This window comes from Chrysemys picta, chromosome 1 (assembly GCF_011386835.1).
Source record: "Chrysemys picta bellii isolate R12L10 chromosome 1, ASM1138683v2, whole genome shotgun sequence".
NCBI lineage: Eukaryota > Metazoa > Chordata > Testudines > Emydidae > Chrysemys > Chrysemys picta.
This window is the reverse complement of record NC_088791.1, coordinates 201,413,219-201,550,213: the sequence shown is the minus strand read 5'-3', so window position 1 is coordinate 201,550,213 and position 136,995 is coordinate 201,413,219. Positions and strand designations below refer to the sequence as shown.

At 43.8% G+C, this 136,995-nt stretch overlaps 1 protein-coding gene across 3 annotated transcripts; it reads right to left on the bottom strand.

Annotated features, from left to right (window-relative positions):
* Positions 1-18,469: 18,469 nt before the first annotated feature.
* LOC101933084 (amine oxidase [flavin-containing] B) lies at positions 18,470-111,570 on the bottom strand. 3 transcript variants are annotated; one of them, XM_005301774.4, is made up of 15 exons: positions 111,224-111,570; positions 73,117-73,211; positions 72,462-72,599; positions 55,501-55,605; positions 53,961-54,052; positions 44,918-45,059; positions 43,557-43,706; positions 42,742-42,901; positions 41,586-41,682; positions 40,124-40,177; positions 33,299-33,356; positions 31,523-31,620; positions 30,251-30,362; positions 27,512-27,574; positions 18,470-26,643 (listed from the first exon to the last, which is right to left on the bottom strand). In XM_005301774.4, exons 1-15 carry the CDS (start codon positions 111,267-111,269, stop codon positions 26,488-26,490), a joined length of 1,566 nt encoding a protein of 521 aa, XP_005301831.2. In that variant the 5' UTR covers positions 111,270-111,570; the 3' UTR covers positions 18,470-26,487. The 3 variants fall into 3 exon arrangements, with proteins under 3 accessions (XP_005301831.2, XP_065434659.1, XP_065434656.1); XM_065578587.1 differs by lacking the exon at positions 111,224-111,570 and adding an exon at positions 76,712-76,859; XM_065578584.1 differs by lacking the exon at positions 111,224-111,570 and adding an exon at positions 74,669-74,783.
* Positions 111,571-136,995: the final 25,425 nt, after the last annotated feature.

Here is a 136,995-nt window from a genome sequence, read left to right as displayed (position 1 = left end):
GCCAGCCAACTATTTATAAGATGATCTGGAGAGTTTTCATCTTCAACTTCCCTATCCATTTGGCGCGTGCACACATTCTCTGTCTTGAATTTAGTTGTTGGGGAAGGACACAATAATACCAGCAAGGAAGCCCCTTGGAAATGTTGGATTTTTAATACACTCAAAAAAAGAACTAGATAAGTTCATGGAGGATAGATCCATCAATGGCTATTAGCCAGGGGTAGTGTCCCTAGCCTCTGTTTGCCAGAAGCTGGGAATGGGCGGCAGGGAATAGATCACTTGATGATTACCTGTTCTGTTCATTCCCTCTGGGGTACTTGACATTGGCCACTGTCGGAAGACAGGATATTGGGCTAGATGGACCTCTGGTCTGACCCAGTATGGCTGTTCTTATATTCTCAGTGGCAGTGCCAAACTCTTATTCAAACGGAGTTTGTGGCAGTCTCCTTGCAGAAAGTATTTTAAAATGGAGCATTTGGGAATTCAGTTCTGCTTAGTTCAGTGAAGGAAGAACAGCAGCTACCCATGTTATTTGCCAGACATGGGTAAGTCTTCTTTACACCACTCCAGCAGTGGCCAGCTGAGGATTCCCATGCACTGGGGAATCCTCCAGCAATGCAGAGGTAGTACAGAAGCAGCAGAGAAATCCTATGCCACCACGCCTCACAGGGGCAATATGTCAGGGGCATGGCCAGGGGAAGGGAATAGGGCCTGAGTGGTGCCGCACTCTGGCAATCCCTGGCTGCAGGAATGGCCCTGTGGGCTGCTGCAGACAGGCATAACTTAAAGCACCCTTGATCTGCTCTAAGTTGCACCAGGGGTTGAATATTTCACTGACTTAATACATTATATATCTATCCACTCAAATACATTCACTGGTTTGTGTATATAGGGCATCTGTCTGTGTTGATTTGAAATCGATTTCTACATTTTGCTTTTAAGACAACTTTTATGCACATACTGGAAGTGAAGGGAAATAACCCAACGATACCCATAGCTAAAGTGGGACTAAAGCAAAGAGACACCAGTATTGTTAGGGGTGGACATTTTTCTTTTCTAGTTTTTCCAGCTAAACACAGGCAATGCTTGCAACGTACTTCAGTGATGGAATAATTCAGTGGAACCTGTCCTGAATAATTTAACATCACCGAGTGAGTGCTCCAAAACAGCACAGTGAAAAGTGCTCTTCACTCCCGTGGAGACTGTAAATGGTATTTGAAATTAAAGTGTTTGATTAAAATTGGCATTTTAGAATCTCCTGCTGCCTTGAGGCACCATGCTGCTGCTGAAAAAGGACAGCAGTTGTGGTTGGAGCAGAGATTATGAAGCAGAAGGGAAACTGGTAAAATACCCTTTTGATGATCAGAACAACGTTACTATTTAAACATTTGGTTTTTAATATTATTATATTCTGAAACCAGTTTTAAGATAGAATAGGATGGAGTTTATCATCTCTGCCTGGGCTCAAATTGAGCCATTCCCATCGTTACAAGCACTACTGTTAAAACAAAAGTGGAAGCACTTCCTTCCACTGAGAGCCTTTTATCAGAAGTTGGCTGTGCATATTCTGTTATTTCTTGTTGCTATTTTGACACATGACTTTGGCGCTCATGAAAGATCTGTCAAAAGAGGCCCTCACTCTCCAGGGCTGTCAGTTTGCCAAGAGGAGTAGATAAGCACAGGCAAGCAGCAGTAACACACGCTTCCTTGCACTGGCCCACCTGTGCAACTATCCCCACACCAGGGCGCGCTCGCTGAGCATCCTGGCCCATTTCAGTAATGTACCTAAGCACATACTTGACTTTAAGGCTATGAAGTCAATGGATGCTTAAAGTTAAGCATGTGCTTAAGGTCTGCACTGGATTTAGCTGGAGTGCTCAGCATCTTGCAGGCCCAAACCCCTGGACAGATTGAGCCAGATTCATCCCTGCTCTAATGCAAGCATCAGTACTACAACAGAAGGGAAATGGATTGTGCATCCTCTAGTCAGGGACTGCCAGGTGCTAATGTGGTCCCCCAGCACAGACTACAGCAGCCTCAGAGCTGCCCTACTTTGCACCCCGTTGCTAGTGCAGAGCCTCAGAACAGCCACGCTCCCTCTAATGCCTTTCCCTCAGGCCACCCCAGAACGCTCCCTGGCCCCGGAAATGCTGCAACAAGGAGGGGGTGGAATGAGGTGGTTATTGTACTGAATTAGGGAATGCACGGGTAACAGGAGTGACCTGTAGTTCTCCAGGGACATAATCTCCTGATTTAGGGTTACCATTCGTCCGGATTTACCCGGACATGTCCTCCTTTTTGTGCTAAAAATAGCGTCCGGGGGGAATTTGTAAAGCACTCACAATGTCCGGGATTTCCCCCTCCCCCGGCACAGCAGAGCGAGCGGCTGGGAGGGCTGCAGGAAAGTCCCGGGCTGGACTCCGGAGCAGCTGGAGAGGAGCTCCGCCCTGCATTCTGAGCAAGTGTCTCAGCACAAAGTGCAGCCCTCCCCTTTTGCAACTGGGAGCGGTTTCTGCCATGCAGCGTAGCAAAACGGGAGCGAGAGCACTTTGTGCTGATACAAGGGCAGCTCTCCCCTGCAACCCGGTCCGGACCAGGGACCGGGTTTTGTTGTGCAGGGCCAGGGACCGGGTTTTGTTGTGCTGGGGAGCTCAGCCACGTGTCCGGCTCGCACAGAGCCCAACACCCTGTTCTGAGCAGCAGGGTAAGGGGGGCAGGAGAAGGGGCAGGGAGGTTCTGGAGGGGGCAGTCAAGAAACGGGGGGGGGGGGCTTTTGGGGGGGGGTGGAGAAAGTTTTGGGCAGTCAGGGTACAGGTAGGGGGTAGGGTCCTGGTGGGCAGTTGGGGGGGGGGTTAGGAGGGGGCAGTTAGGGGACAAGGAACAGGGAGTCTTAGGTAGGGGGTGGGGTTCTGGAGGGCAGTTAGGAGCAGGGGGTCCCAGGAGGGGGCAGTCAGGGACAAGGAGCGGGGGGGGTAGGGGGCTGGGAGTTCTGGGGGGGAGCTGTCAGGGGGCAGGAGTAGGGAGAGGGATCGGAGCAGTCAGGGGACAGGGAGCAGAGGGGTTTAGATGGGTTGGGAGTTCTGGGGGGGGGCTGTCAGGGGCAGGAGTGCGGAGAGGGATCGGAGCAGTCAGGGGACAGGGAGCAGAGGGGTTTAGATGGGTTGGGAGTTCTGGGGGGGGCTGTCAGGGGGTGGGGAGTGGTTGGATGGGGCGTGGGAGTCCCAGGGGTCTGTCTGGGGGTGGGGGTGTGGATAAAGGTTGGGGCAGTCAGGGGACAAGAGGCAGGGAGGCTTAGATAGTCCTGGGGGGCAGTTAGGGGCAGGGGTCCCAGGAGGGGGTAGTCAGGGGACAAGGAACGGGGGAGGGTTGGGAGGTCAGGGGGGGCGGGAAGTGGGAGGGGCAGGGGCGGGGCTAGGGCGGGGCTCCTCCGTCCTCTTTTTTGCTCGCTGAAATATGGTAACCCTATCCTGATTAAAAGAAAGGAGACAACGTTCTAACCCGCTGGGAAAGCCCAAGGAAACACTCAACAGTTATCCTCACAGATGGTTCCACGGTGTGCTGTCTGTAAGGACAAGTACAGTATCAAGTTACCAGTATGGAGTGTCTGCACTAAGCCTGACGCTAGGCCCCTCAGAATGGCCCGCGTGAGGTTTGTCTTTGTAGAAGGCTGAGCTGACTCAGTCGGCAAGGCCAAGTGTCTCTGCATCAACACTTAGCTCGGACCTACATACCACATGGTCTAGCCCCCTGTGGAAGATGATGGAACAAGCCCCCAGACTCTTGTAAAGGCGGGGAATGCTATGCGCTCACCACAGGAAAATAAGGGCTAGTGAAGGAGAGACTAAGAGAAAAGGGGGAAATAAAATCTCCAAAGAGGGAGCAGTTAAGGTTAAAATCCCATTTAAAAGTATGGGGGAGGGAAATCAAGGAGAAAGACTGATATTGATGTGTTGAAGTAAAACAGAGATCAGCGCAAGCACGGATTGAGGGAACAAATGCGAAAAGAAAAAGCTACACATTATCAATGAACTAAAATAACAAAGAAAAGTAGTCAAAATGTCCAGACCCCTAACATCTCTTCTATTGTCTATCTCAGATACCATAACCATAGGACCTGAGAGCCTCACAATCTTTAATGTATTTATCCTCACAACACCCCTGTGGAGTAGGAAAGGGCTCTTAGCCCCATTTTACAGGAGGGCATTGAGGCGTCACGAGACGAAGTGACTTTCCTGAAGTCTCACAGGCAGTTTGTGGCACAGCCTGGGACCTATGGCTTCCAAGTTCCAAGCTATTGCTCTATCCTTCACTTTTTAGTTTGCATAAAGGGTTCAGAGATTACAAAATAACCTGTGCTCAGAGGTCTGAACCTGTGTTGGGGTTGAGATCTGAACCTGTGTTGGGTTGCACCTGACAGATGTTAATTCAAATTCAGTCCTAATTAAAGCCTGGAGGAGCAAACAGCACCCTTGTACAAGGGATAGCCACCTGTCACACACAGTCCTCTGCTTGACACTCACCAGGCTGCTGTGTTTGGGTCCCAATTCACTAGACCCACGTGCTCATTAGCGTCCATGGGTCTGAGTAGGCTGCAGCATTGTGTCTCTCTCCTTGATCTCTCTGTCACATTTCCTAAGCATGGACTGTCTGTAACCCCTTCACAGAAGCAGAACCCCACAATCCCCTGGACCTGTGCTGATCCCTCAGATTCCCCAGTGACTTAAGCACACCCTGTCCCACAGCCCCAACCTTATGGCTACTCTGGGTTTACAGTTTAACTCTTCAGGGACACATGATATGTGAAGCAAGCAGACACCTATCAGCTTTACAACGATTTCTAAACACATTACTCTTTCCTCGGATAGCACAGAAGATACACAGAGCCAGACAAACATCATAAAAACATCTACATGCATTTCCCTGCCTCAGTTTTCTCCCCATTCTGACATATTCTTTGGGCTTCACTCTGAGTTCTCTAAGGGCAGGTCTTCACTACGGGGGGGGGTCGATTTAAGCTACGCGAATAGCATAGCTGAATTGGATCTATCGGAGCCGACTTACCCCGCTGTGAGGACGGCGGCAAAATCGACCTCCGCGGCTCCCCATCGACGGCGCTTACTCCCACCTCCGCTGGTGGAGTAATAGCATCGATTCGGGGATCGATTGTCGCATCCTGACGAGACGCGATAATTCAATCCCCGAGAGATCGATTTCTACCCACCGATTCAGGCGGGTAGTGTAGACCTAGCCTAAAGAGGTCAGGAGCCTTCCTGCTCTCCTGCACATGGCATCTCCTCCAGAACATGGCATCTCTCTGGTCTTTCCTCCATCTCTTGCCTGTTCAACCTTTTTGTAAAAAATAAAATGGCTGGTTATAACTACCAGCCCCCTTGTCATCTGACTCCCTGATCAGCCTCATCAGGTCATCAAAATCCCCTACCAGGGGACCTGTTGCTTAGTCACCGCCCCTAGAGTTAACTTGAGACTTGAAAAATTGCTTTTCCCTGCGTGGCACCAGCTCTTTTTGTCCAAAGGTACTCCATTTAATGGATGATCAGCAAAGTTGAATGACCTTCCATTGTTAGCCCTGTGCCACCAACCCTTGGCATTTTAGCCCAATAGGAAGGTAAAGGATGCAGGAAAGCAAAGACCAGCCTTACAATCAAATTGGAGTTTGCAGCTTCATAAAGACATATACAGAGCATTCATAATCTCAAACAGAAGTCATAAACTGAACATAGATCCCACAAATCATCACATCCATCTTATATTGTTTAATTTCCATTGCACAATAAAGACATAGGGCCAAGTTCACCCCAAATACTATAGACTGATAAACAAACTTATTGAACTACTTATTAGCATATTGTTAACTACTTCTTTAAATATTTTTATTTATTATTCTTTCTAAACTTTATTAATGTTTTCCAGGCTGTGCTCTCTAACTTTTGATTTCACTTTACTAGTCACTTCCCAAAGGGTATGTGATGGGTTGGATCACAGAAACCCCCTTTGGGACTGCCACCTGATGTGCTTAGACTACCTCTGAGCCTGTTTCACCTACCAGCTTGGGACTTCAGTGCCCTGCCTGGTTTGAGCCAGACATGCTTGCCTGCTACAAACACAGACCCAGATCAGAACTACGTCCCCCAAAAGCTGCAGGCTTAACTGAAAACAGTTTAAGGAGTGTTCCTGTCTCCAACACCCAGATTCCCAGTTCCCAATGGGTTCCAAACCCCAAATAAATCCATTTTACTCTGTATAAAACTTACACTGATAGAGAGATATGCACAGCTTTTTCCGCCCCCTCCCCCAGGTATTAATACATACTCTGGGTTAATTAATAAGTAAAAAGTGATTTTATTTAGTACAAAAAGTAGGATTTAAGTGGTTCAAAGTAATAACAAACAGAACAAAGTGAATTACCAACCAAAATAAAACAAAACACACAAGTTTACGCCTAATACGATAAGAAGCTGAATACAGATAAAATCTCACCCTCAGAGATGTTCCAATAAGCCTCTTTTACAGACTAGCCTCCTTCTAGTCTGGGTCCAGCAATCACTCACACCCCTGTAGTCACTGTCCTTTGTTCCAGTTTCTTTCAGGTATCCTTTGGGAGTGGAGAGCCAGCTGAAGACAAAACAGAGGGATCGCCCAGGACTTTATATAGTTCCTCACTTGTGGGTGAACACCCCTTCCCCTGTGTAGAAACCCAGCTACAAGATGGAGTTTTGGAGTCACATGGGCAAGTCACATGTCCATGCATGACTCAGAACTTTACAGGTGGCAGCCATTGCTCACATGCTACCTTGAACATCCCCAGGTAGACTCCTTATGTGGATTGGAGTCTTCCAAGGTTCCCTTGTTTGTTAAAAGAACAGGAGTACTTGTGGCACCTTAGAGACTAACACATTTATTAGAGCATAAGCTTTCGTGGGCTACAGCCCACTTCTTTGGATGCAAGAAGTGGGCTGTAGCCCATGAAAGCTTATGCTCTAATAAATTTGTTAGTCTCTAAGGTGCCACAAGTACTCCTGTTCTTTTTGCGGATACAGATTAACATGGCTGCTACTCTGAAACTTGTCTGTTAAGTGTTTCTTGAGTGGGCAGTTAACTTGCAAATTCCTTTCTTAAGAAGCTGACCAAATGCCTTACTAAGGCTACTTAAAATCAAACAAGTACACAGCCAATATTCATAACTTTGAATACAAAAATGATACATGCATACAAATAGGATGAATATATTCAGTAGATCATAATCTTTGCAGAGATGTGTTACCTGGCATATGTAGCATATAGCATATTCCAGTTATGTCATATATACATTCATAAGAATATTTCAATAGAGCATTATGGGGTGCAACGTCACAGGGTCAAATTCATCCTTCTCATAAACCCATTGACTTCAAAGCCCCATTGACCTCAGCACTGTATGAACACATTGTGAGAAACAGTCCCTGCCCTGGAGAGCTTTCAATTTAAATAGGCAAGACAGACAATGGGTAGGTCTGTACTTCAGAGGTGTGATTGCAACACATGCAGACACACCTGAACAAGGTTTAATCTAGGTAGCATGAGTACCAACAGCAGAGAAGCTACTTTGGCATGGGCTTCAGTGCGGATCATACAAACCCACCCATGACCCTGGATACTTATGCGGGTGGTTATCCCACATCGAAGTCCATGCTACTCCAGCTTCACTGCTATTGGTACTTGTGCTAGCTAGATCACCGCTAGCTCACATACGGCCACACGTGCTGCAATCACCCCACTGCCTGCAGTGTAGACAGACCCAAATTTAGAAAGAAGAAACAAAGGGCAGAGAGAGATGGAGTGACTTGAGCTAAGTCACCCAGCAGGTCCGTGGCAGACCAAAGGTCAGAGCTCAAGGCTCCTGATTCCTATGCTCGAGCCACTACCATGTAAGTGTTGTTCTGTAGCCAGGAAACCACGCCAAAAATAAAGTGTGTGTGGGTTGGAGTATTTCTGTTGCTGCTGTCATTTTCCATTACCTGGATCCCGGAGGAGAGGACAAAGTAAATAAAGCTGTATAACAGCAGCCAAAATATACAAGTGAGGGAAACAGGAATCAACTTTGGTTTTGTGGTGGCATTTCCCCCCCGCCGTTTCTCCTCTGTACAGAATGACTAGCTTTGGCTTTGTAAATACTTGATGCAAAAATTATTGTCTTCTGCCTGCAAAAGCCAAGTTTCAATTTAGTGGAAAATAGGAAGGGCACATAAATGTGACCCCTGTAATTTTTTTTTCACACAGTTCCTCAACTTTACACTATTTATCTTGGTTTTCCTGCCTTTGGTTGTATTCGCCATTCTGCTGTTATTCATAGCACTTCGCTCTTTTAGTTTCTGTTCTACTTCATGTTTTCCCACCCCCATCTAACACAGGCAGAGTAAGAGAAAAAGGTCATCAAAAGCTGGAGTTTTTTATTAATGAGTAAGAGAACATGACGATACTGACAGGTAGTTTCAAGCAGGGTACACCTGCAATTTACTGAGTCATTGAAAAAGTCATCCATGTCTTAAAATGACCGCCCATCCTCTGTTTTAATAGGATTCCCTTACTTGGTGCTATGGGATGCACTCCGTCTAGTATTCCAGCAGTAAGCATGCAAACGACACTACACTGGCATGCAGATGTATAATTTTGCATTTTATATTATTTTTATCAAGCATAAAGCATGTGGAATGCTCTCCCTTAAATATAAGCTTTGGCCTGTAATTTTCACGCAAGTGTCCTTTATTTTCTTAAAATACAGACTGTCACCCCAGCTGATTCACTCATAATGTGTTATAGTGGCTTCCATTCAAAATAGTATTGAAAGTGAAGCAATGGATTTAATTATTGCTGTTGCTAGGGCTTGGACCTGGACGGTCAGACCCCCATCTTGGGACCGATTTCCTTGGATTATAGCTCAGGCATAATCAGTTTGGTCAAAAATGTTGACTAAACCTGTGCTGTCCAGCTGAATAATAAAAGGCAGCATCTAGAATTCAAAAGAGCCTGTTCTTTATATGCTAGTCACAGCTACAGCAGTCGTGACTAAACAGTTCTTGCAGACCCACTTCTGTATAAAAATGCAGCACAGCGGAGTCTAACACGGAAATAAAAGTACCATGTCCTGGCTAATTGACAATATCATCTCACCAGCTCACTCACAAAACCCCAGCAAGGCTGAGAGCTCAGATGACCCGAACAGTGACCCCGTTCCCTGCTGACTCTTGGGGAGCTAGTTCTCCCAGCCTTCCTGCGTATCCAAAATATCTACCTATAAAATTAGAACAAACAGAAACTGTAGGTGCGAAGCAGCAAATTGTGGGAAGCGGGAGAGCTAGACTGGCATCTCAGGCCCTAAATCAGAGCTGGGTCCAAGATAGGGTGACCAGATGTCCCGATTTTATAGGGACAGTCCCAATTTTTGGTTTTTTTTCTTATATAGGCTCCTATTACCCCCCACCCCATGTCCCAATTTTTCACATTTGCTGTCTGGTCACCCTAGTCTAAGGTGCACTCAGGTCTGGTCTATACTACCCGCCTGAATCGGCGGGTAGAAATCGACCTCTCGGGGATCGATTTATCGCGTCCCGTTGGGACGCGACAATCGATCCCCGAATCGGCGCTCTAACTCCACCAGCGGAGGTGGTAGTAAGCGCCGCCGACAAAAAGCCGCAGAAGTCGATTTTGCCGCCGTCCTCACAGCGGGGTAAGTCGGCTGCAATATGTCGAATTCAGCTACGCTATTCACGTAGCTGAATTTGCGTATCTTAAATCGACTCCCCGCTGTAGTGTAGATGTACCCTCAGTACCGCCTGGGTAAATCGAGGAGGGGAGCTGTCCACTACTTTTGCAACCTTGGAGGTCTGGGACAAGCTGGTCTCTGGTGCAAGCTAGAGCAACTCAAAAGCTGCTCTGCCATCTCTATGCCACTCAAGGATTCCCCTTACATCAGAGGAATCCACCTGTAGACAGTTAAGCCACCTTTCTAGCTGGTTTACGCCACTGGAGCAATGTAAAACAGCCAGAATGGAAGTGAGCATCAGGCCCTTCATGTGTATTAAGTGCACCTCCTGGGGGGGAGGAGTTCTTCTGATGTCATGTTTGAGTTACAGGAACAGAAAGACATTTCTGCTTGAGTACACCACCTCTTACAAAACTGGGATTCGCCCAGCTTCCGCTCTGTGCTACTTAGAAATGTGTAGGAAAAAACATACTTTCTATTTTAGTTTAATATTTTCATTATCCTCTGGACTGAACTGGGAAGCATAAGCTAGAATAGCTGTCACGCTGGATTTTGTTTAAGCATGATCATGCATTTCAAGTGTTTAGAATAACGACTGTAAAATCCATTGGGACATTTGAATGCTTCAGCTCTGCAATGTTAACTTCCACATCTAAAATTATAATGTCATTTCTGCTAAGTGCACCACTGCTGTGAAAAGTGTTTTCTTACAACTTAGAGCCATGCAAATTGAAAGCCAACAGCATGACAGCTGACAGGACTGCCTTAGTGCATTATGAATATGCTTAAATTTCCCACCCCCTCTTACCGTTAAACTACATCCAAGGTGCAGCGACTAATGGTATCCGAACACAGGACTTGCAGATCCACTTGACAAACCTAATCACCTGAAAGTTGTGTATCCTGCTGCATAGCCACTCCCTGGCTCCATTATTTCTTTAACAGCTTTTCATTTGCTGTGTGGAAATTGTGTTTACCAGCCCACATACAGAGTTAATATTAAAGTTCAATGAAATAAAGTTTCTAAGCAAATGAAGTTGACATTTATTCACTCAAACTCTTTCTTGGCATAGGTCAGACAAATGCGTCACTCTTCGTAAAAACAAGGGTCTACTCGTCTAAAATGAAATGACATTGATGACCAAAGGGATTTAGAGCCTAAATCTCAGTGAAATTCAATGGGAATTGGGTAGCTATCTTCCTCAGGTCCCTTTGAAAATCCCAGTTGTTATTATTAAAATATTTGAGGACAAGAAGTTAATAAAACACAGTGTGTGAAAATCTTCCCAGGGTCTTTACAAAATAATGAAAGAAAGAATGAAAGATGTTAGGAGTGGCTAAAGCTTCCAGCATGACAGCTCTGGAGACTGAAGGGCTCAGAGACAGCTACATATCCTCACAGCAGGTGTACTAAATAGCACAGACACTGCCGCCTACAGGTGTGTGATGCAGCATAGACATATCCTCCATCAGAGCAAATATTCTACATAGCACTGACATGCCCTCCCACAGAGCAGATATGCTATATAGTCCAGAGATATCCTCCCACAGAGCAGGTACACTATATAGCTAGGGCCCTACCAAATTCATGGCTATAAAAAAAACATGTCACAGACCGTAAAATCTGGTCTCTCCCCCTCTCCCCCCCGCCTCCCCGTGAAATCTGGTCTTTTGTGTGCTTTTACCTGATTTCATGGGGGGAGACCAGCATTTCTCAAAGTGGGGGTCCTGACCTAAAAGGGAGTTGCAGGGGTGTCGCAAATTTACTTTAGGGAGGGTTGCGGTATTGTCACCCTTACTTCTGCGCTGCCTTCAGAGCTGGGCAGCTGGAGAGTGGCGGCTGTTGGCCGGGTGCCCAGCCAGCAGCAGCGCAGAAGTAAGGGTGGCAATACCATACCAGGCCATCCTTACTTCTGTGCTGCTGGCAGTGGTTCTGCCTTCAGAACTGGGCTCCGGATCAGTAGCCACCGCTCTCCAGCTGCCCAGCTCTGAAGAAAGCATCACCACCACCAGCAGCGCAGAAGCGTAGCAGTACCGCAACCTCCCCTATAATAACCTTGCGAACCCCCCCCCCACAATTCCTATAATTACAACACTGTGAAATTTCATATTTAAACAGCTGAAATCATGAAAGTTATGATTTTTAAAATCCTCTGACCATGAAATTGACCAAAATGGACCGTGAATTTGGTAGGGCCCTATGTATAGCACAGAAATGTCTTCCATCAGAGAAGGTACACTGTACAACACCAGCATATCCTCACGGAAGGCACACTACATAACACAACTGAAAGGTCAATTATTGGAATTATTCTACTCTTAATTTTGTGGCACTTATAGAAGCATTTGGAGGTATTTTTTTAAAGGGCCACTATCAAGTAAAAAATCATAAATTTAAAATAAGCCACTGCCACCTTAAATCAACTGTTCACAAACCAAGGTCTGCTGAGTACTTGTTAGTGGTCCACAGGAGCCTAGTTCTCCTCCTTGTCCCAGTTCGAAACTGGACTTCTCATATAATTAACATTAAGCAGACAAATAAGGGTTTCTTGGATTGGGTGCCAGGTTCTAACAGGCTCTCTCTCTAAGTGGTTGATTCAAAGGCAATTGAAATGCATGGAAAGTCATCCATTGACTTCAGTGGACTTTTACTTATGCCTTTGTTCTGTCTCTGGCCAATGTTTTAGTTTACTCTGCTTTCTCTAAAACTATGGGCCAGTTTCTCTTCTCATTTACCCAGCTTTTATGCTGGTCTAACTCCACTTACTTCAGGGGAATTAATCCTAAAAACAGAATCAGCCCCCTACATGTTTTAGGAATTTGTTTTAAAGGCGTAACTTTGGCAGCTTGGAATAATTATGACCAACAAGGTGGCGAATGGCCTTCATTCTCACTCTCCGGATAGGTTTACAGGTGTCTTTACTAGCATAATTTACAAAACATGCAGAGATGTTCCAGCTTCCCCATAACCTTGGTTTCTCAGGAATGGATTGTTATTAATTAGTTAGCCTTCTACTGATGCTATACAAAATAGAGTTCTCCTGTACAGCCCTGCAGCAGGACTGGGATCCCGGGGAACCCGCAGGACCCACTGCCATGAGCGCGAGAGCTGGTAAAATGTATTTTGTTGCAGGTGGGATAGGGCAAAAAACATCAGACTGTGATGATTTGCGGGAAAACACTAAAGGTCTCGTCAGTTTCTCTTAAATAGAATTTCAGCAAGATAAAGCAAATGTTTTTTTTTATAAATAAAGTTTTTAATACTTAAATTTAAGCAGGGGATAGAAAGAGAACTGATGTCTATTATGATGAGTTAATGTATTTTTACATGGCTAAAGCAAGATTTGTTTTATTCTTTAAGTGGTAAAAATTGTGTCTGAATTCATTCATATATATATATATACTTACTGACTGTTTGGGGTTTGTTTTTTAAGTAACATGGAGGCATCAGTCTCTCTTGTAGGATTTGCAGGATCTAAGGTTTTGCGTGTGGGAGCGGGATAAAAATGCAAGAAACAATGTGGGAGCAGGTGGGAATTGCGGGGCGGGTTGGAAACACGATTAACAAAATAGTCCCGTGCAGGCCTCTATTCTACTGTATTTTAGCATCTAGGGCAATTTTTCCTACACTTCAATGGAAAGAGCTGATGAAAACAATGAAGACTATTCAGTGACATGCCCACTGACAGTGTCTCCTTGACTTACATGTTGATGTTTAAATAAAAATGAAATATTTAAGTAACACTTTAGTAGTGGGACAGGCTGCCTCTGGGGTTTGATACTGGGTTAAAGAGCTGGCTGTAATCCAACCCAAGGGTATAATGCTTGAAAGTCAGAACCATTTCTTAACTATTTGGGGGCCTGTGTGAAATGTTTTGATGATCTCAGGTCTGTTCTTGGTGGACATACATTTTTATGGCATTCATTGGCTCAGTTGAGCACAGGGCTGGCCTTACCATGAGGCGAACTGAGGTGGCTGCCTCAGGTGCCAGACTGGGGGAAGGAGGCACTAGGACCCAGAGTTTAGAAAATTGTGTCTGCTGCTGGTGCATATGTAGTCTCTCTGCTCTAGATGCACAGAGATGGTGGAGTGCTGTGCTGGAGGAAGGAGGGCACAAGAGACATAACAGACAGGTAGGAGAAAAGGTGAGAGGGAATAACAGAAAGCAGCAGGAGCTGCAGGGAGAGAGAGGAGGAGGAGCCTCTTATGTACCTCTCTAGCACCCCAGGAGCCAGGACTGATTAACACCAACTTCTCAGGGAGCTTCCTGTTTCCTGCTGTTTCCCTGAGCCCACTTGAGGAGAACAGGCAGTCAACTGAAGTAGTAGGAGCCAATTAGGCCCTTAAAATGCTGAGATCTTCCCTCACTCAGGCCCTGCTACCAGCCAGCTTATTTGTCCCCTTTAACTGAGTGTTGAGAGCCACTATAGCTGGCACAGAACAGCAGTCATGAGTGAAAGAAGAAAACGCTCCTCTGGAGCAGCATTCAGAAAAAGAAAGAAAGCAAAGCAAGCTTTTCTATCTAAGCAGGAAGGCGCTCTCCTGACATACATAGACGCAAATGTTCACGGTGAGCCTTCTGGACCCAGTGAGGATGTGAATGGTGAGGAGATGTCTGATCTTCCAGTTAGTCAGAGTGCAGGTGACCTGGCAGCTACTGCAGCATCCATATCTCCATCTCAAATGGATGTAACCATGCACATTCCTGAAGAAAAGTGTAGATCAGAGAAGAGTGTCGTGGAGGCACAAGAAACAGCTGCTGCTGGGTTTAGTTCCTTAAGTCTAGATGATCCAGGACTGTGGACCCACTTGAGCAGTAGCCTGAGGGACTTCCTTGTACTGCATGGGCCACAGCAAGTGAAAAACTTCATGTTCCCCAAAGACAATGAAAATAGAAGTTTCCATCCAACACATTACTGGCGTGAAATCCCCAATGGTGAAAAAGTGGAGAGGCCATGGCTTATGTACCAAAAACCCAGAATGCTGCATACTGTTTTTGTTGCAAACTCTTCCAGTCTAATGTTCCAGCCACATTGGGTTCTCCAGGAACAAAGGACTGGAAAAATCTGGCTAGAAATCCGGCATGCCATGAGAAGGCAGCAAATCACCAGAGAGCATTCCATAGGTGGAAAGAGCTTGAGATGAGACTAAGGTTAAACGCCACCATAGATGATCAGCATCAAGAGAAGATTGCATCAGAGTCTCTTTACTAGCAAAATGTTCTGAAAAGGCTCATTGCCATTGTGAGAATGCTTGCTACCCAAAACCTAGCACTGTGTGGCACTTCAGATGAGCTGTATGTGCCAAACAATGGAAACTTCCTTAAAACTGTGGAGCTGATGGCTGAGTTTGATGCTGTACTCCAGGAGCATCTAAGAAGAGTCACCACCCAAGAAATGTACACACATCACTACCTTGGAAAAACAATTCAAAATGAGATCATATAGTTACAGGCAACAAAAATCAAACAGAAGATTGTGGCAGATCTGAAGTCAGCAAGATATTACTCTGTTATTCTGGACTGCACACCTGACATCAGCCATATGGAACAAATGATTTTAATGGTGTGTTTTGTAACAACAAGAGAACCTAGTGAAAATGTCCCTGCAATGGTGACTGTCAGAGAGCATTTTCTAGAATTTATTGACATTGATGATATTACAGGAGCTGGTATGACAAATGTGCTTCTTAGAAAGCTGGAAGATACAGGAATTGCGATAGCTGACATGTGAGGTAAGGGCTACGATAATGCTGCCAACATGAGAGGAAAGAACAGAGGAGTGCAGACACGGATCCAAGAGTTAAACCCTCGAGCTTTTTTTGTCCCATGCAGTTCTCATTCATTGAACTTGGTGGTCAGTGATGCAGCATCAGCTTCTAGCGAGTCTGCTGAATTTTTTAATGTAATTCAAAGCATCTATGTATTTTTCTCCGCATCAACTCATCAATGGCAAATTTTGAAGCAACATCTGGGAACATCCTCTCTGACACTGAAACATCTGAGTGCCACACGATGGGAAAGTCAAGTGGAGGTGATAAAGCCTATCAAACACCAAATTGGGAAGATAGATGATGCCATAGTTGCTATTATGGAGGATAATGCTATGACAGGAACTGTTCGTGGGAGGACAGTGGCAGAGGGAAATGGAATCACCAGAAACATACATAACTTCAAATTTCTGTGTGGCTTAGTGTTATGGCATGACATACTGTTTGAAATAAATTTTGTAAGCAAGAGACTCCAAGGCGTTCACCTTGATATATCAGGAGCAATGGAATAACTGGACAAAGCAAAGTCATACCTACAGTCTTACCAGTCAGATGAGGGATTTCAAAACGTTCTGAAGAGTGCACAGAAGTTGGTGGAGGAACTTCACACTGAAGCTATTTTTCTACCCATTCAAGAATACAAGAGTCACCGAAGAAGAAGACATTTTGATTACGAGGCCTGGGATAATCCCACAAGAGACCCCAAACAACAATTCAAAGTTGAATTCTTTAACCGGGTGCTAGATTGTGCAATACAGTCAGCTGAAGAACGTTTCATGCAGCTCAAGGAACACAGCAGTATATTTGGGATGTTGTATGATATTCCAAAACTCCTCACTATACCTGAAGAAGACCTACACCAGCAATGCAGGGCACTAGAGACAGTGTTGACACATAATGACATGCATGATATTGATGTGAGTGATTTAGGTGATGAACTGAAAATACTTTCAAGATACATTTCAGCAGAATCAGCTCCAAAGGCTGTTCTGGAATATATGTGCACAAATAAGATGACCACCCTCTTTCCAAATGCTTTTGTTGCTCTGCGCATACTTCTAACACTTCCTGTAACAGTTGCCAGTGGAGAACGCAACTTCTTCAAGCTGAAGTTAATAAAAACATATCTACACTCCACAATGACACAGGAGAGGCTGTGCATTCATCTCAATAGAGCATGAGCTGGCCCAGACTGTGGACCTTCAGGAAGCAGTTCAAATCTTTGCAACCAAGAAGGCACAGAAAGCACAACTTTGATTATTCAAACAGATAAAAATGCCAGTGTTTACTATGCAGACAAGAAAAGTTACATTTGCTGTTCAGGCATTTGAAAGTTAAGTGTTACTAAAAATTTGTGAACAAGGCATTTTAAATTGTTAGTTCTCCTTTATTGGGGTAGGTAGCAGAGCAGTACTGTGAGAGGAGTAGAACAGGAAGAAGGCAGAATTGAGACCTTTCAAAGTTTTGGCCCAAGTGAGGGGGCATGGGGGCGTCATTTGAGCTCCCCGCCTCAGGTGCCAAAATGTTGTGGGCCGGCCCTGGTTGAGCATATCATCCGCATTCATGGCACATGTGTTCCTTTTCAAACTTTATGAAACACTGAACTACTGAATGTTATGTATGTAAAACCAGCATTGTATCCATATGGTGCATTTCTGTCCTCAGCTTTATAACAACTCAAATGTTAATAGGTTGTATTTACGTGAAACAAATGTTCCTTCTGACCCCATTCTGCCTTCACTCGTACCCAGACAGCTCCATTGCTTCTGACTATGTAAGAGAAGAAAATAATTTGGTCCATTAATCATAGTCTGGTAAATCCAACATGATGGAGACTCATGAGACCTTCTCCAGCTTTACCACCGACCTGCTCTGTGTGACCTTGTGCAAGTCATTTCACCTCTCTGTGCCTCGCTTTCTCCTGAGCCCCTTGTGTGTCTTGTCTATTTATACTGCAAGCATTTTGGGGCAAGAAATCTCTCTTACCACGTGCAAAATAGAGCCCTGATATTAGTAGGACCCTCTAAACACAGCCATAATAAAAATAAATACATATTAATAAAGAATAAAAATAATAAAATAATGAATATAAATAGTTGAAATATTCCTAGGAATTTTTGACCATTTCTTACATTTTAAACATGCTATTTTCTGCTCTACACGGCTGCATTTTGTTAGAAATCATAGAATCATAGAACTGGAAGGGACCTCAAGAGGTCGTCTAGTCCAGTCCCCTGCACTCAAGACATGACTAAGTATTATCCTCTAGACCATCCCTGGCAGGTGTTTGTCCAATCTGCTCTTAAAAATCCCCAATGATGGAGATTCCACAACCTCCCTGGGCAATTTATTCCAGTGCTTAACCACTCTGACAGTTAGGAAGTTTTTCCTGATGTCTAACCTAAACTGTCCTTGCTGTAATTTAAGCCCATTGCTTCTTGTCCTATCCTCAGAGGTTAAGAACAACAATTTTTCTCCCTCCTCCTAGTAACAACCTTTCATGTACTTGAAAACTGTTATGTCCCCTCTCAGTCTTCTCTTCTCCAGACTAAACAACCCCAATTTTTTCAATCTTCCCTCATAGGTCATGTTTTCTAGACCTTTAATCATTTGTCTTGCTCTTCTCTGGACCTTCTCCAATTTGTCCACATCTTTCCTGAAATGTGGCTCCCAGAACTGGACACAACACTCCAGCTGAGGCCTAATCAGTGTGGAGTAGAGTGCAAGAATTACTTTTCGTGTCTTGCTTACAATACTCCTGCTAATACATCCCAGAATGATGTTTGCTTTTTTTGCAACAGCATTACAAAGTTCTCAAATGTCAAAGTTCTCACAAATGTTAGTATGAAATATTGTGTTACCACAAAACAATAATCAAGATCACACAGAGATCAAAAGCACGTTTCTGGATTCACAAAAGAAATGCACACACACACACGTTTGACATGAACAACATTTATTGATTCTAGATTATGTTTAAAAAAAAGGTTCACATCTTATAGATAAAAATATCTGAAGAGGCTATTGAAAAGGGAACATAAGAAGGGAACCAAATGAGACAGCCAACACAGAGGCACTTTAGAAAATGCTACCATTAGTTAAGGCACAAATGAATCACGCGCACAGAATCCATATTCCTGTAAAGGGAAGTCATTTTTATTTTCAAACCACAGAGACAGACACTGTCCTGCATGTGACCACAGGAGACAAACTATAAGCTGTGAAAACTATTTGACTGTGGGGATACTCTGAAAACAAAATTACTTTGGCTATTTTACTTTTAGCTTCATTAGAGAGAGGGTTGCAGAATCAAGATGGTCTCGAGGTGGAGATGCTAGAGGGAATGCTACTCTGTTTAACCACAGGCCTAGTCTATTTTGTGGGCACTGTAATCTACATTTGAACTGCACTGTTGGTTGTTGCCTAGAGGTACTGGCATTTCTGCTGTGATTTCTTTCCAATTTCCTTTTGAGCATAAATGTTCGGTGGAGGTATACAGTACTTTCTTCCTCAGATGTAAAGATTTACTTTCATCTGAGAAAATAAAATGGTAAGAATTTTGGACCGCTATAATTTCTGCCTTAATTAACATCACTGTCCCATTTAGGAAATACCATGATTCGTGTAATAAAAGTCACTAGCTTGTCTTCCAGCTTTTAGGCCCTAAATCAGGAAAACACTTGCTTAACCTTAAGTACTTGCTTAAGTGCTATCCTGAATAGGGTGCTTTCTTGAATCTGGGTCTGTGTTGAGAAGGAATGAACCAGCACATCTTGTGCTTTCTCTCACTGTTCACTTTACTGTACTGTTGAGTAACATGTATAAGTGGCTTTTAATTTGATCACTACCAAATACTATGGTTGTCATGATTTACATATCATGCTTTGAAACCAGTCACATTAATACAGTTATAGATACAATATACAAACAAGTACACTGCCTTTAAAAACACACCCTAAGATCATCAAAAATATATGTGAGAATACAAATTATGACCATCACAGTTTATACAATACATTTGATTAGATTGGTACAGTGAAGGATTTTTCATGGGGGCATATTTCCCATTAGACACCGATCAGGTAAGAATGCTACACCGATAATCACATTTCAAACCTGATTTTCAAATTTCTTTCCTTTAACAGTCTGTTAGAATGAGTGTAAAGAGGTACATTAGTGCTAAGTTCCTTCCATGTGTGCAAAGGGGCATGGATTTTGTAACCACATCTGATCAATTTATTGATGACATCATGATGTACATACATACACAGTCACTTTTAATTTTATTCATAAAATATTTAATAAACAAAAGGACAACTGACTGCACTTATCTTTAATCACACAGTGTTCTTAGGATGCACAACTTAATCGTAACAACAATAATTTGTAGCGGCAATTAGTATATTTCAAAAGCCTGAGAGGTTTGAGAATGAAAAAAAACCACTCAACAACTTCAAGTGTTTATACAAACATTTCATTCTAAACACCGTAAGTCTGCAAAATGGGGCCGGAAATCTCATGGAATCCAGTTTTATCATGAGCTATCAAGTGCTTCCTACATCTGATTGGGCCAGAAGGATCAGGAGAGTTGCCTTTCTTTTAGTATTTAAATTTCCACTCTCCATGGAAACCAAGAATTTAAGAGCAGTGAAAAATAATTCTTTATAAAAAGTTAATCATGCTCATGAAAAGTCAGAGCTGAGTTGAAGTGTTGGTGATGGTTCAGACCAGTTCTAATTTTATCCAAATCAGTTCTCCCTCACTTGACTGCTCTGTTTCTATGAGACACAACACATGCTGGTTTGACTGGGAAATTTCTAGCCAGCACATGAGAAAAAGCTGGATAACTTTTGGACATGAAGAAAAGCTATTTGCCTTTAGGAGCCTCACTAGTAGTTCCCCTATCCAGTCCTTCCAAATGTTTCTAGGATAGCACCAATACTCATACCCCAAACACCTTTGGCAGCAAAATCATTTAGCCCTACTGAGACTGACCTTTGTAAAGCACTTTGAGATCTACTGATGGAAAGAATGAGGCACTGTTATTATTATTCCACAAATGTAGCAGTACACTGTGTGTTAAGTATGTTTTCACTGTCAAACTTATAAGTATCAGGCCAAGATTTTTAAAAATGGGTGCCTCAAGTAAAGCTTGTCTGTCTGTATTTAGGCCCCTACATAAGAGGTCTGATTTTCACAAATGCTGAGCATCCCACTACTCCTTTTGAAAAAAAAAAAAATCTAAGCCATCAGTTACTAACAAAGTACAACTGGGTTTAGCCTCGTTCAGATTGTATAACACTGAAGAGAAGCTATTTACATCAAACTGCTCTCATTGATGTAATTTTCTCTTCTGCTTGCTGTGTCTGCATGGCTCACATTGCTCAGCTCCTCTTACAGTCCTGTCCTTTTTAGGGAAAAAAATCTTCCAGTGAGCTGCCTGTGAGCCTGAGAGGACTGCCAACTTTAGAGTGGGGAGAAAGAGAGAGACGGCGATATAAGTAAATGCGTAAGAGATACTGAAAGGTCACTGGGTGCCAGGATGGACTTGTGAATAGATAGCTGTTAAAAGCCAAGAAGAAAAACCAAACTTGTTCTCTGCTGTGCTTTCCAGTGAGTCTGACTGTCAAGAATGAAATACCAGGCCAGTGTGCCCAGGTAAAGCCGATTAGAATCTAAAGCAGGAGAAGCCAACAAAAGCTATCAAGCCAAAGGCCAATCAACATAATTTCATTTTGGTAGACGACACCCCCATCAATTCCCAAGACATGAATTGGTCGAAGAAGGGGAGTCATGGGATAGATTACAAATCAATCTACAAGAATAGGTCTCAGAAGTACCCTGTCCAACTGCTTCTCTGTGTGACACAGTGAGAAAGGTCACATCTACTACACTGTACCCCGTTCCTCTGACTTCAAGAACGACATCTGAAGAAGTCTCCTATTTAGTTCAAAGGCTGATGTGAGAACACACACTTGTAGCAGCAGCTTGGATTTTATCACAATTCAAAGACACAGAATGAAATCTAAGAGCCAGATTCTGATACCCTTATCCACAATCACAACTCCTCCATGAGTAGTTCAATGGGACCATGAGCAGAATAAAGTACTTCTAAGCGTGAGTCCAGGGCATCAGACTCTGGCCTTGAAGATCTACATGAAGCTGACTATACAACTTCTCTGCCTTATGTATGCCCCAGCTGCTGACTGAGATCATTGTTTTCCTGCCTCACTCCATGTTTTACTGCAGTGCAATTGCAGTTAGTTTAAATCAACATCAACTGGAGCAAAAAGTTCAAATAGGCTCAAAATAGTTCCAGCTGGCTGACCAATTTAGCTCTCTTAGAATTCTATGTGCACTGGACTAAATTGTGCTCTCAATTACACCTATGACTTTCCATTGGAAGGAGAAGGAGAGAAGAATTTGGTGCAATGTGTCTGAGTGACACTTATGGCAATGTCCTAGACAAACTTAACTGAATCAAGCTAAACCCTACTGAAGTAAGTTCAACACTTCTGGAGTTCATTCTATTAAAAATGCAAATGTTTGTGTACTATTGTGGGTTGTATGGACCTCCTTTAGCAGGAAAACAGGATTAAGGTAATCTCTTAGCTATATCAGGAACTTCAAAGGATTTTGGGGACAATACATGTTAAGTGGATTTCCTAGGAAATACCTGGGGGGCGAGGGGAATGCAAATGACCCATCTCAAAACCATCCTTTTGAAACTAGGCATTGGGGAGAGAAACCAATTGTATACTGATTACCTGCTTCTGAAAACTCCAGTTCAAAGACCTCCAACCACATGAGTGTGCTAGTTCTGAGCTGAGGCTGTTGTGAACTTGTGCCCACAAAAGAGACTCCTTTGAGGGGTTTGAAGGACTCACTTGCTAGAAATCATGCTGGAGACAATTGGAGGAGGGGATCTCTGGTAAGATCATACAGTATGCATGGAGATTTGTATTGTTTTAATGTGTTTTTTCTGAAGTGCTTTTACCTTAAGAGTAAGGGCACGTCTTCACTACCCACCGAATCGGCGGGTAGCAATCGATCTATTGGGGATCGACTTATCGCATCTAGTGAAGACACCATAAAATCAATCCCTGATCACTCTGCCGTCGACTCCGGAAATCCACCACGGCAAGAGGCGAAAGCGGAGTCGATGGCGGAGCGGCAGCGGTCGACTCTCCGCCGTCCTCACAGCCAGGTATGTCAACCTAAAATACGCAACTTTAGCTACGCTATTCACGTAGCTGAAGTTGCGTTTCTTAGGTCGACTCCCCCGTAGTGTAGACCTAGCCTAAAAGAGCCTTGCATAGGACGTGCTGTGTAGTAACTTTTAGCTGTTGGCAATCACTGTATTATTAGTCTCTGAAGAGACAGCAAGCAGGCCTGTCTGGGCAGACTGCTGTTTGCTGGGAATATCACAGTGAAGGCAGGGAACTGTTCAGCATGGAAATACCCCAGCCAGGAGGGAGGGAGACACAGCTATCCACCCAAGAAAGGGAATGGCTATGGGGAAGGAAGCCTAAGAGTGGGTACACTTGCTGAACCAATAAGAGGAAACAGAGGTGCAGTTGACCCGAACTGTGATACTCTGCGTATAGCAGACGGCACATTTTTTTATTCTTGTGTACATTGTTTCAAAGGCCCCAAAACGGGGAGGACAGAAGCACCGGTACATGCTTAAGCTTTCCAGGGCTCCAATTAATCTCTTTGTGATTCAACCCTCTGAATAGTTACTAAAATTTTGGGAATGTCAGTTGGACTTGTACTGCATTTCTAACTCCTGATGTGGAAGTGCTTATTGCATTTTGCATAGTTTAGCAATTGACCCTTTTACAGTTAACACCCTGCTGATGAGCTGTCCTCCTAATCTTGATTTCAGGGGGGTTGTTTTAAAGATCCTACAAAATCTTGACTAGCTAGATCATGAAGTCTCCCACCAGACCTATGGATTTGGAGCTGATAGCACAGGACTTGGTTGTTGCTTAGCAGTCTACCATGCGCAAGGAGCAGTCAGTGTGTAGCTGCATTGCCCTGGGGCAGACGTTGAAAGTCACAATTCAGTCCCCTGCTCCTCCCTTACTCGAATGGGAAGTAATCTGCCCCAGTCCTTTACCACACAGAGATTACTTCCCTCTCTTCATGTTGCCTCAGCTATGCTGACTGGTTTGCTGTAAGAAGAACAGGAGTACTTGTGGCACCTTAGAGACTAACAAATTTATTAGAGCATAAGCTTTCGTGGACTACAGCCCACTCCTTCGGATGCATACCTTTTTTGCTGTGGGGCTTAGTCAAGGCTCCACCTTTCCCATCCCTATTCTTCACACCTGAGCGGGAGGAGGAGTAGTGACTCCTCAGAGGCCGCTCTCTTTTATGCACTGAGAGTTGTGATGCAGGTAGCCTGCGCAAGACATTTGATGCCCCCTCATTCCCTTGTGCAAGCATGTAGGGCAAGCAACGATCTTATGCTTAATTATTCACACCTTCTCCTCATAAAACTGCAAGCCAAGCAGTGTGAAATGTCACCAAGAGAAGATTTTATGGAGCATAGTTAGAATGGCATTCAATGTAGCATGGAATAATAGCTTTGTATTAATTAGTGTAATGCCAGAAAGCCTTTGACTGAAGGTTGAATAGAAAAGGACAACTGAAAATATTGTAGTGTTGGTAGCTCAGTGTTTCACTTATGTCAGTAGTGCTGTGTCCGTTTACACCAGCAGAGAATTTGCTCATAGGACTCCAAAACTCCCACTACAGGATTGTACATTTCTTAATAATATAGTTTTCAAAGGTACACAGAAGGTGAAAACTAGATCTGACTAGAGATGTGGTAGAAAAAAAATTGTACTCCATTTTGCTAGCAGGCTGAAACTCAGGGAGTCACAGACCTGAAAGCTTAAGACAAGATCTCGTCAAAGAATGGCTAACTAAAAAGCACAGTTTGGCTGCTCTCACTCTGAGGAAGTAGAAACTACTTCTCCTTGGAAGCAATTACAGTCCAGAAAAGAACTGAGGGACAACAAGATGATTATACAGCCCTGGAAACCATGCTGCTGTCACTCACACTGAATTCCATTGTCCTGGGCCTTTGGTACATACAAGGATTGGATACTTTTCACTAACACAGAGCTTTATAGATTTCAGAGTAGCAGCCGTGTTAGTCTGTATCCGCAAAAAGAACAGGAGTACTTGTGGCACCTTAGAGACTAACAAATTTATTTGAGCATAAGCTTTCGTGGGCTACGCCCACTTCATCGGATGCATAGTGATTTGGAAGGATTTTCAAGCTCTTCTCTTGCCTTGTCTTGCTTTTTTACAAAAAATAATGAAGTCTGATTGTGCTAAGGTAAAGTAGTAAGATTCCTTTCTTCTGGAAATTATATTAGAAAGAGCAGAACTGCAATAACCTTTCCTCCTAGGTGAAATACAGAGGACTGAGAGGCAGGTCACATCTTGGATGACTATAGGTGTGATGGAGAAAACTCTATTAACTGTATATATAAAAGAGTCCAATTTAGAGTGATGTGAATCAAGAAGCAAAGCTGAGCAGGGGCTTTTTTTTATTTTTGTAGAGCAGAACATAAGAGAAATCACCCTTGCAATTCCAGCTGCACCCCTCAACACAACATCAATCCCAAGGAATACATATTGAAATGTTCTTTAGAGATTTCCATTTATATTTCAAGGACTAATTGTTGGGGAAATGTGTACACATTAGCTTAGATTCTCTGGCCTAGATAAGCTGTTTTCAACACTGGACAAAGTTACTACTTATTATGGTAGTGCCTGTAGGCTCCAACTGAGATCTAGGGCCCACTGTACCCTACAAACACAAGGTGAGAGAGAGCCCCTACCCCAAAAAGCTTAGACAAGGGTGCAGAAAAGTTACTTCATGGCTCCCTGGGGTCAACAGGGGGGTTAATTTGATCCCTGGCACTACCTATAGCAGCCTCATGGAACCCACATAGGATAAGGGTGCTGTAGAGCCGCTAGACTGGGGGAATCCTCAAGAGGCCACTTAAGACACCTTTATAGCCTCTTTTGTGCCACTGGGTCCATAGTCCATAACATGCGATTGGAAATGTAAAGTGGGGAATTTTCCTCTTGACAAACTCATGAGCACTTACATAGTTTGAAACAACAATTTCAAAATTTAGCCTTACATTTTTTTGTAAGTGCTGTTAAAGACCCTCACCTGCAATTCACATTTATTCAAAAGTTATTTTAAGCTACAACTGAAGTCTTTTAGATCTCCAGAACATGAGTGTGGCAATATTCCACTTATAACTAGGGACGGGCGTGCCTTTAAATGTTCAGAGTTCAGGTTAGGTTAGATACAAGTGTACAAAAGGCTGAAAATATCATAAGAACAGCTTTCATAGTATTTTGGCATTTTCATTTGCAGACCTGGATAGAAACTCAAAGTGAAGTAACACATAGTGGAACATCTCAGAACAGTGGTGGGCAACCTGCGGTCCGTCCAGGTAATCCGCTGATGGGCCGCCAGACAGTTTGTTTAAATTTGCACAGCTGCCTGCAGCTCCCAGGGGCTGCGGTTTGCCCTTCCCAGCCAATGGCAGCTGCGGGAAGCAGTGGCTAGCACGTCTGTGTGGCCGCAGCCACTGGGAGCTGCGGGAAGCTGTGCAAATGTAAACAAACTGTCTGGCAGTACGCTAGTGGCTTACCCTGATGGGCCGTGTGCGGCCCGCGGGCTGCAGGTTGCCCGCCACTGTCTCAGAACCTCAAATGATGATGCTAAAAATAGGTCAATGTTCAGGGGGTCCTTACCTTATCTGAACCCCTTCACTCATCCTCACTCTAAAATTGCATCTCTACTTTCCCTCACCCCCGTTACCAGTCCTGATCTGCTTTTGAAGACAGATAAGTGCACGTCAAAACAAACTTTGGAAAAAGGACACAACAAGTACACAGCTTTGTGCTGGCACCTTTCTCAGTTTTGAACTAGCAGCCCCTTTTTGTAGGCAAATAGCCCAACAGCAGCCACTGAAGTGAAGAAAGTGGAAAATCCAACCAGCCTCAGTAGTCCTGGTATAGATGGCAAGTTTCTCTCCCAAAAGGTAGTAGTGATTGGCCGGGCTGGGACATCCTGGAAGGGAGAACATTCAGTATTAGTGCAGGATCACCTCCACTATGAAAGGGAGAATATAAATATCAACAAAAACAACAAGGAGTCCGGTGGCACCTTAAAGACTAACAGATTTATTTGGGCATTAGCTTCAGATGCATATTTTCTCTTTTAAACAGAAGTATATTATATTCAGGCAAGGTCTGGCACTCTGTTGCTATTAATGCCCTGTTGATGAATCAGGAAACAACCAGAACCGGGTAGATAGCTTCTACTTGAGAAAACGAATTAAACAGGACATGTTTGTTGAGGGTCCCTAAAGCCTGAAATTAGCATATTTTAAAGAAAGAGATCAAGACTGGCCATTTGCATTCCCTTGTACTCACTTCAATAAAAAGAAGAGCTGTTTAAAAGGCAGGAAACATTTTTTGCCAAAATTTTATCAAATTGTTCTTTATTTTTCTCATCAAAATTTCAGCAAAATTTTTTATCAAAATAAAAAAAAAAAAAAATTCAACCAGCGCAATTAAAGGTGGCTGTGAGCAATGAAGATACCTGAGCTTGAAAAGCTTCCGAAACTACAATAGGTTGTGAAAAAATAAGAGACCCAAAGCGTTCTCATCAATTTAAGGTAAGTATGGTAAAAGATACTTGTACGGATTTTTAGCCTTATTAAAAGTTGAATACTCTTTCCTGTGCCATGTTTACAGAGTATTTAGACACCGTCAACCCTCTCTGGGTACCTGTCATGTTCCCAGGTATCCATGGACAGTTTTGGCAGGCAGTAGAATAGTAATTGTAGCTGTCATTTATGAACGTAAAGGCAACACATATTTTATCTCATCATTAATATCAAAGGAAAGTTCACAGGAACTGAACGAAAACTTACAACTGATTCTGGTTCTGACTTCCAAATTTCACCTTCTGAGATTTTCCCCATGGAACACAGTATCTGAAAATAAAGAACTGATCAGTTCCATTCATTCTTTTAAAGGGCAAAACATTTGGCTTTCAGTTTTTGGTCTAAGCTGATGCTGCAATAATCAAGATAAGGTCTTAGCAAATAAGATTGTGTGTATTCAGATTTAACAGAAAATCTGATATTTGCACATCAGTTTGCTGGGAGGGGCTGTTATTTACTGACATACTCCCAGAGAAGCACCTCTTTCCTAGCTGTGTAATCACTCCAGTGTGAGTGATGGTGGTTTTTCTATGAAAGAAAAATAATGGTTCAGGATGAAGGAGTGGAAGGAGCCTCCTTAACTCATTCAGACCCTAACTCAGCAAGGTATTTCAGCACATGCCTAATTTCATATGTGAGTAGTCCTGCTGAAGTCAGTCAGGCTGAAAATTAAGCACAGGCTTAAAGATCTTGTTGAACTAGGGCCTCATATTAACCACAAATCTGTGGGCCATATCCTATAAAATTGGCATCAAAGTAGTGCACACAAGATGTGTAGATGTAAAACAGGTACATGCAAAATGTATCGGAAGCTAATTTTGAAAAATATTGCCCCAACACAGGAATAGGATTGAGGTCATGTGAGGGAGGGAGAGACTAGGGTTCAGTGCCAGAAATGCAAAATTTATTTTTAAAAAACTAGTTGGTGTCTATTGGTGGACATGAGAAAGTTCTAGGGTTACATGAACCAAGGAGGAGAGTGTGACAGTAAGGTGAACATTACTTTTTTAATGCACATGTTTCCAAATATAATGTGGATATCTTAATTTCTTGTTATTCTATCCCAGTCCTTTGCAGAATTAATAACATCTGATATCTCCTGAGATGTGGTCCCATTTCAGACAGATCTAAGATGCTTAGCAGGTCTATCTATGAGTTAGCACAATTAACAGTGTTATGGGGATTGATTCTTAAGTATACATCACTCCCAGGATACAGCTCTTTCCTGTTGCCCAACGTCTAAGCTCTTCAGCTTTGTCCTGAGCAGAGGTCTTTAGAGGTTCTGCTTTAATGCTTGCATCACTTGACACATGACGATACTTTATTAGGGTTACCATCCATCCCGGTTTCCCCGGACATGTCCGGCTTTTTCAGCCTTAAATGGCCGTCCGGGGGGGGATTTCTAATGAAGTAGAAATGTCCGGGATTTCCCCCTTCCCCTCCTGCGGAGTGCAGTGCGGCTGATTGGACGCCTGGCCTGATTGAAAGCCGCTCACAGCCACTAGGGCCCCTAGCAGCCAGAGTCCCTCCCCCTCCCCCGCTCTCTCCTCCCCCACAGAGCAGCGCGGAAGTGTTTGAGTCCACGTGGAACCTGCATTTCTCCCTCTGCCGGGTGAGTGGGGGGAGCAGGGCAGGCGGCGGCGGGGGTGTGTGTAGAGGCTGCAGGGCGAGTGGGGAGCAGGGGGCACAGAGGCTGCAGGGGCGGGGGGGTGCAGAGGCTGCAGGGCGAGTGGGGAGCAGGGGGCACAGAGGCTGCAGGGGCGGGGGGGTGCAGAGGCTGCAGGGCGAGTGGGGAGCAGGGGGCACAGAGGCTGCAGGGGCGGGGGGGTGCAGAGGCAGGGCAGGCAGGTGGCGCAGAGGCTGCAAGGTGAGTGGGGAGCAGGGGGCACAGAGGCTGCAGGGCCGGGGGGGTGCAGAGGCTGCAGGGTGAGGAGGAGCAGGGCAGGCAAGCAAGGGCATAGAGGCTGCAGGGGCTGCGGGGCGAGTGGGGAGCAGGGAAGCACTTAGCAACCCCCAACCAAGATCAGAGCAGGAGGGAGGAGGGGGAATGCGGGTTGCTCAGAGGAGGGGGCAGAGTTGGGGCAGGGACTTTGGGGAAGGGGTTGGAATGGGGGCGGAGAAGGGGCGGGGTTGGGGCGGGGGCGGGGAAGGGGCGGAGTTGGGGCAGGGCCGGGGGTGGGACCGGGGCCCCGTGGAGTGTCCTCTTTTTTAAATGTTTGAATATGGTAACCCTCACTTTATTGATTACCTCCCCCATATGAGATCCCAAAGCTGACCCCTTAACCTCTTATGAAACAAATATGAGATTTCTTTTGTTGAAGTGTATCTGCCCATAAACCACAATGCTTACAAAAATAGCTAGGAAAATGGCATTTTACAGACAATGAAGTGTGTATGTTCCTATGAATCATCATTATTCAGAATCAACTGAGCACGGGGCCTAACTTGTTCTCCAGGCCCGCAGCACAACTATCATTCTTGAAAATAAACTTTGGGGCTGAGCTTTTCAAAGCTGCCTATGGAATCTGGACACCATTGTTGCCAATTCCTGTCCTTTTATTGCAAGTCTGACAGTATTTGATGTTTAGCTTACAGCTCCAGTTCCTAGAGACACATGATTAGGTAAGAATCTCAGCTTTAAAAAATTAAATGTCTAGCCCTCACGGTTGCAGAGGAAAGCTTGAAAGCATGACCTGGGTGCTCCAAAAGGCTCAAAAATGGAATTGCAAATAAAAAGAACCCAATTTTAATTTTTTTTTCAAATCTCATTTTTAATCCAATCTAATGATTTTTAAATGCTTGAGATTGGCAATACTAAATTTTCCTTAAAATTAATTCCCACTGGGCATCTAAATCCCTTACATGGCTTTGAAAATCTCAGCCTTGATTTTGCAAAACACACTTAATGTTCTCCCCATGCAGCATGCCATAAGTGTGGAGCTGTACCTCTCTAGCTGCTCTCTCTCCAGCCTGCACAGCCCCCTCCATGTACCCGCTCCATTCTGTAGCTGTCTCTGTTCCAGCAAAGTAGATCCTACCAACTGGCTGGCGAATGATCCTTTAAAATGGACAAAAATAGGTCGTATCAGCCAGATCAGGAAAGCATGATAAAATTCCTTGGGTAAAAAACAGGAGAAGGGTGCTTTAAATATCAATCAACACTTAACAGTTAGCAATGCAGCAGGCTATTAGGATAGTCAGTCTTTCATTACATTTCTTACGTTAGACACTTCCTGGTGCTCCTTATGTTTTCTAAAGGCTCAGAAAGTATTACTGCAATCCTGCTAATGCTATTTTTGAGTGTGATTCTGGGGCTCATGGAAGTCTAAATGAGAACTAGACTGAGACAAGGCTTGTTCTCATTGTTATCATAGCCAAGACTCTAGAGATGAAAGATGGAGTCGCTAGCACTCTGAATGGCATGCTGTAGCCCTCATGACACTTTCCTGGATCATATAGCTTTGCTGGGATCTGCAATCATCTACTTTAAAGTAAGTTCTGTCTACTTTAAAACTTGAAGGCACTATATGGTCATAAATCAGGATTTCTTTAGTGCTCTTAGGTAGTTTAGAATTGCAGAAATTTACATTTCACAAGGGATCCAGAGCACTTAACTGAACATAAATGAACGGCAACAGGCAGGTCGGCCACTGCTGCTTTTTGGGGTCACTCTTGTTTTCATTCAAAACCTGAATCAGGGAGGACAATACATGGTGGCACAGTAGTTACTGCATTAGGGCCTGTCTGCTAATAGGAACAGTCCACTGAAGTTACTCATGTTCATAAATATTTACAGGATCAGGCTTTTTTACTTTATTTTTTAAAATACCAATAAAATATATTAAAACACACAAAGGAAATGGTAATGCCAATCCCAAATCTGAAAAGCAAAATTGTCATGAACATTTACCAGTTTGGGCACACAAAATAAAACAACCACTCCTCCCCCCACCCCAAACAATCAAGCAATCTACTCACCTACTCTTCCCTGTAGTCAATGATGAAAGTGAAAATACTAATAATGAGACTCATCCATCAAAAATACCTAATCCAGACAAGTGGGGAAGTAAAATTTTACAAGGCTGTTTGAAGTATTCCCCAAGCAATACTCCAGGTATAAAGAAAATTTGTTCACAGAGGACTTACGACCCTTACAAAGGATATTTATCTGATCATTCTTATCTTTCTGTTGTTGAGTCCCTTAGTGAGACACTGTACCTTCCAAACTGTGTCATTATCCCCGGTGGGAAGTAAGCTGTGTAGCACCCGCCAGAATATTGCTCCTCACACCAGTTCTTCTCTTCATAATGCACTGGCTGTAAAACAGAGTTAATGAAACCTCAGAAGGAGGAAAACCCCCTAAGGATGAAGCTATTACAAGAACTGAGAAAACAGCAGTGAAGAATAGCTTATGATTTGTTGTCTCGCTTTACAATGCCTGACTAGAGATGAGCACGTTTAACAAGTCTCTTAATGCAACATGGATGAGACATAAGCCTTAACTTCAGACACTGCTGGCTTTTTTTACTGGTTAATTTGGACACTGTAAAACTGGATCCTCCTAATTCTCTTGTTTATGTAGACTTGTGCTTCAGGCAGCAGAGACAACATGGAGTCAAATTCAGCCCTGGTGTAAGCAGGTGTAATTCCCATTGTATTCAGTATAACTGCACCTGCTTACTCCCAGGCTGCCTAAGGCCCCAAAATCACGACTGGAAAGGACCCCCATAACCCATCCTTACTTATATACATTACTCAATAATTGCTCTGTTCTGTTCATTCCCGCTGGGGCACCTGGCATTGGCCACTGTTGGAAGACAGGATACTGGGCTAGATGGGCGACTGGTCAGACCCAGTATGGCTGTTCTTATGTTCTTATACAGTGAGTCTGCAAAGTATGCCACTTTTGTGCAATACAGTATGTGGAAGCTATGTGTAAAATGGCATGCTACTGTGATTCATATCTAAACATTTCAACCACCTAAAATTGCCTTCAATAAAATAAAGGATGTTTATAATATAAAGCAAACGAGTTTTCAGAAACTGGGAGAGCATACAAACCCTAACAGTCAGTTCCCCTTACTAGGAAGGGAAAAACAGAAAGAAACAAAAGCAGATGTTGCTATGGGAGGGAGCAACGATGAGACCAGGGCCGGCTCCAGGCACCAGCCGAGCAAGCTGGTGCTTGGGGCGGCAGCTTGTAGGAGGCAGCATTCCGCCCAATCCTAGGGTGGCTCGGCCGCTTCTTTTTTTGGTGGTGTTCCGCTCCGGCTGCCCTGTAGGGGGCGGCGGCGCGGAGGACAGGAGTGCCCTGCAGCAAGCCCGGCAGGGCAGCCTGCGTCCTTCCCTCCCAGCCGACCGGAGCGGCGCAGAGCCCTCCCGGCAGGTGGCGGGGTTGCGTGGCAGCACCCCGCTGAAGCCCTGGCCACCCCCCTTCTCTCTCTCTCCCCCCGCTCTGTCCCCCTCCCCCTGCTAGCCAGGGCACATCTGTTTTTTTTGTTTGTTTGTTTGTTTTTGCTTTGCCATTCTGGCTGCCCTGGTTTTTTTTGTTTGTTTGTTTTTTGCTTGGGGCGGCCAAAAAGCCAGAGCTGGCCCTGTATGAGACAAAACGGAACACTGTGCCGGGCAGGGGCTGGATGGAGAGGCAAGCCAGGGCACAGCAGCTGAAAATGGCTGAGATTTAGCGTATAATAATAATGAAGGTAACACTCCGCACTGAGGCTTTAGTGGCTCATTTTAAAATGAGCTCCTGTATTTTTAACTGCTTCACACAAACATGTTAATCACTCTCAAATGGGATGTAAAGCTTTTCAGTATTTTTCATCACTCTTCTGTACAAACTAATAAGCGTGGTGAAGAACACTAATCCTGATTAAACATGGGACACAGTGCCAAGAACACTGATTTTACTGCTACTTTCCAACTTCACCCTGTGCCTCCCAACTACAATAATGAGATCAGCAGGATGTGCTATGTTGTAAGTTATGTTCTTACGTGTAAGGCTTCCTCTGATCCCAAAACCTTTGCATAGAGCTCGCAGATCCTCTTCTTCCTATGGGAGAAATGCAACAAAGATTTAAACATAAGAAAGAAAATAATCTACTGCTGATATGTTCTTACTTTGAGAGAACAAAGATTATTCTGTGTCTAAGTTGGAGGTTTCAGCTCTTTTGGTTTTATTCTGATTACTGAGAGTTTGGGGGCCGGGAGTTGTACTTCAGAAATGAGTCAATAAACTTGATCAATGTAACTTCAATGCTCTGTTTTATATGAGCTAACTTTACAAGCAGTTTTGCAAATCACTCCCTAAGACACTGATCTCTATCATCTCAAATTCGTATATTATCCAAAAGTCATTTAATCTGCCAGAGAAAGAGAGAAGTGAGGTTTTGTACTTTTGTCTCCTGGCTGACAGCCTGTGCTGAATTTTGATGAGGGAAACAAACACTGCTGCTTGTGATCTCAGGGAACCAGTATGAATTTTAAAAATCCCTCTTCCTTTTTCACTTCTTTATTTGTACTTCCTTCAGTAACAAAGCAATAGCAATGGAGTCTGTTCCCACTTCCCAGTCATTTTCTGGCCCTTGTTGTCTAGTGCTAGACATATCCCATTATTTCCCAAAAGGAAAAAGATCAGAATGAGACAAGCGCACCAGTTAAGAACCAAAAAAGAAAAACAGACCCATGCTCAGTCTATTTTGGATGCAAATCCTGTCCCATTCATAGAAGAAATGTAGGGCCTCAGACACAGCAGAAATACAGGAGGGCAGAGTATATAAGGAATCTACACAAGTGGACCACATCCCCCATGTATTAGGGAGCCCAGGTTTGTGGCAGTTCGGCTACTTCCCTGTGCAGCAGGTTTCAGGGGTGCTGCAGCAGTGGGCTGGGGAAAAGTGGAGAGAGAGGATGCCCCACTATGCAGCTCCAAAGCCTATTCCAGGCTGCATAATGTGGAAACAGTAAGAGTGGAGGCTACTACACATCCGGAGTTACAGTAGCAGCCATGGAGTGACTGGGCTGTTGGTCTGTGCCCAGAGGAGGATTTCTTTCCCGCTCCACCTTCGCAGGACCCCGCCGTGCCAAGCCCAGCTACCTGGGCTTCTGACAGGGAGGAAAGATTTGGTCCTTTGTTATATTTCCTCTCCTTTCTGCCCTTTGAGGAATCATCTGTTCTGGAAGCAGAAATGCTTGATGTGACAGACTGCGAGAGTCACTGTTCTCATAGGATTTTCAGAGTTGGGTTCAGGTAAGTGCATGGGGTTTCTGGAGACTTGCTGGATCTGTGCCCATTACGGTGTGTGTGTGTGTGTCACACACTGACTGTGCTGATACAGTTTAATATTGTGCTGTCACATACTGTGAGCCAAAACACAAGCTCTTTCAAACCCTCGTCAATTCAATTCCACAGACATGCCAAGCAGCCCTAAGTAACACTAGGGGGAGCTCAGAGAGCTGCAAAAACTCAATGTGGGAGTCACACTGCAGTCAACAGGGAAAGGGAGCCAGTGACAATGATTAGAAGAATATCTCTTTGCTAGCTCTTTCTTTATCCTCCCTAAAGAAAGTCCCTTCTATCCATCTCAGACAAAGGCCCAGCTCGGGTGCTCTAGCAAGGCAATTCACAGAAAAGCGCCAGCGGACGCTGCATTCTTCCACTGGAGGCTGGGTTTCCAACCTTGCAAAAACAGCAGGGGGTCAGCCCTGAAAGCCCGGGGTTCTCAGGAATCTCCAAAAGTCACAGGCCACTGGACCACACCTAGGACACTCTGCTCCCTCCCTGCCCCTCCCTCCCCAGCTCTCTAACACCACAGTCCATTGGAGCCATATGGCCATTGACAGCTCACCCTACAGATGTTCCTGGACTCATCCTGGGTGGCTCTATCAAACAGAGGAGCTCCACAGAAAAGTAAATACAACCTCAGGCTGTATTAACTGTCCTGACTGTTCCTCACAAAATTGTGGCAGGAATAATTAGCCTCTCTCCAAACCCAGCCCTGGCCTGCCCTCTTCCCCGATGTTGATCACAGAACCTCCAGAGATCCCATTGCAGGGTCCTAGGAAGGTGAATTGTGTAGCAGAGGTAACCAACTTCCCTGCGGGCAGGTGGAGGTCCTTGTGGGAAGAGAGCAATTTGGCTCAGAGAAGCTGAAAGCTCCACTATTTGCCAACTAAATTGCAAAGACAAAATGACTTTGGCAAAAGCAAAAGTAAATATTAACCTGAAAATGGCATTTTCAGACAGCCAAGCAAATAAATGCATAGGAGGGCATTATATAGCTTTAATTCTCAATAACAAATATGCCGTTTCAAAAGAGTTGAATGACAACATTTTATTGAAGAGATTTATCTGAGTGGTCCCCACAACAAGGGTGAATCTTTGCAGATGTGCCTGCTGCTCACACAGCTGTGCCTTTTGCCCTGGAACAGTTTAGTATTTTATTTAAATGGCCTATTGATAATACTCTGTCCAGAGCGTACCATACATCTACATGCGCTATGGGCAAAATCCTCATCTGCGGTCCCTGTGCTCAATCATGGTTTCCGACAAGACTTGAGCAAAGGGAATGTGTTGCTGCATTGCTCCAGAAGCAGCCAAGGAAGCATATTGTGACTCTAAACATCCTCCTGGATTCCCTCTGCTCTGTGGAGGAAGTACCTGGTGCAGGGTACTTCCCCAGTGCACTGTGTAGCTCTGCTAGCCAGGGGGTATTGTATTGCCCCTGTTGCACTGCGCAAGAGATGGGGGTGGCGCTGTCACAGCCAATGGAGGCTGTTCTCCTCCCTGCACTAATACTCAGTCTGGGCAGCTGGCACAAGGAAGCACCAGATGCCCCATTGAGTGTCTGTGCAAGCTGGGCCACTATCTAACCCATTGTCATTAGTGATTGGTCTCTGTCTAGGGGAATCTCGGGTAGTAGGTGGAGGTGGGTTTCACTCCCACAACAGGTGGGCAGGCTGCACCACTGTTGCACTGTGACTCCTGTTCCAGCCAATGGGGTAGTGTAGTGGCCATAGCCCCTACATGCAACCCCTGGAACACGGTTTCTGGATCCTTGGAAACCCAGTCCCAACATCAGTGACTCAGTGTATCTGCCCCACTAGCTTACAGTTGGGTGTGGAGATGCCTCCTGGCCAGCCACTCAGTCTGCCCCTTTTCCCTGTGTAGAACTAAAGTGAGGCTTAAATTGTGTGCATGGGATGGATTTCTCGTTGTAAATAATATACTACATTAAGCACAGTGTATGTCAGAACCATTCTTTACCGCTGAGAGTCATCGATAGTTTAATGTTCACTCAGAAAATATTCTAAGTCCCATTGTATAAAAATTAATCTCAGAGTCAGATGAACATATTAATGCTTTTGACACTGATTGATAAATTGGTCTGTCTTTTATGATACCCCTATAAATAACAGCAGAATACGGACCCTGGACTTCAGAAAAGCAGACTTTGACTCCCTCAGAGAACAGATGGGCAGGATCCCCTGGGAGAATAACATGAAGGGCAAAGGGGTCCAGGAGAGCTGGCTGTATTTTAAAGAATCCTTATTGCAGTTGCAGGAACAAACCATCCCGATGTGTAGAAAGAATAGTAAATATGGCAGGCGACCAGCTTGGCTAAACAGTGAAATCCTTGCTGATCTTAAACCCAAAAAAGAAGCTTACAAGAAGTGGAAGATTGGACAAATGACCAGGGAGGAGTATAAAAATATTGCTCAGGCATGCAGGAGTGAAATCAGGAAGGCCAAATCACACTTGGAGTTGCAGCTAGCAAGAGATGTTAAGAATAACAAGAAGGGTTTCTACAGGTATGTTAGCAACAAGAAGAATACTCAATGCTTTTTTTGCCTCTGTCTTCATGAAAAAGGTCAGCTCCCAGACTGCTGCACTGGGCAGCACAATATGGGGAGAAGGTGACCATCTCTGTGGAGAAAGAAGTGGTTCGGAACTATTTAGAAAAACTGGACGTGCACAAGTCCATGGGACCGGATGTGCTGCATCCGAGGGTGCTAAAGGAGTTGGCGGATGAGATTGCAGAGCCATTAGCCATTATTTTTGAAAACTCATGGCGATCGGGGGAGGTCCCAGATGACTGGAAAAATGTAGTGCCCATCTTTAAAAAAAGGAAGAAAGAGGATAAGGGGAACTACAGGCCAGTCAGCCTCACCTCAATCCCTGGAAAAATCATGGAGCAGGTCCTCAAGGAATCAATTATGAAACACTTAGAGGAGAGGAAAGTGATCAGGAACAGTCAGCATGGATTCACCAAGGGGAAGTCGTGCCTGACTAACCTAATTGCCTTCTATGATGAGATAACTGGCTCTGTGGATGAGGGGAAAGCAGTGGACGTGTTATTCCTTGACTTTAGCAAAGCTTTTGATACGGTTTCCCACAGTATTCTTGCCGCCAAGTTAAAGAAGTATGGGCTGGATGAATGGACTGTAAGGTGGATAGAAAGCTGGCTAGATCGTCGGGCTCAACGGGTAGTGATCAATGGCTCCATGTCTAGTTGGCAGCCGGTTTCAAGCGGAGTGCCCCAAGGGTCGGTCCTGGGGCCGGTTTTGTTTAATATCTTTATTAATGATCTGGAGGACGGTGTTGACTACACTCTCAGCAAGTTTGCAGATGACACTAGACTTGGAGGCGTGGTAGATACACTAGAGGGTAGGGATCGGATACAGAGGGACCTAGACAAATTAGAGGATTGGGAAAAAAAAACCTGATGAGGTTCAACAAGGACAAGTGCAGAGCCCTGCACTTAGGACAGAAGAATCCCATGCACTGCTACAGACTAGGGACCGAATGGCTAGGTAGCAGTTCTGCAGAAAAGGACCTAGGGGTCACAGTGGACGAGAAGCTGGATATGAGTCAACAGTGTGCTCTTGTTGCCAAGAAGGCTAACGGCATTTTGGGCTGTATAAGTAGGGGCATTGCCAGCAGATCGAGGAACGTGATTGTTCCCCTTTATTCGACATTGGTGAGGCCTCATCTGGAATACTGTGTCCAGTTTTGGGCCCCACACTACAAGAAGGATGTGGAAAAATTGGAAAGAGTCCAGCGGAGGGCAACAAAAATGATTAGGGGTCTGGAGCACATGACTTATGAGGAGAGGCTGAGGGAACTGAGATTGTTTAGTCTCCAGAAGAGAAGAATGAGGGGGGATTTGATAGCAGCCTTCAACTACCTGAAGGGGGGTTCCAAAGAGGATGGAGCTCGGCTGTTCTCAGTGGTGACAGATGACAGAACAAGGAGCAATGGTCTCAAGTTGCAGTGGGGGAGGTCCAGGTTGGATATTAGGAAACACTATTTCACTAGGAGGGTGGTGAAGCACTGGAATACGTTACCTAGGGAGGTGGTGTAGTCTCCTTCCTTGGAGGTTTTTAAGGCCCGGCTTGACAAAGCCCTGGCTGGGATGATTTAGTTGGGAATTGGTCCTGCTTTGAGCAGGGGGTTGGACTAGATGACCTCTTGAGGTCCCTTCCAACCCTGATATTCTATGATTCTATGAACAAAGGTGTCCTTTTATTGCACAGAAACATAAGCTGTTCTCAAGTGCTGCAAATGTTCGATTGCACTTAATATGCTGACACGCAGTGAAACGTGGCATTTGGTGTTAATGATAGCCTGAAATGCTGAACACAATGGACTTCAAGCTTGCCCAGCTTTTATTGTGACAATCACCTCTTGTAGTTCCAGCCCGAAGCTTAAATGCAGATGGAGAATAACTGGTCTATTCCTGAAAAACGAAAGAGGCTCGGTGGATCAGTGCTGCTGCTCTAAGAGCTGGTGGAGTAATGCTCCACATGATCCCACTTTACAAAAGCTGCGAGAGCTCACCTATCGCTGATTTGAGGACACCAATATCGTCTCTAATTGGGCTGACCATTACTGTTAAAATGTGTACTTGAACATAGAGTATCCCACGTTTTTAATTTTGAAAATACCCTGTCCACATTTAAATAATGGTCTCCCCCCAACCCTGCCATATAACTTTAGCTTTGTTGATTAGTCCAATGAAATGCTGGGAATATTTTTGAGGACAAAACTCTACTACCCTTTAAAACCTATTTTTATTTATTTTTAAACAATAGCAGGGAGGAGACTGCTATAACAAGATAGTGGGCTAGATCTTCAAGTGTGTTGAGCTCTGCCTGGCACACCTGAAGACACAGGGTCAAAGGTAGCTTTCTGTCACCTTTCTACCCCCTAATCCTTAGGGCTGGTTCATCCCATGACAAACTGGAGCAGCCTCAAGGCTGCATTAACTTACAAAGGCTGAAATGGCCCTCTAGGGTCTGATTCAAGATCACTAGGGTGCTGAGCACTCTGGCTCAGCCCCTCCCACTTCTGGCACACTCTGAACACACCCACTCCACTGTGTGGGGACAGAGGAGCAGCAGTGGGGAGCATGGAGCTGGCTATTCTGACTTTATGCTACCCAGGCACTCCCAAATACAAGAGGAATCCCCAGTTGCCCACTAAGTGAAGCTTTCTGGCTGCTTTCCACTGCCCGAACAGCTCAAAGCAGTCAAATGGCAGCTTGAGGACTTGGCTTTACAAAGGACAGGTAGACGCCGCCATGCTTACTGCCATTTTGGATAAAGGCTTCACATGAGGGGAACAAAATGTAAGTGTTGCACTTTTGAAGTGACAGCGCTGCGAACTGTGCTTAGTTAATAGCCAACGTCCCTGTAATTATTGCATGCAGGAAATGTTTTGTCTGATATATGACGAGAGAGAGAGAGACAGAATCTCTGAGAATTTAAAACAAAAACTTAAATTAGATCCTGTGTAAAACTATGGCACTTTGTTCTTACCTTTCTTCCTTTGTGAGATGTGTCAGTCTTCTACACTTTCGAGCGAGAATAAAACTGAAAAAAGAAAACCACAAACACAAAAAAGGAATGATGGCATCCATTATATATACAGTGCCCTTTAAAATGCTATCAGTTGGTGGCTTGATGATGCCAGCTTCTAACATTTGTCTCTTATCTTTAGGTCTTTAGCTGGTGGCCACTTTCCAACCCTTTCAATTCTTACTGAGAAATGTGGTTATAAACTTTTCTTCAGTTCTGCAGGATTTAAGCTCAGCTTTCAGAAAGTTTCTAAAGGTCAAATCTTTATCTCAGGCTGTCTGCTGGAGAAATTTACTAGGGTTATAGTAACGGAAAAAGTGGAAACGTCCTTCCCCATGCAGCAGAGGGAAAAGTAACCACCGGGCAACAGTAGCCACTGCATCTTGTGCACGCTTCCTCCTGTGGGGAAGGTGTGGGGGACAGACTGGCTGGTGGATCTATGAAGTCACCTTTCTCCAGGCCAAGGCTTAATTTGTGCAGAGCCCTGGCACCTGTAGCTTGGCAGTTCATAGCCCCAGCACCTCTGGACTTTCTGCAACAGTTATGAATGTAGAAAAATTGCTTGAGCCCCCAGCACCTAACTGGTTGAGCCCCAGCACCTCTTTCATTATAAATTAAGCACAGCTCCAGGCTCATTCCCAAACACCTCCTCCACAGGTGTGTGCCATGGCATTGGCGATGTACAGACCTCTTGCTTTGGTCCCTGCATGCAGGGAACCACACTCTGGTCAGGGTCAGAAGATCCATAGGAGCTGTTTCATGGCATAGTAAATCTGCTCATGACAGCTGGAGGATTTGATATAGTAATAGCAAATTACGAAGGCTAGTGTGGAATTAGGTGGTATGGCTCAATAGCCTTATATAAGGAAATGTTGCATTTCATTTTTGATTATTGGGGGCGGGGAGGAAAAACACATTTATTGGAAAGAAATCCCCTTTAATAGGGTTGGCTGAAAATTTTCATTTAAAAAAACGGGGGAGGGGGGGATTGTAGAAAATTTTAGGTTGTTTTTTTTTTTAATGTTTGATTTTGGAGGATTTCCCCTGGACACCACCAACTCGCTTTACATTTTTTCCTCCTCTCTCTCCCCTTATCCTTTTCTTATTTTGACATTGGGGAGGCCAGGGACAAAAGGGACAGGGGTAGGGAGGGAAACAGAAATAAAACAAACATCTTTTCCCAGATTTTTCCACACCAAAAAAAATGAAAATTAAAAAAAAAAAAGTGAAAATTTTTTAAAGACAAAATTTGGGGAGCAAAATACTGACTATATTTTGTGAAATAAAATAATTCACCACTTTTCGAACAGCTCTACTTTTTTGTTAATATTTTCAGATATTTTCCCCCAATAGTAGGTTTCCATGTCTCCTCAAACCCCAGGCCCACAAAAATTAATGGACAATCGTCCCTCTTCTCTTTTACCCCATTATGGCAGGAACACTGCAATTGGGTTTGGTATCATCGAGTGTCATTCCAATCACAGCTTCCTCATCTTCAATGAGCATGGTACCACAGTAGTCTAAAAACCAGAGAGGAGAAAAAAATGGATTTTATTAATCCAGGTAATTTGGAGAACTTTGACAGAGAAGGAGGTGAAACCACCAGTGTAGTGTGACAAAGAATATGACACCACTCTCTTGCTCCATGGAATTGTTCTGCCAGAGATTGTGTGCCCTGTTCCTCGGGCTCTGGGAAATACTATTTTCTATCTAGGTGAGATATTTTAGATATGGGATCCTGAGACTCTTAGCAACCTGTTCCGGGCATCCTTAAAAAGCAGGGACAACATAAGGATATTCATATAATTGAATTTATGACCAAAAAGATGGTGTTATAACCGACATGACAGGGGTACCAATTAATTGCACAGAAACACACTGTTCTTGAGTATTGCCGGTGTTTAATATTTTGGCAAGCACACTAGGTTTTTATGACAGGCATATGCCAGATACAAAAGATTTCAGGATGCTTGTACTAAATGTTTTGGAAATACAGAGTACAATTGTTATTAAAAACATGGCTCTGAAAGCACCAGTTTTTCCAGAGCACTCTGGACATCTTTACAGTCATCTGTTACAAATCTACCCAAAAGCTTAAAGGCAAACAAAGACTGTATGGTGTGCAAGAATTAAAGAGGCACTGTGTTCAGTGGTGTCACTTTAAATGGTTTGGGAAATATTTCAACTTCCGCACTCCTAGGATCTCTAGCTGGCCAAGACATATGGCTATATTTTTTTAGCTACAAACTATTCTCAAGACAAAATTGTCGCAGTCATGCAGTATATGGCATAAAATCGCTCTCCATTATGCCCCAACTCCACCATTATGTTTAGGTAACTAATGGCAGAGATATGTCTCATTTCAAGATGTCACTGAAGAAAAATGGGGAACGGGGGTAAGGAGAACAACAAGTAACAAGAGTTAGTGTATCCCAACTTCTTCCCTCATGTCTCTCTCTCCCCCCGCCTTTTTAGGACTCTCGGAGAAGTAGCTGAAAAGAGATGAAATCCCCTTTAATGTGGACTCTTGTATTAGCATAATATAATACAAAAGAAAACCCCCAATTAAAATGTAATACCCTTTTTCCTCCAGAAAGGTTCTTTGTAGTATACCATGCACTTGATGACTGAGCCCATGGGAACCCGGCTGATCAGCTGGTTTCTCATTGGTGGTAATGGTGGGTTGAAATGAATCTTCAAATCAAGAACTGGGGGAATGGCACTAATAACATACTTGGCCTGGAAAACAAATAGTACGTAAACGAAATACATTATCCAGTATTTGAGCCTCTCTCTATTACAGCTGGGGAAGCTTTACAGTATGTATGCTGACGGTAATATCTTCCAAAGCAAAGAAAGTTTGGCCTATAGCATGCAAGTTACAAAATAGACCTCTCAGGATGTCTTGGCTGTGGAAACTGTAAAATGACAACAAGTACTGTATAAATGACCATCCAATTGGGCAGCTATTCTTTTCTAACTGGTCAGAAGACTATTCCTCTTACAAAAGGGTCACTTGGCTCCTTTTTGACTGACCTTTCATTTTGTGGCTTGGAAGCTAACTCTGAAATGTTCCTGGAGAATGTTTCTCTTGCACTAAATTTCTATTATCATCCCTGGAGATATTCTTTTATTCTGAAGCTAACTGAATGCAAAGGAGCAGAAATAGTAAAGGAATGACACAAATACACATTCTAGAATTCTCTGCTTCTCCGGTGCCCATCCCAAGCTGTGTCACTGGTATTACTTAGGGAATAGCAGAAAATGTGACTCCTGGTTATTGTGGCTCTCTTCTTTGTTATACTGTGCCTCTACTGAGAAGACGAATGGAGCAATTAAAGATTTAAAAACATACCCCTACAAATATTTGCTCTAGTGTAAGGTATTGAATTACCTCATATGATTCATGGTCTAAGGTCTCCACAATGACATTTTCACCTGACTGATCAATGCGGACTACAGGTTTCTCTAGCTTCACTCGGCCTCCCAAGCGTTCCATTAACTTCTCACTAATCTGACCAGAACCTCCAACAAACTTCCTCTCCTGGAAGAGAAAAAGAGACAGTTCAACAATGTGAGATGGACAAACTTGGTTTGGATAAAATAAGAATCATACAGAACTTTTGTTCTCAACACTCAAAATAAACCCAACTCCTTTTTGACTTTTTGGAAAGTTAGGTGACTTAATTTGGAAAGCGTAGTCCTAGTATTTTTTACCCTTTTGAGAGCAGAGACCTCTGAGCTTGCTGGGTCTGTTCACCAATGGGACCAAAAGTGCCAGAAATCTCATGAGAAAGCTGTTCTCATGTGACTTCCAAACCAATTCTGGAGATCCCAGGGGCTCAGCTAAGGTATGGATCAGCATTCAAACTTGTGAATGCTCAGCTGAAGTCAGTCTCATCCTTTTTGGAGGTCTGCCCACCAGTAATAGTAACAATGATTGCCATAATTATACATAAACAGGCTATAAAAAGCAAGTAGCATGGTCCTGAAATCTGCCAGTAGTATTAATTATAACTAGAAATTTTTTAAAAACCCTCTCTCACACATATTAGAGGTGAGCCAAATAGGTTCATTTCAATATAGTAGAATGCAATTAAACGTACATTCATTTCGTGCAAGAACATTAGCCGATTCTTCCTTTTCTTCATGTGTGTTACTTGCATTAAATACACCATTTCACGCACATTTTAGGGTTATATAATACATAAATACAGGCCTTTATCTTCATCAGATTGCTCTGATAGCCTTATGAACTACAAACATTGGAAAGATTTGATTTTAGTTACCCAGCTACTGGTGGTTGTGTTTCAAATATTAGTCTGTATCTATCTAGGCACTTTTGCAGTTCCCATCACCTTACACTACTTAAGTACCTCTTATATATTTAGCCTGTGAGGACAGGAAGTATTACTAATAGTCCCATTTTTCAGAGGCTGAACTAAGCGAAAGGGGGTGATCTGCCCAAAGTTAGAGTCAGGAATTGAACCCAGATCTCCTGATCCCCACTCCAGTGCCTGAACCACAAGAATGGCCTTCCACATTGATACAACCTGAACCCTATTCATACTGAAATCAAGGGTACCTATTGTCGCTATGTAAAGTAAAAACTATGGGAGTTTGGCTGCCCTGTTAATGCAGCAGTGAACAGTGTCTACGTGATTCTTGTCCTTCCTTTTAAAAACAAACAAACAAAATAAACAAGTTTAAAGGGCTTCTGCCAAGAAATGTGCTGTGTTCTTCAGCTTACTGTACCTGCCCACCGTTGGTGGTGGAGAATATCCTGCCTGTCCCCCCACACTGCTTCACGTACCACAGGAACCAGAGAGCAGAGACCTCGTGAGGCTCAGAGGTGACATCCACATTCACAAACAGCGTTGCAAACCTCTTGCTAGCACTGCACATGGGATCAAAGTAAAGAGAGTATGTTACTATAAAAGCAGTAAGATGATATCCATCGCCTAGTCCTGTTCTCTAGCAACAGCGAAAGAAAGGAGCCTCGCAATCCTCCTCTGCCAGTGATATTAACACTATTTTCTTCTAGCGATTTGGTTCCAGGTCTCTGTTACCCTAACCCCAAAACAGTTCATCTGAGTTCAGATCCTGGGTTCCAGTTTTGGCCCATCTCTAGTTAAAAACAGCTCCCCTCCTTCCCCCAGTGCTGGTTCACTGACACACCACCCCCCTCCCGCCCCCTGGTTTGCTTTCAACTGCAGCATGAACTTTCAGCGTATCTGGTTCTAGCGCTCCGATTTACAGTATTGAAAAAGGTCATAAAAGAGACCCAAAAATGGGAATGTAAGAGAATATGCTGAAATTTTTAAAAAATACAATGCGATTTGGGTCTCTTTTATGACCTTTTTCAATACTGTAAATCGGAGCGCTAGAACCAGATACGCTGAAAGTTCATGCTGCAGTTGAAAGCAAACCAGGGGGCGGGAGGGGAGTGCTGTGTCAGTGAACCAGCACTGGAGGAGGGAGGGGAGCTGTTTTTAACTAGAGATGGGCCAAAACTGGAACCCAGGATCTGAACTCAGATGAACTATTTTCTTCTGTTAACCTCTGGAGACAATTGTCAGTCATTCAAGATTCTGGGAACAATGGAGCAAGGCCAGACAGCTCTAATGGGCTTTATAGCTCTGTATATCAGCTACCTACTCCTCCAATCCCCCCCCCGTGTCACCCATGAGACCTGCAGTCCTTTCTGTTGCTGACTGTACCTGTCTCCCCACTCCTTCAGCCAGCCACAGTCTCCTCTGCTGTATAAGCTCCGGAACCCTTCAGGAATAGAGGAGTTTATGAGGACAGTAAAGCTCAGGAGAGACTGTGAGAGAAGGTCCAGGTGGGTGGTGATCATTCTCATCCTTGTTCTGTCCACATTTTGGATGGATTGCCACCCAGCTGCCTCCTACTCTGTCCTTTTCAGAGAAGCGGCATGCAGGAAATCAGTCAGAATTCCCCTTTATGGGGACACACAGAACAAACAAACAGCCTGGGGGGAGTTGGGAAAAAAGCAGAATGGCGAAAAGGCCTTGAGCAGATTTATGAGGCAGATTGACAATAAAGGAGAAATCGTGATGTCATTTGCACAGCCATGTAACTATGTTGTGCATCGGACCCTGGGCATGTGCAATGGCCTCTGCCGATGAGCATACATGTAGAAAAGTGTCACAACTAAAAGTGGACTGGGTCTGAAGTTTGATCATTGTTTTCTCTCTTACTGTTTGTGCTTTGATTTAAGAGATGACAAATCTACTGAGAATTATTAGAGATGAAAGATCTGTACAAGGTTTCAGGTTGGGTTAAAAGATGTGTGAATACAGGCAGAAGTAAACATTCTTTCACTGAACTTCAGTTACTCCCTCTGTCCTCACATTGCACATTTGTATAGGTGTATTAAAGCCATGTGAAGGAAGTCCCCTGTCTTCCAAGCAGAAGATGCTCATTTTAGCTGCGTAACACCACATGGGTCTCTGCGGTTACTGCTTTTGTCAACTGCCACCCAGAAAATAACCTCCAAAGCCAGTAAAAACTCCTGGTTTTAAACTATTTTCTCTTTTGTTTAGTCAAACATTTTTTAAAGCAAAAAGGCTTTTAAAAAAATAAAAGCATTTAAGCACGTTTAAATTCAATTCTTCACAGAAACAGCATCTTCATCTGCTTAATGAACAGACATTTCCACTGAAGCAAAAGGCTAAGAATGGAGTTGCCCTCCAGGGAGGCTTCACCTTTGATCTGCTTTTATGACTGTCCTTGACAGCCCGGGAATATTTGTATATGGGCAACCGCTGCAATAGCAACACTACAATTTGAGATGCAAGATCATTTGCATGTTTTGACCACCATATTTCAGCCATTTATCAGCATCTTAACTGGGTGCCCAGCGCTCGCCAATAAAGTAAGCAATAAAAGAAGTAATCCTGTAGGGACTAGTGGGGGATTTTTTTAGTGCTATGTGATATTTTAAGCTACTGATTAGATACTTGTCCATGATATATCCATGTCATTGAGAAGAGAGCCATTTCTGGAGGCAGCAATTTACCAAAGATGAAACCCGGCATTTCAGTTTAGTAGAAAGATTCCTTGTGCCAGTGTTGTTATAATCCTTTGTTATAATCAGTTACTATATACCTTTGAGAAGATTAGGTGTAAAGTGGGAGTGTTGGGCTCTGAAGCTCTTTGAAGTAGTGATTGATCACCCCTGCTAATGTGATACTACCATATGTGCATGTTTAGTGGCTTCATGCTATTTCCTCTGTTAGCCACTGAGAAATTGCATGCAATCTGTGCCTATAAAGATTCTACTTCTCTTCCTTTAGAGCCATAAAAAGGTTCGGATGAAACAGGCATTTATTCAATTCTTATTTACATGTATTGTAAATATGATCAGCTCTGAAAGAGGTTTTATTATATTTAGTGGAGGAATAAATACATGTATATTAATATTTTAGAAATATACTTTTAGGCAATGATCTAATTTTTCCATAATATTTTGCCACTTTGCCATTATTTTTGGTATTTCAGCACCACAATTTCATCTATTATTTCACATGGAAATGGCTGTTTGGTTTCAATCATTAGCACACAATGCTATTTCAGCATGAAATGGCAAACTAAAGCAAATCTGCACAATCTGTCAGACAAAAGAAAAGAATGGAGGATTACCCTTCTGGACCATTGCATTCTAGGGATAGGAAAACTGCTATGGCATGTAACCTAACTTTTGATTGCACATGGCAGATCAAGTTTAGATGCACATATGAAATCTGAAAAGCATCTTGGAATTAAGACAGGCTGACAATTATGTCAAAATTCAGGTAAAATGTCAAGTCAAATTCCATCACAGATTAGAAAGATGTGACTCTCCTTGCCTGGTGCTGTACGATATTGTGCAAGATTGTACAGGGTCTCATTTCCAATTTAAGAGGCTGGATCACCTATAACTATGTATACCAAAGATGGCTGAGCTACACCATGCATTAACAAACACTATGCTGAAGTTACCTACCAAACATTTTGAAAATGCACATTGTCCAATTCAAGTAACATTTCATTCACTCTTATTCTGTTTCAGTGGTCATGGATGATGATACCAATGAGAAACTCTCTGAAGGCATTTATGCCATAGTGGATACCTGAATGCTTTTCTTACAGACAGTACATACACACTTAAGTCAGTAGCATTTACTATTGTTGCTCGAACTTATTCTCCATAGAATTTGTCTAAAATGGTTTATTCCCAGGGATCTTCCCCTTCGGGACTTCTTTCGGCAAGGTCTATGGATAACTGATTGCAATACAGTTAGACGCCTTAGGATTTTGTTATTTATGTTACATTTCCAAAGGCACAAATAAAGGCAAAAACCATAGGAAAGTTTTGGACAAGAGCCTGTTGCAACTGTATTGTGTGGAAGGCTAGGGTAGGAGTTCCACCCATTCACACTTCTGGTCGACACTATGAGTTTAATTCAAATTTAGCAGCATTAAATCGAATTAACCCTGCACCCGTCCACACAATGAAGCCATTTATTTCGAAATAAAGGGCTCTTAAAATCGATTTCTGTACTCCTCCCCAACGAGCGGAGCAGCGCCAAAATCGATATTGTCATTTCGAATTAGGGTTAGTGTGGCCGCAATTCGATGGTATTGGCCTCCGGGAGCTATCCCACAGTGCACCATTGTGACCGCTCTGGACAGCAATCTGAACTCGGATGCACTGGCCAGGTAGACAGGAAAAGCCCTGCGAATGTTTGAATTTCATTTCCTGTTTGCCCAGCACAGGAGAGCACAGGTGACCACAGAGAGCTCATGAGCACAGGTAACCATGCAGGCCGATAATCGAAAAAGAGCACCAGCATGGACTGTACGGAAGGTACTGGATCTGATCGCTATATATGGAGAGGATTCAGTGCTAGCAGAACTTAGTTTGAAAAGACGAAATGCCAAAACTTTTGAAAAAATCTCCAAGGGCATGATGGAGAGAGGCCACAATAGGGACTCAGAGCAGTGCCGCGTGAAAGTCAAGGGAGCTCAGACAAGCCTATCAGAAAACAAAGGAGGCAAACGGTCGCTCCGGCTCAAAGCTGCCGACATGCCGCTTCTACGCTGACCTGCATGCAATTCTAGGGGGGGCCGCCACCTCTATCCCATCTCTGACCGTGGATTCCAAGGCAGGGGTAATCTCATCAGCCACACTTGAGGATTCTGCGGACGGGGAAGAAGAGGAGGAGGAGGAGGACGAGCTTGCGGAGAGCACACAGCATTCCGTTCTCCGCAGCAGCCAGGATCTTTTTCTCAGCCTGACTGAAGTACCCTTCCAAGCCTCCCAAGCCAGTACCCAAGACCATGACCCCATGGAAGGGACCTCAGGTGAGTTTACCTTTTAAAATATAAAACATGGTTTAAAAGCAAGCGTTTTTTAATGATTAATTTGCCCTGAGGACTTGGGATGCATTTGCGGCCAGTACAGCTACTGGAAAAGTCTGTTAACGTGTCTGGGGATGGAGCGGAAATCCTCCAGGGACATCTCCATGAAGCTCTCCTGGAGGTTCTCCAAAAGCTTTTGCAGAAGGTTTCTGGGCAGTGCAGCCTTATTCCGTTCTCCATGATAGGACACTTGACCACGCCATGCTAGTAGCAAGTAATCTGGTATCATTGCATGACGAAGCCTGGCAGCGTATGGTCCCGGTGTTTGCTGGCATTCAAGCAACATCCGTTCTTTATCTCGCTGTGTAATCCTCAGGAGAGTGATATCACTCATGGTAACCTGGTTGAAATACGGGAATTTAATTAAGGGGACAGAGATGGCCCTTCCTACTGGGCTGTTTGCCTATGGCTGAAAAGAAATCCTTCCCTGTAGTAAGCCAAGCGTGGAGAGGGGGGGTGGATTGACACTAAGCTTTTCACGTATGGCTACAGGGATCTTCCCTGATACCAGCCACGCAGTGGGGCGAGGGATAAAGTGATCATCCCAGAGAATTGGATGGAGGGGGGTTAGTTTGTTTTCTGCTTCTGAAGGTTAACAGGAAAACCGCAGCACTCAACAGGCTTTGCTTGGTATGTGGGAAAGGAGGACATGGCTTACCATGGCCGCATACAAGCCAAATTCTGTTGCCTGGACCTGCGTCTGTGATCTCTAGCAGCAAAGCCACAGGCACTCAATATTAAGCGGCAAAATGCGACCTTGCACAGAAATCACATGTGCTATGTAATGTTAATAGTGTTGTTCACCGTGAAAGAGTATAAGCATTGTTCTGTAAAATGTATCTTTTTTAAAAATTCTCTCCTTTTTTCCCTCCCTCCAGCAGCTGCAAATTTTTCAAGCCTCCCTCCTCCATCCCGAAGGCTATCTCAGATAAGGCGCTGGAAAAAGAGGACGCGAGACGAGATGTTCGCAATGAAAGAGCTTATCTGAATGAGTGGAAGGACACGGTTTCAAAGTATAGGAAAGATGCCAGTGAACGTGAGGACAGGAGGGACCAATGTGAGGACAGAAGGGACCAACGTGAGGAGAGGAGAGACGCTCGAGATGAGAGGTGGCAGCAGGAAGATCAAAGGAGGCAGGATGCAATGCTGGGGCTGCTGCGTGAGCAAACAGACATGCTCCGGCGTCTGGTGGAGCTTCAGGAACGGCAGCAGGATCACAGACTGGCACTATAGCCCCTGTATAACCCCCCTCACCATGTTCCATAGCCTCCTCACCCAGACGTGTAAGAACGCGGGGGGAGGCTCCGTGCACCCTCCCATTCCACCCCAGTGGACAGCCCAAGCAAAAGGCTGTCATTATTTTAACCTTTTTTTAGTGGCCCTTTCCTTCCCTCTGATCCTCCTCCCAAACCCCACCCAGGCTACCTTGTCAGTTCTCTCCCTCTTTTTATAATCAATTAATAAAGAATACATTATTTTTAAACAATAGTGACTTTATTTCCTTTGAAAGCAAGCTGTGATCGAAGGGGGAGGGTGGGTTACCTACAGAGAATGAGTCAATAAAGGGAGCGGATTTTCATCAAGGAGAAACAAAGAGAACTTTCACACGGTAGCTTGGCCAGTCACGAAACTGGTTTTCAAAGCTTCTCTGATGCGCCTCGCTTCCTGGTGTGCTCTTCTAACCGCCCTAGTGTCTGGCTGCGTGTAATCAGCAGCCAGGCGATTTGCCTCAGCCTCCCACCCCGCCATAAACTTCTCCCCCTTACTCTCACAGAGATTGTGGAGCACACAGCAAGCAGCAATAACAATGGGGATATTGGTTTGGCTGAGGTCTGAGCGAGTCAGTAAAGTGCGCCAGCGACCTTTTAAACAGCCAAATGCACATTCCACCACCATTCTGCACTTGCTCAGCCTGTAGTTGAACAGCTCCTGACTCCTGTCCAGGCTGCCTGTGTATGGCTTCATGAGCCATGGCATTAAGGTATAGGCTGTGTCCCCAAGGATAACTATAGGCATTTCAACATCCCCAACGGTTATTTTCTGGTCCGGGAAGTAAGTCCCTTGCTGCAGCTGTTTAAACAGCATCATGAACCCTTCCCAGCCAGCCCACGTTGATGTTGGTGAAACGTCCCTTGTGATCCACCAGTGCTTGCAGCACCATTGAAAAGTAACCCTTGCGGTTTATGTACTGGGTACCCTGGTGCTCCGGTGCCAAGATAGGGATATGGGTTCCATCTATCGCCCCACCACAGTTAGGGAATCCATTGCAGCAAAGCCATCCACTATGGCCTGCACATTTCCCACAGTCACTACCTTTCGTAGCAGCAGCTCAATGATTGCTTTGGCTACTTGCATGACAGCAGCCCCCACAGTAGATTTGCCCACTCCAAATTGATTCCCGACTGACCGGTAGCTGTCTGGCGTTGCAAGCTTCCACGGGGCTATCGCCACTCGCTTCTCAACTGTGAGGGCTGCTCTCATCCTGATATTCTGGCACTTCAGGGCAGGGGACAGCAAGTCACAAAGTTCCATGAAAGTGCCCTTACGCATGCAAAAGTTTCGCAGCCACTGGGAATCGTCCCACACCTGCAACACTATGCAGTCCCACCAGTCTGTGCTTGTTTCCCAGGCCCAGAATCGGCGTTCCACGGATAAAACCTTCCCCATCAACAACATGGTCTCCAAAGCGCCGGGACCTGCGGTTTGAGAGAATTCTGTGTCCATGTCCATGTCCTCATCACTCTCGTCGCCGCGCTGCCGTCGCCGCCTCCTCCTTGCCTCGTTTTTCTGGTCCTGGTTCAGCATAAACTGCACAATAACGCGCGAGGTGTTTACAATGTTCATGACTGCTGTCTTGAGCTGAGTGGGTTCCATGCTTGCCGTGGTATGGCGTTTGCTATGTTCACCCAGGAAAAAAGGTGTGAAACAGTTGTCTGCCGTTTCTTTCATGGAGGGAGGGGGTGAGGCTGTACCCAGAACCACCTGCGACAATGTTTTTTGCCCCATCAGGCATTGGGATCTCAACCCAGAATTCCAATGGCGGGGGAGACTGCGGGAACTATGGGATAGCTATGGGATAGCTACCCACAGTGCAACGCTCCGGAAATCGACGCTAGCCCCGGTACATGGACGCACACCGCCGAATAAATGTGCTTAGTGTGGCCGCATACATTCGACTTTATACAATCTGTTTCCAAAATTCGAATTCTGTAAATTCAGATTAATCCCGTAGTGTAGACATACCCACAGTGAGCATGTGACCACTAGTGGCTGGTTGAAGCTTAGAAAGAACATTAAGTGTCCATTTTATAGCTGAAAGCAAAAGCAAATAATATTTTTGTGCACAAAAACTATTTACAAGAACAACAGAAAAGCTACAAATTTGCCACCATGAAGCAATACCACTATGAAGCTTCAAGTCTGTGACTGTTTTGTGCTGTTTGTTTGTTCTTAAAACTATAATATCCCTAGATGCTATGCTGCCAGATTAAATTCCAGGATTTAAGGGTGCTGCTAGCTATCAATAGATATCTAAAAACTACAAATCTGAACTTAACTGTCTCTGATTTCTGGAATGCCCAAGATACATACAACATAATTTCCAAGTTTAGTGCATGAGGCAAGCGGATATTTTTCAGTTCGTCCAAAGAGGCCTGATACAGAGACAGCTGAATCCAGTTATAAGCAGGTCATCAGCAAATTAAATAGAGTATATAACAAGCAGAGATGTTACCCATGGTTTCAATGCTAGCAAACATTACGTTTTCATCTGATCTTTATTTGAGTTAAAATAACGTATGGAAAATAATGGGCTGCACTGTGTATTTGCTCAGTTATTATCGTTATCAAACCTGATCACCATTTAGAACCCTCTGCTCTTCTTCCCAGTGAAGTGAACTTTGAAGGTCATATTAATGAGGATGAGCCATGGACGTTCAAGCGTCAGTGTCAAGCCAAGGCAGTATTTTCATGGGACGCCTCCAGAGAAAAACATCAAGTGCTGCAAGAAGTGTTATTGGTGATTTTGGTAGGTCTCTCTCTCTCTCTCTCTCTCTCTCTGAGTTAGCACTGATTCAATGCCCCATCATAATGTTAGTGAACACTGTATTTGTCTTTCAGATTAAAATGTAAAACCCATATCCTGTTCATTTGTGGTCATTAAACCTCTTAGCGTATTTCTGCAAAAGTAGTGTTAGCTGTGGTCAAATTTCAATGGGGATAATTAGAATCCGCCTACTCCAATTACCCCTGGCACTTTCAATGGGACATTGTATTCCTCACTTCCTGTACTTAGCTGTTGCTCTGCACAGTTGGCCTGCAGCACTATCCAACTATAACCTCTTATACACTTTAATATTAAAGTGATTCTTACTTTGTCCAACAAACTTTGTCTATGAAATCTTGCATAGACATTTTGTCCCATTCTTCTGCATGTGGTGCCTTCCATGGGGCTTCATTAGGAATCTATGACAACATAAGAACAGCGAATATTCAGTAACAAAATTGCACACTGTGGATAGGTCTTCACTACATACACTAGACTGGCACAGCTACATTGTGCATCTATGCTGGCACAACCCCATAGGGTAGACGCAGCATACATGGACAGAAAGGATTTTTCTGTTTGTGCAGGAACACCACCTCCCTGAACCTGAACGGAAGCATTCTTCCATCAACACACTGATTTTTTTCAGGAATTGGCTTAATGGTATAAAGGACGGGACTAGAAAAGTGATCCAGAAATTATGCTTTCCCAGATTTATACTAATCATTTTTATTGGGACAAAAGGTTTCTTCTCAGCACTTACCTGAGCTTTCTATTCCAGATAAGCCTATTTCTATTTTAACTTTATAGGCAGAATTCTTACATACATTTTTAGTGAGAACACTTATTTATTTGAGTGAAAATAACGTATGGAAAATAATGGGCTGCACTGTGTATTTGCTCAGTTATTATCGTTATCAAACCTGATCACCATTTAGAACCCTCTGCTCTTCTTCCCAGTGAAGTGAACTTTGAAGGTCATATTAATGAGGATGAGCCACGGACGTTCAAGCGTCAGTGTCAAGCCAAGGCAGTAAAATTCTGCTTTTCTGAAAAACACCAGCCCTTCTCCCTTTTACAATAGTAAACTTGTCTCTTAACAGAGACTAATTTTTAACTGAGTCAACTGATTTCACATTAAAATGAGAAGATACAGACTGTGATTTAAGACTCTTTTTGAAAACAAACTGTTTAAAGAAAAGACATATTTGAATAATTTTCTCTGATCAGTCTATATTTTTGCTATTTTAGTATTATTTATTCTAAAAACACCGAGGGGGTTTTAAAGGCAAGAGAGCAACTCTTACGGGTAGAAAAAATATCTGAGATGAGAGTCAGTCTTAGAAGCCGAGTAATAGAAAATGTATTATGATTGAAACTGAATTAGTGCCTCCAAAATAACAATGCAAGACTACAGTTACAAGCTCACCTGCACTACAGAATTCTGTTAAATGTTCTTGCTGGAAATTTACACAATTTCTAAACTGAAATAAAGTGGATTGAGCAGAAGATTTAAAAAAAAAATAGACTAAAATGTTGCCTAGTGAGGTAAAATGCTGTGCTGGAGCGAAGTGTGTAATTCTACAGCTCCCCTGTTTATGTTTTGAAGCACCTGCACTTTCCTTTTTAAACACTCCTAGCTCAACAGTATAGTGAGAACCAGTGTACATCACCTTTAACACATACTTAGCTGGTCAAGTTAGTTAAAGCCTCTGGGGAAGGAGTTTAGCATATGTTAAAGGCAGTGTGCCTTGCCTACACTAGACTATTAAGACATGTTAGTGTGTGTCATTTAACATGTGCTAACATCACACCTTTGAATCCCACACAAGGGCTAACTGCATTGGATAACTGAGCCTCTACACACCTCCTTTCCCATTTCATCCATCGTCCTCCATAGATTGTTGAAATCTAAGATGACAAAAGGGTTCCACATAGTAGGAAATGCACCCTTAAAGGGATAACTTTTACCCTAAAAAAAAAAAAAAAAAAAGCATAATCAGAATACAATTTATAAAACTACTCATTCATGTGAGTGACCACAACCTCAATGTACATAAGTTAGTACCGAAGACTTAAACGGTCACCAGACAGCTCCAACCAGTACACACAGTAGTAATCATTTGACAGATTAGTTAATCAGCTGCACATGAAAGTAAAATTAATAGGAAGAACAAATGATAAGAATGCTATAACCTTGTATCTTTAAAAGCCGAGTAAGTAGGTTTGAGACTGACACCTCCAACCAAGACAAAAAGCAAGGTTGTTAAGGCCAGCACAAAAAGCAGACAGCTTTGGAGTGTTGGCATTTATTTGGGGTGATCAGTTTTGTACTGTATGTTTATGTTTGATTACATTTTCTTTCCTAAATGAGATTTAAAATGAATAACAATATAATATTTTTCAAAGATACAATATTAGTTTTCTTCAAAATCAAAGCAAAGTGACTGTGATAGGAAGACTATCTTGGCCATAGCTAGGAGCTTTTCCTTAAACAAACACAACAATTTATAGTTTCAAAAAGACTAATTAGAAAGGTAGCATTTGTGAATCATTAATCTTTATTAGCCATCAATATTTTCCACAGTATTTTTGGTATATATATGTTTCATGGAGATAGCCTAACCAGTATGGAAGTCATTATTTCATTGGCCGTATAAGTATTTAATAATTAGATTTTACATGTAGTTATTACTATGAAGTAAGGAAGTCTGGCTTCATGGAAGGAGTGAGAAGATGGCTAATTTATAGATACTATTTTGTTTGCAGGGGATTTCCCTGGTTGTTTTTGTGGCTGGCAGACTTGATAGCTGTGTGAAGCTACTAAAAGTCACTGACCTTAGTTATTCCTTTCCCCAAAAACACATTCCAGGGCCTACTGAGAATATTCTCTGGTAAGAACACTACAGGTTATTTAATGTTGCAGGAATATACAGCCGTGGTGGGGGGGAAAAATCACACTCATGCATTTAAGATGGTATTGCAGCAATAGGAATACAATGGATATAATAAATTGTAATAAACATTTCCTACCGTGTCCCACAAAATGATTACTGGAAACAAATTCAAATTGATTTGTATATAAGCATTATAACATGATTAAAATGGTAAGAAATGGATAACAAGAAACAACAGTGTATCATGTTGAGAAGTGTCTATTGGACTGTGGTATGCAGCAGTCTTAGGTCTGGTTTTATTTAACCTCTTTATCAGCAGTCCGGAAGAGGGGATAAGATGCAAATTAGTTAAATCTGCAGCTGTTGCAGACACTAGAGGGTACAGCAACACAACACAACATAAAGGGACCCTGAGAGATTAAAAAAGTGGGATGGAAATAAAGTGAAATACAACCTTGAAAAACACAAGCTAACAACCTTTGAGGAAACCTAATTCAAAGGGAGGGAGTTACTTAGAAAGCAGTAATGTCAAAAACAAACCGAAGGGTGATAGTAATAGCAAATTGCAAATCAATTTGTAATGAGATAGAGCAACAAAAGACACAATGCCATTTTGGACAAGATGAAAGAGAGACTGTTTTCGGTACAGTGTTTGTAAAGACACAGGGAGCCTAGTGGAAGACAGCTGGGAAGGCTTGTAAGCAAAACCAAAGCAATACAAATAGGAGGAAAGCAGTGGAAGGAGTTCGGGGTTTTTTTATTTTATTTTACATATGGACATAACAGTTATTACTAGGGATGCCTGAGAACATCATGTCCTTTCACAGTAACTTGCCATGTGGGGAATTTGTTGTCAAAATATGCTGTTTCATCACAGCCAAAATGTTTTGCAAAGACATGTCAGTTTTTATGAAGTTTTTGTTAAAAAGGTTTCTGAGCTCCAGGGTGGATTGTCCAGTCACTTCCAGAGAGAAAGAGAGAGACACTGATGGAAAACTTGATCTTTTCAACCTGAAAACTGCTGTTTTATTTCATGAAAACATTTAAAAGGTTTTGATTTTATTCCAAAGGGAAACAAAATAAAAAAAATTGGTGGTGACTGGAGGACAACAATTCCATTTTGTGGTAATCTTTGAGGTTTCAACATTTGTTTTCTTTCTGCACAGCAATTGGCTGAAGAGGAACCTGGGCAAGAGTGAGATGATGCTCAAGAGGGAAACATTGGAAGATCTAACTCCCACTATCACCTTGCCCTTCATTGAAGGAGTCTGCCCTTAGATTATCAAATCTTTCCACGATTTAGGGAGGCTCCTATCCCACTGTAAAATGTTGCAGTTGCAATCAGTCCTCCTGCAAGTTTAACAAATAGGATATTGCTGAGAAGAGTGTTCTCCATAAAGTGTTGTTGTTTTTTGCATGGGCTTGCTTTAAGCCATGAGGATACATTTTCAGCCTCCTAACTATATACATGTGTCATAACTATAAAGGGAAGGGTAACAGCTCTCCTATGTACAGTATTATAAAATCCCTCCTGGCCAGAGGCTCCAAAATCCTTTTACCTGTAAGGGGTTAAGAAGCTCAGGTAACCTGGCTGACACCTGACCCAAAGGACCAATAAGGGGACAAGATACTTTCAAATCTTGGGGGGGGGGGGGGGAAGGCTTTTGTTTGTGCTCTTTGTTTGGGAGTTCGTTCGCTCTTGGGACTGAGAGGGACCAGACATCAATCCAGGTTCTCCACATCTTTCTAAACAAGTCTCTCCTATTTCAAACTTGTAAGTAAAAAGCCAGGCAAGGCGTGTTAGTTTATCTTTGTTTTCTCAACTTGTAAATGTACCTTTTACTAGAGTGTTTATCTCTGTTTGCTGTACTTTGAACCTGAGGCTAGAGGGAGGTCCTCTGAGCTCTTTAAGTTTGATTGCCCTGTAAAGTTATTTTCCATACTGATTTTACAGAGATGATTTTTACCTTTTTTCTTTAATTAAAAGCCTTCTTTTTAAGAACCTGATTGATTTTTCCTTGTTTTTAGATCCAAGGGGGTTGGATCTTGATCCACCAGGAGTTGGTGGGAGAAAGGAGGGGGATGGTTAATTTCTCCTTGTTTTAAGATCCAAGGGGTTTGGATCTGTATTCACCAGGGAATTGGTGAAGAGTTTCTCAAGGCTTCCCAGGGAAGGGAATCCACTTGGGAATGGTGGCAGCGGACCAGATCTAAGCTCGTAATTAAGCTTAGAAGTTTTCATGCAGGCCCCTACATTTGTACCCTAAAGTTCAGAGTGGGGAAGCAGCCTTGACAACATGAAATTATAATCTATAACCTTACTATAACATTACTGTAACAATTACTATAACATCACTATATCAACCATGCTCAGTGCATTAAGAGCCTTCCGAAGACACCCAACATGACAAACTTTGCATTGGATACCACACAATCATTTCATAAAGATGAACATGGGTGTGTAGGGTGTTCCCCCGCGGTACAGAGCATCACAGTAAGTTTATGCATTTTTTAAAAAAATCCACCATTGGCCAGACACAAGATCCTGGATTAGATGGACCTTTGGTCTATACTGCTACAATTGTTAATTGTTCCTTTGAGGTGGGATACATCTTTGAGTTTTGCAGGAAAATTAGCATAGCTACAAGAAAGTTGCACTATTACATAAACTAGGTGTCACAGGGTGGCTGGCCCCTGTAAATGAAGTAGGTCCAGTTCCCTTGTGCCAGAACAAGTATTCCTTGTTTGGCCAATTGAGAGGGTGGGGCAGACGCTGTGGGCTATGAAGGATGAGGAAGAGACTCAACGAGAGGATGTTCCAGTGACTCAGAGCAGACTGGTTCAGTCAGGGGCAGGTGAGAGTTGCCAGAGAGCAGGGGACTGGAGGAGTCCCAGAAAGAAGCAGAAGGTGGTTCCTGCGAGAAGGCTGAAGGCAGCAAGAGCGAAGGGAACTGCCTGCTAGTTCTAAGCCAGAGCCAAGGGCCAGAGAGTTCTGAAGGCAGGGGAGCAGCAGAGGTGCTTACCCACTGACATTGCCAGATTTGGAGAGTGGGACCCATAGGAACTGTAAGAGGACCTGGGGGAGTAATGGATGCTCCCCAGGCAAGTTCCCGCCGGAAAGAGCAGGGTTGCACTCCAGCTGGATGGCTGGGGTGGTTGTCATGGGACAAGAACAGGAGAGGACTGCACTGAAGAGCCAGGGCGTGGTGAGAGATGCCAAGGCGGTATGTTGCATGTATTGTTTGGCTTATGCTGGGGAAATTCTGAACTATGGGACTTTTGTTATGACTTGTGTGCACAGGACTCTTGTAATAAATGAACCCAACAAGTACTATATTTATACTTGGGAAGATGCTTTGTACTATTTCTGGGGAATCTGAAGGAGGGAAACCGAGGCAGGCACACTTATGCCGCAGCCTGCAGCAGGAGGGCATTCCAGGAGGGGTGCCCAGTGACACTAGATAATGCTTTTCATCCAAAGAAGCTGCATTTGAAACATGTTGGCAATTTCTTTTAGCCTCTCAGGAAAGCCATAATGCTTAGCATTATCCTATTAATAAATAATTTTTACAGCAGTAAAGACAAACTTGACTGTGAACCTAAACGATTTTGGAATGGTGGAGCTACATTTCACAAGTGTAAATCTTGTACCAGTCTTCCCTAAGAAAGTGTAAAACTGTTCTGTTTCAAGTACCTCACATTTTCCAGGCCTACAAGCATGAAACACACATGCATGCTGTGTTAAAAAAAAAAACCAAGACAGAAGCAGACAGCATTCTCTTTATTCTAATTATTGATTTTGTTCTGCACTTCCTTCTCCACCTGAGGCACTTCTGTTGGAGTTATCCCCTCTGAATTAACTCAAGTCTCATGAGTTCCTTATAATGCTTCTGCTGACTAACAATATACTTAAAATATTCTTGTTTTGGTATTCTTCTTACTCTTTTATTGTATTTGAACTGCAGAAAGGGAGAACTCAGACGTGTCTCCTGTGCAGAAAACTGTGATGCCTGATTTCTCATATAGCACAAGGGTATTTCAGTCTGGATAAAGAACAACAATTCTAGAACTAAAGATGCCTTAGATGCAAGCTGTGTAAACGTATGTGTAAGCCATGCCCGCTCAGTGTGGCACTCTGCCCCCGTCTAGTAGTGGCTAGACCAGCTAGAGAGATTGATGAGCCTGTTACAGCCCTGGCTAAGAGAAATGCATCTTCTAGCTCTGGCAGAAGAGGCTTATGCATTAAGATCAAGAGATCCTAGGTTTGCTCCCTGCTGCCAACAATCCATCCAGGGGTATCAGTATTACATATGCACTGCTATAATCATTCTAGTTTTAGCTTACCATGTAGGGCCATCACTACTGATGCCAAAGGCTTTCCAAAGAAAGGCCAAGCCCGTAGATGAAAATCATGTGCCAGGATGTGCAAACTTTTTACCTCTTTCCATTTCTTTATATATAACCATGTGATCAAGTCAGACTGGCATCAGAAATATAACTTTAAATGTTACTCCATCTGTGTATTTAATTTCACTTCTCAACATCAGTACCAAAATGCCCAAAGGCATGGATTTTCAAAGGCATTTTATTCATAACTCCATTTGCGATTTTGCCAAAAATAGAGCCCCGGTGAGAACAGCAGAAGCTGGACTTGCTTCAGTATAGGACTCTTGGCTGCTTTGAAAGGTTGATGCCATGTTATACAGTACCAGAGGATGTTGAAGACTCTGACTGTACAAAGGGCAAATTAATGTAACAAAACCAAGCAAACCATCAAACATAGACACAAACAAAAAGAGAACCAAAGAGCTTAAGGTAAAGTCTCACCAGACATTACAACCCCAACCGGGGCTCTAAAAGGAAATTATTCCATGCATCTGCTTTAGAATCATAGAATCATAGAATATCAGAGTTGGAAGGGACCTCAAGAGGTCATCTAGTCCAACCCCCTGCTCAAAGCAGGACCAATTCCCAGCTAAATCATCCCAGCCAGGGCTTTGTCAAGCCGGGCCTTAAAAACCTCCAAGGAAGGAGACTCCACCACCTCCCTAGGTAACGCATTCCAGTGTTTCACCACCCTCCTAGTGAAATAGTTTTTCCTGATATCCAACCTGGACCTCCCCCACCGCAACTTGAGACCATTGCTCCTTGTTCTGTCATCTGCCACCACTGAGAACAGCCGAGCTCCATCCTCTTTGGAACCCCCCTTCAGGTAGTTGAAGGCTGCTATCAAATCCCCCCTCATTCTTCTCTTCTGGAGACTAAACAATCCCAGTTCTCTCAGCCTCTCCTCATAAGTCATGTGCTCCAGACCCCTAATCATTTTTGTTGCCCTCCGCTGGACTCTTTCCAATTTTTCCACATCCTTCTTGTAGTGTGGGGACCAAAACTGGACACAGTATTCCAGATGAGGCCTCACCAATGTCGAATAAAGGGGAACGATCACGTTCCTCGATCTGCTGGCAATGCCCCTACTTATACAGCCCAAAATGCCGTTAGCCTTCTTGGCAACAAGAGCACACTGTTGACTCATATCCAGCTTCTCGTCCACTGTGACCCCTAGGTCCTTTTCAGCAGAACTGCTACCTAGCCATTCGGTCCCTAGTCTGTAGCAGTGCATGGGATTCTTCCGTCCTAAGTGCAGGACTCTGCACTTGTCCTTGTTGAACCTCATCAGGTTTTTTTCTGCCCAATCCTCTAATTTGTCTAGGTCCCTCTGTATCCGATCCCTACCCTCTAGTGTATCTACCACGCCTCCTAGTTTAGTGTCATCTGCAAACTTGCTGAGAGTGCAGTCCACACCATCCTCCAGATCATTAATAAAGATATTAAACAAAACCGGCCCCAGGACCGACCCTTGGGGCACTCCACTTGAAACCGGCTGCCAACTAGACATGGAGCCATTGATCACTACCCGTTGAGCCCGACGATCTAGCCAGCTTTCTATCCACCTTACAGTCCATTCATCCAGCCCATACTTCTTTAATTTGGTGACAAGAATACTGTGGGAGACAGTATCAAAAGCTTTGCTAAAGTCAAGAAATAACACATCCACTGCTTTCCCCTCATCCACAGAGCCAGTTATCTCATCATAGAAGGCAATTAGGTTAGTCAGGCACGACTTCCCCTTCGTGAATCCATGCTGACTGTTCCTGATCACTTTCCTTTCCTCTAAATGTTTCATAATTGATTCCTTGAGGACCTGCTCCATAATTTTTCCAGGGACTGAGGTGAGGCTGACTGGCCTGTAGTTCCCCGGATCCTCCTTCTTCCCTTTTTTAAAGATGGGCACTACATTAGCCTTTTTCCAGTCATCTGGGACCTCCCCCGATCGCCATGAGTTTTCAAAAATAATGGCTAATGGCTCTGCAATCTCACCCGCCAACTCCTTTAGCACCCTCGGATGCAGCGCATCCGGCCCCATGGACTTGTGCACGTCCAGTTTTTCTAAATAGTCCCGAACCACTTCTTTCTCCACAGAGGGCTGGTCACCTTCTCCCCATGCTGTACTGCCCAGTGCAGCAATCTGGGAGCTGACCTTGTGCGTGAAGACAGAGGCAAAAAAATCATTGAGTACATTAGCTTTTTCCACATCCTCGGTCACTAGGTTGCCTCCCTCATTCAGTAAGGGGCCCACACTTTCCTTGATTTTCTTTTTGTTGCTAACATACCTGAAGAAACCCTTCTTGTTACTCTTAACATCTCTTGCTAACTGCAACTCCAAGTGTGATTTGGCCTTCCTGATTTCACTCCTGCACGCCTGAGCAATATTTTTATACTCCTCCCTGGTCATTTGTCCAATCTTCCACTTCTTATAAGCCTCTTTTTTGCGTTTAAGATCAGCAAGGATTTCACTGTTTAGCCAAGCTGGTCGCCTGCCATATTTACTATTCTTTCTACACATCGGGATGGTTTGTTCCTGCAACCTCAATAAGGATTCTTTAAAATACAGCCAGCTCTCCTGGACCCCTTTGCCCTTCATGTTATTCTCCCAGGGGATCCTGCCCATCTGTTCCCTGAGGGAGTCAAAGTCTGCTTTTCTGAAGTCCAGGGTCCATATTCCATATTGGAAAACAGCATTACAAATAATGCCTTGCTTAGCTAATATAAGGGCTATAGGTGTCAGCCTCCTGTGCACACCCATTCTTAGATTATATTAAGCCCGTGGCACAAAAAGAGAAAATTGTAGTCATGATAGAATCATAGAAATATAGCACAGCCACAGTAGGGACTGCCTGAATTGGGGGTGCAGAGGTTGTGTTCCAGGTGCTTTCTCCTGGGAGCAAACAGAGAGAGAGAGCACGGAGTAGGAAGAAGGAAGCCATGAGTCTGCCCTTTCCCCCACATTCCAACCAGCAGAGCTTGCTAGTTACAAGGGAGAGTAATGGGAGGATTTTCTATTGCACCCCACAAAGTGGTGTTGCCCATTACTGTCCCCTTCCAGCAGCTAGGGGACCCCAATGAAACTATGCATCTCTGAGGCACAATACCTTCTGGTGCTTATGCACCACCCCTACCATGAGTAGAGTGTTAAAGAATGATGAAACAGCCCTTTGTCTGTAAGATATTAGAAGTGGAAGCCATGTGTCCCATTCATCTGTAAAACACCATACCCATTTATCTTAAATAAAAATAATCTGTTCTTATTCTAAGACAGTGGTTTTCAACCTGTGGTTGAAAAATCTCTCTCTAAGATTTCCAAAAGGGGTCTGTATCTCCATTTGGAATTTTTTAGGGCTCCACAAATGAAAAAAGGTTGAAAACCACTGCTCTAAGAAATTGCATGTAATGTGCAAAGCATTCTCTGCATCATGCTACCATAGTTATTCCTTTAGCTAAACTGTCTCAGCCCTGGAGACATAGGTTCTAATCCCACCACAAATGTCACCCTATAAATTGATTCATTGCGATGTATGTTTGTAAGTATGTGGTGCCCTATACTGATTTACAGCATGTGCACAATCATACAAGTTCTCGTCCCTGCTTAAAAATGAGTGATGTCTGATACAGCAAGGAACAAGGTGCAAGAGAAATATGGTAAAGAGCTATGTCAGTACGAAAATTCAATCTATATAAAACCACTGTTTCTCAGCTGCCGCTCTACAGAATATATCTGGAAATTTGCACTCACTTACACAATGAGTAAGACACCTAAAATTGCGCAGAATTTGTCACTTAATTCCTTTGTAAACATAACTCTTATTAAAGCATACTGGCTAGCAAACCAAGCCATTTACTGCTGTGATGAACAACTAGACCTACACATACAATTTTATTAGAGTTGCCAAAGAATTTTATTTCTTATTAGAAAAAGGCCAGTTTGAACTACAAGCTCCACTCTCTCTCTCTTCTTGTTCTGGACTCTATATGTTGAAATAATTAGTTACCATACTCATCTGTACACTATAAATATACAGCTGGAGTAATCAATCTAATTTGAAATATATACATTAATTCCATATAAAAATATGAACCAAAAAGACCACTGAAGTTGCAAAGTCAAACATTCAGTTAGGAAATAAGGTCGTCTATGCAACCTTAATTTGGCCCTCTTGCACATATGCATTAGAACAGCTTTTAATTACTTGAGCAATTGATATTAATTCTAGTCCACTATGATTGTCAGTGTTTTGTAAATGGTGATATGCAGGAGTATCGCCATTTTACATGCAACATAACCAAGCACATACACTTGGACAGGGGTGAAAGTAACTTACAGGACTTACCAGTACGGCCGGAGTCCTGAGCGGTGGCGTGGCCTCAACCGGAAGAGGCTGGGCCTCTCTCCAGATTTAAAGGCCCTAGGGCACCGGCTGTGGCTGGGAGCCCCAGGGCCTTTAAATCACTCCGGGGCTCCCAGCTGCAGAGGTGGCTGGGAGCCCCCGGGGCTCAAGGGCAAATTAAAGGGACCGGGGCTCCGGCTGCCGCGAAGCTCCGGGCCCTTTAAATCCCCACCACAGCTCCGGCAGCCGGGCTTGGGCGGGGATTTAAAGGGCTCGGGGCTCCCCACAGCGGCCAGAGCACTGGGCCCTTTAAATCCCCACTGTGGAAGCCGGTGCAGTCCAGCACGGCATACTGGCTCTGGACTGCACGGACCGGACCGGCTTACTTTCACCTCTGCACTTGGAACAATCATTCTGAAAGGCAGTGGAGGGGAAAGGATACTTGCCTGCCTCCTACAGTAGGATTATGGGGCTTTGCTTTATAATAAGCTTTTTGAAGTGCACAGAATTAATACCAATCAGTGGAAGAAGTGTTACTAGAAATCATTGCATCTGGAATTGCAAGCCTTTCTTTTTGCGCCTTTCTATGCTTGAATAAAAATGCTTACAAAATTAAACCCATTGAAAAGGTTTGCTCTTTCATTCCATAAAAACCTTTGTGGGTGTTTTTGGATTTTTTTTTCGTTTCTGTTCTTTTAAAGAAGAAAAATGTGGGAGAGAGGAGTTTCAGTTTGGGGGAAAAATCATCCTGGGTTGACTCGCTGGTAAAGAGATAGGGCCACTGTGCAAAACCAGAAAATATATTTTATTTAAAACAGAAGAGAATGTTGGGATCACTCGAATTTTTAGGATACTCCAGCTCTGAAATTTGTTGTTTAAAAGTGATGCATGACACCAGATCGGCTCCAACAGGCATGTGTGAAACCCACAGGAATCAAGCAGCTGTTCCTGTATGAAATAAGCATTTGTCTAGTCTCCGTTTCTATGATGATGCTTAATCAGCAAAAAAAGGAAAAAAACAGTTATTACAATCGAGTGCAATTTAGGCTTTGCTCCAAGCAGCCTGGATTAAACAAGCTGAGTGAGTACTATGGCTGCTTATCCTTATCTCCTAGGAAACGACTCGGAAAGGTTCCTTCCATTCATCTGCCAATTCTAATTAATCAAAAAACCTTGTTTGCTCATGTAATTTTTTCTTATTCCTTCCACCCACACACAAACCATAAGGGCACAGTTGCCAGAGTTCAAGTAAACTTCACTGATTTAGCATCTCTGACCAGATCTGCTCTACAGACAGCGCTGAGAGAAGTGACCATGTACTGTACAACTTTGCTTTTGCAATTTTGTCTGTACATCACATAGCATCTTTTACCTCTGCTATAATACTTTCATTTGTTAAAAAAATCTAACTGTGAATTCACCCGTTGCAATCATTGCCAGATGGCCAGCTCTGGAAAGTGAAGATGTCCATTTAGCCACAGGGCAGGGCCAAAGGAGACAGCACAAGAGCAAGCTTTCTATACATGCCCATCAATGATTGCTACCTCAACTACAACATGGAGAGAATCAAGCTTGGGGGGGGGGTCAGATCATATTTTCATCTCTCTCCCCATTCAGTCTTTGGCCTCTCTGTTGAGAAAGTTAATGAAGCTAACTGTACAAGGGTGTTTTTCATGATGTGGACTGCTACCTCTCCCCACTCTTGAGACCATTTTGTAGCTGGGGAAAATGTGAGCTGATGACCTAGAAGTCAAAAAGTTCCATACCCCATTACCAACATCGTCAACCACCAAGTCCCTCTGTGATCATGTAATTTAAAAAGTGACTTTAAATTTATTTGGCTTCATTTTCAAACCACGAGAGGCTCAACTTCTGAAAAGACGCCAATTGATTCTATTCAGTGGTCTAATTCCCACTTGCACACAGTTTTTCAATTAAATATTCCCCAATAAATAAGGCCAGGGGGAAGGAGGGATGATGACATTTTGAGTCACCTATCGCCAACAGCAACTAAGATTCTCACATACTTTAATTACAATGCATTCAGAGAAAGAAGATATACACTAAGAAAAATTGCTTCAATTTCATCTAGTCATTTAAAATCCATTTAAGCCATTATACTCTAAGCTATGCTAACAGAAACTGCCATTAATTTTTGCAAAGCAGGTCACAGACTAAAATAAATCATATTGCTTAACTCTAATGTATGTACATATCACTGATACCACAGAACTACACAAACACCACTGAACTACATACCTAGAGATACAATAATCACTTATCCCATTGCCAATTAAATCCCAGTACAACAGTGGTATCACATCTATAATTCATAAACAAGACCACAGCAAACTGCATTTTAATAACACCATCAGTTCCACGGTAATATCAAAAATGAATCACACCCAGGAGGACTGCAAAGATTTTCTACACAGATATAGATGAGCATTCTCATTAATGCAGATTGGTGGTTTCAGTGAAAGGTTTTATGTAGACGAGAGTAAATATTCACCATCTATCAACAGAAAGTGATTTCAGTGACATGCCAGACAATTTGGCTCACCTGGAATTCCTCCTAGGAGTTCCCAGGCTGTGCACACCAGTGTTACTGCTGGCTCAGTCTTACTGTACTTGCTGTCAAGAATCTGCCCCAACCCTATGATGGGGATGCTCCTTGTTGCATTGATGGCCTTCCATGAACTTGTATAGGACATGGCCAGTCCAGCCTTTAGTGTTTTGGAAACATCCAGTGGGATTTTGGCAATTGTCACTGCATGAGGAAAGTTCCAGGTACAGTATATTTCAGAACAGATAGACAGATACCATTTTCAGTGGTTACTGCTTGGTATTTTCAGTGCACCAAAATAAGACAGTAGGAAGTTTAAAAGGAATAGATGTGTTGTTCCACTTATACTGATGATGTCCAGGTGTGGGGCAACATGAGAAACATGATATTATGAAAAGTTCTGATTGCGGTAAGGAACATGAGTATGAAATATAACGAAGAAATGTACCATAAAAATAGCACTAGTGAGTCCACCCCAGTCTCATGGATGGACTTAGAGAAGTGAGCTCCATCAGGCTGCTGAAACACGGGTGTAAATGGAATGTTGTGATGCTGGTGAGTACATCAGGAAATTCTCTGCAGGTGAGAATGGGAAAGACAAGGCCACAGACATGAGCAAGTGCAGCTGGAGTGAGATGCATTGATGCATCTATATGAAAGAAGCACATTCTTAAATTCAAAGTTGGAGGATCATTACTTTCAAACACATAAAACGCTTCTATACACGGATTTTATGTAGCAAAGCCTCCTAATTCCAGTCATTACACTTAACAAATCAATTTCTATTTTGTACACGATAAAAATTGCAGAACTGTGTTTTAAACACCAAATCTTCATGATCATATGGGCATCGATAATGGGATTAGACCAAGTTTGAGATACAATAATACACCTCTACCCCAATATAACGCAACCCGATATAACACGAATTTGAATATAACGCAGTAAAGCAGCGACTCCGGGGGGCGGGGCTGCGCACTCCCGTGGATCAAAGCAAGTTCGATATAATGCAGTTTCACCTATAATGCAGTAAGATTTTCTGGCTCCCGAGGACAACGTTATATCGGGCTAGAGGTGTAGTTAAATAAATAGGCAGATCTGTTGATAATTTGATCCTGACAAATGGTAAACCCACACCCATATTTAATTACATTACTTTAAAGGGACACTTAAATGGTTTAGGTCCCATATTTGATATAAATTAACAGTGATGTAATCAGGTGGCAAATATTATCTAGATTATAACTATTTTTTCTGTTTTTTTTTTTAAATCCAACATTTGACCACCTGTAGAACACAACAGCCAACATTTTGGTAAGGCAAATAAAACCTCTGGACAACATTTTCTTAAATCCATGTTTAGGATCCTAAATAAAAATGGTTTGATTTTAAGAAGTGCTTAACTCCCACAGCTCAAGTCAATGGGATCTGCATGTGCTCAGAACCATTGAAAATCCAGTTATTTAAACAGCTAAATAAAAAGCATGTATTAGGCATGCATGTTTGAAAATTTTGCCCTACAAGTACACATTGCTTTTGCTGGTTTTTTGCAGCAGTTAAACTAACAAACACTAGTCCCAGAGCTGTGAATATTTTTCTCAGTAAGGCTGACACAACAGCAAGGAAAACAAATATGTCGATATAATCTCCTTTAGGAGACTAGCAAAGAGAGAGGTCACTTTTCACCAAAACAAAATATGCAGGGCAAGAATTATTATTTTCAAACTTCTATGAAGGTATCATAAGCAATGCAAAAGCAAGAAGGAAAAAAAATCCTGCAGTAGATCTGGGCACTTAAAAAAGATTAAAGAAAAATAAACACAGAAGTCAATCTAGATGGCAAAGCCTAATGAGGAGGGACTCACTCGGAGATAAACAAGACTCAGTCTTTTCGTTTTGTAGTACAAAGGAAGACCCATACATTATTCAAATTTAAAAAGCCTCTGAAATGAATTAAATTGACTTTAAAAGGCTTGATTTTGCTCTTGGGTATATGTAAAAGCAGTAGCTGATTTTAAAAGATGCACAGGGACCCTTGCTAGAATACTGGAAAGGGAATTGAAAAAAATAGATACCTTCCATTTCCCAAGGGACACATCTTCCAGAATTTGAGTAGATTTGGCCTTCACTACAAAGTTTGGGTTAGTATTTGGATCTGAACCCACTTAGAGCTGACAGACTTTTGGACACTGTGAACTTTTGGGGTTCAGCTTACAGGATAGAACTTCAGTCAAAAATTTTAATATCATCACCTAGATTCCAGGGTGCAGAGAAGTATATTCTCCATTTGTCACCAACTAGACTGGCCTCCAATGCTTGCATTGCTTCTGGAATAATGTGGGGAAAAGCTTTGGGAGGTTGTATGGTAAAAGACAAGAGATCTGAAAGGAGTATACTTAGGCACTGTATAAATAAGAACCAAGAAATCCAGTTGCAGGAAGCCAAGATTATGAAATAGATTTAGCTGCACCAGAGAAGCTCCTAGCCAGTGCATGTGCTTTCTGTCTCACGTAAAGGATCCAGCCTATTTAATTAAGGTTTCTATTTATGATACACTGTGACAAATGGTATTATTTTTATTAGTATGATGCATGCCTCTGTGTGTTTATGATGGGTTACTTACTATGGAGTTAGATCAAGAGGAGTTGTTAGAGAAACTGAGCAGAAGATGTAAAACAATGGTCTAAATAAGGAACATTCCAGCAAAAATTCAAGCACAACAGCCAGGTTCAAAGCTTTGAAGAGGCAACTCCTCTGCCAAACCCGGAAACACAGCTGTTATGCCAAGGCTGAGAACAGAGAAATCAAAGGGAACAATACAACATTAGAAAACCTCAAAGACCTTAGAAAAAGGAGGGGTTCTGGGTGAGCTGCAAGGGACTTCCCAGGGTGTCAGTGAAAAGATGACAGGTTGGCAATCACAGAAACAGAGGGAGGTTAGCTGCAAGGGCAAAGAGGGACCCTCCTAACTAAACAAGGATCAACGATCAAGTCAGGTGAGAGTTATACATTTTGGCTTTGATTTACTTTCTTGACCCAGCGTGCCTAAATACCATACTCCTGTTTTCTAATTAATAATGGCTTGTTTTGAAAAGGTTGTCCTGTGTCACCGAAAACATTTGCTGGTTGCATACCTCCCAAGAAGAAAAGTCTCCCAAGGGGTTCCAAGCTACTTTGGATCTGCTGAAAAAGCCATAGTGAGACACAGCGGTGCTGAAGCCACAAACCCAATCTGAAAGTAGCAGAATCACGGCCCTTCCTTGAGAAAAGTGGAAGCCCGGGGCTTATCACCAAGCGAGAGACTTCCAGAAAAACTGTTTAAAGACCAGAGGCAGATCCTGCCCTGTGGATCTGTGACAATAATATTATAACAATATTCTCCCATTGTTGGATAAATGTAGAGGTGAATGGAAAAAATAATCATGGGTGAAATCAAAACGTTTACTTTTAAAGAAAGAAATACTTAACCCATGACAGCATTTGATATCTCATCAATTTTATTCTTATTATAATATAAAAGATACATTATGTACATTCTGTCCTATGGTCTCATGTATGCTAGTTCAGTAGTAACAACTGTTCAATGCCAGCCTAAAAAGCTGCATCATTGGCTTTGAGAAGAGGCTTATTTTTCATAAGAATCAAACAGGAAAAACAGTTGAGAAAAATCTATGAGAGTGCAGATCTTTTGTTGCAGTTGCTGTTTAGGTCCCTTGAATTTTTGTTTAAACTTTGATTAAGCATCAGAAATCCTGAAACTTGACTGGCTGAAACGTTTCCCCTGTCACAAGACCAACAATAGCTTTTCATAGTGTTTTACTCATGTGTGTAACATTAAATTTGAAGCTCATTTCCACAGAAGCAGCTGCAAAACTTGGAAAGTCTCTCCTCTGGGAAGATGCACCATTGTTCCATGTTTAACAGGTGGAAGGATGCTCTTTTGGGTCAGAGCATAGAACAAGGACTCAGAAAATCTGGGATTTTACCCGATCTGCCACACAGATGTCTTGTTTCAGATCCTGGACAAGTCATTTGGGACGTGTTTGCACAAGCGTCTGAGCACCCTCAAGTCCCAGGGCACTCGGCACCTCGTGAAATCAGAGCATTACTTACTCTGTATTTTAGTTCCCCCATCAGTAAAATTGGCCTAATATTTGACTTGTAAAGTTTAATTCTTAGTCCAAATTTTTCAAAAGTAGCCACTGCCTTAGCGGTGCCCAACTGGAGACACCTTGGGCCTGATTTTCCAGAGTGCTGAGCATCCACGGCTTCTGCTAACTTCCGCTGCAGTTGTGAGTTTCCAGCACTTCTGAAAGTCAGGCCCCAGGCAGCCCGAGCAGTGCACCAAGAAAAGTCACGTAGAGTCAGTGATCACTGTCAGAAACATTGACCTTAGAGTTTGATGCATTTATCTTTTAATTGAAGGCACAATATGTAAGCACAAATTGTTACATTAAAACTTCATAAATGGATTAATTAGCAGGACATGTTTATGGTACTTTGCTACCAATTTTTTTTAAAAGGCAATACAGGAGATAGTACTTCTAAATTGGTGACATCCCCACAGAAATAAAAAAAAAGCAACTAACAACAATCTACACTCATCTACATCGCTGTGTTTTAGAGATGCATTCTACCTTACCTTGACATGGTGAATAAGATGTTCTACTTCATTCACTTTATACGTCTCTATTCCTAGCTCCTTAGACAACCGCAGGATGCGATTTTGTGTCGGCCCCACATATGCTCCTCCAAGGTCCACATACTGGACTTGCTTATTCTGGTTTCCCAAAAGACAAAAGAAGAAAGATAAGCCCTTTGCAATTAATCATGAGATAAACAATGTAATCCAGAGAAACTATTTATGTTAATTGAGTATTTGAGGCCAGATTCCCGCCCCCACCCCCACCCCCACCACCCCCACCACCCCTGCCCCAGAGAAAACCTGCAAGAGGAAGCCACAGAGGTGAAAACTCTGCATTGGTTCTCTTTAGAGACATTTCTCCAGAGCATCTCTCCAAGGGCAGTTTTTGCTACATACATAATCATCTTTTCCTTCCATGTGGAACAGGTGGGAGGGGAGGTGTGATAACCCCAGAACCTGCAAATATCCTGGAAAATTCTGTGTCGCCACAGACACTCCATACTTTTTCTTGCCCCTGGTTCAGCACCGTCAAGGACTTCCCTACATGCCACCACCCTGGAATTCTACCCTCCTGAGGGGTTCTTCAGTATGTGGGAGGCTCTGCTCAAAAAATAAGTGCAATAATTTAGATACTATTTGTGGGGATAATTACCCTTGCAGTGAAAGTTCTTCCTCCAACTCTGTCACGGGCTTCCAACACCACAACACTCAGCCCTGACTCAGTCAGCAACTTGGCTGCCGACAGACCTAAAGGACAAATGAGAAACAACACTGAACAACTCTACACAGTGGATTCTGTAGCCTGCGTGGCTTCTAGACAGTCAGTAGTCAGCACCCCCAGACATTTAGTAAGAGGTGTCATGAATTTTGACTATAAAGAGCTTGAAAGGGGGGAGGAGAATCCCCAAAGGCAACTAAAGGTAAATATAAAACAAGATAGTGGTCACATTTTCACATATGCCAAGCACCTTCAGCTCCCAGTGGCGTCAACTGGGGCAGAGTGAATTTAGCTCTTCTGTAAGGCAGCCCTAGCTGGGTAACAATGAGAGAAACAGTCATATTGTTGTACACAGAACACACATACACATGCAGTTCTCTGCGGGGGGAGGGGGGGAAGTATTTTATTTTCTAATTCTGTTCTCTAATTTCTGCAAGTGTTGTCTTTTCTTTAAAACCCGGCAGGTAAAATGGATGGAATCAAGTTTATATTAGGCCTGTCCTCATTTTGAATGATTCGGTCAAGCCTGCTCTAAGCTGCCTCCGTTCCAAGCTAAACCATTTTAGAGTCCATTCATGTTTAGAAGTCAGAAGGCAGGTTCCCTGCCCTTAAGAGCTTATACTTTAACTAAAAACTAAACAGAATTAGTGAGTGTGGCAAATAGTAGGAGGGAAATGGAGGGTGAGTAATCAAGAGAACATGGTTCCATTCCTTGCCTCTCTGCATTATATACAACCACTTCAGTCTCTTCCTTCCTTCCTGCCTGGACACCAGCAGGGACAGCATTGAGAGCACAGGAAAGATGGTCTCCTTGTACTCAGATTTGGTGCCCTGCAGCCAGGAGGAGAAACTGCGGGGAAAGCCTGATTCAGTCTCTGCAGCCCTGGGTTGCAGCATGCCCAGTCTCTCTGTGGCAATGGCATATGCACAGTCCGGCTGGCATACAGGAGTAGCTGTCAGGGAGGGAGAAGCATGCTCAGTGCAAACAGAATCTTCAGAGTATTTAGTTGTCAAACTTTAACAAGTCTCTGCTCACCACGTAAAAACAGATTTTTCAGAGGCTTGTAACTTGGTCATATATGGGTAAATTTTCATGGGGGCAGCAAAAGGCACATTCCTAACAGGGTAACTCCCCTGCCAATAAGAAGTGTCAGGCAACTTTAAGTATAGGTGATGTTGGTAGCTGGAGCTGATGACAATTCATTCTCTCTCATTATCAGCTCGTAATTTCCCATAGGTGCCGTTACAGCTTTCAGGGTTAACTGCACCTTTGACTCCCACCCATCTGGTATTTCTTGAGGGCACCCATTTAAAGTTTCAGGGTCCAAGCCATCACTTCTCTCAGGTGGAGACCTGCATCTCTCTCCCTCCAGACCAGGGGTTTAGGCTTGCAATCCCTCTGCAACTCATTGTGAATTCCCCAGCAGGCCTGACTGAGAACCAGCACATGTGGTTAACCTATCTCCAGGGTTTCAACAGTGAATACCTTTACACAGTAACATCAAAAGAGTGTTACGGGAACTCTGGAGACCTGGGTCCTACTCGCAGCTCAGCCATTGGTCTGAGGTGTAACCTTGGGCAAGTCACTTCCCCTTTGTGACTCAGTTTCCTCATCTGTAAAATGGCAATAATAATACTGAGCTCCTTTGTAAAGCACTTTGAGACCTACTGATGAAAAGCATGATAGAAGATCTCGGAATTATCTTTACACAACAGTGTTTACTTCCAGCCACAGTGGAGTAGCTTCTGAAGCAGGGGTGGGCAAACTACGGCCTGGGAGCCGCATCTGGCCCTTCAGACATTTTAGTTTGGCCCTTGAGCACCCGCCAGGGAGCAGCGTCCGGGGCTTGCCCCGCTCCATGCGTACCGTGGCTCAGTGCAGCTCCTGGAAGCAGCAGCATGTCCCACCTCCAGCTCCTACATGTAGAGGCAGCCAAGGGGCTCTGCACACTGCCCCCGCCCCAAGTACCACCCCCGCAGCTCCCATTGGCCGGGAACCACAGCCAATAGGAGCTGCAGGGGCAGCGCTTGTGGACGGGGCAGCATGCAGATTTGCTTGGACGCGCCTCCATGTAGGAGCCGGAGGGGGGACATGCCGCTGCTTCTGCCCTGCCCGGAGCCTGCACCCCGACCCCCTCCCACGCCCCAACCCCCTTCCCCAGCCCTGATCCCCCTCCTGCCCTCCGAACCCCTTGGTCCCAGCCCGGAGCATCCTCCTGCACCCCCAACCCTCATCCCCAGAGCCTGCACCCCGAGCTGGAACCCTCACTCCCCCTCTCACCCCAACCCTGTGCCCCAGCCCAAAGCCCCTTCCCGCACACTGAACTCCTCATTTCTGGACCCACCACAAAGCCCTCACCCCCTCCCGCATCCCAACCCCCAATTTCATGAGCATTCATGGCCCGCCATACAATTTCCATACCCAGATGTGGCCCTCGGGCCAAAAATTTTGCCCACCCCATTCTGAAGGTTACCTCAACTTTTCACTTCAGCATACCAATAAGTACAGCAAGCTTTCAAATAACCCTGATACAATGGGCTCTTCATACCCCATAACAGAGCAAATGAGAGTCTCCCAAATGCAGTTACACCTGACCTTTCCCATAAAAGGAGCAGACTATAAGGCAGGAACAGCATATTTTGAGAGTAAAAAATATTCAGTATGTTCAAATGCTTGCCAGAGCATCAAACACTTTCCATTCAGAGATTGTTTTACTGTCTAAAGATCCTTCTGGAAACAGATTGGAGCTCTGAAAAATGCAGTGTCCATCATAACAAACCATTATTAACTCTGCCAAAGCAAGAGTCAATGACATTATTAATCATTTATATCACAATAGCACCCAAAAGCTCCAATTAAGAATGGGGCTTAATCCGCTTATCATGCTGATGTACTGTCAGTATTGTCTGTTGTTGCCTTCTGCTCTCTTCCCATCTACTTGTTGTATCCACCCTGTTGTCTCTCATCTCATACATAGATTCTAAGCAATTTGGGGCAGGAATCATCTTTTTGTCCTGTGTTTGTACAGCACTTAGCACAACACGACCCAAATCCATGATGGGGGCCTCTAGATGCCATTGTAATAAATAATAATTATACCTAGATCTTATATATCACTTTTCATTAATAGATTTCAAAGCACTTTACAAAAGAAGATAAATATAATTACCCAGATTTTATTAATAATGATAATGCTGAATGAAGAGACAATTCCTTGCCCAGAGAACTTAGAACCTAAATGATACATTTATAGCCAAAGGGTTGGGACAATGATATAACTTAGAAATAAATTAACATAGTGATGACTGGCACCATTTTGTTAGCTACATTTTGCGGGGGATGGGAGAAAGCTGTTTAAAAATGTAGTAAGAGTTGCAGTGGGAAAAGCATACAAATGGTAACCCTGTTTCTGGACCAAATTCAGAATTATACCTTTTGTGTGGACTCAGAGGTTATTTTTTAAACTCCTGTGAACAGAATAAGCAAGTATTGACTCCATAAAGCAAAGTCCAGGAAAAAATCTCTTACGTAGTATGAAATCTTGTCAGGTAGGGTTACCATTCGTCCAGATTCCCCCGGACATGTCCGGCTTTTTTGAGTTAAAAATAGCATCCGGGGGGAATCTGTAAATGTCCGGACTTCCCCCCCGCCCATGCAGAGCACGCGTGGATGACAGGGCAGCCAGCTGGATGGTGCCACTTACATGGGGCTCCGACAGCCAGAGAGATCTCCTCCTCCGCTTCCCCCTCCTCTCCCCTGCAGCTGAGAGCACTCCCTCCCTCCCTCCCTGCATTCGCAGATCACCAGCCGGCAGTTCGCACTGGCAGTCTGGAGCTCCTCCCCCTGCTCCTCCTCCCCGGCATGCTGGTCTGAGCGGCAGGGAAAGGGGGCCAAGGGGTCGGAGAAGGGGCAGGGAGGTTCTGGAGGGGGTAGTCAAGAGACAGGGAGCGGGGGGGGGCTTTCTGGGGGTGGGGGTGTGGATAAGGTTTTGGGCAGTCAGGGTACAGGTAGGGGGTAGGGTCCTAGGGGGGCAGTTAGGGTGGGGGGGTCTCAGGAGGGGTCAGTTAGGGGACAAGGAACAGGGAGGCTTAATGGCTCTCTTAATGGCTCTCCATGCGTCTCTGGACCCTCTCAGCTGTCGGGCTTGGACGGAAACATTGCCTGAGGGTAGTGAGAGAATGGGTTATCGGTGAGGTGGGGGTGGGCGTGAGCCCGGTCAATAGGGGCAACCCCTACCAAGATCTGAGCCTTTTCTCACACGCCCGTTAGAGCTCGACATTATGCTGTTTGGGACCCCTCTTTGAGGAAAGCCTCTGGATTGCAAGTCCAACCGCTACCTCCTCGTGGTGAGAGTCGGTAACTGGCTTGGATAGCCAGGCGGATTGCGGAGGACGAACCCACATCCCACATTCAGTGGGGTGTGGGACAGGGTTGGGCAGCCCCATATGGTGCCACATGGATGCCCCCCTGGTAAGGGTAGCCTCCCCCAGGTACGGGTTGACTCCCCCTGGTAAGGGTTAGATTCCTCCTGGTAAGGGTAGCCTCCCCCAGGCACGGGTTAGTTTCCCCCTGGAAAGGGTAAGTTTCCCCCAGGTACGGGTTAGTTTCCCCCTGGAAAGGGTTAGTTTCCCCCTGAGAAGGGTAAATCTTTTAGCTATGGAAAAAAGTAATTTATATTTTTATACCGGATTGGCGCTGGACCGGGTTAATAACGCCCCCGCTGTTGGCTTTGATGCCCCGGCCGACAGTGTTAAATATATTAGGGGTGTGATCAGGGTCGCTGGACCAATGGATAAAATGGTGTGGACTATAATGAAGTCTCATGAGAATGAGAGTGAGAATCAAGTCCTCCCAGTGGAGCATGGAGAGGAGGTAGAGGAGAATGTTTGTGATGATCGTGGTGAGGAGATTTTATCTATCTTACCGATGGTTTTTACAAGGGACACTTTTAATGATTTAACTATGGACAGTTTTAATCCAGATTTTAAGTATTTAAGTACATTTGATGATCCATATGTTAGGGAATCGGGATATTTTAATGCTCATTTAGTTAATGGGTCTAGTTTATTAAATAGTTTTAGACCAAGTACTGATTTTAATAGGGATCGTAATAAGGATCTTAACAGTACTGGTAGTAATATAAATATATTAGAAAGTAGTTCGTGGAAGGATGGGGTTTTTTATTTAGAGTATCCCGTTGATAGTTTTAATTGTCCAATATGTCCCCAGATATTACCAACATTTGGTAAATGGGCCAAACACATTAATGTGGTTCATAAAAGTAAAGCCATATGAGTTGTATGTAGTAAATGTGGAAAATCTTCTCAATATCGTAATATAGCTTGCCACTACCCCAAGTGCATACCCAAGAAGGCGGATACCCCAATGAAGAGCCATACGTGCTCGGTCTGTGGGTTTGGTTTTCATACTAGATCTGGATTGAGCCAACACTGTAGACATAGACACCCTGCTGTGAGGAATGAGCAAAGAAAAGAAGATATGGCTGCTAAAAGTAAGATCAAAGAGGGATCGATTAGATCTCGTATATGGACCAAAGATGAGGTTGTGCAGCTTATACAGTTGGAAAGGAAATATATTGGGAAAAGGAATATAAATAAATGTATTGAGAGCGAGATGAGGACCAAAACGAATAAACAAATATCAGATAAAAGACGAGAATTAGCAAAGAAGAAGTTAGTGGTAACAGGAGATAGGGAGGAAGTGACTGAGGTAGAGGACATTAGAGTAAATATATTAGAAATTCCGCCCCCACGAGAGAGGATTTTCCCACTAAAAGGACATCCAGAAGTGGATTTAGTGGAGAAAATATGTAAACGGGGAAAACAAAGTAGGGAGGGAAGAGAAATAATAAATAGTTTAGGGGAAATTGAAGGATTATTAAAGGAGGATTTAACAAAAGCTCTCGGATGGGCAATGTTGGAAAAATTATGTTATTCATTAGTAGAGGGAAAGGACCCTAGAAATGAAAGTCAAATAGAGTTGAGGAATAAAGGAAAAGGGAAGATGAGAAAGGAGGGGAGAAGGAAGCAATTTAATGCAAGTAGGAGATGTGCTACAAAGAAAGCTAAGTATAAATTCTATCAACAATTATTTGATAAGGATAGAAGAAGATTGACTCGCATTATAATGGGAGAGCCAGATAAGGCTAAGTGTGCTATCCCTATGAAAGAAATTGAGGAATACTATGTAAATATTTTGGGAACAATTGGACATGGTAATATGATAGGGTGGCCATCATCCACAGAGAATGCGGATAATGATATATTAATGAGTCCGATCTCTGTGGATGAGATTAGAATAGCTTTAAGAGAAATAAGAAAAGATAGTGCTCCTGGTCCAGATAAAGTAAAAGTGAGCAATTTGTGGGATATTTTTAATTTAGACTCCTTAATACTTACAAAAATGTTTAATATATGGTTTCTAAATAGACAGGTACCAGATGAATTTAAGAAAAATAGAACGATTTTAATACCAAAGACACAAGATGAGGAGGAAATGAAGAAGTTAACATCTTGGAGACCATTGACAATTGGGTCAGTTTGGATTAGAATCTATACCAAAATATTAGCAAAAAGACTGGTGGAAACAGTTAAGATATGTAGTAGACAAAAAGGGTTTATATCCGCCCCTGGGTGTGAGGAAAATATTGCTATATTAGATAATTTGATTAAAGGGGCTAAACGAAATGGGAATGAAATTGCAATAGTGTTTGTAGATCTGGCTAAAGCATTTGATTCTGTGGGACATGGACATATAATAGCCGGGTTGAGAAGATTTGGTATAGATGAACATTTTATAGATATTATTAGGGACCTTTATGATAATTGCACAACTAGGGTATGGGTGGGTGATGAAGCTACTGAGTCTATTTTAATTAGGAGGGGGGTCAAGCAGGGTGACCCGTTGTCCCCAATTTTGTTTAATATTACTATGGATCCCCTTTTAACTAGATTAGAAGTAGAAGGAAGTGGTTTTTATGTTAAGGGTAATAGTGTCACGTCATTGGCTTTTGCCGATGATGTGGCAATTTTAAGTAGCTCATATAAAGGAATGATCAAAAAATTGGGTATCTTAGAGGAGTTTTGTAAAAATACTAATCTCTCTGTTAATGAGAAGAAAACGAAAGGCTTTCATATTTTAACTAAACATAAAACCTATGTAGTTAATCCTAAGGATAATTGGCAGATAGGGTCAGAGTAGATTGAATATGTTCAACCAGGGGATTTTGAAAAATATTTAGGAGCTAGAATAGATCCCTGGATAGGTGTAGGGGGACCGGTACTTAAAGAAAAATTGAAAGATTGGAGTGAGAATTTAATTAAGGCCCCATTAAAACCGGCCCAAAAAATATTAATTTTACAGACATACATCTTACCGAAGCTATTTTATAATCTTCTTTTAATAGAACCCCCTTTTAATCTTTTAGATGATCTTGATGTGTTAGTTAGAAAAATAGTTAGAGATTTTACATTTACCTCAGTGTACCACAGATGGGATATTTTATTCTAGAGGTAGGGATGGTGGTTTAGCTCTCACTAAGTTTAGTGTGCAAATCCCAAATATGTTAATTCGTAAATGGAGGAGACATATTGTCTCGAGAGATGATTGGATGGACCTATCTTATCTATATGCAGGAGAAAATCTTGTGGATAAAATATTGTTATTTAGTGCAGTAACATCTCATCCCAAGAAATGGAGGGAAGAGGAATTTTTAAGATGGTCGGAACTGAGATGTCAGGGAATAGGGATAAAATATTTTTTAAATGATTTAATTAGTAATTCGATTTTTAGAAACTCTAGTAAAGTTAAATCGTCAGCGTATATCGCAGCATTGCAGCTTAGGGCAAATATTTATCCTACTAGGGAGACATTAGCAAGAGGAAGAGGAGGTGTGAATGCTCTTTGTAGATGGTGCAGTAAAGTGCGGGAGACTGTTCCCCATATCTCAGGACAATGTTATAAGACTAAGAATGCTAGGATAAAAAGGCATAATAGAGTAGTGTCTGCAGTTGTAGATAAGGTTGGTAAATTAGGGTGGAAGGCAATAATAGAGCCCCATTTGAGAAATAGTAAGGGTGAGTTAAGAAAGCCGGATATTATATTTATAAAAGGAGATACAGCAGTGGTGGTTGATGTTACAGTGCGATGGGAGGATAATGCCGGAAGTTTGGAACAAGCCCACAGTGAGAAGGTGGCTTATTATCTTGAGTTAGAGGAAGAAATTAAAAACTTAACGGGAGGTAAAAATATCCACTTCTTTGGTTTTGTGCTTGGGGCGCGTGGCAAGTGGAGTGAAGGGAATAATGATTTGTTACAATTATTGGGAATGGACAGAAGTAAAAATTTTAAGGAGAGTATATGTAGACTTGTTTTATATTCCACTATTGGTATGATGGCTATATTCAGTGACAGGTAAAGATCCCGGAGTTTCCATTCTGTGTATCTTGCCAAAACTAAATTTTAGCTATTTTGGTTTCCATGCTCTAAATTTTCAAATTTTTAATATTGTTTTGAACATTAACATATTTAGTGTTATTTAATATCTGTCCTTCAATAGAATGGTTTTAATTATATAATAAATACTTATTAATGGATGAAATTCCAATTTAAATTATTAGTTTTTTTTTTTTTTAACTACTGGATGTGGATGCGGACTGGCCGCGTATAGTAACCAGGAAAGGGCAGGTAGTCACGCCTGTACATAAATAGGGGGTGGGGTTCTGGAGGGCAGTTAGGAGCAGGGGTCCCAGGAGGGATAGTCAGGGGACAAGGAGCGGGGGGGGGGCTGTCAGGGGGCAGGGGTGGGGAGAGGGATCGGAGCAGTCAGGGGACAGGGAGCAGAGGGGTTTAGATGGGTCAGGAGTTCTGGGAGGGGGCTGTCAGGGGGTGGGGAGTGGTTGGATGGGGCGTGGGAGTCCCGGGGGTCTGTCTGGGGGTGGGGGTGTGCATAAGGGTTGGGGCAGTCAGGGGACAGGTAGGGGGTAGGATCCTAGGGGGCCAGTTAGGATGGGGGGGAGGATCTCAGTAGGGGGCAGTCAGGGAACAAGGAGCAGGGAGGCTTAGGTAGGGGATGGAGTCCTGGGGGGCAGTTAGGGGCAGGGGTCCCAGGAGGGGGCAGTCAGGGGACAAGCAGCAGGGGGAGGGTTGGGAGTTCTGAGGGGGGCGGGAAGTGGGAGGGAGTGGAAGGGGCCGGGGCGGGGCTAGGGCAGGATGGGGGCGGGGCTCAGGCAGGACAGGGGTGGGGCTCCCCCTGTCCTCTTTTTTGCTTGCTGAAATATGGTAACCCTATTGTCAGGTGTTCAGAACTGTACACATTTCAGCACAGCTGCTGGTTTACCTGTCATTTTTTCTTGGATTGCAAACAGAATGCAATCCCTTTAACTTTGCCTAAGATTTTAGAGTTTAGACAAACAGATCAACATAAAGGAATGTGTCTAAAAATATGATTACTGCCCTTATCATTCAGATTTCTTCTGCAGGATATTTTTTATCAAAATGGTATTTTTTCCAGAGAGATTTCTACACACACTCATTGCTATGTAAGGAACAGTGAAAATTTCACCTAAGAAAGAAAAAAAGCACCAGCTATCTTTTGTCACCAGTTCAGAGGACAATAATTTAGTACAGCTTCCATTATAGACTTGCTTACTTCAAAAGAAAAGAGAGAGTTATATCTACATTCAATTCACATAAAGAAAAAGACATACTGAGTGCTGTCATCGCAGTGCAGTAGCCTTAACTCTGATTCCTCCATGAGAATCAATACCTAGAAAATTAATACAAACAATAAAGAAGCAAAGAGTACAGGTCTTATCTGAAGCCTCAGACTGAGGATACAGTTGTGCTTAGAACAGGTTAAACAAGGCAAAAGCAGCAAGCCTTCAGAAGTTACTATGGCAACCTGATATCAAAATGCATCCACTTGAAGATACTGGGATGAGATTGTCTTCTAAGGGCTTTTATACTGTGAGTTCAAGCTATGGAAATTGTTTCTCCATCAGACAGTAATTTGTATTCAAGTGACTGTTTTACTGAAGCATCTTCAATCATAACAATTATTTCATATAAAATCCAAGCTTATTTCAGTCCTTTTTGTTATTGTTGTTTATGTACCTGCTGAACATCCTGGAACAGAGTTTTAAATAATAGAACTTCCCCACCAACATCCTCCTCCCAGCTTCCTTAAAATAAGACAAAGAAGACTGATAAGTGAGACAACAAAAGCTGTGATCTTTTGTCAGTTGTTCAAAGCATAGAGATAGGCTCAGACTTTGTCCAAGTGCAGAATCCAAACTCAGATCTGATCCAAATTTTTCCACTGCCCCCCACTCTGTATTCTGAGGCTACGTCTACACTACTCGCCTGAATCAGCGGGTAGAAATCGATCTCTCGGGGACTGAATTATCGCGTCTCGTTGGGACGCGACATTCGATCAGCGGAGGTAGGAGAAAGCGCTGTTGACAGGGGAGTCGCGGAGGTCGATTTGCCGCCGTCCACACAGCGGGGTAAGTCGGCTCCAATACGTCAAATTCAGCAACGCTATTTGCGTAGCTGAATTTGCGTATCTTAAACCGACACACCCCTCCCCCCCATAGTGAGGACGTAGCCTAAGATAAAAAGAAGCCCCAGAGCCAAGCTGAAATTTGGGGTGTTCTAAAGTGGATCCAAATTTTAGAGCTCAGACCCCACTCTATCCAGAGCTAGTATACATTTCATTAGGATTGTAAAACTCTTTCAATTTTAAACCTTAGTATTTCTATGAGAATTGTATTGCAAAACACAGGATAAGTTGAACCTCCAGTACTTTTTAAATGATACTTACAGCATTTCCATATAGTTTCTGTGTATTGAGAAAAGCCTATTGTTGTTCCTTGGATTGTTAAAGCTGCATACAACAGGTCAGTCATGACTTTCCTTCTCCCTCAAACTAAGCACAACAACTCTGCAGCATACTAAGTCTCCAGTACTACCATTGTCTATGAAGGAGTAAATGGATCATTTAAAAAAAATCTCTCTTCAGGTTCATTTACCTCTTTCTGCAGAAAATCCCATGGAAATGGGTTCCTGGGGGAAGCAAACAAAAATATCTTCCTACAGGGACGTTTTGACAAATAATTTGAAGAGGGGTCAACATGCACACATTCTTCCCCCACAGACCAAACAGTGGATTATCTCTTCAGAACCTGAGGATTATCAGGGCATCCACAGGAAAACAAGGCCACCTGCATGGAGCCCTTGTGTCCATCAACATCAGCTCTTGGGTTACCAAGATTTCATTTGCCACAGCAGCCCACAAGATTGGTGAGTTCTGCAACATGGAGGAGGAGCATGGATTCTATTTTAAGCACTTTGATGGCCCCATTGTCATATTATCTGAGCATGGCACAAGCTGTAATGTATTTATCCTCACAAATCCCTTGCGAGGTAAGGAAGTGTTAGTACCTCCATCTGTAAGATGGGGAACTGAGGCACACAGAGCTTAAGTGACTAGCCCACAGTCACAGGGCAGAAACTTGAACTCCCGTCTCCAGAGTCCCAGACTACTGCCTTAACCACTCGCCCATCCTTCTTCTCTGTTACTGGACAGACCTTTGAGGTTTGGGACATCAACCCCACAGTCCTTCCCTTGGCTTGCCTCTTCTTCCAACAGCACAAGAATTTCAGGAATATGATAATCTCCTTCCATTCCTTCCAGTAATACCCATACCCACAAGTTTTTAATGTGAGAGTTGTTTTCTCAACAGTCAATTCTTCCAGGTAAATGTGTTTTCTGGAATCAGTAATCTTTTCATGGCGTAAAGACCATTTCATATATATATATATATGTATATATATATATACACACACACACACACACACACACAACAGTAGCACCTAGAGGCCCCACCCAAGATCAGGACCCCATTGTGCTAGACACTACACAGAGACAGGCCCTCCCCTGAAGACTTTACAATCTAAACAGATAAAATGATGAAGGATTATTATCCCCATGTCACAGATGGGGAAATAAGGCAAAGAAAGATTAAATGATTTGCCCTTCACCATGCAAAGTGTGCCTATTAGAGGTGGCAACTGAAGCCACATTTCTCAAATTCCAATCCAATACCTTAGCCACAAGATCATCTTTCCCTTCTGTCTCTCTCAGACTAGCTACTAAAGATTTAGCATTTTTATGGTCGTTAATTAATAGGAACACAGGAACTGCAAGACTGGATCAGACCAGTGGTCCATCTAATCCACTGTTCTGTCTCTGACCATGGCCAGTACAAGATGCTTCAGCGAAGAACCTTGCAAACAGACAGATGTAGGATAATCTGGCCCCCACATTAGGTCTCACCCTGGTCTCTAATATTTAGCGTTCCTGATCTATCTTCTTTATACCTTTCTTTATTTTTATCATGTCCTCTCATCAGTCTCCTTTCTAAGGTAAACAAGCTCTAATGTCTGTAACTTGAAAATTATCAACAAATTCCACAGTTTAATTCTTCTAGGACCTAAATATTGCCGCCCCCACCTCCTGCCATGGGAGTTGGGGGGAAATCTGCATCAAGAAGCCAGCCAGAGATTCCAGCCAGTAGGAGCAGAAGCAGCCAAAGCAGGAATCTCTGGAACTCTGGACATTTGGAGAACTTTCTACAGTTATGACTGGACTTTCTCAGCCCTTACTCCAACTCCTTTTCCTTCAGTGTCCCCTATTCCTTCCCTTTAGCTGACACAGTCCTAAGTAACCCAGTCCTAAGGGGTAGAAATATAAGCAGAGTGAACCCCCAAAAGTGTCATTGACTGCCATCACAGAGTTCACTCTGCTTATATGTTCTACCCCTTCCCCCACCTTGTGTTATGTCTTGTCTATTTAGATTTGAAGCTCTTTAGGGCAGGAACTGTCTGCTACTCTAGTTTGTACAGTGCCTTGCACAATGGGATCCTGTTCTTGGTTGACCCTCAGGCACAACTGTAATAAACATGATTAATAAATAATAACCACAATAACAGGAGAAAGAATGAATGCCAGTCAATCAGATGTTCTAATTGCCTCATAAATAATTGCCAAAGGTAATAAACATCAAATGCATCTTTAACAACTTCCCTGGCCAATCTAAAATGGCATGTTGAGGGTGAGGAAACTGCACTGGTCATACTTGTCCTGTACTATTCCCTGAAACCACCGGGAGCTCATCATAAATAGATGCATAGATCTCTGCAGTTGGATCTTCCTAGATCTTTTCCTTCCTTAAATAAAAGAGAAGTGTGGATTTTAATGAATAAACAGCAAAGATTACAATTGGAAAAAAAAATATCTAGGGATCCAGCGAAGAAAACCCTGAGAGTTTTCACACTGCTTCCAAGGGCTAGCCCCGGTACTGTGCACACAAACATGTATTGATAACAGTAAAACCAAAAACCCATCATAATGTTTGTAAAGGTAAATTGAGGCAATCCTCTCAAAGGAGCTAGTGCTTTCAAATAGCTCACCCCAGATACCACTTCCACTGATGCACAGGCTAGGTTCTAATGGTGAAAATGGTAACACCCATGCAGCAGAGCTACTCTATTTACCGCTGATCTCTGGCCAGGGGAACTCACTTAAAAGCATGAAATTTTAAAATAATACATTTGGGGCTCTTTTTGTTTGCCTTGTAGTTTCTGAGCTGTAGCACATTTTCAAGTTATTTTCCACAGTCAAGAGGGCTAGAAATTTACTTTCTCTTTTCAAATGAAAGCTGACATTCCCACAAAATCAACTGACTTCAAGAGCTGAAGCTTTAAGAAAAAACACCAAATATGAGACTTACTATAAAATTAGGAGTTGTCAACATTGCTGGGGGAGTGGGAGGAGGGCACATGGGGAAAGAAAGTGCAATAAGGAATACACTTCTTCACCACAATAGTCATTATCTATTATCTATAATCTCTGATGCTCTACTTCTCAGTCTGGAGCTAACAGCAGACAACAAAGTGAATATATGCCATATGAATAAATTAATTTGATTAAAATTGAAGTTACAGAGCAAGAGGCGAGGTGGGGGTGGTGGGAAAAACAGTCATGGCTCCATGAATCAGGGGAACCAACCCTCTGTGCTAATTTCACAGGCTACAAAAACTAGCTCTGCTAATGGAAAATATGGTAGCTTTTGTTCAGACCACATTACTCTAAAATTAAGATGCAAAGCCTGTCTGGTTACACTTTTGGCTCCCTGACCTATTTTTTAGCACTTTCTTTAAAACACCCTCCAAGTTTAGTCTCAGCAGCATGATATATGGTGCAGCTCACTACAATATTGAAAGCAACAGACCCTAGGGCAGAGAAATGGAGAGGACACACATCTTTTGTTCACAGCTAAGCAGCAATTTCCCATGTTTTGTTTTTCTTTGCAATCCCCTACATCATCTTTATTGCATTACTGTGCTAGAAACTGGTATTTAATAACATTGTTTTTATGTTGCTGACTGCTCTAATGAACACAATCTGATTACCACTCAGCAACTGAGAGATTAAACCTGGCACTGATCACCTTTACCTCTGTGCTCGCTCATTGTTAGTCAACAGAAATGTTTTCATGGAAATAATGGCTTGTGACACCATCACCAGCAAGACATCATATAATAGTTTTTAAAGCCCTACGCTTGGCCCAGTTTCAATTTGATGGGAGAGGTGGGTTATGCGAGCATTTTTTAATTTTTATTGACTTTACTGAAAGGTTGAGGTTTTTTGCTCTTTCAAAGAAGATTACAAGTGTGCATTATATTTTCAGTAGACACACTGTGATCTGTACGCAAGCAACAGCGATGGAGGAGAGTTAACTGGCCGAAAATCAGTTCACATGACAGTGATGTTGCTAAGGCAAATGAGGACATAATAGATAATCCCACCTTTTACCGCTGAAGAGAGAGGCTTGCATCTTGGGGATGTTTCAACATCCAAGTTGCTCCTGTATTTCTAGATGACAGTATTGCTCAAAAGTGCAATCCCAAGGTACAGTCTCAGCCAGGATGCTATTCAGAACTTCTGTGATGTGCTACACCATAGCCTGGATACTCAGAGGCTGAGAAGCCATGCCCTATCTGATGCCATTTATTGAACTAACACATACATAATACATATGCTTTCAGGAAGAGGACAGTCCTTTCACCATGCCATTGTATATGATGGTTCAATTAAATAAAAGAGGGCCATGTTAGCTAGTTTGTTAGCCTTAATTCTTCAGGAAATCTGCATTATATTAAATACCTTAGTGGTTAGCGGTTAGATACTACAGTCAGAGTCACCCAGGAAAATGTTAAGCAGACAAACTTCTCTGCAGGAAATAGCTCTGTAGAAGTAGAGCAATACTTTTGGTCACTATAGTACATGCACCAAATGCAGTTTTGAATTCCATTAAAATGAATATCACTCTGTAACAGCGTGAGAGCTTCCAAGAAGTGACAATTTCAGAAACACTAAGGTGCAGAGACTGTCAATATGCTTGTTTGTTTAAAATATTTGTACAGGGATAAAAAATTTCTGCCTGGGATATGCAAGCACCATTTTTTTTGTTGATATTTCACAGACTAGTGCATATACTGAGTCTGCTCCATAGCAGGCCTGATTCTATAATTTTCCCATTGACCTCAATGGGAGTACTTCTGTGAGTTAATATTGCTTAACATGAGACAGGTTTATAGAATCTGGCCCATAATTATCAATGACCCTTCTCCTAGTACAATACTTTTATGCTATTCATGTACTGCACAGACGGCAGTATTGGGGGGGGAAAAGATAACAACTGTCATTGAAATCATTCCAGCTGAATTTGTTCCAAGCAGGGTATCTGCTAGGTATTATGGAATCTGGACAGTTTTAAGCACAGCTATAGCATCTTAGGCCCCAATCCCGCAAATTGTGGCATGCAAGCAGTTCACTGCACCTGTGTGGAGCTCCATTAACTTCAGTGAGCCTCTACATGATGCAACCGTGTGCACATGTGCAGATCAGGGCCTTAGGGTGCAGTTTCATTCCAGTTACATGGGTACAATTCCCTTCAAAATCAAGGCAGTGGTAGCTGAGGGCAGAACTGGACCCTCTAGTTACTCTGGGAGTGCCCAACAGTGGAGTAAAGGCTTCCTATTGGTTCCATTGTGTTTTCTATTTTCAGGTGCAAATTTTCAATTGCTAAAACTGGGCCTTCAAGGCTTCAGGAGAATATTTTTATTTTCAATTTTTTTCAAACACAATCAGTTGTAGGTTCTACTGGGATAAAAAAACAACAACATCAATGGGGTTTAAATGCTCTCTATTTTATTCTTATGAACAGAGCCCCAAGGATCTATTGGAGAAACAAGATACATTTGTATTGGTAGTAGTAGTAGTACCTGAGGGCTCCAACCAGGACCCTGTATTGCTAGGCACCCTACCAGCACCTATTTAAAAAAGAGAGACAATCCCTGCTCCTAATAGCTCACAATCTAGGTTGCATCAGAACAGAACAGGTGGATAAAACAAACAAATGAGAGGGTGGAGGGAAGAAAAGTGGCAGATGAGGTGTCAGTAAAGCAAGCATATTTTAGCACAATGAGTATTACCAAAGAACGGCCATACTGGGTCAGACCAAAGGTCCATCTAGCCCAGTATCCTGTCTTCTGGTCAATGCCCCAGAGGAATGAACAGAACAGGTAATCATCAAGTGATCTATTCCCTGTCGCCCATTCCCAGCTTCTGACAAAAAGAGGCTAGGGATACCCATCCCTGCCCATCCTGGCTAATAGCCCTTGAGGGACCTATCCTCCATGAACTTATCTAGTTCTTTATTGAACTCTGTTATAGTCTTTGCCTTCACAACATCCTCTGCCAAGGAGTTCCACAGGCATGTGCTCGCATTAGTCCTAGCTTGCCACCTGCCATGTCATTGTCAGATGGTAGTTTTCTGATGACATCACCTCAGAGATTAATTTTAAAGAGGGATTTAAAGGTAGATAAAGTTATGGTTTGATTCATTTTGTTGGTGCGTTTTTCCCACTCTCACACAGGATCATGGGGAAAAACACGGAGGTGTTTGGCGGCGGGGGAGAGGGGAGGAATGCATTTACACACTTAAACAGTGATTGCTTCAGAAGAGGAGTGTTTTTAATGTAGAAGTGGGGATGGGTTGCTCCCTAGCTGAGGTAGGGCTGTGTGGCTTAAAACTGATCATTCCAAAAACAGACCTGTCAGCCAGCAAAGCTCAGGCTGGGCTCCCTGGATAAAAGAGTGAATCAAAACGGTTACAGCATAATTTGCACCAATTTGGTAGTGGTGTGCAAAAGCAAGGGAGTAGATAGGATGTAGCAGGAGAAGCAACTAACAGACAGGTGTAAACCAACACGACTTGTACCCCTTTCCTGCTTCATTTACATCCCATAGGTACCATACCCCACTGATTAAGTCACCAGTTAAATTGGACTCATTTTGTAAAGCAGAATAAACTAATAGTGTACAAAAGAGGTATCTTGCTTCAATATTTAATGTGTTCCAACCAGCTACCTACCCCAAACCAAACATAACATATGGTTTATATACAAGCTATGTAGTCAGAAGGTACAGCATGAACTGGCTGTTTGATCAGCTGTCACAGTGTGTAGTGGACTACACAGACTGCATTCAATGTTTGATCTCAATGGTCTAAACAGCATATAAAGACCATCTGGCTGACAAGCAGGAGGTTACAAAGACATCTTTTTTAACTCTTCCAACTGAATTACAAGGTAGGAGCTAAACAACATAATGGAAGAAGTTTATCTAGCAGAGGAATAAATACGTTATTTGTACGATGAGCAGATGGGTTCGAGTTGGTTAAAACTTATCAGAACTTTTTGCCCAATTATAACATGGATCATCAAATAGCAATAATCATTCTCACAACCAACAATAGTGGAGAGATACCAAGAGCCTCTACAGGGCCAGATTCTTCACTCCATTGCCTTGCACCTCATGGAATTGTTATATTGTGCAAAGTGGGTATAAAGCAGGGGTTCCCAAACTTGGGCTGGGCCACCGCTTCCTGCAGCACCCATTGGCTGGGAACAATGAACCGCAGCCACTGGGAGCTGCGAGCAACCGTACCTGCGGACGCTCAGGTAAACGAAGCGTCTCGTGGCCCACCAGGGGCTTACCCTGAACAAGCCGCGAACCAAGTTTGGGAACCCCTGGCATAGAGTCTGTCTGGTTTGGCCAATGTACAATGTAACATTCAAAAACCAGTAGGAGAGCACTTCAATCTCCCTGGACACTCAGTAACAGACTTAAAAGTGGCAATTCTTCAACAAAAAAACTTCAAAAACAGCCTTCAGCGAGAAACTGCAGAACTGGAATTAATTTGCAAACTTGACACTATCAAATTAGTCCTGAATAAAGACTGGGAATGGCTGGGTCACTACAAAAAATAATTTTTCCCTCTATTGATACTCACCCCTTCTTGTCAGCTGTTGGGAATGGGCCCCATCCATCCTAACTGAATTGGCCTCGTTAGGACTGACCCCCCACTTGGTAAGGCAACTCCCATCTTTTCATGTACTGTGTATATATACCTGCCTACTGTATTTTCCACTCCATGCATCTGATGAAGTGGGTTCTAGCCCATGAAAGCGTATGCCCAAATAAATTTGTTAATCTCTAAAGTGCCACAAGGACTCCTCGTTGTTTTAGCTAGATTTCAGGTTCTAGACAACCAAGTACTCTTGAGGCCATGTTTTTTTTTTCTGTCCTTCAATGCATTCTGTGCCAAACAATCATGATACAATTTTGTTGAGCAAACACAATTTTTGCAGGGACTACACACTAACATTATTATCAAGCAAGTTGTCTGAACTGACATAAAAAAAAGGCTTGTACTGCCTTTGTGAAGATATATGGGACGAGCTGAGCTGTCTTGCCAAAAGCTTTCGATTTGTCAAAAAAGCCACATCCTATGTCTACACTGCAGCCTTCTGCAAGCATAGCGATGTTAGACAGCTATGGGAAGAGATGTGATCCCCAACTGATCTAGCTGTGCCAGCAGAAGCCCCTAGGGCACACGCAGTTAAATTGGCAAAGCTGTTCTTTTACTGGTGTACCTTGTCTCACTCTTGGGGGGTAGTTTTACTATACCATTACAAAGCACAGCTTTGCCAATATAGCTGCATCCACACTAGGAGCGATGTGCTGGTATTGTATAATGCCATTCTTATACCAGTAAAGCACTCCTAATCTAGACATGGGCTAAGAGATTAAGGCATCAAAATTCCAGTGAATGAGATTTGGGTCCTAACTCCCTTAGGCTTCTTTAAAAATCCCAACCATAACTTCTAGACATTAGAACATCTTTACAAGTGGCCCAGCTAAACCTGCTACATTCCATTGAGCCACGTGCAGAATTCCCATACAAATGCTTCAAATCTTGTGCAACATGATCTGTGACTACTAAAGTACAAAAATGTGGACACTTTATTTAAAAGAATCCTAAATGTTCACAGTTTAAATCACAAAGGTCTAAATCTTTTAGTCCTTACTCAGGTAACAATCCCATTGGCCTCAGTGTTATTTGGCTTTTTATCGGTTTTGCACAAGAATCTAAACCACATGAAAATCCACTTTACACCACAGGAAGCACAATGCACTGTATGATCAGTTTAGCAGCACGGCTAGATCATTATCAACACACACTGCACATCCTCACTGCCCATACACTGACAATACAAATACACAACTACCTTGATATAATGCGACCCGATATAACACGAATTGTGATATAACGCGGTAAAGCAGTGCTCAGGGGGGAGGGGCTGCACACTCCAGCGGATCAAAGCAAGTTCAATATAACGCGGTTTCACCTATAACGTGGTAGGATTTTTTGGCTCCTGAGGACAGTGTTATATCGAGGTAGAGGTGTAGCTTAACTGTGTGCTTGTGAGTGCACCAGGATACATTCTGTGCAAAGTAAAACTGAAGGAAGTTTTTCCACATACTGTCAACAGTTCTGGGGTTAACTACACTTCTGCCCCTTCCATGGTTTGCTCAACGGTGCCCCTTTAGGGCTCAGGCCTCCAGACATCACCCCTCTATGGGCAGGTACCTGCATTCCTCTCCCTCCATACCAGAATTTTAGGGTTGCAGTCCCTGTGCAATTTACTGTGCGTATTCCACAGAGGTCTGACCTGCAGTTCTGCCCCCACCTCCAACACCCAGGGGCTATGACAGGGTTACCAGTGACCAGCCAGCTTTTACAAAGAACAAAACATATATTTCAGACAAAAACATTAAAATAACATAATAATAAGTCTACACAAATGCTAAGCCTATCAGGTGTCACCCATCTTCCACAGGGAGACCCTGGCAATTTTCTGAAGTCCTTCAACCCTCTCCAGCAGGATTTTACCCTCTTGGTTAAAGTTTCATGTCAGTTTGTGGATCAAATGAAGACCCATCTTGGAGAGGGTGACCAGATGTCCTGATTTTATAGGGACAGTCCTGATATTTTTTAGTCCTGATAAGGGCTTTTTCTTATATAGTCGCCAATTAACCCCCACCCCTTGTCCCGATTTTTCACACTTGCTATCTGGTCACCCTAATCTTGGAGTCAGTTGGGACTGACACTTTATATACTTTGGGGCCTTTGTTCCCCAGGCTCTTAAAACAGGTAAAACCAGTCACATGCCCCTTTCCCCCGGGGGTAAAACTTCAAAGGCTGGGTAGCTGCATAATCGGCAATGGGACTTTTAATTAATCACCCCCTATTTATTCCATATTCCACAGGAAACCCACCTTGTGAGCCAGGAAAACAAAGACATGTATAATGCTTACTGATACAAGACTCTATGAATACTGCATGTGCCCCTAGTGTCTGGCACATCTCAAAATAATAGTCTTTGAAGTTTCCATGCTTCCAATGTCTCACATCTGTCACATCCACTTTTAAGTTCTGTAACGTTTCTGAGTAATGATTTTGTATGCAACATGGAATTTTGCCATTAAAATCAAAGTTCAGTGAGTTTGGTACAGTAACTACTATAAAACTATGATGAAATATTAGGACAAATGTATTCTTAAAACTCAGGGAACCGGCCAAAAGGACAATATCACTATCTTATCTTTAAGTAATACAAATATTAAACTACAGCTATCAGCTTTACTACAACAGAACCAAACCATGACAATGGGAATTTGACCAATACCACCCAGCTTAATTAAACTCTAATAGTTTTATAAGAAGAAACATTGACCTTATGATGAAACCACTTGCAAATCCTAAGCCAGATATGACGAACACAGGCATAGCTTTGAGACTAATGTAAAAACTTTGTAAATATTATCTCTATCTCTGTTTGCCAGGAGCTGTATGCTGTCTGGTTGGGGAAGGTTACCAACCTCCTTCCAGGAATTAAAATCAGTGGGGGAGAGGGATAATTACTGCAGACCATAGGAGAGGTAGCCAACTCTGAGACCCCTCAAAAAAATCCTCAAAACATTTAACATAGTGTCAGCCCTGATACAATTAGAATTTCTAATGACTAGCTGCAAAGACTGCAAATATGCAAGATGTTTGTGCACAGACATGCCATAATAAAGGCAGTTTTACTGAGAATCCAAACTTGCTGACCACTTGATCAAATGGAGACCTTTAATATCAAAGCACAGAATTAGAGCTTAGAGAGAGTCTGAAAAATCCACTGAAATAAAATTAGGATTGCAATTTGAGTCTTAAATAAATAACGAGCTGAACTTTGAGACAACGTTGAGACAGTCTTTCCTCTGCCCAACCCTAACTTTCTAAAAAACTCAGCTCTAGAATTTGGAAAGCATCTTGCTTGCCTTTGCTCTTTTACAGTCTGAAGACTGACTGATAACTTTCCCAATATGTGGGTTTTAGCTTTCCCCAGTTTTGCAACACATGCTCAGTATATGTGTACACGCACATTTTTTGTACATAGCTGCCTACTGCAGAGCAGAGACCCAGTTAAAAGTGTTATTTAAAATAGTGTACGTCAGTGGTCCCCAACGTGGCGCCCGCCAGGGCATTTATGTGCACCCGCCTAGTGCCCAGCAGGGGAGAGAAGCCACAGCCCAGCGCCTGCCGGGGACAGAGAACTCCGGGGCTGCAGGCTGCGGGCGCCCCTGTTCTCAGTCCCTGGCAGGCACGGGGCCGCAGCTTAAGCCTCTTGATCACACTTATAATGAAGTGAAGCCTCTTGATCACACTTATAATGAAACTCCGCTTTTGATTTAATTCTTTAAAGTTATGTACATGTGCTTATTAAAAGTTGGTCTATCGGAGCACTTAAAAAAATTGAAATAAATACATAAAAATAAATTATAATGGACCCCCAGCAGTGCAGAGCATAAGTGGGCTCTGCTGTACTATTATTAAAAAACAAGTAGGAGTATTTCTTTTGTATTAAATAGGCAAAGTGACACCTTATTAGCTGATATTGAATGTTGATGCCAAGCAAGATAGAGAGGCAGATCCAATATTGAATGAGAGAAACAAGCTGAATAGGGCAGAAGAATTAGTCATATTATTTGCACACTTTTTTCTCCAAATGAAGAATTAGCATTTAGTTCAACAAAATATCAAAACACTGTTTCTTACTGTGTTTAGTATACAGTAAATATTTGTTCAATTTGTCTATTCAAAGTGCATTTGCTTTTCTCAGTTGTTAATTACATTGTTAATATATCCCAGATTCCCTAATTTCCACTTTGATTACATAAGAAGTAGTTTACACTAACACTGTGTAACTGCACCTATTATCTTGACACACACTAGGAAAAAGGAGTTTTTATTCCCTTCAACTGCAACATAGTGATATTTACTCTGCATCCGAGAGCTATAATGGCACTATTGCAAATGATTCTAAAATACCACTGGGAGATCATTTATCAAACTTAATTTCTTACTTACTGATAGTCAAAAGTAAGCTTAAATATGTGACAATTCCTTGTGATCGTCCCAGGAATGTCTGCATTTCTCTGTGCAGGTGTTGCGGATTGTGGGGGAGTTAGGGCCCTGCACCCCTCTTCCCGAGATTCACTGCGACTCTCAACCAGCCAGTAAAGCAGAAGGTTTATTTAAGGACAGGAACACAGTCTCAAGCAGAGCGTGTAGGTACGACCAGACCCCCTCAATTAGGTCCCTCTGGGAGGTTCAGGGAGCTTAGACCCCAGCTCGGGGTTCCCTGCGTTGCACCCTCCAGCCCCAACCGAAAACTAAACTCCAAACTCCTCCCGCTGCTCCTCTCCTTTGTTCAGTTTCCCGGGCAGAAGGTGTTAATTCTCCCCACCCCCGTTCCTGGCTCAGGTTACAGCTCAGGTAGCTTCCTTCAAGGGAAGTCCCACATCCCCACTGCAACCCCCCTGCAACATTCCCAGGTCAAATCTGCCCTGCTCCCTGCTCCGTCACAGCAGGTCTAAAGATTGTAGGATTTCTGATCACTTGAACTAGGAGATGCTGGATGTAATACATAGATGAAAGGGTCACTCTTGACCACCAGTGCCTTTTCAAACTGTAATTGGTTTCTGCAGCAGGACCAAGGACTTGAGAGAGCATTTTCAAAGAGTACATGATGCCTCGTTCTGTTTGTGTGGGCTCTGGGTGTGTTCTCTTGGCTCTCCCTAACTTCACCCTTTGTGGTACAACTTCAGTTGCAGCCCAGGCCAGTGATTCCAGAATGAATAGCTGTGCTGCTCATCCCAAGTGGGAGAAAGAAGAGATTTTTTAGCACTTATGCAGCCAGAATTTTTAAGGCCCTGTTGGAAGATGTTGATGATAAACAATCTGATCTTATTTTGCACACAGAAGTACGATGGCTGAGCAAAGGTAAAGTTCTTGCACGTTTTTTAAGCCTAATTGAAGAGATCAAAGAATTTCTGAAGTCCACAAATCAGAACTTCGAGCAACTAGAAGACTCCAGCTGGTTAATGGACTTGGCTTTTCTTGCCGACATCACTGACAAATTGAACATTTTAAATCTTGAGCTCCAGGGAAAAGACAAACATGTGGCTCAAATGATAGGTTCTGTAAAATCATTCGAAGCAAAACTGATCTTGTGGATGTCATATATGAAGATGAAGTCACTCATACATTTCCAAGTATGAAGAAAATGGTATGTGACAGTGATTTTAATCCATCATCATTTGTTATCCATATTCAAACACTTCTGAAACAATTTGAAAAGAGATTTCAACAGTTCACCATCATTGAGCCTCTAGTTGCTTTTCTTGTGAATCCTTTTACTTGCCAAATAGAGGTAACAGAAATGGCTACATCAATTGCGAGTCTCATTCAAGTAAGAACAGAAGACGTGGAACTGGAGATTTTGGACCTTCAAAATGATATTGTTCTAAAATCCTGCACAACAGATGAAAACTTTTGGCATCTGGTTGACCGACAAAAAGTTTCCTGCCTTAAAAAATGTAGCATACAAAATAAAATCTTAATTCGGTTCCACTTATCTATGTGAAGTTCTGTTTTCAACAATGAACATCATAAAATCAAAATACAGATCTCGGCTTACAGATGCCCATCTTGACGATTGCTTACAAACGGGAATATCATCCTACTCTCCCAACTACGAAAAATTGGCTGAAGAAATGCAGTGCCAAAAAATCACACTGACTTTATTAGAAAAACCACGTGAATTAATGATACCTATTTTCCATTAAGTGCTGATGAGCGCGTATGATTAACTTGTGTTTAACTTTTTTTCATATTTGTTTGTTTATTTATTGAAATCCAGATACAAGTAACAATACAAAGAATATTTTTAATTAACCATAACTGGCTATCTATGTTAAAGTAAGAATAATAAATACATTTGGACCAGCAGTTCAACAATGTTTTTTTAAAATAAATGAGATGAAAACTGTTTATGATATTTATTTTGTAAAAACTCCTTAATTTTTCTTACAGGTAGATAAAAAAGCAAATTCACATGGTAAGGTGAAAGAGTAATTGCCGAATAATTTAATTAATACCTTTACATGTAAAATTACCTTTTTTATCTTATGGATTCATATATTATGTAATATTAAATATGATGTTTTTCGTATTATTTAATGTACAAATACAAAATAAGCCTTGAAAAATTGTTGGAGCCCGCCACACTCTTCTGAAAACATGAATGTGCTACTGGCCACAAAAAGGTTGGGGACCACTGGTGTAGGTCATTAGAAAGATGCAGACTGTTATGCTTCTACACCGGGGTTGGCAACCTTTTAGAAGTGGTGTGCCAAGTCTTCATTTATTCACTGTAATTTAAGGTTTTGCATTCCGGTAATACATTTTAAAGTTTTTAGAAGGTCTCTCTCTATAAGTTTATATTATATAACTAAACTATTGTTGTATGTAAAGTAAATAAGGTTTTTAAAATGTTTAAGAAGCTTCATTTAAAAATAAATTAAAATGCAGTTCTTATCAGTTTAGTGTGATCCTTGCCCTTGCTTTTCCTTGCTGAGTTTTCCAATGTCTGGCACGTATTTGGATACTTTAAGCTGCACACAGGCTTCTGAGTGATCAGTTGTTAACCGGCTCCAAGAGGGACAGACGACAGATTTCATTTGTGAAAATACCTGTTCACACAGGTATGTGGATCCAAATGCTGAAACCATTGCAAACACAATTTTCTTCAAACAGTTAAATTTCTCTGGCAGGGAAGTCCAGCAGATAAGAATAGAGGCCCCATGATCTCTCTCGGTTGCTTCAAGTGCACTCCGCAGATCTCCAAACTTTGATGCCCACAATTCTAAGCTTTTTAACTGAATGAGCTACATTTCGAAATCTTCAACACCCATCCACTGAAATACAGACAAATCCAAGTCGCTTTTGCTGGACTTTTCAGGTTTAATTAGAAAAGAAAGCACTGGGCCAAAATCGCTGGAAATCTTGAAATCTGTTAGAAAATTCTGATTCCAGTTCTTGCATGTACATTCCAATCTCATCGACACTGACAGTGCAACGTGTCGATAGCTCTTTTATGTGTTGGAAGTAGCGGAAAGTAGAAGTTCGAATATCCCGAGAAAAAACTGCTAGTTTTACAACAAATGCCTTCCAGGCGTCATAAAGATCCAGAACCATTTGCCCTGCACCCTGGAGACAGAGGTTGAGTTCGTTTAGGTTAGCGGTGATGTCAGTTAGAAACATGAGCTTACACAGCCATTTATCATCATCCAGTTTGGGGTAGTTTTGTCCTTTTTCCGACAAAAAGGCCTTGATTGCATCACAACAGTTTACAAAGCGCACCAAAACCTTGCCACGACTTAGCCACCGAATGTTGCTGTGAAGTGGAATATCATTATAAGCACTGTCCATCTCTACTAGCGGTGCTTGAAACTGTCTGTGAGTTAAAGCAGATCGAGCAACAAGGCAATTCACAATTTGCACCATTGTAGTCATCACATTATTAAGCTCTGAATTAGAAATTTTAGCACACAGGTTTTCTTGATGGATGATACAGTTTGATCTTCAAGTAACTTTATAAATCCCTTCTGTTTTCCGACCATGGCAGGAGCACCGTCTGTTGTGACACAAAATATTTTTCTGATGTCAACTCCTCGTTCTTCAAAATGGTTTACAAAACTTTCCACTCTATTGTCCCCCTTTGTTGTGCCATGCAGGGATTTTAGGCAACAAAGTTTCTCTTGGATTTCATCGGAAGCACAATATCTTCCAACAACTGCCAAACGTGGAACGTCGTTTATATCCATGCTCTCATCAACTGCAACGCTAAACACTGCTGTGTCTTTTAATGCAGTTGTCTGCTTTTTGTTAATGTTTTCTGCCATTTCACTTATGCATCTCTCAACTGTTCTGGCAGAGACAGGCAGTTCTCTTATTCTACATATGAGCGTATCTTTATTTGGCAAATCATTGAACAAAACCTCCGAACTGCTGAGAAAAACTTCTTTTATATATTCCACATCTGTAAATAGCTTTCCATTTTTTGAAATGCACTGTGCAATCTTGTAACTTCCTTATGTAGCTTGATTTTTCCTTACACTTAAGCATTTAAAAACATTGCTTTGCTTCTCATATCCTGCTACTGCCTTTTTGATCGATTCAGTCTTGTCTGCTTCATCAAGCAAGGTTTTCTCGTGTTTCATTTCAAAATGTCGTTGAACACTTGATGTGCGAAAAACAACATTTTCACAACAGAAAGCACAAACAGCACGGTCCTTCTTTTGAATAAATCCAAATGTGTCTGTTCACGAAGGCTGAAATTAACAGACATCTAACTTTGCTTTCTTAGGAGCTGACATTTTGTCAAATGTCCCCCTCAACTCAGTGGGGGGGGAAATGGCAACAGAGGGCACGCACAAGGTCAAACGCAGTACGCTGTTCCACGTGGCCTGATATAAGCAGTAAACCAGGACTTAAAAATATCCCAGTGGCCTGGAACAATTTTTAAGGTGGGGGTGTTGAACTGCGCCCCCTCTTGCCCCTATCTGCACCCCTCACTGCCCAAGGCTGGGGCCAGTGGGCCACAGCTGGGGGCGGCTGCAGAGTGCCAGGCCGAGGCCAGGAGCAGAGCCCCGAGCCGGTGGCCAGTACCCCAGCCCGGCACTGGGCTGAGCGAAGCCAGCGGCCGGGACCCTGGCTGGTAGGGGGCTAGTGACCAGTATCCCAGGCTGGCAGCGGGCTGAGTGGGGCCAACGGCCGGGATCCCGGCTGGTAGGGGGCCAGCGGCCAGTATCCCAGGCCAGCAGTGGGCTGAGTGGGGCTGGCAGCTGGGACCCCAGCTGGCAGGGGGCCAACGGCTAGAACTCCAGACCGGCAGCGAGCTGAGCAGGACCAGCAGCTGGTATCCCAGGCTGGCAGCGGGCTGAGCGGGGCCAGCGGCCGGGTCCCAGCCGGTAAGGGGCCAGTGGCCGAAACCTCAGACCGGCAGCGGAGCCTCCGGGACCAGTAGCCGGGACCCCAGGCCGGCAGCAGAGTGCCACTGAAAATCAGCTTGCATGCCGCCTTTGGCACACGTGCCATAGGTTGCTGACTCCTGTTCTACACTGTGGGTGAAATCCTCTTCCATTGAAGCTAATGGCAAAGCTCCCATTGACTTCAATATGGCAAGGATTTCACCCTGTGTCTTTAATATTATATTAAAGTACCGTGTTGCAAGCTATTTTGCTGTGTAAGGAAAATGTCCTTTCAGAAAATACTAAAACTAAACTCCGTCTAGTGATCAGTGTCCTTATAACCTCGTGAATAAATATTACTGATTAGTTCTTGGCTTGATTTGAATGAGACTGTTGTCCAAGGGGTAACAAGTTGAGTCAGTGGTATAAAAACCATATGTACACTGATACTAACTTTGTAGTGGTGAGTAGATATTGTGATGAAGGAAAAGGAGAAATTGGATAGAAAGATCACATGGCCCACCAGAGGTCTTATTGAACCCACATGACCTCTGTTCAATGTGGATAAAAATCAGTTACTCCCACTGAAATCAATGAGAATTAGGCACCTAACCTGCTTACGTGTTTTTAAAACTCCAACTAGGCATCTACATCTTTAGGCACCCAAAAACCTCTGAAAATCTGGCCCATGGTGACCAGAAACAATCCATCGATTCACCAACTACAATTAATACTTCCTTTGTTTAATAAATCAGTTAGTTTTAAATGCAAAATTTATTGTGATAAACTTTTTTCTCAATGATCCAACACATTTAAGCTAGCTTTATTTAACTACCGTAAGAGAAAACAATTTTAAAATGCTGTTTTTCTCCATTTTTAGTTGAATGCCGATTTCCATCCAAATGCAGCTTGACAAAAATCCAAAGTAATTAAAAATAAAATCTAATAAATAAGAAATGCAACAGTCACCATTTTCTAACTTCGTAAGAAATGTAAAAATTCAGACTCTGAATAAAATGTATATTATACAATATAATTCCTTAAATAAATGTATATAGATATAATGTAACTTCTTGGTAAGCAAAAAGAAGTGCCAAATATAGTGTAAAGGCTAAATTGAGTTGCAAATAAACATGTTTTAATGATTATACCAACCAAAGAGAATGAACCTTTCTTTAGGAACATTATGAAAAAATACAGATGCAAAACAACATTAAAATCAATTGTTTATATCAATGTTTCCTGCTTGCTTATTTAAATCACAATTAAAATTATTGACTGGCTTTGATTTAAATCAATCCATCTTGCTCTATTAGCAAATCTGGATCAGATTAGTAATGTCGACTTGGCTAGTCAACCATACGTAAGAATGCAGAAAGGTGCTTTAAACCTGATAAATGTAAGGTCTTTCCGCCATGCAGTAGCATAAAAACACAGAGATTTAAAAATTATTATGTCATCTAATCTATCCCATTGTCAGTGAAGGCTTATTCCACATAGTGCTTCATCCGCTATTTCATAAAATGTTAGACACCACTGATGAGTTGTCCATTCTTAATAAAATGTTCTATTATCTGATCCTTGAAAGTGAAGTGAGACTGATTAATAGCTTTTAGCCTAAGTAGATTGATGATGTGAAGCCTCCTTGTATAATTCACATCTGTAATCTCTCTACCTTTATGCGCTTTTGCAGTCCATAACACTAGCATCAGTCATTATAGACAAAAGATGTGGATTCTTCCAGTATGTGTATCCAAAAGAATAACCATTGAATTCTTCATACAAAGAGTAGGTCTTCTACCTATTCTTTTTTTTTTTAAGTGCCAATCATCATAGCATATAGATGCCAAATATATCATAAATGAAGTAATTTCTATTTTCTATGTGCAGAGTCAATGAACACTGTTTGTCTAATAATGTCGTATATTTTGAATGCTTTCTCATGATGATGATAATGTAAAAGCTTTTCCTGCTGATGCATCTATCTGAGCCTCCTGACATTACATCTTTTGCAATTATAGTGGAAGACATTTTCAAAATCCACTACCAGGCCCATTGATTGAAACAGGCCCACACATTTTGCCTATTTGACATGTGCATGATTACAAAGTCATCCTGAAACAACATAATAGTCCTGTTTCCTGTCAAGGTTTATTGCTGGTTACTACATCATATTTGTGAACCATTGAGAGGCCAAATGTCAGGTTCCACATATTTAGTCTCATTTCACTTTGTAGTGAAAATGAAGGTAACTGAGGACAAAAGGAAGAACCGTTGATGAAAGAGAGCAGTGGGAATGTGGATGTAGAGGACCATTAAATCTAATGATGCTAGAAATTCCCTGGATCAATGGGTATCAGAGCCGACATAATTGGCATTCTGAAGGACTAATTGACATTCTGAAGGACTACACTCACAGGGACTGCTTCACCCATTTAAGGTTGTTTCATCAACCCTAATATTTTTAAACAGTGAAATATCTGGCATAAATATCTTATAATTTATACTTTGGATATATTTACATTAATACTGCTCTCATCGAAGATATTTAATGATGATAAAAAATGCCATCGTCCCACCTCCCACCCCCCCCGGCTAAGTGCGATATCAGGAAAGTCTAAATTACTTTTCAGGACAAAAGAGGTAAATAAGCTTATATCATCTATAGTCCTGCTGCAACATACACCAGTTTATCCTTGAACAGTGACAGGCTGTCCTCTACTGAAGTCTTCTGATAAATGGGATGAACATCATCATATATTACCTCTAGTACGTCTGACCTGCTTTCATAAAGAACATTTTTATTGGATCACAGATCTAGTGAGAGCTATAGCAAGTACGCAATGCCTTCAAGCATCATATAAACAGTAAACAGGTCTTAGGAGAAAGAGGAGGATAGTCTCATGGTACCATCATGCTCTAAATATCTAAAATTATCTTATAGATCCAAAATTTTGGTTGGATTTTTTTTCTTCCAATAGTTTTTGGTTTAAACAAAGTGGATATGTCAGGTTTCTCATGCTGAGAAAGAAAAGATACCTCTGCCATGATGTTAGCTTAAAGATTTATAATCTCTTTTAACCCAGCCTCTTTTAAAGCCAAGAAACCACCTAAATTTCATTCTTAAAGCAATCTGAACAGCGAGAAATGGCAAAGGAAGACTGTTCTGAAAACACTACTGGGAAATTTAGAGAAACTGTTACACTCTGAAGAGATTAAAAAAAAAACATGCAAAGTAGTTATTGCCACTGGTATCACATAAATTAAGGCTCTCAGCAGGTATGATGGGAGCCCCATTGCTTTTTTCATAGTTGTCTCCATCTTTCTGTCTAGAAGTCTCTTCAGGAGCAAACAGCTGAGTCTAAAGTAAGAGACGAATCTATCTCCAAGAGAGTTTAAGCTTTCTTACACCTCCTGTGCGAAATTTTTGTTTTGTATCAAACGGCATTATATAATGTACTGCCTGGTGCTTTCACGAATACATTTTTAATTCAGGAGAACTTCTTCCCGAATAGAGCCCATTTCTTTAGTCACTCCATGCACAGAAACTCCAGTGACTTCAGCAGAAGTTCTACCCTCAGAATAGAATCTGACCCTTAAAAACTGCAAGATGAACAGCCATTGCATTTTGGATGTTACCTCTTCCCACAGGCAGAGAGCTAATGCCTCCTGTTCCTCTGCTTCCTTAGTTGGCTTAATAATTGCATTAAGAGATTACTTGAAATCTTCAAACAAGCCACAACAATAGGTTCTTTAGCCTCTAAGGGTATGTCCATACTCCAGCTGGGAACGAGCCTCCCAGCTAGGTAGACAGACTCAGGCTAGTTTCACCCAAACTAACACACTAAAAATAGCAGTGTGGACGTTGTGACACTGGCGGTGGCTCAGGCTAGCCACCCAAACTCAGACCTAGGGTGTCAGGCAGGCTTGGACTTGGGCAGCTAGCCCAAGCCACCACATCTGTGCTGTTCTTTGTAATGTGGTAGCTCAGGCAGAGCTAGCGCAAGTCTGTGTACCCTGGCTGGGAGGCTTGCGACCCACTGCACTGTAGTTATACCTGAAGGATATGGAAAAGAGCAGATTTTCATTACTGAGTTAGGAGCTGAATCATCCAGCTGTTTAGTTTTATTGTTTGCTTTTCAACAAACTTCTATACTAAAAGAGCGTAAAAATGATTAAACTGGGCGAGTGGCATCTTGGGTTAGAATCTCCTCACCTTACTAGGAGGACACTGACTGTGATGGCTCTGAATTATAAGGAGCTGGCAAAGTCGTGGACTAAGATCTAATAGAGCCTTTCCATCCCTAAAGGTTGAGAATCTCCTATCTAAATCTAGATGTGAAGAAGCCACGATGAATGGAGCTGCTCGACAAGGGTGGCTAGAGCATTATGGATAGGCATTCTTTTAAAGCATTTGTATGCATCTAAATAACAAACATTGTGGGAAGGAATCTGTTTTGTATGTTTGCTCACATTGCTAGATCAGCACTACAAATGATGCATTTCCACCTGTATTTTGCCTTCTTTTTCGCTGGTTTCTATAACTGCTAAATCAAGGATAGTTCAAACTTTTACTGACGATTTCCTGAGCATTTTGCCTCAGTGGGTCTAATGATGCCTGTCTCACCAGAAGACATGAAAAAACTGAAGAATAAGAGATTTGGCTGCTATTCCTGTAGTGTGAAGGCAATGCCTTTGTGGAGGAATGACCCATCCAATCTGGATTGGGGACAAATCTGGACTCAGTAATGTGACTTGCTTTAAAGTTGATCTGTTCCATTTCCCAATGGAACCAACACAATCGTACAGCAACTGGCACTAAGTGACACTCTATTTGGTGTTCTCAACAGGAGCATGGAGACATAACTATTATTTTATCATTCAAAAGTGTGGTAGGTGCTTCTCAAACAAGTATAAATACAAGGTCACCGCCCCAAGAATTTTAAAAACTAGATAGAAAACTCATAGGTGGAAGATGGCTGGTAGGAAATAACTGAAGATAAATGAGTGAGTGGAAGTGTTTAATATCTTGCTTGGTTCTACTTTCTTTGTGGATGTGCGTGTGTGTGTAATTTTGCTAACATCTCTTGGAGTGCAGGACTAGTGTTATTTTGCCAAGAGAAGGTAGAGTGTTTTGGAGAGGGACTGACAATCTTTATAATGACAAAGCAAAGTGGTTCCTTGCAACCCCCATTATTTATTTCTGTCTGCAGGTAGCAAAGAAGGAAGCCGTTGCTTGAACAGCATAAACCACCTCGTCTCTGCCTGGGTTTTGACCGTTCTTTCAGAATTTATTACAGAAGCTGTACCGGAATTACACACAAATGTTCCCATGGCAACAATGAAAAACAAGGTTATATTATAAACAACTTGTTTATGTCGTGCTGAACTCTCCGAAGCCACTCATTAAGGGACCCATAGCATTGATGCTGTCTAAAAACTTGCTACTGAAATCTGTTTCATTTGGAAACTACAGTAAAATGTACTATAATAGCCTTTCAGTGCGAAATAAGGTATCAGTTAAAAATTAGCCAAATTCTCAGAATCATTCTTAGTTTTCAAAATACTGGTGATTTCTTTTTGCTGACAGTTTAAAAAAATCAGCTAACAGAAAACTGCAGACATATCAAGTATTTGGAACTTTTAATAATTAATAAAATGTACTCATCATGGAACTGGTATTATGTAAGTGGGGGAATGCTCCCGCTATTGTGGGAAACTTTCCTGGCTTCTGCATGTTAGGCCAAAAAGTATGGCGTATAGAACATTGTTTGGCCAGCTTAGCCAAAGTTAGGCTTACAGTAGTTGCTGGGCCATTCCTGTCTCTCTGTGAAACCTGAGGACATGCTTGCTTGAGCTGCAGAGAACGAGATAAGAGGGGGAGGCCGCATTCTTGTACCAGAAGTGCTAGGAACAGTTTGTTTGGACGTGGAGACTTGTAGTCTCCACTCCCTGTTTCTATTCTTCATCTGTTCTTAACTCCCTCCTTTCTCCTAGTTTCTGGTGCATGACAACAAAGCTGATAAGTTGCTGAGGCATCACGAATTGTTTGTAGTGTCAAAGAAGTTAGATATGCATGAATATTAGAAGCTTTCTAACTAATAAAGGAGGGTTGGGTTGTTTTAACTATGGCGCGACGGAACTGTCTATATAACCCTACTAGTTGTTAAAACCGGGGCTGGTTCTCTTTGGAGACGGGCCTCTCTCTATTGTTGTGTGCACTCTTCAATAAAGAGCTTGTGTTTGGACCTTGCTGGTGTTGCCTGTCTCTTTGCGGTCAGACAACGAACCGTGCCGTCTGGGTTAGAGTCCTCGACATGCACTACCCCAGTGAAGTGGGCTACCGAAAGGATCTGAGTCCTCGCTCCCACTTCCTTTACCCAGAGACCTCCCTGCCCTTGAGGACTCCCCTTCCACTCTCCTGTCTGGCAGAGTCCTCGTAAACCCCGACAAGGCTGGGCCAGGATTCCTGGGGGGCTCGACCCCCAACCCTGCTGTGGTCACCCAGGACAGGGGCTAGGGTGCTCTCTCTGCACTGGGCACCTTCCTGACCCACTGATCATTTCATACAATTTAAAGCAAATACAAGTTGTTTAATTAACAATTAATTTTAAAAAAGAATAAGGAAAAATGGGAAAGGTTAAAGGAAACACATCACCCTGCTCTGTGGCAGGGAACATCACAAACAGTGTCTCTGGAATTTCAGGGCAGTTCACAGTCTGTTTCTTGTAGGTCCCAGGCTCCTTCTCAGGCCCTGGCTGTGCTGAAGAGATGCTGTGGGTTGGACACTTGCTCTGGTGGTGGCCACATGCTCTCAGGCTCTAGGTGGCAGGACCCTTTCTCTCAGCGTCGCCCCTGCCCGGTCGGGGTTATGATCCCCCTCCAAGTCTGGCCTGCAGAGCCTCTTGGCTGAGGCGTCTCCCTGTGCGGGGCCCACTGCCCAGGGTCCCCCTCCTCTCCCCAGCTGCTCACCGCACCCAGCTCCGGACTGCTCCAGCCCCAGCCCCAGCCCCGCATCCAGCTCCGGACTGCTCCACTCTGCCTCAGCACGGCAGCTCCCTGGCTGCTTGTCTGGCCCCTCTGGCTCTGGTTGCTGCAGCTCTGCTCCCAGGGCAGGTCTGCTCTCTCTGGGCTGTGCTCTGGCTTTGGGGCAGCAGCTCTGCTTCCAGCAGCTTAGCTCGGGCCCCTGCTCTCTCCTTAGCTCGGCCCCACTCTGTCTGACTCAGGCCATTCCAGTTCACACGGAGGACGGGACCCCCCGGCCTCCTGACTCTCTGATTAGCCTGCCCACCCTGTCAATCAGGCTGATCTGGAGCATTGGCCTCTCCCCATTGTTCCTGGGGACTGTCAGTCTCAGGCTCCTGATTTGCCATCGACCCTTCCCCTTTTAGTGCTGGGAGCTAGCCAGCCATAACACCCGCACTGAATGTTAGTAAGGGGGCAACCGTCCCCTTACATTTGGATAATTTTGTCAATGAATCTAGTGCCAAGTGCCATAAAAAGTAGTCTGTACAAATAGATAACTTTTAAGTCAATTGAACACTACTTAGGAAGGCCTCTGAAAGTGACACTGCATATGGAAGAAGCCCAATTTGTAAATTACACCCCTTAAATATGATGGTTAAAAAAATCTTAAGTGGGTAAGATATAAAAAGCAAATAGTCTAAATAAAAATGTCATGCAAAAAGTTAGATTTTGTCATTTGCTTTGCACGGATTTATTTATTTGTTCCTAGTTATGGAATAAGTTCCTGGTTGATTTGAGGACTTAAGCATGTGCTTCACTTTCAACACATGAGCAATTCCATTGATTTTAATGGGACTACCAAGGGGCTTTTCTGGACAAATGCTTAGAATATCTTAAAATAATGTAGCCCATTTTCAGGGCTTTCAATTCACATTTTCACTTTCTCTTTCACTCCTCCTACCTCTCTTCCTCCTCCAAACAGGTAAAATCCCAGAAGTTTCAAAATTAGCACTGCCTGACTTGCGCTCCCTCAGCAATACGGAAATCAGTGGATGAGAGACAAATGCTGCATTCCTTGCGTAGGTAAAACTTCTGTGGACAACATGGAAGTTTTGCATGTGCAACAAATGCATGATTGGGTAGTAAAACAAAGAAAGAAGGCAGGAATAGTCTGTGTTGTAGCATTTAGTAAGAACTAAGAAGTCATGCTGTTTGGAGAAAGCACAGCAATTTTATTAATTGCATGAGCACTCGGCTCACGCGGAGCCTGCTCAGACTTCTGAAGAAAGCTAGTTCACATGGGTCATGCTTGAAGATTTAACACAGGCATTAGTATAGTCACTCCCATACCAATAACAATGATAAATACATTCAGCTGTATGTTTCACTCTGCTGCTGTAGGACAGCTTTACTCCTCATGTTCAGAACGCCTTGCAGGGTACAGCATGGCATTCACTTAGCTGGCTCCTGGGCACCATTGCAGTTACATTTTTGCATGTTCAGGGATTTCCTTGACAGAGGCATCCCAGAGTGCACAAAAGGTGAGTGCAACATTGCTTGGGGTCTATTAACAACAGTCAAACAGGTTGGACCCCACAGCAGGTCTCTACTAGAAGGTATGAGCACTGGAGGTTGACCAGAGTCTCCTTTGCCAATCCTGAAGTGTCTGACTGAGAAAACAAGAGAAGCCTTGAGCCAGTCCTGTATTTCATAAGAGCTAGTTCGTCCATCTCTACTTTCAACTTTGTTTTTCATTAATCCATAAGATCGATGCCAACAGCTCTCCAATCATCTTCAATCAACATGATAACAGGGGCATCCATCAGCTGCTTTTAGAAAAATACCTAGGTAATGTCTGAAGTAAAATGTATGTAGCACATTAGAGATCCATGAGGAAGCACTAGCATGCAGTCCTGGAAGGGGTGGGAAGGTAGAGTAGTTGATGGTCACCCTCCCTAGACAGCTTGTAGAAATAAGTGCTATGTGGTTTTCAGGGCAGCTCTCAATTCTTTATTGAGTTCTATAGAGTCCTGCCACAGAAGAGTGCTATTTTGATTCAAAATGTAATTAGAACTTGATAATAGTGTTAAGAAACAATGTGATTATTAAACCTGTGGCAAAGCAGACCTCTCAATCCTGCTGGCCTTGCAGCAATTGCAGTGAGAGTGTGCTTGACTAAAAGCTGCATAAATACCAGATTAGCCCCCGTGTTAGACATCATCATCATCATCATCTCACTTATGGGTGCTCCATTGCCTTTTTAATGCAATATTTACTGAAATTCAGTAACAGAGCAAACCTAGAAGCAATCCCCTCCCTTCACCCATGCTTCACCCTCAACCGCAGCCACATTTCAGGGGTAGTGAGTCTTCTAACTATACTTCTTTCATGAAGAAAGTGAGCATACTCTTTGTTACCCACATGTATTAATTCTTCCAAAAAGTATTATTTCCATTAACTTAGCTCTAGTGAGCTAATAAGTGATAAACTGTAAGTATTCTAGGTTAGCTGACACAATGCATTGCTGCATCAAGCGCCTGTGACAAGAAGACATTTGGTGCCAGATTTCCCCTCTTGTTTTTTTTCCTAGCCTACCTGAATAAATAAGCCTTCCCAGCTTCAGAAATGCAATTCCTAGAAAGTCAGGTTTGTTCCTGTGCAAAGTGCACTATTTAATCCATCCAAAGAGCTGAACTATGAAGAAAGTGCTGGTAGCTGATTTGGGTGCTCAGATGATATGCATATAATAATGAGCTAAATTCTAGTACATTAGTTTGGGTAATGAGCTAAGGTATGTGTTGGGCCATTAAACAAGGTGTCCTACTACCAAGCATTGAAACCCCCCCTTGCACTTGTGGAGCGGCGCTAGGCCAGACGGAGGTGAGCCGTGGGGATGACGGCAGCGGCTGCTCCATCTGACAAATGTCAGCTCTCCAGAGAGGAGTGGCGGAAAGAGGCAGTGTCCAGCCCCACACCGCGCTAAGGCGGCCCCGCAATTACACGGACAGAAGCAGAGTTTCCTGCCCCCTGCCCCAGCTCTCCCTGCAGGGCTGACCCCGGAGGCAGCAACTCCCAGCCGCAGGCGGCTGCAAAGCACCTGCCTTCCCCCGGCCAGGGCAGACAGGCACGAGTGTCTCCGCCCTGCTCCCAGCCACATCCGCGCGCAAAGGGAGCAGGCTGGGACCCCCGGTGCGTGTCCGGCGCGGGGCTGCACTGACCTGAGATGCCGCCCCCAACCACGATCACGTCGCATTTCTGGCTCATGGCGCTGCCTCGGCTCCCGCTCCCGGGCTCTGCGCGGCTGGGGCTCCCGGAGCAGCTGCCGCTCGCGTCTCCCTCGCTGCCCGCCGGAGTCTGACAGCGGCGCTCCCGGCTCCGCCCGCCGCCCAGTCAATGGCAGCGCGGGGGGGCGAGACGGGGCTGGGGAGCTGAGAACACGACCGGCGTGTCCCGTCCCCCCGCCTCAGGTTGCAAAGGGCAGGTGGGAGCCCGCCCACAGACCCCACTGCTCCCCCCCAGCAACCCCCTCTCTAACCGGGGGCTCTAACCTCTAAAGGGGGGGCGGCTGAAACACGCTGCTGTCCTGTCCCTTGGCTGGGGCACCTCATCTGCTGTAGCTATCAGGGATTTCCCTACACACACCCCTACGGGGTCGGGTGTATACCCCCCCTGAATTTTTCCAACAACCCCCCCTCCCCCCAGTTTTGTGAACTAGTTACATGCAGAGTTGCCAATTTAGTGACTGTTTGGAAATTTGAATTGAAATTCAAACATTAATACATACTTTAAAAGCATATAAAGTGTATGATAAAATACATGTATCTGAAAAAGTATAATAGATTTGAAAAGTATGAACATAGACTAGCTTCCTTCTACAGCTGTTGTTTTTTAGGACAATGTCAGTGCATTCAGTTCGGTGATGGTGGCCAACCTAATAATTTCAAATGATCATTTGAAGGCGAAGTCTAAATGAGCTCTCCCTGACAGCTAGTGATGAGCTGGGGCTGGGGGGAAAAGCTTCAGGACCAGATTGGATTTACATTCACACCTAATCTACCTAGGTATCCAGCAAACAGAGCTGTGTTGCCCAGGTGATAGATTTTGGCTGGGGTTGGGTTACAAATCACTTGAATGCAGGGGAGGGGGGGGGGGATAATGAAATGTTGTTGTTCTTATTGGATGAGTAAAGGGCAGTAGAACTGTACTTAGCCTGTGCTGATTGAGGGCAGGAAGAGAGAGGATGGGGACAGGTGTTTTGCTTGATGGTCTGCCTGAGTCACAAGTAATATTTGACCTGCCCCTCTCCACTGTTTAAAGACAGAGCTGATTAGGCTCCATAGATAGTCTTTTGTTTCGTTAAGTGACCACTACAACTGAAATCACTGATAATCAGGTCTAAATTCTTAGACCTGCTCTGGGACAGTGTTTCTGTGGTAGAGATGGCCCAGTCTGCACCAGCAGTGAGGTTCCCGCACTGAGAGCTCAGCTGAAATCACTGAGAGCTGGGTGGAACCTCAAGAGATCAATTCGCAGAGGTCACAGTGGCAGGTGGCAGCAGCAGGTGACAGCGCAGGGCCATTGGCAACAGAGTGATGGAGTGAACAGTGGCACAACGAACAATAGTGGCCAGAGGAAACAGCGAGCAGCTGGAGGAACACGCAAGGTGCCTTCTTGCCCCCCACCTGGGAGGTGAACTCATGTGAAAGTACCTCTGAACCTCCACTGACCAAGGACAACACTAGTGAGTGTTAATGAGGCTGTTAAGAATGCTGGAGACACAATACAGTTCATGTGAACAAACATGGCTGTGGCATCATACTTTCTCTTTAAGCAAGGGATACCACACACTACAAACTGCAGGCCAATGTTAAGTGCGCTGTCACTTGTTTATCCTGAAATTGAACACTGGTTCCAAACAAGACCAGCAAATGCTCACTATCTTTCTGCAAGAAACTCAACTGACTGGCTAGAAGCATGTGGTGCAACAGTGAAAGACTCAACAGTTGAAAAAGTAAAGAACTCTTTCACAACATTCAAAAAAATTTGAATACATGGCTGATGAATGCACCGATGCAAATGAGCATCAAGTATTAAGTTATTGTGTACATTATCTTGATGTCAGTGGTAGGCCAGTAGATGCATTTCTAGATGTTCAAGTTATAGAAGACACATCGGCTGCATCTGTGACAACCCACATCTTAGAAGAGTTAAATGCTTGTCAACTGGAGGTCAAACAGATAGCTGCTAGTGCATTTGATGGAGCTGTAAACTTCTCTGGAAGACATGGTGGAGTACAAGCTTTGCTCAGAGAAAAGTGTAACCCTAATCTCTCCTATACACACTGCAGAGGCCATCTACTCCAACTAGCACTAATACGAGCTGCAGACTCTTTAAAAGACATTAAAAAAAGCTATAAATGTAATGTCTTCATTATATTTTTTCAGCAAGAGTCCAAAAAGACTGAATATCTTGGAAAATATAGAAGATACACTGGGACTGAAGTTCAAATTAGTCCAACCTGGGAAAACCCTCTGGCTTTCTCTTGAGCGATCCTTGGCTGTCTTAAAATTACTCCAGCCATTATTACTGGCTTTGGTAAATATCTACCTAGATGGGATGGATCTAAGTAGTGAAGCTGGTGGATTACTTTTGCTACTATGTTCAGAGAAGACTATGGCCATTCTCTCTCTTGTAAGTCTACAGTTGAAACCACTTGGGTCATTACACAATGCCATCCAGGCATCTGCTACAACAGTAGTAGATCTTTGTCCAGCAACAGAAGCTACATTTGGATCAATCAGAGAGCTATCCATTGAAAAAGTACTGGAAGAAGCAAAGACTTCAGTCAAGAAGTTGACTAATAAAGGCATTTATATTGAATCCTTAAGTGAAGAGGACAAGAAGTGTTAGTTAAGACAAATGAAAAAGTACAGAGACTTGATTCTTAAAAATTTAAGAAAGCAACTTCTAAATTCTACTCAACCTCTACATAGTTTTACAGATCCCTGTCCTATAAAACACTGACAGTTGAGTGGAGTGAGACACTACCAACAATGGGGCTGCTGTGTGCTCAGGACAGAATAGAGAATTTGAACATAGGGTGGAATAGCATACGACAAATTAATGAAGATTTGACTTCAACTTCTTTTTTATCATCACTAGTGGCTTGACCTGATCTTTGTGTTATGTTTCCCAGGATGGAAGAAGTAGGAGTTCATCTCGTGCTACTCCCAGTCACAACAGCTACAGTTGAGCGTTCTTTTACATCATTGAATAGAATTTTCTGTTCGGAAAGAAGTCACTTTCTGCCTGATCATGTGAATGAACTAATGAGCATATTAATTGAAGGAATGGAAGTACCGGACACACGAGAAGCCACCAAAGATGAACGCATTGCATTCAAGAAGTTTATTAGCAGAGTTGTGCAAAATTATAACAAGAAACCAAGAAGGATGTATATGTAGTGCTTCATAGAAGGCTTGAGTAGCCAACTTTAATTTGTGTGGTGATTTTAAAACATGAGTTAAATCTAATAAAATGGTCATGAAACATTTTTTCAGTTTTTACTATGGTGCCATACAGCCCAACTTCACCCTTTGTGACAAAGTTCCTCCTCTACCTTGGTGGGTCCTGCGCTTATTGGTGGATTTGCTCCCTTCACAGATTCACCCTGTGGGTCAGAAAACAGTCCAGAGACCTTCCCCTCTGGTAGAAGCTATAGTCCAGGTCAATTCCTCCTGTGTTTGATCAGGAGTTGGGAGGTATGGGGGGAACCCGGGCCCGGCCTCTACTCCGGGTTCCAGCCCAGGGCCCTGTGGACTGCAGCTGTTTAGAGTGCCTCCTGGTACAGTTGCACGACACCTACAACTCCCTGGGCTACTTCCCCATGGCCTCCTCCCAACACCTTCTTTGTCCTCACCACCAGATCTTCCTCCTGATGTCTGATAACGCTTGTACTTCTCAGTCCTCCAGCAGTACGCCTACTCACTCTCAGCTTCTTGCACACCTCTTGCTCCCAGTTCCTCACACACACTTCCTCTCCTCTGGCTCCCCCTGGCTTGACTGGAGTGAGCCCTTTTATAGCATCAGAGGGGGTCTTAATTAGAGTCAGGTGCTTAACTGCCTCACCTGACTCTTAGCAGGTTAATTGGAGTCAGGTGGTCTATTAGCCTGGAGCAGCCCTGCTCTGGTCACTCAGGGAACAGAAAACTACTTATCCAGTGGCCAGTATATCTCCCTTCTGCTACTCTGCTGTTCCCAACTGGTCTGGGTTTATCACATATCCCTCCCCCGTGCTCAATACCAAGGGGTTGGGCAGCTTGGGACGCCAGGCAGTGTACATGTGATAAGCCATCAGCGTTGCCATGGTGACTCCCTGCTCTGTGCTTTATGCGGAACTGGAAAGGTTGGAGGGATAAGAACCACCTGGTTACCCTTGTGTTCTTTTCCTTGTTCCATTGCATCCATTGAAGAGGGGCATGGTCAGTCACGAGGACAAATCTGCGCCCCAGCAGGTAGTAACGCAGCGTTTCCCTGGCCCATTTTACGGCGAGGCATTCTCTCTCTACCACTGTGTATTTTTGTTCCCTTGGAAGGAGTTTCCTGCTGAGGTAGAGAATTGGGTGTTCTTCTTCCCCAGCCATCTGCGACAGGACAGCCCCTAGTCCCACCTCGGATGCATCTGTCTGAAGGATGAATTACTTGGTGAAATCCGGGGCTATCAATACAGGGTTACTGCAGAGGGCAGTCCGTAGGTCTGCAAATGCCCTCTTTGCTGCGTCGGACCATCTGACTGGATCCAGACCAGGGGCCTTCACTAAGTCAGTTAGGGGGACTTGCCCTTGTGGCAAAATGGGGAATGAAACGCCAGTAATGCTCCACAACCCCTAGGAATGCTTGGACCTGCTTCTTACTACTTGGTCGTGGCCAATTTTGGATGGCCTCTAACTTGTTCAGTTGAGGTTTCACCAGACCTTTTCCTACCACATAGCCAAGATATTTGGCTTCTGTGAACCTCGCAGCACACTTAACAGGGTTTGCCTTAAGGCCAGCTCGCCTGAAGGTATCAAGGACTGCCTCCACCTTCTTCAAGTGGGTTTCCCAGTCTGGGGTATGAATCACCATGTCATCCAAGTAGGCCACAGCATAGCTGGCATGGGGGAGTAATAACTTGTCCATGAGGCGCTGAAAGGTAGCTGGGGCCCCATGTAGTCCAAAAGGAAGGACTGTATACTGGAAAAGACCCTCTGGTGTACAGAACGCAGTCTTCTCCTTTGCATCTTCAGCTTGGGGAATCTGCCAGTACCCCTTTGTCAAGTCTAGGGTCGTTAAGTACCGGGCATTCCCCAGACGGTCTACTAATTCGTCCATGCGGGGTATAGGGCAGGCATCAAACTGGGATATCTTATTTAGTCGCCGGAAGTCATTCAGAACCTCGTGGTGCCATCAGGTTTGGGCACCAACACTATTGGGCTGGACCACTGACTGTGAGATTCTTCAATGATTCCCATCTCCAGCATTTTCCTGACTTCTGCTTTTATTTCCTCCCTTTTGGCTGCTGGCACCCGGTAGGGCCTCAATGTTACTCTGGCCCCAGGGTTCGTGATGATGTGATGATATGTCCCAGTTGTGTGACCCGGCTTTGTTGAGAATACATCTTGATATTGGGCTATCATCTCAGTTACCTCTTTCTTCTGGGCTGTCGTTAGATTGGGAGACACCCTCACCTGTCCAGGGTTTTTGTTCCCTGGGTGTAGGTCTTCCCAAACTACTGTGCAAGCTTCTCGGGTATGCCAGGGTTTCAGAAGGTTGACATGATATAGCTGTTCTAGTTTTCGACGTCCCAGTTGTCGCACCTTGTAATTTACTTCCCCTACGGGTTCAACTATTTCGTAGGGCCCTTGCCACTGGGCCAATAGCTTACTTTCGGCCGTGGGTACCAGTACCATTACTCAGTCACCGGGTTGAAACTGACAAACCTTGGCTTGATGATTGTAGTAGGTTTGCTGGGCCTCTTGGGCCTTTTCTAGGTGCTCCCTCACTATGGGAGTGACCCGGGCTATCAGGTCCCTCATCTGTAGGACATACTCTATTATGTTCTTCCCCTCACTGGGTTCCTCCTCCCAAATTTCCTTGGCTATGTCCAGGATGCCTCGGGGGTTGCGCCCATATAACAGCTCAAAGGGAGAGAATCCAGTTGAGGTCTGAGGTACCTCCCGGATAGCGAACATAAGGTAAGTTAGTAGGGTGTCCCAGTCCTTCCCATCCCAACTTACCACCTTCCTTATCACAGCCTTGAAGGTTCGGTTAAACCTTTCTACCAACCCATCAGTCTGCGGATGATAGATTGAAGTTCTCAGGGTATGTATATGGAGCAGTGTACAGAGGTCCTTCATTAGCTTCGACATAAATGGGGTTCCTTGGTCTGTTAATATCTCCTTTGGTAGCCCCACTCGGGCAAAGATCCCCACCAACTCCTTAGCTATCATTTTAGAGGCCGTGTTTCGCAGGGGGACAGCTTCTGGGTAGCAAGTAGCATAATCCAGAATGACAAGTATATATTGGTGACCCCAAGCCGTCTTCTCCAGAGGTCCCACTAGGTCCATGGCTATTCGCTCGAAGGGGACCTCTATGATGGGCAGGGGTACTAAAGGTGCCCTCAAGTGGGGACGGGGACTGTGCAGCTGACACTCCAGGCAGGACGCACAGTACCTTCACACTTCTTCATGTACTCTGGGCCAGAAGAACCGTCATAGGACCCTGGCCAGTGTCTTCTCTACCCCCAAATACCCCCCCAAAAGATGACTATAGGCAAGACTTAATACAGCATTCTGGTGTTTTTGAGGTACTAGGATCTGCTGTACCTTCTGCCCCTGAACTGGTGCAACCTGGTATAGGAGATCCTTCTTCATTATGAAGTAGGGTCCTGGTCCCTGGGTTTTCCCTTCCACGGGGACCCCATCTATTTCAGTCACCTCCTTCCTAATGTTGTCATACCTTGGGTTTTCTGCCTGGTCCCATCCAAAATTTCCTCTCCCGGGGCTAATCTGCCTGAGATCTAGGGGGCCAGTCTCTGTTGCCTCTACTGGTTCAGAAGTGTTAGGATGAGGGTCAGACTCGGGTGCTTCTCCCTCCTGGGTGACCTCCTTTTCAGCTGCTCGGGTCCGCCTACCTATGAGAGCGACCTTCTGGCTTTGGGTCAGTATTCGGGTTCCCGAGGCCTTAACTACCCTCCTTTCCCTTTTTGTCTTTCTACCCTGTCTGGGAGTGGAGAACAAATCTGGGGATATTTCAGAGAAGACTGGGGGTTGACAGTCTACTGTGGATGCCTCACTAACTTCAGGGTTTCCCCCTGTCTCCAATCCCCTTACCGGGAGTAAGTCTCCAAACCCTGGGAAGTTCCTCCCTATGAGCACTGGGTATGGGAGTTTAGGGACTACACCTGCTGCTACCTCAGTAGTGTTCACCTGAATCTCGATTTTTACGGGGATGGTGGGGTAATAACCAACTGTCCCACGGACACAGGTTATCCCAACTGGTCTGGGTCTATCACACCTTACAATCTCACCCCTCATTGGCCCTGACACCCCTCCCCATACATTCGAACACCCCCCTCCCCCCCAATTTCCATTCCTGGGGAAAACACTAGCTGGGATGGACATGCAGGGCCCTTTACAGTCTAGCCACAAATAAAGCCTAATCAATGATAATCCTTGGCCCTTACAGCCTTCTGCCCTGGTACAAGGGTGTCCCGTTCCAGCAGTTTCTCTTTGGAGTCTGGTCCTGAAGTTTTTTTGCTGTAAGATGGCTACCTTTACATGATGTAAAGGTGTGAGTGCAAATGAACTGGAGCTCACACTCACACCTTTACATCATGTAAAGGTAGCCATCTTACAGCAAAAAAACTTCAGGACCAGACTCCAAAGAGAAACTGCTGAGCTCCAGTTCATTTGCAAATTTGACACCATCAGATCAGGATTAAACAAAGACTGTGAATGGCTATCCAACTACAGAAGCAGTTTCTCCTCCCTTGGTGTTCACACCTCAACTGCTAGCAGAGCACCTCACCCTCCCTGATTGAACTAATCTCGTTATCTCCATACTGATTTATACCTGCCTCTGGAAATTTCCATTACTTGCGTCTGATGAAGTGGGCATTCACCCACGAAACCTTATGCTCAAATAGAAGTGTGTAACTTTCCAGATTACAAAAGCTGTTTCTCCTCTCTATTTGTCTGTCTATTTTGATTGCTAGCTCTTCAGGCCAGGGACTGTCTCAGATTACGTGTTTGTAGAGTGCCCAGAACAATGGGCCCAAATCTCAGTTGAGTCTATAAGCACTACTGTAATATAAATGATAAACTATTTTTAATATTAGTTAGATCCCAGTTACATTAGACCAGATTCAACAAGACAGCCTACAAAATGAAATGGATGGATTGGTAAGTAAATGCAAATATGTTACATGCTGAATCATTCAGTTTTTCATCAGCAGACTCATTTCCATAATTTGGATATTTAACATTTCCACCAGTTTGTTATAACTATTGTGACAAAGTTCCTCCTCTATCTTGGTGGGTCCTGCACTTATTGGCGGATTTTCTTGCCTCAGAGATTCACCATGTGGGTTAGGGAACAGCCCAGAGACCTTCCCCTCTGGAAGAACCCACAGTCCAGGTCAATTGGGAGGTTTTGGGAGGAACCCAGGCCCGCCCTCTACTCTGGATTCCAGCCCAGGGCCCTGTGGACTGCAGCTGTCTATAGTGCCTCCTGTAACAGCTGCATGACAGCTACAACTCCTTGGGCTACTTCCCCATGGCCTCCTCCAAACACCTTCCTTATTCTCACCACAGGACTTTCCTCCTGGTGTCTGATAATGCTTGTGCTCCTTAGTCCTCCAGCAGCACACCCTCTTAGCTCCTTGCGCCTCTTACTCCCAGCTCCTCACACTCACACCACAAACTGAAGTGAGCTCCTTTTAAAACCCAGGTGCCCTGATTAGCCTGCCTTAATTGATTCTAGCAGCTTCTTCTTAATTGGCTCCAGGTGTCCTAATTAGCCGGCCTGCCTTAACTGGTTCTAGCAGGTTCCTGATTACTCTAGTGCAGCCCCTTCTCTGGTCACTCAGGGAACAGAAAACTACTCATCCAGTGACCAGTATATTTGTCCTCTACCAGACTCCTGTACCCCACTGGTCTGGATCTGTCACACTATCTATATGGCAGTGCCAGAATCCCTCTGCAGTTGGTGATGGCAGGTACCACATCGCAGGAAACTTCCCCAAATGTGACTCTGGAGCTAATTTGGAGGAAAACCTAGGCAAAAGAGATAGAAGTAGTAGGAAACTGGAAACTATTGTGGCTGTGGCCAGTAATCAGAAAGGAGTACATGGGGCCTTGGCTGGTTTGGTGTTGTGAGAATAATTTTTTTTGCTGGGGTTTAGGATTTCAGTTCTTCCTTTGTCAGGGATAGTATATATACACACACGTGTACCCCCTTTCTGCTTACTTGCCCCAGTCATTGCTGTTTCCAAGTTCCTATTATTTTTATCTCTTTTTCATATGTTTCCCTCCAGAGTAGCCCCACAATCACATTGGGAGAAGTTTCCTGAGATGTGCTGTCTGCCATGGGATCCTGCTTTCACCCACTAGCAGAGGTTCCTGGCACTGCCACCCTTTGCCTTCAACTAGTTTCAAAATAAATGCTCCATTGACCCAGGGTCTATGCCAGCTTCTGCTAGCAGAGACTCCACCAGAGGTGTCTCCATCAAGAGAGGGAGGCTGCAGCCCCAGGAGCCCCAGGAAGTGAACAGCAATGCCAAAAAAGTTGGCAGCACTGGCTGGGCAACAGGGGAAGATAGTGAGAGTGCTGCTTTCAGAAGGCTTCCTAGCTGGTCCTCTCTCTAGCAGCCTGCAGCTCTTCCTACCTTCTCATCTCTCTATCATAGGAGAGGGAGCTGGGGAGTGCTGTATGTGATAGGCCACAAGTGGGGAGAGACATGGAGACAAGGATAATGTTAGGAATAACAAAAGCCTAAAATAACTCTGAGTGCTGCAGAAGGGAATGCTAGTTTATGGACAAGCCAGAGTGGGAGAAAGCAGGCCAAATGGAAATCGAAAAGCTTCAGATGGAGCAGGGATTGGCAACCTTTGGCACACGGCCTGCCAGGATAAGTTTGCCACGTCCGCAGGTTTGGCCGATCACAGCTCCCACTGGCCACAGTTGGCCGCTCCAGGCCAATGAGGCTGCAGGAAGCGGTGCGGGCCGAGGGATGTGCTGGCCGCCACTTCCCGCAGCCCCCATTGGCTGGAGTGATGAACCGCAGTCAGTGGGAGCTGCGATCAGCCGAACCTGCCGATGCTGCAGGTAAACAAACCGGCCCGGCCCGCCAGTGTGTTTCCCTGACGGGCTGCATGCCAAAGGTTGCCGATCCCTAAGATAGAGCCATATTTAATTTTTCAATCCAAAGATACTATTCTTGTTCTGTGAGCAATGGCCAGAAGAGAGCTCTCAGGGCTCTCATTGCTATGTAATGGCATTTTCATTTCCCACCCTCCCACTAGAGTCTTGGTGATCTCAGTCTTGGCTTTGAATTTCAGGAGTAAAGTTTAAAGATGCAGAACAAACAGCAGTAGTGACAGAGAAATTGCTGCCTGCCGCCACTACCAAGCTGAAATTGTCCTGAATAAAAATGTATTGGGGTAGAGCTATGCGTCTAACGAAACAATACATTTGCGTCCAATTAACAAAATAAACTCCTCTTCTCCCTCTGCCTCACAAAGTTCCCACAGAAAAACAGTTTTCACCCCTCAGTTATGTCTAATGCTTTCACAGTGTGAGACCTTTCATTTTTAGCATACTGGTGCTGCTGCTTAGCAACTACCAAAGCCACATCTTCCACTTTATACCCATGTCTTGAAGGATAGCTCTTTTTTTAGACAAGCCATTGCCATCTATTATTAGTTCATTGCTAAATTATTTCTCTTGAACTGGAATCAGAAGCACTTTCACTTTGGCATTCTTCTTAATTCTCAGCATGTTAGATGGTCTTCTCTCCAATGATTATTCTAATGTCTCACTCTCTCATTGCCAGTCACGAGGACTAAAAAAATTGCACCAGCAACTAAACTCTGGGCCCAGTTTCCCACTCTTACAGAGAAATCCACAGGGAGGAACTCCAGAGGCAAGAACATGAGCTCCCTTTGGGATGTTGTGGCCAAAAGGGCCAATGCAGTCCTTGGATAAATAAACATGGGAATATTGAGTAGATGCAGGTACTGGTGCAACTGTTGCTGGAATAGTGTCCAGTTCTGGTGTCCACAATTCAAGAAGGACGTTGACAAATTGGAGAGGATTCACAGATGAGCCAGAAGGATGATTTAAATGCTAGGCAATCATACCTTATAGTGACTGAGTTCCTTAAATCTATCTATTTAGTGTGAAAGATAACATTAAGGGATGATTTGATCACAATCTATAAATACCTCACGGAGAACAGAAATTTGATAATAGGAGGCTCTTTTGTCTAATAGACAAAGATTAACATGCTCCAATGGCTGGAAGTTGAAGCTAGGCAAATTCACACTCAAACTAAGGTGCACATTTGTTATGGCTAGGGTAACTAATCATGGAACAATTTAATTCTCTATCGCTGTAAATTTTTAAAATCGAGATTGGTTGTTTTTACAAAAGACATGCTCCATTTCAAACAGGAATTAATTCAGGGAAGTCCTATGGCCGTACAGGAGGTCAGACTAGATGTTCACAATAGTCCCTTCGGTCTTTAAAATCTATTAAAACAAGTCTGGGAGGATCTCTTCAGTGAATTAATCTTCCAAATTCTTCTGTATAGCAGGTGAGTTTTTGTTCCCTCACTCCTCAGAAGCAGCAAGCAGTTGTGCCTCAAAGCCCTGCTGATTCTCAGTGATAAGGTGGAGACCAGAGACATCTCTGCAAAGGACCTGTGCCTCTCCACACACTTCCCATCCCCCTGTTCAGTGTGTTCCAGCTCTCTGGAACCATGCAGATAGGGACTCCTGCACTGGCATGCATGGTCCCTGCTACATCCTTCTGAGATCAGTGTGATTAGGCTATTAGTTATTAAGTATTAGTGCCCCTGTGAGGATTTTAAGCTCCCACACACAGAGATAGCCAACCTCTGCCACATGCTGGACCTGAACTAATTTCCTACATTATAGTTGCATTCTACACACTGTATTTTCTAAATATTCAAAACAACGCCACCTCATGTACTCAATCTAATCCAAAGCTTTCTATACTAAACACAGAGGGGTCAGGACCTTGGAATTATACTCAGGTTTCTCAGTCAGTTATCAGTAAGATTTTCCATGTTCATTTTACTTGTTTTTCTTTCCATTGAATACTCTGTTTCATTCCTTTTAAGCACTAGTCTTTCTTTAAAAATTTTAATTACCCTATAAATTCACAAATTAATCTTCTTGTGGACATTTCTTTGTACCCTCGCTTAAACAGAGCTTTAATAAAGTGAAACCTCATCTGAAAAAAAAAAATCTTAAACCAAATTAGTATGTTTTTATTTATTAGCTGTACTGTAGTTTAAAAAATTCAGAACCAGGATTTCAAAATCCATTAGGGCCTTTTGTTGTTCTTATCTTTATGATGAGATCTGGTCTTTCTAAATATATAACTATACCTTCACATTAGTGTCCTTAATTTTTAAATCCAGCTTTTCTTGAAACAATATAACCCTAACTTGCAAAGTGTTTTTATTTGTTTTTTCTTAACATGTTTCTACAGTGCAGACAGGATCAGCCATCTGTCTCCTTGCTTACTGCAAAATTATGTTGCAGAGTTTACTTTACATTTATAATCATCTTCTCCCTATCTTCAATAAAAATCAACAATTAACTTATTTCAGAGTGATAGCTGTGTTAGTCTGTATCAGCAAAAACAACGAGGAGTCCTTGTGGCACCTTAGAGCAGGGCCGGCTCCAGGGTTTTGGCCGCCCCAAGCAGCCAAAACCAAAAAAAAAAAAAAAAAAAGCCGCGGCCGCGATCGCAATCTGCAGCGGCAATTCGGCGGGAGGTCCTTCACTCCGAACCGGAGTGAGGGACCATCCGCCGAATTGCCGCCGAATACCTGGACCTGCCGCCCCTCTCCCAAGCGGCCGCCCCAAGCACCTGCTTGAGAAGCTGGTGCCTGGAGCCGGCCCTGCCTTAGAGACTATCACATTTATTTGGGCATAAGCTTTTGTGGGCTATAACCTACTTCATCAGATGCATGAAGTGAAAAATACAGGAGCAGGTATAATTCCATGAAAGGATGGGGGTTGCTTTACCAAGCGTGAGGTCAGTCTAATGAGATAAAACAATTAACAGCAGGATAACAAGGGAGGAAAAATAGCTTTTGAAGTGGTAAGAGAGTGGCCCATTTTTCCTAACTTTGGAAGTTTCTAAGGTGCCACAAGATCTCTTCGTTATATTTAACTTAGGTGTTGCTAGAGGACCAGTTGCCATTGCATACAGACATTGACCAATAACACTCAAGTGAAACTATGTTCTGTTCCCGACATCCCTCATAAGATTAATTCAAGATGTCAGGGGCACGGGTGCGATTGGGGGGGGCGTGGGGAAAGGGACACTGGTCTGTCTGGCAAGTTTTACACTAGATCCAGGGTGAAGTAGGGATGCATCCTTCCCCCAGTCTTATTCTGCCCTGCAAAGGATTGGCTTCTTGAACATATTCCCACAAATACTGGTGTAAGTATCAGTTCAATTTCATTTACTTGACCTGCATTATGCAGATGATATTGTCCTCTTCAGTGATGACACAAACGACCTTGAAGACATAGTAGAAGCACATGGCAGCTGCCCTTGGGTTAACGGTTTCTTGGCCAAGAACAAAAATCCAGAGTGTTGGCACAAAAGTTGTGATAGAAGACATCTGTGCTGCCAGACAAATGGTGGAAGTAGTGGGTGATTTCATCTATCCAATAGGTACAGCCAGACAGACATCCTAAGGAGAATCATTTATCAGCATCAGCTATGAAGGATCTGCATAGGGTCCGGAGTTAAAAAAAGGAAATTATATATAAAAGTACGGATTTATCAAACCTGTGTACTTCTGATCCTCTTATATGGATCTGAAATATGAATGTTGCTTGAACAAGACATCAGGAGACTGGAGGCATTTCATATGCATTGGTAGTAGTGACTACTGGACATAAATTGGTTTGATTTTATCAGCAATACAGATTGCTGGCACTTTTTGGTCAGATAGCCCACTTCAGAGACAAAGTCCTTGCACGTCTCAGAGCCCTAAAGATCAGACTTGTTGTCAGGAGGGGACATTGCCCAGCTATGGACTGGCAACAGCAACACGATCATGCATGATTAATCTAGCAGCACCTGACCTGTAATAAACCTGTGGATCTTTTGATACCATGAATAAAGCCGTACAATGTGCCAAGGATATTCGGCGTTATGGACCCTCACTGTCTAAGTGTGGTGTTTTTGCTGTTGTCCCTTTAGTCTCCCATTACAGTGAGATTTCAGCTAGATGTCTGAGGTTCACTGGAATAAAACACATCTCTCATGGACTTCAATGGGAGTCATACAACCAATGTGTCAGAAGTTACCCTTACAATGTGGAGTATTCAGTGGACCGATTTTGTCACATTGCTAGTTGATTAGTCCAATAATTCTGCTCATATTGTGCAGTGTAATTTTGGTTGTCAGGTTCAGACTGTGTTCTTAATTGTTGTTTTGAAATCACTGTTTTGATAAGCTGATTTGTTAGGTCACAACAGGTGTAATGCAGTGGAGGAGTTTACTAGAATAGAAACTTTCATTTTCTTTTGGGCAAAAAACTGCAGGAGTCCAGAACTGGATGGGTAGTTAAGTAGAACAAACATGCCTGTGACTAATCTGAGCCATCTGGGTTTCTAGCAAAGAAATATTGTAACTCTTGCTATATTTCCACTATATAAATTTCACATGAGCAGTCAAGTCTTCTGAATTCACAACTATACAAGCGTTAGCATTTATCTAAGTTTTTACAGTATTTTAAAAAAAACAACCTATATTTGTGCAGTTTCATGTTTTGGAAGCTTTTCCCCCCCGCCCCCCTTTCCTTATGGTATGCAGGACCGGCTCCAGACACCAGCTGACCAAGCACATGCTTGGGGCGGCACCTTAGAAGGGGCGGTGTGACGGGGTTGGGACTCACCACCTGGCGCCTCCTACAGGTTGTCTCGGGAATTAGCTCTGTCCAGTGGAGTGCCCCCTCCTGGTGGTGTCCCATCCGTTGTCTTGCCCTCGGTTGGCGTGTCCGGACCCACATTACTCCCCAAGCTCGCGGCATCCTCTTCAAGCCACTGCCCTCCAGCAGTGCCCCTTAGTCCATCCTCGCCCCCTTCCGGGGGTGTGGGGGGAAATCAATCAGCTGCTTCTCTGCATCCTGGCTGATATGGCCAACTGCACCCTCAAAGTCACTCCCCTCTTGGCAGGGGGTTGGTGCAGCTCCAGATGGCCACTCCGTCGGCCGGGTGCAAGGCAAGGGGGAAGGAGGGGACCCAGGCCCGCCCACTACTCTGGGTCCCAACCCAGGGACCCTCTAGTGGCAGCCGTCCTGCCCTCCTTCTCTCCCTCCATCTGTCCACGTCCCTGGGCCACTTCCCCTTCGGCCTGAGCCTGGCCCTGATTGGCTCCCTCCAATCTGGGTCCTGATTGGCTCCCTATAAGGCCTTCCCTGATTGGCTCCCTATAAGGCCTTCCCTGATTGGCTCCCTGTCTGCGCAGGCCAACTGGCCTACCGCAGCCCATACTCTCAGGGAGTGGGGCAGCTGCCCCACTACAGGCGGCCAATGTTTGGGTGGCGGGGGCGCTCGTGGTGTTTTTGTTTTTGTTTTTTTGTTCAGCGGGGTGGCGCTCGAGGGGTTTTGGTTTTTTTTGTTTCGGCCGGGCAGCATGGCGCGGGTGGGGGTTTCGGCGGCGGGGGGGCAGGGGCTTCGGCGGCGCGGCGCTGGGGAGGAGGAGCGGTGCGGCACACTGGGGGGTTGGGCGGCGCAGCGTGGCGCTCGGGGGCAGGGATTTGGGTGGGGCGGGGCAGCCCGGCGCTGGGGGTGGGACGGGGGTTTGGCTGACCCGGCGTGGCGCAGCACTCTGGGGATTTGGGCAGCCCAGCAAGGTGCTCAGGGGTGGGGCGGGGGGTTGGGCAGCCCGGTGAGGCGCTTGGGGATGGGGCAGGGGTTTGGGCGACCCAGTGCAGCGTTCGGGGGCGGGGGCAGGGGTTTGGGCAGCACTCTTCTTTTTTGCCTGGGGCGGCAAAAAAGTTAGAGCCGGCCCTGATGGTATGTGAAGTTTTGTGCTCAAAAGTAGCTCTGCAAAGTTATTTAAATTATAGATCATGGCAGGAAGAAATGGCCTTTTGAATATTGTCTAGTGATTTCAAATACCCTGAACTCATTAGAACAGTAATTATTGTTTGCCTCTAATATATCTGGGATTGATTGTCCAGTAAAAATAATGTACTGTAGGTAAAGAAAAGTACATCTAATATGATAAATTGGCAAAATCACGCAATGTAGTGACCTGCTTTCCTGGTGTATCATCTCCTGCTACTCCATTCTCTCATCACTGTTGTAATCCCTAATAATATTGTGGTTTGCGATGTCTTAAAACAACTACTGGCTTACTGTTATGAGAGATGATACCAATAAAACCCCACACAGTGAGGTGGAAGAGAAGACCTAGACATATGGGAGACGAGGGTCTGTGATGCCTCAGGAGAGCTAGTGGAAGAATATTACGTTGATCTGGACGTAGAATGTTGTTGTGGTAGCTGTTTGATGTATGATGAATGTGTTTTCAGTCATGTTCATGTCTATACCCACTTCTAACAAGTATTAATGGTCAGTGCCTGTACAGGGATCTCCTGAGCTGCAAACAAACTGAGGTTGACTTATAACCATAGAAACAGGTTATAAATCATGTTATGCTACCCCATTTGCTGGCCAGTATAGCATATGATTCAGGAAGATCCTGGCAAGGACAAGTGTGCAACTCTATGCATAATTCATTGGAATCATCTCTGCCTCTAGAAATGAGAGTTGGATGGTAAGGCCCCATGGGAAGCAGCATAATAATCTTTGTAAAACGATGTCTACACTGCAGCTCTGAGGGAGCCTCCCAGTCCAGGCAAACAGACTCACACTAGCTCATCTCAAGCTAGCTCACTAAAAATAGCAGCGTGGATGTTGTAGTTAGGGTGGATGCTTGAGCTCTCAAGCTCACCTGACCCCTGGGTCTGAGCTGGGGCAGCTAGCCCGAGTCTCTGCCAGAGCAGCAACATCTACACTCCTATTTTTCATGTGCTAGCTCAGGGGATTTCAAACTGGGGGTCAGGACCCCTCAGAGGGTTGCCAGGTTATTACATGGGGGGTCACGAGCTGTCAGCCTCCACCCTAAACCCCGCTTTGCCTCCAGCATTTATAATGGTGTTAAATATATAGAAAAGTGTTTTTAATTTATAAAATGGGGGTTGCACTCAGCGCCTTGCTATATGAAAGGGGTCACCAGTACAAAAGTTTGAGAACCACTGTGCTAACTCAAGCCCTGCTAGCATGAGTCTTTCTAACCAGGCTGAGAGCTCTCTCCCAGCCGCAGTGCAGCCATGCCATTTTCACCATCTGCCTGATTGTGTCAGGAGACATTATTATGAAGTACATCCTAAACAAGCACCTGTACCATGGTCATTGTAGGTACTCATTAAACACCCAATAACATCATTTTGAGTAGAAAAATGTCCCTGAGTATCTTGTAAATGTTTGCAGTGCCAGAGGATACATGGGATCATATTATGTCCTTTTGTAGGAGTAAGGATTAATATTAGTGTTTGTGTAAGGTATCATGGTAGATGGTACAATTATCTTTCTATCTAAAGCCATAATTTTTAGGGCTCAGAGTAACATTCTTTATTAGGCGGATTGTTTGATTATGGGCTGTCTTATGACAGCCCTGCCTGGGGCAACCACAGTAATGGATAAGGTCCTCCATCAGTGTCCCCCCTAATTCCACACATGTGTTCTTGACTCACTAATACCCCCCTTAGGGCCAATTTATTACCATAATATAGTTCAAATAACCCATAACAGGAGTCCCAGTCAGAGTCCATTTCCCACATGTAATGTCCTTAAAATCCTACCTCACCTAGACAATTCACATAGCACGTACCTCACTCCAGCAACTTCTTCCACACCTAGGTAGTTCTTCAGTCCCCTCCTGCCCTATTGCCAGGACAGTCACCATAGCCCTTCCAGCTGGAGTGTAGCCCCCTCTTCCCAGCAGAAATCCCTACAGCTCCTCTGCTGGGAGGGCATCTCCACCAGGGGAGAAGCCATCTCTCTGTTAGCCTCTCCAGCCCTCTGGTTCCTGCTCAGAGAGCCAGCAGACATCTTCCTCTACTGCTCCGAGCCTTCAGCCATCTCCAGCCCTGGCTCTCTGCTGGGGAAGGTCAAGCTTGGGGAGCAGCAAACTGCTCCTGGTGCGCTCTTGCCTTCAGCCTTCTCCCAGGAACCACCTACAGCTTCCAGCAGGGACCTCCCACATACTCTGGCAGCACTCACCTGCCAAAATCTTGTCGCTCTCAGGCAGCTCTCACCTGATATTTCCCTGACTGGCCACCAGGGCTCCCTCCCTTCTAGGGCGCAGGTGCTCTCTTTTAAGACCACTTGGAGTGAGCTGATGAGTCACAAGTGCACTAGCCTCTGCCCTCTTAATGGGCCAGTGCCACCTTGTGATATGGTCAGACATGTTTAAAGGTGAGAGAGGATTTTCTGGCCATGAATGGTTGTCTCTAGTTGACAGTTTTATCTCAGCATTTCTCAGTTTTATCTCAGTAGAGAGCACAAGGTTTGTGCCTCAGATCCTTAACCGTATTTAGGTACATCACTCCCACTGATTTTAAGAGGATCTGAGCTTGCATGTCTTGCTATGAGATCTTACCAGCACATCTGGATGGGAGCTTGCTTTCATTGTCTTTCCACAGATCTTTACCCACGTGCCCTCACACCATGTTAATGGGTTTATTTCAATGGTGTAATTATGCATATACCTATATAAAATTGTCTAATATTACTAACAGTATTTATTATTAATTAATGGTATTATTTAGTTATGTTTTAATTAATAGCATTAAGGCTATACAATGGATTTTTCTATTTAGAATTACCGAACAGTTAAAGAAAAATTAACATTAACTAGAATTTTAAAAGATTTAGAAACAGCAAAATGTTTTATGATAGCTTTTATTATTTGATTGCCTGATCTGGTTATCTTATTGTGTTATCAAATTATTTTAATCTGCATTCATTGTAAGACATAGTATTTTAATTTTGTTTTCTGGCAGAATGGTGAAAAATGGATTAATCTCGTCTGTATTATCAAACACCTGTTTCTTTTCCTCATTCTGACTGGGTTAGTCTTCTATTATATTCTCTTGACTTTAGTTATAGGTAATCAAGATTTCTGTTCCTCTGCCAATGTCTAATCCTGCTTCCATTGAAGTAAAATTCCCCTGGTGAGATGCACACATGTTATAATTGCTGACAGACTGATAATTACTTATAATGAAACTGATGCAACCACCTGGATTAAGTAAATTGTTCACCCTATTTCAAAAAGCAACAATAGGGTAAATCTCAGCAGCTTTGCCCAACAGGAGATATTTTTTTTGCACAATTCTAGTTGTTGTAGTTTTGTCTGATAACATTATTCAACAATAATTCTCACCTGAGTGAAATCAGACACCTAAGACTGTAATCAAAACTGAAGCGCCGATTGTAATTGCAGGCCCATGAGGCTACAGTGTTTATACAGGTGTCCAACAGTTAGGTCTCAGTACACAGTAATCTTCAGTACAGGATTTAAAAGGTACAACATAGCAATTCAAAGAAATAAGCCAAAGGTATTTCATTGCCTGGTGCATCTTTTTAAAGAAAACTACATAAATAACAAAGTTGGCAGGTTCAAATCCTAACTGAGGTTGTAAGTGAAAGTGACTTTGTGATCTCATCCTAACCCCTTGTCATGATTTGTTCAGATCCCAATAGCGTATTAATCATTGTAAAAACACTTCTCCTGTTGACATAGCTGCCGCCTCTCGCAGAGGTGCATTGTAGGTACTATGCCGATAGGAGGAGCTCTCCCATCGGTGTAGTAGCGTCTTCACTAAAGCGCTATAGTGGCGCAGCTACACCTGTGCAGCGCTGTACATGTAGACAAGCCCTTAGGATGGTATTTGTGTTCCTCAGAGGATCATGCAACCACAATCTCATAGCTATAATATTTTTGTAAACATGTACTTAGACCAAAATTCCACTAGGGGCCCAGTCTTGAAGGAGGTAATGCTCCATAATACTGCTTCATTTATCCAAGACTCTTTTTCACTAGGTAGACTCCCAGAAAACAAGTAACCTCACTTTGCGTGTAATTCCATTTATCTATCCTCCACTGAAACAGCATTCCCTCTTCTTTGAACTGTGTGGTTACAAGTCACAGGCCTGGCCTGTGCCTTACAACCTCAAAATGTTTTTGTTCTGTTTCTGAGGGTTGAAAGTATTTCCCCCCTATGTGCTTATTCAGCTATTTGCATGGATACCTTTGTATCTTTCTTCAGGAACACAGTTATCTGTCTTATTTTTTCCCTCCTGCATGTTACCGTAGTAAACAGATGGCCTACTGTTCTACTTAGGCCGTGTTGTAAAAAAAGTGCTATCATTGTTACTGATCGCAGCAAGAACCTTTTGGGCAATTGGAAACCATTAAGTCAAGCCTTCAGAGACTCCTAAGCCTGCTCAGCATGTGATGGGGGTGTTGTAGATCTTAGAAAAATATGCAGGGCACAGCCAAAGGCCTGAAGAAGGAAATGTAGGTTAGTTGGAACAGAATTAAGCATCTGTCAGAGGGTAGAAGGAAAATCAGGTAAGAGCAGGTGCAAGAAGACATGGTTAAAGATTTTGAAAGAGTATGCATTAAGCATGGTATAGGATAGGCAACCCGCTATCTATCTACAGCAGAAACTGAGGGCTCATGCTCACTACCCAGCAGCTGCAGGCTCAAACCAGGCCTCCTGTGGCCAAAATATAATACCAAATAGACAGCTTCTCACAGTCCATTCACTAGCAAAGTAAACAAGCAAAAGGTGCAAGGTATCTACAAAGCAAGTCTCCTGAGGTTAAATAAGTCTGTTGTAGAAGCACTTTTTAATGTTATCATGTCTCTACCATCCTTTTAGCTCAGCTTCATCAGAAACTGATTCACTCCTGGATCTCCCTTCTTATACAGATTCCTGCTTCCTGATACAGGAATCATCATCACCTGAGCTCATGCCCATTCAATAGCAGTTTCTCTGCAATCCCTGCAGTGAGACAAGACACCTGTAACTCTGACCCTCTCCTCACCAAAGCTGAGCCAGGGTCTATACACCCTATAACAAAGCATCCTTCTGCCTGAATGTTTATCTGCCGCTCAGCCTGCACTACTTGTGATACGGATAAAGAAACCATCATGATGTGATGTTATGCATATGACTCCAGACCCTCAAAGATATTGAAGCTGATGACTCTCATGGCACCTACATACCTCAGAGGATCTGGGCCATGGTTATATTATGATTGTAAGCTCTATGGGGCAGACACTGTCTTTTTGACCTGTGTTTGTACAGCGCCTAGCACAATGGGGTCCTGGTCCATGACTGGGGGTGCTACGTACTACTGCAATACAAATAATAATTACTAATGTAATATCTCATTATACTCAATGTATAGTAACAGATCACAAGCCAATGGCAAGGCTAATGTGCTGTGTTCACTATTTTATTCATGGTTGACACATGTTTTTAGAGGTTGCGGGAAAGCAGCTGAAAGCAATAAATATGATTTAATGCAAATAGGAATAATATGGTAACAACAGAGTCTATCATTATTTACTGTAATGATAAACACTGTCAGTGACCCCTCTCATGTGAAAGGGTATTAACCTTTGTAGCCCTGACCTGTGTACGGTGACTGGAGCCAGGAAATGAAGTTTAGCTTTTTGCCAACATTCCTGTGACATCTTTATTTAATATTGCTCCTTATTTGTATAATTACTGAGTTTTACTCAAATTAAGGGGAAAACGTGGAAAGGAAAATAAATAAGAAAAAATGGCATGAAAAAGCATGCTCTTCAATTATGGGCCAGCAACAGATACCACAGTTAAGTTTGCAGGGTGGTTTTTATTTAAATATGAATTTTGCACCCTCTTTAAAATCAATGTGTGTGGGCAGGTAGGCTTGGAAATTAGTGTGTCATTTCAGGGATTGGGGTAGAATTTGTGCTGCGTATTTTATTCCATTTGATCAAGGTTTATCTGAGATACAACTCTTCAAAGTATGTCCTAATTTTAAACAATCAATATTCTTACAATGCTTTTTTGACCACAGGCAGAGAAAAAGCAAGGTACAGGATCCCCCTGAAAATAGTTGAATGAGGAGGGCACTATAAGGGGAAAACAAAGAATAGTCACATGATTAATACAAAGGACTAGGAACAAGGAGAACTGGGTTCCATCCCTGGTCTTTGCTGCAGCCCTCCTGTGTGATCTTGGGCAAGTCACTTTAACTAGACCTTTTGGAGGTAGCTGCTATCTTTGGCTTTCACCTCTGTGCCTCAATTTCTTCTCTATAAAATGGCGATAACACTAGTTCCTTATCTCTCAGAGGTGTTGTATAGATATATTCACTTGTATTTGGGAGATTTAAAAAAATTGGAGTTGGGGTGTGTGTGGAAGGGATGTGGGGGCCCCAAAGCTTTCTCAAATAGGGGAGAAGAGCAACAAAGCTAGGGTGGGGTTAAAGGCTTAGATCTCTCTTATGTACGGTGGAAGTGTGGGACCCAGAGGGACCAAGTAGCCAGGGGCGGCTCTAGGCACCAGCAAAGCAAGCACGTGCTTGGGGCAGCCCATTTGCAAGGGCGGCAGGGATCTAGCATGGGAGCTGAGAACCAACAGAGGGCCCTGGGAGCTGTAGTTCCTTGGTTAGCTCCCTGCCTATAGAGCCAGCCCTGGAGCAGGGAAAGAACTACATTTCCCAGCATTCCCTTGGTCACTACCAACAGGAGAGAGGGGGAGGGAGGGAGGTAGCTGAGACCTCATGCTGCAGCTTGCTATGAATGGAGAGCTGCACTCTGAAGGGCAGGGATACCATATTTTAACATTAAAAAAACAGGACACTCCACAGGGAGGGAGGCTAGCCCCACCCTGCCACCATCCACCCCCTCCGACTGCCCCCCACAGAAACCCCAACCCATCCAACCCCCCCTGCACCCTGTCCCCTGATCACCCCCTCCTGGGACCCCTGCCCCTAACTGCCTCCCAGGACCCCACCTCCTATCTAAGCCCCACTGGTCCTTGTCCCCTGATTGCCCCCTCCTGGGACTCCACCTCCTATCTAAGCCTCCCTTCTTGTCCCCAACTGCCTCCTCCTGAGACCCCCCCCAACTTCTCCCCTAGGACCCCACCCCCTACCCATCCCCTGACAAACCCCTGGGACTCCCATGCCTATCCAACTGCTGCCTGTCCCCTGACTGCCCCCCGAACCTCTGACCCATCCAACCCCCCCTTCTCCCTGCCCCTGACTGCCCCCCCAAACCTCTGCCCCATCCAACCCCCCAGCCCCCTTACCGTGCCACTCAGACCAGCATGTCTGGCTCCGCGCAGCGCCAGGCACACTGCTGCATACATGCTGCCGTGCTCCCCCGCGGAGCCACAGCCCCCCTCCCCCCTCCAGCACCTGCCTTCCAGATTTGAACACCTCAAAATTCAGGAGTGCTCAAGCTCAGTTTGGGCAGCTGTTACTTCATTTTTCCCAAATCAAATATACTGATCCACTGTAACTTGCTGTAGAAAAAGTAGGATAAAATTGAGCAAGAAATGCTTCCCAGTGGTTATTAGGACTGGAATTGCTATTTTCAACAGCCATTGCCTTTTTGTTTGTTTGTTTGTTTGTTTGTTTGTTTGTTTGTTTGTTTGTTTGTTTGTTTGTTTGTTTAAAAGGAAGACAGTGATACTGCATTGGCAAATTCCCCATAGAAAGAAAGAGTGGAAGAAAAGAATAATAAAGGCACCTCAACTTTTCCTCATTTATGTAGGACAGTCTTATAATATGCATCCAGATATCCTCCAATCACACAAGCTGAAAATTGTTCCACTTTACTGCAGTTCTGTAACCATATGGGAACCAATCCTGTCTGTGTTCTGCACATCTAAAATTCATGCTGAATGACCTGCCGTAGGAGCGAGTTACCAGTGACCCAGGGCTGCGGCGGAAGGAGGGTGCAGGTGCAGGTGGGGGAGGCGGAGAGAGCGCCCAGGGCTGGGGCGGCAGGAGGTGTGTGTGGGGAGCAATGGTGGGGGGGAATGAGGGAGCCCAGAGCTGGGACAGCAGGGGGTGTGGGTGGGTGGGGAGAGCCCAGGGCTGGGGCAGCAGGGGGTGCGGCGAGGAGCCCAGGGCTGGGACGGGGGGCAGGCAAAAATTTTTTTGCTTGGGGTGGCAAAAAACCTAGAGCTGGCCCTGCAAGTAGCTATGGATAAAGTGGGCTAGGGAGCCAGGGGACAAACCTAGGTCCTTCCTTCGGAGGTCTATGTGGACTTTCTGAGGAAAGAAGTTCTACAATGATAGAAGCCGTTAGGAGGAGGGTTCTGTCTGATACAGAAACTTAAAAGAATCTTTTGGTATCATTTCCAAAGCACCTTAGGGCTTGTCTACACAGCACTGCAGGTTACTCTACAGCAGTGGTTCCCAAACTAGGGCCGCCGCTTGTTCAGGGTAAGCACCCTGGCGGGCCAGGCTGATTTGTTTACCTGCCGCGTCCGCAGGTTTGGCCGATCGCAGCTCCCAGTGGCCGCAGTTCGCCGCTCCAGGCCGATGGGGGCTGCAGGAAGGGTGGCCAGCACATCCCTCGGCTTGCACCGCTTCCTGCAGCTCCCATTGGCCGAGAACGGCGAACCGCGGCCACTGGGAGCTGTGATCGGCTGAACCTGCGGACACGGCAGGTAAACAAACCGTCCGGGCCCGCCAGGGGCTTTCTCTACACAAACGGCGCCTCTAGTTTGGGAACCACTGCTCTACAGGGATGTAATTGTAGAGTGCTCTAACATGTTGCACTCTAACTGCCCCATTTAGACTCTGCTGGCACAAACCAAGAAGCACCTAGTGCATGTTAATGTAGTCCTACATCAGTGCAAACTAGGTACCTTCTAGTTTATGCCAGCAGGGCCTCCACAGGGCAGTTAGAGTGCAACACATACAATTAACACCCCTGTAGAGAACACTGTGGCACCGTGTTGACAAGCCCTTAAGATTTAGAAGTCTACGGTCATTTTCAAAAGTGACAATCTCCCAAATCACCCTTTTGGTGTCTATACCGCACACTCACTGATGGCGGTGTGTGGAGTACATGCACTGCGCACACACACCCGAGCATGGGTATAAATAGCAATGTAGGTGGTGAGGCATGGCTTAGCTGAGTAGAGTGAAGACATGCCAGAATATTAGGGCATCTTAGCTCCCTACTGCTGTAGCCTTTCCCAAGCACAGGGCATGGCTGGAGACTTTCCCTGCCACAGGGAAAGACTCCAGCAGTGGGGAAAAGCTCTTGCAGAGGGGAGGCAGTGGGGAAAGGCTCCGGTAGTGGGGAGCTCTCAGAGCCTTTCACTAACACTTTTAGCTACACACCGCAGCATTGAGGCAGCCTGTGGTGTGTAGCTACACCTACCCTACATGCCACCCAGTGTAGACAATGCCTTAGGCACCTTTGAAAATGTTACCCTTGACTCCATATGCATATTTCTGTGAATAAAACATCCCATCTAAATTTCACAAAGATATGTGTGCTTTCACCATATACATATATATATACGTTGTAGAAACTGTGTTGTATCGTGACTGTTCTGGAAAAGAACAGGCAAAAT

Coding starts and splice junctions, on each gene's coding strand:
- LOC101933084 (XM_005301774.4), bottom strand. CDS start 111,269: ATGAGCCAGAAATGCGACGTGATCGTGGTTGGGGGCGGCATCTCAG. Junction 45,060..53,960: donor GACAAAGTTTGTTGGACAAA/GTAAGAATCACT, acceptor TCCCATGTGCAG/TGCTAGCAAGAGGTTTGCAA. Junction 27,575..30,250: donor GAGAGAGAGCAGCTAGAGAG/GTACAGCTCCAC, acceptor CTTTATTTTCAG/ATACTGTGTTCCATGGGGAA.